At 41.0% G+C, this 144,179-nt stretch overlaps 4 protein-coding genes and 1 pseudogene across 8 annotated transcripts; 4 read left to right on the top strand and 1 right to left on the bottom strand.

The window, feature by feature from the left end:
* The first annotated feature begins 20,793 nt into the window (after positions 1-20,793).
* LOC115417006 (putative C-type lectin domain family 20 member A) lies at positions 20,794-27,123 on the top strand. Its single transcript, XM_030130923.1, has 5 exons — positions 20,794-20,940; positions 21,366-21,581; positions 22,922-23,154; positions 24,479-24,807; positions 26,345-27,123. Exons 1-5 carry the CDS (start codon positions 20,807-20,809, stop codon positions 26,531-26,533), a joined length of 1,101 nt encoding a protein of 366 aa, XP_029986783.1. The 5' UTR covers positions 20,794-20,806; the 3' UTR covers positions 26,534-27,123.
* An 11,033-nt stretch (positions 27,124-38,156) lies between these two features.
* LOC115413058 (putative C-type lectin domain family 20 member A) lies at positions 38,157-42,127 on the top strand. The gene is made up of 4 exons (XM_030125815.1): positions 38,157-38,173; positions 38,316-38,539; positions 39,879-40,204; positions 41,939-42,127. The coding sequence occupies exons 1-4, from the start codon at positions 38,157-38,159 to the stop codon at positions 42,125-42,127; spliced, it is 756 nt and encodes a 251-aa protein (XP_029981675.1).
* A 9,091-nt stretch (positions 42,128-51,218) lies between these two features.
* On the top strand, positions 51,219-85,134 carry LOC115417010 (lymphocyte-specific protein 1-like). 4 transcript variants are annotated; one of them, XM_030130928.1, is made up of 13 exons: positions 51,219-51,403; positions 53,427-53,549; positions 56,745-56,970; positions 57,563-57,633; positions 57,777-57,909; positions 60,006-60,083; positions 62,386-62,409; positions 62,493-62,534; positions 62,677-62,708; positions 64,084-64,156; positions 64,718-64,801; positions 65,841-65,928; positions 84,790-85,134. In XM_030130928.1, exons 1-13 carry the CDS (start codon positions 51,345-51,347, stop codon positions 84,813-84,815), a joined length of 1,059 nt encoding a protein of 352 aa, XP_029986788.1. In that variant the 5' UTR covers positions 51,219-51,344; the 3' UTR covers positions 84,816-85,134. The 4 variants fall into 4 exon arrangements, with proteins under 4 accessions (XP_029986788.1, XP_029986789.1, XP_029986787.1 ...); XM_030130929.1 differs by having other exon boundaries at positions 57,777-57,915; positions 65,841-65,900; XM_030130927.1 differs by having other exon boundaries at positions 57,777-57,915.
* LOC115416990 (mucin-17-like) lies at positions 78,935-95,752 on the bottom strand. 2 transcript variants are annotated; one of them, XM_030130897.1, is made up of 3 exons: positions 95,688-95,745; positions 94,238-94,270; positions 78,935-84,201 (listed from the first exon to the last, which is right to left on the bottom strand). In XM_030130897.1, exon 3 carries the CDS (start codon positions 84,190-84,192, stop codon positions 79,006-79,008), a length of 5,187 nt encoding a protein of 1,728 aa, XP_029986757.1. In that variant the 5' UTR covers positions 84,193-84,201; positions 94,238-94,270; positions 95,688-95,745; the 3' UTR covers positions 78,935-79,005. The 2 variants fall into 2 exon arrangements, with proteins under 2 accessions (XP_029986757.1, XP_029986758.1); XM_030130898.1 differs by lacking the exon at positions 94,238-94,270 and having other exon boundaries at positions 95,688-95,752.
* A 12,627-nt stretch (positions 95,753-108,379) lies between these two features.
* LOC115413051 (troponin T, fast skeletal muscle isoforms-like) lies at positions 108,380-142,813 on the top strand (annotated as a pseudogene).
* The last annotated feature ends 1,366 nt before the right edge of the window (positions 142,814-144,179 follow it).

The following is a 144,179-nucleotide window of genomic DNA, read 5'->3' as shown; positions in this document are numbered from 1 at the left end:
CAGGGCCTCTTGGGAACAGGCAACGGACGCAACTCCCCCATCGGAGCCTTATTAGAGACCTTGCTGACCGCACACACAGGGCAGGCAGCCACATATTCAGCGACGTCCCTTTCCATCGCTGTCCACCAGAAGCGTTGTTTCACCATAAATAGAGTCCTCTTCACTCCAGGATGGCACGCCATCTTAGAAGCATGGCCCCACTGGATCACCTGAGGACGAAGGTGAGGAGGAACAAAAAGGCGGTCTGGCGGGACGCCATCCGGAATGTCACAATCATTGAGAGCCTCCAAAACCAACCTCTCCACACTCCACTGAAAAGCCCCCACCATACAGGAACTGGGCAGAATAGTCTCAGGTTCAGAAAAACATGTGTCAGGGGAAAACACTCTGGAGAGAGCATCAGGCTTACCATTTTTAGAGCCTGGACGGTAGGAAAGAGTGAAATTAAAGCGCGTGAAAAACAAAGCCCACCTGGCCTGACGAGAGTTGAGGCGCTTCGCTGAGCGCAGGTACTCCAGGTTTTTATGGTCCGTCCAGATGAGAAATGGCACGTCCGTCCCCTCCAACCAATGGCGCCACTCCTCCAATGCCACTTTGATGGCCAGCAACTCACGGTTTCCAATATCATAGTTCCGTTCAGCAGACGACAGTCTTTTGGACAGAAAAGCACAAGGGTGTAACCTGTTGTCCGTAGGAGAGCGTTGCGATATCACCGCCCCCACACCCAAGTCGGAGGCGTCGACTTCCACCACAAACTGTAGAGTCGGGTCGGGGACGGACAGGATAGGAGCCGAGGAGAACGCCCCCTTAAGGCGGTTGAAGGCCGTATCCGCTTCAGTATTCCACCTGAACACAGACTTAGAAGAAGTGAGAGCATGCAGGGGGGCAGCCACGCTGCTAAACCCCCGGATAAACTTCCTGTAGAAGTTAGCAAATCCTAGGAATCTTTGAACGTCCTTCCGGGAAGTTGGAGTAGGCCACTTCCTGACAGCACTAACCTTCTCAGGGTCCATCTGAACACTTCCTTCAGCAATGATGAAGCCCAAAAACGACACCGAAGGCTGATGGAATTCGCACTTCTCTGCCTTGACGAACAGTTGGTTTGTGAGGAGTCTTTGGAGCACCTGTCGCACATGCAGAATGTGTGTTTCCTCGTCTGGGGAAAAAATTAAAATGTCGTCCAAATAGACAAACACAAAAACATTCAACATGTCTCTGAGTACGTCATTGACAAGGGCCTGGAAGACAGCAGGGGCGTTGGTCAGACCAAAAGGCATCACAAGGTATTCGTAGTGGCCACTAGGGGTGTTAAACGCTGTCTTCCATTCATCACCTTCCCTTATTCTGACTAAGTGGTAGGCGTTACGAAGGTCTAACTTGGAAAAGATCTTAGCACCATGCAATAGTTCGAAGGCCGAGGACATTAGTGGTAAAGGGTATCTGTTGCGGACTGTAATATCATTGAGCCCCCGGTAATCAATGCAAGGCCTAAGTGACTTGTCCTTCTTATCCACAAAGAAAAAACCCGCTCCTGCAGGCGACGAAGAGGGCCTAATTAACCCAGCAGCCAGGGACTCGTCAATGTACTTTTTCATGGCTACGTTTTCCGGTCCAGATAGAGAATATAACCTCCCTTTAGGAGGAGACGTACCAGGTCGTAAATCAATGCAACAGTCATAAGGACGATGAGGAGGCAGAGCCGTAGCTTTAGACTTGCTGAAAACCTCCTTTAAGTCGTGGTAACACGACGGAACCTTCTCTAGCGCTGGAAAATCCTTATTTTCCTCCAAGGGAACACTAACTGGGGCTACAGAAATCTGTGATGATTTGGGAGGACTAACAGGCAATTCAACAAACTTGCAACGAGTCTCACAATCTTTACTCCACGAAATAACCTCCCCTGTGCCCCAATCAATAAATGGTTCGTGAGTCTGTAACCAAGGGTAACCCAGAATTAATGGCTGAGAGTCAGAACAATAAACATGAAAGCTAATGTTTTCAGAGTGCCCATCCAGGAACTGCACAGCAACCGGTTCAGTGCAATGGGTAATGCGGCAGATCACGTGATCGTCCAGGGCTCGGGCTTCCAGCGGACGCTGAACCGGATTCGTGATGAGGCCCAGTTTACTAACCAGGTTCTGGTCCATAAGGTTAGCGTCGGACCCGGAATCGATCAGGACGGGGTGCTGGAGAGACAGAGAGTTAGAACACAGAAGCACCACAGGAAACGGGCGAGTGACAGTGGATAAACACACAGTTCTGCTCAACAGCGACCCCTCACCTGTCTTGGCATCAGGTCTAAGAGAACAGTTTATGACTCTGTGTCCACTTTGGCCGCAATACAGGCAAAGGCCCTCTGTCATGCGTCGGCGACGTTCTTCAGCCGATATGTGAGTCTGTCCCAACTGCATAGGTTCCTCCCGGTTACCCCCAGTCTCTGTCACCGGAAGGCGTGGCGTCTCACGACCAGGTCCCCTACTGGACGGAGAGTTGACCTCTGGTTCCATAGATTGCCAAACAGACTCCTGGTCAGCGACCCGGATGGCCTCGGTTATGACGTCGTCTAGGGAGTGAAGCTGTTGACGGAGCGCCATCTCACGGCCCACAGAGCGATTAAGGCCGGATAAAAATGCAGTGATCAGGGCCTGGTTATTCCACCCTGATTCTACAGCTAACGAACGAAAGGCGCTCACATACTGCCTGATAGACTTTTCTCCCTGTCTGAGCCTCAAAATCTGGTGACCAGCAAACTGGCTCCGAACCGGGTGATCGTATACCCTCTTGAGTTCGGATACCAGAGCCGAAAAAGACTGAACAGCAGGAGAACCTTGTTCAAACAGAGCGTTAAAGTAACTGAGAGGGGAACCCTCCAACAGGCTAGCCACGTAGGCAATTTTAACAGAATCTTTAGCAAAACAAACAGGTTGCGAATCAAAAATTAACTGAAGTTGTGTAAAAAAGTCTCGACAGGTGTCGGGATTACCAGAGTACTTGGATGGTGCCGGAATGTTCGGCTCAGCCGAGTCTCGAACTGGCGGGGTGGTAGCCCGACTCTCGCCTGACACAGCTGCAGCCGCAGCTTGGGTACTAGTGAGCAGAGCCACCTGAGTAGTAAGCTGGTTCATCTTGTCGAGGAGAGTATGGAGAGCTTGGTCATGTCCCCCTAGCCTGTGCCCCTGGGACTGAATAGCCTCCATGACCTGTGTGAGTTCTGCTGGATTCATATTTTGGCCAGTTTGTACTGTAATACTGTTAGTACAAACCCAGAATCCAAATGCAGAACTCCAACAACAAAAGTTAGTTCCAAAAGGTTTATTGTTCACACACAGGTGAAAAAATATAATGAGTGACAGAATCTTGAGGATAATGGTGGGGATCTTTCTCCTCAGATTAGTCCTCCGGATCGAGGGCAGCAGCCCGTCTCCCCGAGCGGTGTTAGGATTCTTTTCCCCGACTGGGGAAAAGCAGAGGGAGGTCAGGGACGGAAACAGGTCATACACAGGCAGGCTAACAACCGAGCAACAGGACATAAAGACTAGGCAAACTCACGTACCGGTAGTCAGGGCGAGAAGGTCAAAACCAGATCAGATGAGGCAGACAAAACCGACAGGGAACAGGCAGAAGACGAGAAACCGAGGGATCCAAAAACAGGTCAAAAAACAGGCAAGCAAACGAACAAACGAGGTCAAGAACGCTGGTCTGAACTACTGGAGTTACAAACTGGCGATTGACCAAAGGAAAAGACAGGGTTTAAATACACAAAAGGGAGGGAAGACAACTAGACACAGGTGAAGCAAATCAGGGCGGAGACAGGTAATCAGGACAGAGGTCAGGATGAGCGGGGAACAGGAAGTAAAGACGACAGACAAGACACATGAGGGAAAACTTAACAAAATAAAACAGGAAGTGACACACAAAACATAAAAGACAGACAAAACCAGACTATTGTCTGGCAACAGGTATGACAAAATTATATATATGTATATATATATATATATATTTATATATATATATATATATATATATATATATATATGTATATATAAATATATATATATATATTTACATACACACACTCACACACACACACACACACACACACACACACACACACACATACAGTGGTGTACAAAAATATTAGAACACTTGTCAAATCTTCAGAGACTGGTGGGTTTTTTTTCCCAGAGCCTGAATTTTACTTTTTTTCCACTGCAGAAGGTAAAGGCAAAAGTACTGAGAATATTTCACCTACAAATTTATCAGTCCACTCCTTTTTTTTTTTTTTTTTTTTCAAATTTTACTCTAATATTTAGTTTGCCCCCCCCCGGCAACAATCTAAGAAAACTCTATAGAAATCTAACTCATTATTATTCAAAAACATGATAATTTCATATATATATGAGACAGAATGAGACGGTGACCAGTCGTGCACCTGAATCCTCATTGGATCATTTTGTCATCATCTGTGTGTTTGCTCTGTTTTTCTGGCGTTAATCACAGCTCTTCGTTTCGTCACACAAACACATAAATTCTTCATTGTTTCTCGTAGAAGTTAATCTCATCGAGGGGAACGTCGTCTTTGATTCCGACTTACGCACATCCAGCCTCGTCGACGTTTATCATCACCATCATCATCGTCAACACCATGAAAGCTTCCCTTTTGTTGTGCACTCAGACTGTGATGTGACTGTGCTGCTATATTTAGTGAACGGTAGAAAAACACAGAGCTGATGAAGGAAGTAGGGCAGCCCACAGATAACAGATGGTGTCCTGCACAAAGGAGACACTACATCTCACAATAATGTCCTCAACAACACCATGGGACTCCATTCACTTCTACTGAAGGTCCTTCCATAGTGTCCTACAGAAGAGGACGACTGCATCCAATACTGTTGTACAGGAGAAAGGGATCAGAACGGGCTGATTATTGATCTACTTCAACTGTAAACTGATCATTTAGGGTTCAGGCTCAGATTAACTGGGGGTCCATTACCCTCAGAAATGTACAAAATGTAAAGTGTGCAATAGAAAACAGCCCAGAGTCCGTTTGGAAATGGACCGCTTGTTTGGTTCAAGGTTCTTACAGCTTTGGATTATTAATTATAGTTTAGTTTTATTTAGTTTTGACTTTTTTTTCTCTAATTCAGTTCATTTTAATTTGTTTTTAGAGCAGGTTTGCTAGTTTTTATTAGTATTCATTTTTTTCTAAATGCTTAGTTTTAGTTTAGTTTTAGTATTAATTTTAGTTTGTCGTATCTTTTCTCTTCTTCTCCGTCGTATTCAAATAAATCCCAGACAGGACTCTGCTGCTTTCTCCCAACTTTAGTCTCCATGTTTCCAGGTAGAGTGGGGACTAGAAGACGACTGGAAACCACAAGTGACCACAAATGACGGACCGTCAAGTGTCATATGGTGACAGCAGAGAAAATTGCTAGAGCGAAATAAATCGATTTCGCGTTAATCCGATATTGACAAAGACAAAAACGAAGGGAATTTTATCCATAATTTTTATCCGTTTTAGTTAGTTTTGTAAACACACAATACAGTTTCAGTTAGTTATCATTTTTTTCTTTTAATTCTAGTTTTTATTTATTTCAGTTAACGAAAATGTTTTTTCCATTCTAGTTTTGGTCATTTGGTAAGTTTTCGATAATAACCGTGCTCTGAACCTTTGTGCTGTTGCTTTCAGCTCCATCAGTTCCAGCTCCTCTGGATGTCATGTCACTTCTAGTCTGTGCGATGGAGCAGAAAGAGGTGAAAAGGTCAGCGTGGCTCAAACCAAAACCAGCCCCTGATCCCAGTCCAGAGGGTCCACGTGGATCTGGACCAACACGACACTTCAGACTGGGGAATGTGCAGGTTTTGGTCCAGAAACAGTTACGGGTCCCCTGTGGATTCAAACCCATTCACACCCTCAAACACCTCTTGAAGTGTGACGGAGGTGTGAGATGGAGCCCAAGGTGGAAAAGGAGAGGAGGAGGAGGAGGAGGCGCTAAAGTCATCAGGATGGAAATCACCTTCACATTTAAAGGTTTCTGATTCTGAGGGCAAATCCTTTCACATCAGCATCTGTTTCACCGTTCAGCAGAAAACAGCATCGTGTTCATGACGGTCGTTTTTCTACATTTCTTTGAAACAGTGGCGGCTGCTCATCTTTCAGACAGGGGAAGCTCATTGTCGACTTACATCAAAAAAATTTTCAAGTTATTTAAACATAAATTCAGCCCTCCATTCCTTTTTAAGAAAATGGTCAATGGCCTTATCGTATGAGAAGTGAACAACATCGAGTCTGATGATTTGTGATAACGCAGATTCTGAACAAACTCGTCTGTGAAATGAACATGTTATAACACATTTGTAGTCAATGAAATGTCAACACAACCGAACATATTTGACCATTTAATTTGAGTAATTTAGGGAAAGCTGAGCTTCCCTTGCTGTCTGTGAGAAATCACCTCTGCTCTGAAACTATCTGCTCTACCTCCCAGTATTTTAATTGAATGTGCAATAACTTGTTTTTACCGCTCTGTACTCTTATTATTATTATTATTATTATTATTATTATTATTACTACTTTTTTTCTGATCAGTACTTTATTTTACAAATGTGTATTTGTGTTTGTGCAATAACTGTTTTTATATGTTTTAGCTGTGTTTATGTTTTGTTTCTGTTTTTTTATTCATATCTTTTTCTAATTCCGTGACTCAGGGAAACACACGAGAATTCCAATGTACCTATACTGCTATGTATCTGTGCAAATGGAAATAAAGTCTATTCTATTCTCTTCCTCACACCGAACTGAACACTTTACAGCTCCTGCAAAAGCAAACAGTTCCTGGAAAAAAAAAAAAATCAGAACACACAAGGACACGCAGGATGAAGAAAAACCGGCTTTCTTCACACTTCTGCACAGTGTGGGCAACATTTAATTACAAATGTGTTGGACACACAGGTACGTTCATGTTTACAGGATGAACATGGATTCACAACAAATGAAATGAAACAACAAACAACACAAAATATATTACAACTACTGGTAATTACATTTTTTTTTTTCTCTAATTCAGTTAGTTTGAATTTGTTTTTAGAGCAGGTTTGATAGTTTTTATTAGTTTTCATTTTTTTCTAAATGCTTAGTTTTAGTTTAGTTTTAGTTTTGTCATATCTTTTCTCTTCTTCTCCGTCGTATTCAAATAAATCCCAGACAGGACTCTGCTGCTTTCTCCCAACTTTAGTCTCCATGTTTCCAGGTAGAGTGGGGACCAGAAGACGACTGGAAACCACAAGTGACCACAAGTGACGGAGCATCAAGTGTCGTATGGTGTCACAAGATAAAATTGCTAGAGTGAAATAAATCGATTTCGTATCAATCCGACGTTGACAAAGACGAAAACGAAGGGAATTTTATCCATAATTTTTATCCGTTTTAGTTAGTTTTGTAAACACACAATACAGTTTCAGTTAGTTATCTTTTTTTTTTAATTACAGTTTTTATTTATTTCAGTTAACAAAAATGTTTTGTTTTTTTTCAATTCCAGTTTTGGTCATTTCATTAGTTTTTGTTAACGATAGTTACCTTGGTCTGTACAAATAGAATACAGATTCTATACACACTAACTGTACGTAGGACCGCCATGTTTGTTTTCATCAACACCCAACGTCTCTGATTAACCCCGCCCCCAAATTTTCTGTCCAATGCTAGCGCAGTTTGTCACGTGCTTCTGTTTACAAATTTTGGTCCACTAGCAGAAAGTGCAATGAGAATGTGATCTGACCTAAACAAAAAAAAAAAAAAAAAAAAGTCCACATTCGATCATTCCCAGTTGACGGGACCACAGGCCTGTCCGTGTGAAGACAGTCTGAGGTGGGCATGCTCTGTTCAGCCTCATGATCCAAATGTCTTATTGTCATGTGATGGTATCCAAGTGTCAGGAAGACGATAAAAACACCTTCATGTCCTCCAACAGCGAAACACTGACCTTTCAGAGGATATCAGTGTGTGTTGGAGGGAAGACGATGGCTCGGTTTCTTAGCAACAGGAGAATAATGGAGATGGAGAATGTGTGTGTGTGAACGTGGAGGAGGTTTAACCCTTAAAGACCCAAATGTCCACCTTTAACCCTTACAGACCCAAACGTCCATCTTTGACCCTTAAATACCCAAGCATCCACCTTGAACCCGTAAAGATCCAAACGTCCACCTTTGACCCTTACAGACCCAAACATCCACCTTTGACCCTTAAAGACCCAAACGTCCACCTTTAACCCTTACAGACCCAAACGTCCGCCTTTGACCCTTACAGACCCAAATGTCCATCTTTGACCTTTAAATACTTAAGCATCCACCTTGCACCCGTAAAGATCCAAACGTCCACCTTTAACCCTTACAGACCCAAACATCCACCTTTAACCCTTAAATACCCAGGCATCCACCTTTAACCCTTAAAGACCCAGGCATCCACCTTTAACCCTTAAAGACCCAAACGTCCACCTTTAACCCTTAAAGACCCAAACGTCCACCTTTGACCCTTAAATGTGGACATGTTTCACATGTTTAATGTGACTTGTCTTGCTACATGTTTTACAAATTATTATGGTCAAAATCGACAGTTCATTTACAGATTAATTTGGTAATCGGACCCCCCAGTATCAGTCCTCAGCTCATAAATGGGGGCCCTTAAACGTGATGAGAGACACATTTACATATTAATCTATATAATATTTAATTTCCTTTTCCTGAGTCCAATTGTTGTCAGTTTATTCCAGCATTCTAAGATAATTTCATACTGTGCGTTTCCATGACAACTTTTATTCCTGGTTTAAACTGATTAAAGGTTAGATCCTATTTCAGATGCCCATGTAAACACCTCATTCCAGTTGAAAAGGAAAAGTTCGGATTAAATTTAAGCCCGATTAAAGTCACTGGTTAATGTACTTTTGAATCCGGTCTAAATTCTTCCTCGGACATGTAAACCCTTTATTCCGTTTGGACTTTATTCCTTCCATTCTGCACATGCTCGTTGTCTTGTCCTGTCGCCATGGCGCACACATTCTGCGCTGGCGTAAGAATATGCACTGCAGTCTAGTCAACCCAAACCGTTCCAGTGGGCGATTCTGATGGGATCTACCAGCCTGGAAAACCCTGAAGGAAGAGTTCACCACTTGTTTTTTTATTAATTCATTTGTCATGCACTAATGAGTTTGATAAGTGGGCAAATCAGTTTGCACTGCAGTGCACTGATTGCCTTGTTCTTGCAGCCCTTCCATTAGCTTAGCTTAGCCTAGCTTAGCATAATGGCTTCATTCCTATGGTCAGATGTAGTCAGGCTTTTATAGGTGATTTGTAGTATTTTATGAGTGACTTTGTGAAATTCAGTTCTCCCTAATCATTACTTTAGTCCGGTGGGGTCAATATGATCACAAATTGAGGCTCGATCATAGCGATGTGACTTACTGCAGAAATAAAATCTGGGGAAATAAAAACTAATGCAAAGCTAAAACGGTAAAGCAAAGCTAATTTAGCGCATGCATCCCTTCCAACAAAAAGATTTTCCAACTTCTGTCAACACAACAGTCCCAAGATTGTATGAGTGCAGTAAGTCGCGGATCTAAAGAAATAATTAGGGAGAATCGGATTTCACAAAATCACTGACAAAAGACAACAAATCACCTTAAAAAACTGGCTTGGTGTGACCATGGAAATGCAGTGACTATGCTAAGCTAAGCTAACAGAAGGGCTGCCAGAACCGAATAAACATTTCTCATGTAAACCTTTATTCAGGTTTAACGTTTCCATGGAAACAGAAGAGAAAGTACTTTAGTTCTGAATTAATTTCTTCTGGAAAAATAAATTGGATTTAAAAACATCATGTAACCGTACCCAATGTCACATAAATACAGAGTTTACATATGTTTGTATATCAGTCATGGGGGGTTTAGGGTCAGGTGTATTTTTGAAGTAGCTCTGTTTGTTTATGTTTCCATTTTATATATATATATTTTTTTACATAATTTCTGTCACATCATTTTCATCATTCTCATCTTTTAGTTCAGGGCTCTCCGGCTCATTTTCTTTCAGGTTTCCACATTCAGACCCATTTTATCTCCAGTGGGCCGGACCAGTAAAATAATAACAGAATAACCTATAAATAATGACTACTCCAAATTTTTGTCTGTGTTTTAATGTAAAAAACCATTAAACTGTGACACGTAGCACCATAATCTCAAAAAACCATTACAACATTAGTTAAGTGAAATTATAGTCCCAGATTTCTTTATCTTTATACACCGGGTAACTGACTTTGCTGTATTCTGGGCTAAGTCTACGTGCTTACAAAGTACATGACCACCGGTGTCTCTTTATCTGCTCAGATACCCCGACAAAGATTTGGGGCCCCGCCAAGGCAGGACTGCCGAAGCGATGGGGGTTAACTTAAAAGGAAATTGACTTACCAATTAAAGTTGTCGATGGAAAAACACAATAGGAGAATGAGGAAAAAATCCACCAGGAGGCAAGGTTAAAATTTAAAAAAGGTCAGTCCAGAATCTGGTTTATTGAAAACAGCAATGGTTTACAAAAAATCAAAAACTTGTGAGTAGTCAGAGGAGGCAGTTTAACACTAGTATCTCCAAACAAACACACTATCTGTCTAACACATAAGAAGCTTCTTCAGTACATTTTATAGTCTTTAGTGACTTGTAGAAGACTTCCCATTGTTTAGTTATTCCCATATTTGGTTACATATATCCCATATAAACATATGATTGGTTAAAGCACTTGCTGCAGAGCAAAACACGTCAAAAAACAGGTCACTGATGTGCAACATCTAATTCTAGGAAAAGCACATTTGACGAGTTCATCTTGGGTTAGCATCCGCTACAGACATCTGAAAATCTGTCAAAACAGCGTTTTGTACATTTAATAAAGGTCAGACATGGGTTCAGTGTTTGCACAAGGAGTTCTAATTTAGATAACATAACCACAACGTGCGTCAAAATTACAACTTGGTCTATGTCTTGTGCAGTTAAGGTGAGCACCCCGCAACCACAGTCAGATTATGTTCGGCTCACCCTAACCACCAAACCCATCCCGCCTTGCAGAACAAACAATTTTTACAAGATAGTTCGAGTTCAAGTTCAAGTTATCAATTCTTTTATCACTTGTTCAGCAGAAATTAAAGGCATATGGAAAGTACCTAGCACAAACTCAGGTCAGACACCATTTAAGCAAACAACACCTATTAAGCAAACATCTTAAAGCATTTCATTTCTTCTTATATATATATATATTTTTTTTTTCATATCTTTTCACCTTGTTTTTTATATTGAGGTCAGCAGCGTTAAGATATAACTTATAAGGAGTACACATTTGCTAATGCACACTGCATGGCCCAGGGTAATCACACGTTCACCTTTCATCTAACATAAGCTACGTACCACAAAACCAAAAACCATTAAATTATGAAAATACTTATTTTTATAAACTAACCAAACAACAAAGATGTTCTGGAGCCATGACCACAGTGGAACTCAACCTACTGGAGTAGATGTTCCACCAAAATGACCTGGAAATAGAGTTGGAAGGATGAAAAATTCCAGTGTTGCTTTAACAGGTTTACAATATCTGTTCTTTTGTTTAATAATAATTTACCTTTACATCCACTATTTTTAACTGTGAAGCTTACAGTTGGGGTTACAGCTTTACCTTAATGTCCTTTATAGTGTCACCCCACTTTTTACAGTGAAGCTCTGCCGACCACAGCTGACAGTATTTTACTGTATATTTTTTACAGTGTACTCTATAATGCCATCCAGTGTTTGCTTTTGCGCTGGGTTATTCAAAGTGTTTCAAGGAACTAAATGCTGGTGAATGAAATACTGCAACGGATAGCATTGTAAAGTGATTATAAATAATTCACACACTGAAGTTTTTTCTGTTTTTTTTTTTTTTTTCTTTTCTTTTTTTGGCTTGAGAAATGAAAATGCGAATAAAACCCTTGTTCTACACACTGTTGTGGTCTCGAAGTGGAACTTTGGTGTCATTGGATTAGTGTCATGAGGAGTTCAACTTCTGAGAAGGTAAATGCTGCACCCTACTGGACACAAGGATGTACTGCAGATACATACATTCATCATCATTCAGACCTTTACCTGGTCTGGAGGAAACATTTTACAAGCAATGTGTTTTAGGAGTATCAATAATGAGATAATTGAAGAAAATGACAGTTATTGTTTTAAAACAGTTTGGTACCTGCTACTGTTGTCTTTATCGTAACTCTTACTGTTTCAAATAAATAATGAAAGTAAACAAAACTAGAAAAGCACTAGGAGAGCACAGACCTCCACCCAGGCAGATCAGTGCCCCCCCAACCATCACCAAAATTTAATCATTTGTTTCTTGTGCCAGTATCAACATTTCCTGAAAATTTCATCCAAATCCGTCCATAACTTTTGGAGTTATCTTGCTAACAAACAGACAAACAAACAGACAAACCCAGATGAAAACAGAACCTCCTCTGAGGTCATAAATGCTTGTGCCCTAAATCTTTGTGTGTAAACTGTCATATGAGCTTTGTTTGTTCATGGACCCTGGGGTTGAATCCTGTAAATCCTGCTCTGACTGTTCAATATTCAGCTCATTTCACTGACAAATGTCCTGTACCGACGTTCAAACCCCATCAGAGGTGTTTTCTGTGACACACCCTGGATTTATCTGAGCTCCTTAAACCAGACCAACAGATGGATTCGCTGGTGACGAGGTTCTGATTGGATCTGAACAGACAGGGTCACTATCTGGGTTTCCATGACCCTCAGAAATGAGCAAAATGTTAATTATACAGTAGAAAACTGGGAATGGAAACACCGAAATATGGCATCAGTTTTCATTTTAAAATCAGTCCTTTCATTACTTGTTTTTGTTCATTTGAAGTCTATCGGGTCCATTTACAATGGAGACTCGTTGACTGACAGTTTGTTCGTCCCATTGGTAGATTTGTAAGGAAAGTAAAAAGTCAAAATAATCAATCTTTTTCATCAAATTATCAGACTTTTTTTCTCATAATTTTGACTTTTTTCACATAATTTTTCGGATTCGGATTTTGGATGCCTCCTGGATGCCTCCCTGGGGAGGTGTTCTGGGCATGTCCCGCCGGGAGGAGGCCTCGGGGAAGACCTGGGACACGTTGGACTGACTATGTCTCTCGGTTGGCCTGGGAACGCCTCAAGGTCCTCCTGGAAGAGCTGGAGGAGGAGTCTGGGGAGAGGGAAGTCTGGGCATCCTTGCTCAGACTGTTACCCCCACAACCTAGCCCATAGATAAGTGGAAGATAATGGATGGATGGATCTCATAATTTTGACTTTTTTTTCCTCATATGTTAAATTTTACCTCATAATTTGAGTTTTTATTCTTATAATTTTTACTTTTTTTTCATAATTCTGCCTTTTTTCTCATAATTTTGACCTTTATCTCATTATTTTTACTTATCTCATAATTCTGAGTTGTATCTCATAATTTTGACTGTTTTCTCATAATTTTGACTGTTATCCCATAATTTTGACTCTTTTCTCATAATTTTGACTTTTTTCTCATAATTCTGCCCTTTTTCTCATAATTTTGACTTATCTCATAATTTTGACTTTTTTCCCTCATAATTTTGACTTTTAGCTCATACTTTTGACTTTTTTCCCATAGTTTTGACTTTTTTCCTCCTAATTTTGACATATCTCATAATTTTGACTTTTTTCTCATAATTTTGACTTTTTCCCTCATAGTTTTGACTTTTTTCCTCGTAATTTTTTACTTTTATCATATAATTTAGACTTTTATCTCATTATCTATTATCTATCTATATTTTATCTCATATCTAATTATGACTTTTTCCTCATAATTTCGACTTTTTTTTCTAATAATTTTGACTTTTTATCTCATAATTTCGACTTTTTTCCTCAAAAATTTGACTTTTTTTCTCATAATTTTGACTTTTATCTCAGCACCCCCCAAAGACCCAAGGCACACCAACCCCCCCCCCAGCAGAAGAAGAAAAAGCCTCCAGAACGCCACCGGCACCCCCCCACCCATCCCCCAGAGGCCGAACACCGCAAACCAAACATGGCCACCTGCAGCTCCGCCACCCCCTAAGGCAGTGAGCAACACAGAACAACACGGAGCAACAAGGAAAGAGAAAAAAAAAGGAAACAGACTACCCTTGGGCCAGCAGCCCCCCCCGAGCAAAGCGGCCGGTCAAGACCCTGAGCCAATGGACCAACCCTCCTCCCCCAGCATCCAGGAAACAGGGGTGTGTAAAGACCCCCCCACTCTCACCTCCCTGGTTCATCTACCGTCTGTGGTTCCCATGTCTGTGTCTGTGGTGTGTACATGTGTATCTGATTTGTCAACAGGTAAATATGTTGTGGAGGTGCAGCTCATAGTTGTCTTTAGACTGTCTGCTAGTCAAATGACTTCAACCAGACTCAGAGCAGACGCTGCATTCATCACACAACCATCAGCGACAACAGGTAAGGACTTCAACCAAGGTTATTATCATAAACAAAAACTAATGAAATGACAAAAACTACAATTGAAAAAACATTTTCATTAACTGAAATAAATAAAAACTATAATTAAAAGAAAAAAATGATAACTAACTGAAACTGTATTGCGTGTTTACAAAACTAATTAAAACGGATAAAAATGATGGATAAAATTCCCTTCGTTTTCATCTTTGTCAATGTCGGATTGATACGAAATCAATTTATTTCACTCTAGCAATTTTCTTTGCTGTCACCATACGACACTTGACGGTCCGTCACTTGTGGTCACTTGTGGTTTCCAGTCGTCTTCTGGTCCCCACTCTACCTGGAAACATGGAGACTAAAGTTGGGAGAAAGCAGCAGAGTCCTGTCTGGGATTTATTTGAATACGACGGAGAAGAAGAGAAAAGATATGACAAAACTAAAACTAAACTAAAACTAAGCATTTAGAAAAAAATGAAAACTAATAAAAACTATCAAACCTGCTCTAAAAATGAATTAAAATGAATTGAATTAGAGGACAAAAAAGTCAAAACTAAATAAAACTAAACTATAATGAAAAATTAAAAACTAGTAGAACCTTGACTTCAACCACTACATGGAAAGGACTTCAATGTCCGTGATTAGACTATGTTTAGTCATTTAGCATTTTAGATTGGATTCAATAGAATATTGAATATTGTCATTCTGAATCAGATTCAAATAACAACCTTTTGTCTATGAGATGATATCCATGTACAACTAAAGTGCATACACACTTTTTTATTCATCTGTTTATTTATTTATTCCAATTGGTTTCTCAGTTTTGCTACATATGTCGGATCCAGTTGGTCTCAGTCTTTCCTCAGTCGTCAGGGGGAAGGTGAGGTCCATGGTGGATTTACTAGATCCAGGGCTTTCTCAGTCCTGTGCTTAGGGTTAATAAAGGGCTTTGGTTCAAATGAGAAAAACTCTTTGGCCTTGGTCTAAATCCTGGATCTTCATCTAAACCAGTGTTTCTCAACGGGGGCATTTGGAATGAGAAAGCTGGGAGAGGGGGGGCACTGAGACCAAAATGAGGGGTGTTATGCCACGTTTCCACTATGTGAAACCAGCTTGATTCGACTCTGGTACCAGGTCCGCTTCCATTACATGACACTGCCGACTTTACAGTACCTGGTCGTCATAACGATGAAGCACGTTACTTCCATGTCGTCTGCTCAGAGTTGCTGATAAACTCGCTTGTTGCGTGTTGTCTCATCAAACTCATGTTGAATTTTTACGTCAGCCATCAAGGACTGAATCTTGACCAACTGTGGTGTAGTTTTTTTGGCTGTCATCATGTGGATTAACCTACCGACATATTTACTGTCAGCTTCCGCATCTGTTTTTTGTAAAAGGGCGGGTCACAGAGACAACTGTCTGACCAATCAGTGGTCTGCAGTGTTTACACGTCACCTTTTAGTATCTGGTCCTGAGTCCTGGAACCTCGGTGGAGGTGATACCAAAAAACCTAGTACCGGGTACCAGATTCTAGGTCCTTCTTCGTAATGGAAATGCAAAAAAGGCCGAGTCGAGTCGAGTCAAGTCGAGTTGAACAGGTACCACGTAGTGGAAATGTGGCATTAGTTTGTGTACATATCAATATCATGTTACGTCCTTGCCCCACCCCCACCTGCTTCTCCGCAATAATGTACATTGTTGCACTTGTTGCAATTCAGCTATGCCACCCCCTCATCGCAATATTTTTCAGGGGGGCAGGAGGCTCATGTTGACATAAAGGGGGATTTGTTCAAAAAAGGTTGAGAGCCACTGATCTAAACTAAAATCCCCTAAAAATAAAACCATTGCAAAACAATTCTGTTGATGATTTACTGTCACGATCAGTATCATAAAAATACATGTAGACGTTCTGTTCAGTGGCGGATCTAGAACATTTTCCATGGGGTGGCAGGAGGTCTTGTCAGGGTGGCATGGGAACGTCCACAGTGCAGTACATGGAATGTCCATATCTGGTCCAGATCCAGCGGTGCCACATGGAACCACGTCCGGTTCAACAGTGTCTGTGTTTAAACTCAATAACTGATCTGTCTAATACACGTATGAACAGGTCTGAGTCAGTACTGTCACATGACACATGGGACAAACTGAAATCCACGACTCTTACTTATTGTTGCTCATCCTCTGAAACTCCTGTGAAAGTTGATAGTCATGGCATGGGCAGATGTATCTGCAAGTGTCAGTGATGCTTTTAGGAGTAATAGCTCCAAGATTTCAAGATGGAGGGAGAAGGGACTGAAATCTGCAGTGGAGCGTGACATCCACAACATCAACTACAGCAGGGCTCTCAAACTCATGTTCTTTCAGGTTCCTCATTCAGACCCATTTGATTTGCAGTGGGCTGAACCAGTAAAATAATAACAGAATAACCTATAAATAATGACAACTCCAAATTTATGTCATTGTTTTAGTGCAAAAAAACCCCATTAAATTATGAAAATACTTACTTTTATAAACTAACCAAACAAAAACGGTGGCGGCCATGGCTCAGGTGGTAGAGCAAGTTATCCAATAACCGAAGGGTTGGTGGTTTGAATCCCGCTCTATCCTAGTCAGTCCATTGTGTCCTTGGGCAAGACACTTCACCCTCCTTGCCTCCAGTGCCACTCACACTGGTGTATGAATGCGTATGAATGTTTAGTGGTGGTCGGAGGGGCCGTTGGCGCGAATTGGCAGCCACGCTTCTGTCAGTCTGCCCCAGGGCAACTGTGGCCACAAATGTAGTTTACCACCACCAGAGGGAGAATGTGAGCACGAATGAATAATGGATCAATAATGTAAAGCGATTTGGGTGACTAGAAAAGCGCTATATAAAATCCAATCCATTATTATTATTATTATTTTTAAAAAGATGTGAATAACCTGAAAAAGCTGAAATTCCTTAAGAAAAATCAGTGCAATTTTAACAGTATTCTGCCTTCACTTATCATTTCTACATGTGTATTATGGATCTGATCTACACAGACGCTAAACACTGAGGAACAGGCAGAAAATAGTTAAAACTGTGCTGAATTTTCTTTAGACATTTCAGGTTGTTCATATTTGTTCAGGCTATTCACATTTTATTGTTACAGGATAGTTTGTAAATGTAAATATATTCATAATTTAATGTTACTTTTTGCACTAAAATTTGAAGTTGTCATTATTTACAGGCATAATGTTAGGTGTTTGTGGGGTGATTTTTGGGTGGTTTTTAGGTGTTTTTTGGGGTGATTTTTGGGTGATTTTTTTTTTTTTTTTTTTGGGTGATTAGCTGTTTTTTGAGTAATTTTTAGGTGGTTTTGGGGTCATTTTTGGGTGATTTTAGGTGTTTTTTTGGGTGATTTTTGGGTGATTTTTAAGTGTTTCTGGGGTCATTTATCCACACACTTAACACAGCAGATGTTTTTTGATGGATTTTAATTTTCCTTTATTCATCTTTTTACGTAAATGTACAGCTGTAACAGACCAGAACAAAAAAACAGCACTTAGATAGTGATGGGAGGTACGATTCTTTTTACTAACTCGATTCTTTCTTCTTTCTTTCATCTGTTGTAAATCGATTCAGAGTCAGAAAAAAAAGAGATGGAATGGGAAGTGGCGATCAATTCAGCAGCACTGCATTGCCTAGCATACACGTAATCCACTACAACACAGGTATAAGTTATAAGAGGTCTGACCCTTAATGTCTATGTTTTATGGTAATCTACAAATAATGTAATTAGAAAATTACAAAATTTAATAAAGATTTTACAGTATATAAACGTAGTACTACTGTCAATAGTTAACTGTATTTGGTATGAGTTAGACTTTTAATCTATGTTTTCTATCTACTCCCCCTTGAACTGCCACCTTACCGTGGTGGGGGTGTTTGAGTACCCCAATGATCCCAGGAGCTATGTTGTTGGGGGCTTTATGCCCCTGGTAGGGTCTCCCATGGCAAACAGGTCCTGGGTGACGGGCCAGACTAACAGCAGTTCAAAAGCCACTATGGAAAGATTAAAGCAAGGACCGTGATGTTGCCCGGTATGGCGCAGCTGGGGCCCCACCCTGAAGCCCCACCATGGAGCCAGGCCTGGAGTTGGGGCTGGTATGCAAGCGCCTGGTGGCTGGACCTTTGCCCATGGGGCCGGCCAGGCTCAGCCCAAAGGGGCAACATGGGCCCGACCTCCAGTGGATTCACCACCTACCAAGATGTAGGGGCTGGGTGCAATGTAGATTGGGTGGCAGTTGACGGCAGGGGGCTTGACGACCTGATCCCTGGATAAAGAGTCTGGCTCTTGGGACATGGAATATCACTTCACTGGGGGGAAAGGAGCCGGAGCTTGTGAGGGAGGTTGAGAGATATCGTCTTGGTATAGTCGGGCTCACCTCCACACACAGCTCGGGCTCTGGAACCCAACCCTCGAGAGGGCCTAGACTCTCCACTTCTCTGGAGTTGCCCACGGTGAGAGGTGGCGGGCTGGTGTGGGCTTGCTCATAGCCTCTCAGCTCAGCTGCCATGTGTTGGAGTTCACCCCAGTCAATGAGAAGGTCTCCTCCCTGCACCTTCGGGTCAGGGACAGGTGCCTCACTGTAGTTTTGGCCTATGGGCCAAACAACAGTGCAGAGTATCCAGCCTTCTTGGAGTCCCCGGGAGGGGTGCGGGACAGTGCTCCGACTGGGGACTCCATTGTTTTCCTCGGTGACTTCAATGCTCACATGGACAATGACAGTGAGACCTGGAGGGGGTGATGGGGAAGAACGGCCTCCCCAGTCTGATCCTGTGCGATGTTCTGTTATTGGACTTATGTTCTAGTCACAGTTTGTCCATAACAAACACCCTGTTTGAGCACAGGGATGTCCATAAGTGCACATGGCACCAGGACACCCAAGGCCGGAGGTGGTGGTGAGTTGGATCTGCTGGTGGAGGAGGAAGCCGGACAGACTTGGCAGGCCCAAACATGTTGTGAGGGTCTGTTGGGAACGTCTGGAGGAGCCCGATGTCAGCACAGTCTTCAACTACCACCTCCAGGAGAGCTTCTCCCAGATCCCAGGGGAGGCTGGGGACATTGAGTCCGAGTGGACCATGTTCTCCACCTCCATTGTTGAAGCAGCTCCGCTAGCATATGGCACTAACACATGCTAGTGTTTGCATAGCTAGTATTTAACAAATTATTGACAACATTTACATGTCTAAACATATGAATTTACTGAGAAACATTTTATATCTTACAAAACATTGCATATTTTTTAGCACAAATAGTGACTTACAGCCTTATGGGCCAAGACCTCCCCACACATGTCATTGTTCTGCCATGACACTTAACACTGAACTGAACTCAAGGTAAGCTGCTGTACGACACAAGTCTTGCCACAAGGGGGCGCTTGAGGCTCAATATAAAGCCAAATACAAATCAAACATTACGTTACAATCTGAACCATTACAGCTGGGTACAGTTTTCTGTAAATCATGATTATGTTTGTCGTAGTTAAAAAACCGTAGCATCTTCATTAGACAACCTGATACCATGACTCGCATAAACATACTTGCCGCTTTTAATTGACGTGTTATATGTACGCATTGTAAGCTTTCCGCGTGTATGTTCACGCCACGTCAAACACCACGCACTAAGGGTTAGAGTTAGGGGTTAGGGTTATGTGAACTGGAGATCTTGGCGTAAATTGACAGGCAATCAAATGGCGTTGAATAACACACAAAAGGATGAAAATGCATATGTATAGCACACCAAATACCATAAGAACGGCTGTGACATACAACGCCATTTCATGAGATCTGTCTCCTAAATGGTAGGTATTACGAACAATGCTAGCTGTGAGTAATATGGTTCCTCGATGTTGATAATGGGGTCTGCCACATGTTGAATCTACAGCCGACATTTGTGCAGTTGAGTTTTAGGCTTTGGGAACGGGTGGAAGAGAACACCTCCTTCCAAACAGGATGTCAGGATATCTGCTGTCGGAATTAAAGGTTCCATAGGCACAACCCTTCAACATCTTGCTCAATGCTAATTGTTTGTCACAGGTTCTGTTTCCTAGTAATGGTTGCTAACATAGGATTGGACAAGGACTGTTTTAGGGTGGAGTCCAACGATTGGTCAATGGTCAATCAAATGCGTTAAATGTGTAAATCATTTCATTGTCTTTGAGTTCAGATTTCTCTCCATTGTCCTGTGATGTTTGTTCTGATCCAGAGTTGATGCCGTTGGATTGGATTGAATGACATCCAACGCTCTGTGTTGATGCAGTTCAGGACTCTGATGATGACAAACACCATCGTCCTCCTCCTTTTCCTTGTTGGTCTGGACTCTGTTCTGGGATCAGTGGTGAACAGATATTACCACATAATAGAAAGTCACATGACCTGGGTGGACGCTCAAACATACTGCAGGAGGTGGGACTAACATTCACACCATTATTCAAACCCATGTTCAGAGGGTGATACAATACGACACAATACAATAAAATAGAATAGAATAGGATCAAATATGACAAGATATAATAGAATATATGATTCAAACTGAATCCAGATCAGTTATAGTAGCAGATGGATTTCTGCTGTATGTCTTCTGTGGGACTGAGAGGGACCGGGGGGACTGGGAGGGAATGGGAGGGACTGGAAGAACTGGGAGGGACTGGGAGGGAATAGGAGGGACTAGAAGGGATTAGGGGGGACTGGGGGACTGGAGAACCTGCAGATCCCTTAGGCCGGTGTGTGGATGATCAGAGACCTTAGGTAGTCCTACTGTGGACATAGACACTGTTTTCTTTTTAATGGTTCTGATTCTGACTAAATAACTTGTCTTTCTGTCTAAACAGTTCCGGCTTCATTGACCTGGCCACTGTCTACAGCCAAACTGATGCCTTCGATATGGACCTGATGCATTTTTATGCCTGGTTGGGCCCGTATCGGACTGACCCAAATTCCACCTGGCTCTTTTATCCTGAAGATTCAGCTTCTAATTTCCAAACCTGGGCACCTGGAGAACCACAGGAACACGATCTGTGTACTGTGGCACATTACCCCGACAGGCTGTAATGTTTCATCTACATTTAAACACTTTCACTCCAACAACAAAGGGTCACTTTAAAACATGACAGCTGTTACAAGACTCTAAAACATTTACCTTCACTCACCGTCTTCAGACATGTTCCTCTGATACAAATGTTACAGTGTGAAGCTCATATGATGTTGTCCTCTAAATGTGTGGGAGACTTTCGTCAATTTTTCATCTAATCTGTCCATCCTCAGTCATATCCTCAGTATCATGTATCTGTAAGTCTGTCTGTCATTACTCACCTGAATCTCTTCCCTCATGGTGAACAGTTTGTTAGTGCCATTCACCAGAAACAAACCATGTGTTTACAAACAGAGCCGGGAGGGAACTCGGGCATCTTTGGAATTTTGTTGCAACGTGCATTGTTGGAAGCACAGTTTTGCACAACCACCTGGCAGCAGCAGAAGCAGCGTGACCATATGATATATGGATGAAACAAACACGACGCAGAAACGGCTGAAACACAGAAGTGGAGTAAGCGGAGCTCTGCCTGGCAGCGGCAGCTGCAACAAACATGGCATGGAAACAGCTGGAGCTCTGCAGCGGCGTGACCTTCCGGTTCCCACAATGCATGTTGTGACAAAATTCTGAAGATGCCCGGGTTACCTACTGATTCTGTTTGTAAACGCATGGTTTGTTTCTGGTGGATGGCACTAAGAAACTGTTCACGGTGAGGGAAGAGATTCAGGTGAGTAATGACAGAAAGACTTACGGATTCATGATACTTAGCCTGACTGGGGTTTGACAGATTTGATGACAAATTGGTGATGAATGTCTCCCGCACCTTTAAGATAATCTCATACTGTTTTGTTGTTCAAACCCATTTACCATGAACTAACTTCCAACAAGCTAACACTGCAGGATGATACTGTTACAAAAGAATAATGTCTTACTGCTGAGTTCAAATCCTATAAATGCACAAATCAATAAATGTTCCCCTCACTGATCCACATCTGAAAAGACAACAGAGTCAAAATCTAGACTTTGGTCTTGGTCGTGGCTTAGTCTCAGTTTATGTGGTCTGGACTACAACACTAAGAAATAAGTCTGGCTACGCCAGACTAATGACAGTAACATGTTCAGCTTAAAAAAAAACAAAAACCTTCACTTAAAAAAAGCCTCCTTATGTTCCATCCCAGATGTTGGTGTGGGGGCAGTATGTTTGATATTCAACAGTAAGACGTGCTAATTATCGCACAAATGTGTCCTTTAAACCTGATCATTAATGCAGGTGTTTGTTTTCACTGGGACATTTCCAACACATGGATCTGTGGGAGCTCCTGCTCTTTGTGACACTGCTGTATGTTTTTTTGACAGCGCTTATGGAACCAGCTGTGACAGTCCTCACTTTGCCTACTGTGAGTACACCACATACAGTGAAAGACATGAAAAGCACTACACCGCACTCGCATTTGTCCCACAGACCATGACGTGGTCTGAAGCTACAGAGCACTGCACACCTCATCGTGAGGACTTGTGGACTGACCATGTGGGATCCACCTCTGTCCGGGTGGCAAACTTTCCGGTGTGGATTGGACTGTACCGAGAAGGTGAGAAGTCCATCTGCTCCCCCTGGGACCTCCTCCTTTGGTTTTTACTGTTGAATGAATCAAAAGTTCAGATGTAATTCTGTTGTAAATGACTGCAGGCCATTTGGATTTCAGTACTACTTTTATTTCTTATGTTGCGTAACTATAGTAACCGTGAAAGCAGGTTATCTGTTAGTTGTGTCATATAGCTGGTGTACAGTCAACAGACTGTTCCATCCTGTTGTTGCTGAATGTTAGGGTGTATTCACACCAGGAAAGTCCGATAGTCCACTTGCTTTGGGCCGGACCAATTTTTTTTTTGTTTGTTTGTTTTGGTGCAGTTCGCTTTCACATTGTACCTATTTGTAAGTGGACCAAAATCTGTAAGCAAAACCACGTGTGCTGAGGTCGTTCAGCCATTGGACAGAAATGAGCGGTGTTGATTAAAGCGCTCAGTCCAAAGTGAAAGGAGAGAATCATGGGAATTTTGCGTGCTGTTTTTGTTATCGTCATAGTGATATGGTTTTTGAAGATGCAGACGTTTGCACAAATGTTTGAGCAGCAAGAGCATTTGATGCAACGTCAGGTTTACAATATTGTAGAATTCATTTCTCAACGAAGAAGACACAGACAGACGTCTACGGAGGACAGCACTCGTGCACATCATGTTGTGACTGTTGTTCTAATTCACAGACGTAACGGGTCTGAAGTGTGAATTCTGCTAGTATATCTACAGACTGTTCTCCAAAAGCATTAGCGCTCCGTACTGCTGACCTATGTGTATCTACCCTATATCACCGTTCAGTTTAGCCAGGGACAGAATTCCTTAACGCAGGTAAAGTTTACTGGGGCTGATGAAGTCATTTATAATTTTTCTTTTCAAGCACAACTGACAAATCTAACTGGAGTTCTAAAAATGAAATGTCCGCATGTTACTGTTTTGCTTAAGTGCTGAATCCAACCCATACCCACACTGAAGCGCAATTACCGGGAACAGAAACCAAAATGATACTGGCTTCTACAGTGACAATATGAACTAATAATGCACCATTTACACGAGAGTAAAAAAAAACAACTGTGTCGGATCGGGTCCGGGCTGCTTTCACACTTCAAATGAACCGCACCAGGGTTCTTATGGAACTGCGCCCAGACCACCTGTTCAGCTGGGTCTGGGTTTGCTTGTTTGGTCCCAAACAGAGTTTGGTGGTTTTTATTCACACCAGCCCAAAAGGTTCGAGCCAAGGGAGCGAGCGAACTCTGGTCCATTTTAAATGAACCAAACAAGGCAGGTGTGAATACACCCTTAGTGTTCCACTGATGCAGAATGTTAACCTTCTGTGTGCAGGGGAAACATGGAGCTGGAGCACCGCGGAAACAGAGTATAGACACTGGGATGATGAGGAGCCCAGTGCCGGCAACTGCGTCACCATCGCCTCACTGACGAAAAAAATGAGCACCAAAAACTGCTCATCCCTGTATCCTTTCACCTGCTTCAGTGACAACCTGATCCTGGTGAAGGAGAACAAGACCTGGGAGGAGGCGCTGGAGCACTGTCGCTCATTCTGGATGTACCCATACAACCACTACTACATCCACTCCGGGTTGGTCAGTGTCCAGCCTGGAGAAGACCACGCCTACATGAGGCTCAGGGTCAGAGAGGCAACAACAGAGAAGGTGAGGAATGGAACCATCTGTGTTACTGTTCTATGTGCAGTAGAACCTGGCAGAACCAGTCCACTGTTGGACCAGTCCTTTACTTATTTAGTATTTTTGTTTTGAAATACGAGTGGAAATCCACAGAACAAGTGAGAGTTATACTAACTGCTGCTAGTCAGCAGTGAGTTGGCACATGCTCAGTGGAGCAGCCTCCGCTCGCTCAGTTCATGGGGTTGTTTAGTTGAGGCAACATTGCAAGAGAAAATCGTGATCGTGATCTCAGCCAAGAAAAAATGCCAGAAATTTAGAGTCAGAGTTTTACCTAAAGTTTTGATGGAAGAAGATCCTCCAAATTTTGGAGTAGTTTTCCCCTCGGCCCAGGGTATTGTCATCAGTTGGTCGTCTGTTTGTCTGTCTGTTCATCTGTCTGTGCAAAAACTTTGGTGTGCACCAGTGGTTCTCAACCTGGGTTGGGTGGGCAGCAGATTGTTAACAATGATAAGGTGAGGGGAGGTCACTTTCGCTTTCTCACAGCTTTATCGATACGTCTTCTACATACAAGTCTGACGCGAATTATGTATTGAGGTCCAGAGTAAGGACGGATTGAGGTCTGTGTGTGTGTGTGTGTGTGTGTGTGTGTGTGTGGCGGGGGGGGGTTGTTGGGTCATTTGTGGGGTGAAGTTGGGTGGTTTTTGGGAGGTTTTTGTGTTGGTTTGTCTGTTGGTTTTTGGGGGCTGGAATGGACTAATTATATTTCACCTTATTTCAATAGGGAAAGTTGATTTGTAAAATGCAAAACAAGCTTGGTCATGGACTTAAAGGTGCGGGAGACTTTTGTGACAAATTTTTCATCAAATCTGTTAAAACCCCAGTCATAGCCTAAGTATCACAAATCTGTTAGTCTTTCTGTGATTACTGTTTACAAACAGTAAAGAGCCAGGAGGGAACTCGGGCATCTTTGGAATTATGTTACGACGTGCATTGTGGGAAACATCGGTTTGTGCCGCTGTCTGGCAGCGGCAGCTGCTATAGACACGACATGGAAATGGTAGGAGCTCCCTTCCCTCTATGAATATTCCTCCAGCCGTTTCCACGTGTCAGCCGTTTCCGCATCGTGTTTGTTTCATTCATATACTATCATATGGTTGCGCTGCTGCTGCCAGGCATCGGCGCGAGCCTTCGCTTCCAACAATGCACGTCACGACAAAATTCCGAAGATGCCGAGTTCCCTCCCGGCTCTTTTTGTAAACGCATGGTTTGTTTATGGTGGATGACACTACAAAATTGTTCACTGTAATGCAAGAGATTCAGGTGAGTAATGACAGAAAGACTAATGGATTCATGGTACTAAGGATATGACTGAGGATGGACAGATTTGACGAAAAATTGGGGACACAAGTCTCCTACACCTTTAATGAAACTACTACGAGGTTCTACTGTATCACTTTGTGTTTTGTAGGTGTGTGTACAGAGTGTGTGTCAGTGTGTCTCTGTGTGGACATCCTTCTGTCCACTCTGTGTGTCTCTGGTGTCATGGGCGTGTCTCTGTGTGCAGGTGTGGGTTGGTCTGCGTTTCCTGGTGGATCAGTGGCGGTGGGTGAACGGAGTGGACATGTTGTTCTCAGACCTTCCTGAATGTCCCGTTGAGCAGCAGAGATGTGGAGCTTTGTCCGCAAACTCCAACAGCAGCACTCTGGAGCCCATGGACTGTCTGGAAACAAACAACTTCCTGTGTTACATTTAGATCTGCAGCTGTTTCAAAGAGTCTGTGCACTGTTTGCATTTCTGAGGCGTAGAACTTCACTGTAGAAAAGTCATGACTTTAACAGGAGACACTGTCACAGTTCAAATACGGAGCCTTTAGACGACAGCAAAACAAACCCTGAACTCACTGAAGTAGAAAAGGACCTGGAGACAGAGCTCATCCTGTTGAGACTGAGCCCAAACCCACCATGAAAACACATCGACCTGACGCTGGGAACAGAACTGGCACAGGTTTAAGGGGGTTTTGGACAGAACACATGGGAGTTTGGGCTGGTTTTGGGTGGAGAATAAGGACAATTATTATTTTTGCATCATAAATATTGAGATAAATTGTCCCCATATTTTCAGAAATGTGAAATTTCAACATTATATTTTTCTTTTTCTCCTTTCTTTTAATCACCGTGGATGAACTGTGTAAAGTAGTGAGATGAATGGTTGATAAATATGCAGCTTTAATATTTCAGTTACTGTAAGGTGGCAGTTTAAATTCTAGATTGTGTGATTATTTCTGTGTCTATGAACAGTCAAAATGTCAACAATATCACTGTCCATACATGAATAAAGTGTCCTGTAAATGAATATGTTCTCCTCATTAATCTGATCAGGGTTCTGTTCAGGTCGAGTGTTCCATTAAATGTCATTTGTTTCTATGAGGTTGAGCTCAGAACACAGTTGACTAAAAGAACTTTACACAGTGTGGATGTTCCAGGATCTATGGTCTGTTTGAGTCACAACCATTCCATGGTGTTGATATTGGTCCATTGGAACTGAGCCCCTGTTCAAGGAAGAGCCGTTTGGCCTCTGATGAGTTTCATTCTAAAATAAAGAGTGTTTGGATCAGAACGTGTTTATGTTACAGGGGTTTCATTCAGAACTTACCCAACAGTTCTGGTCCACAATCTTTTCATTCCCAAGGGTTTGGTCTAACCTGAAAGCCTGAAGTGTTCCAGGATGTTTCACATCTTTACTCCAATGATCATCAGCGCCCTCCGGTGGCCAAAGAGGAAGCCCACGCTGGACAGGTCTTCACAAGGACAGTATGAGCACTTTTAAAATGAAATATAAGAGGAAAATACAAAATTTGGTATGAATATAAATATTGATATAAATAAAGAAATAATATTCAACATTTTTTTTACATATTAAAGGTCCCCCAGCCAGCTTGTCCTTGTGGGCCCCAGAAGGGTTACATTTGGGCTGCATTTAAGGGTCCCATTTGGGTTTGTCCGCAGTTGCCATGGTGGCCCCACATGTGCTTGCCCATATCAGAATCAGAGATCTGAATCTCTTTATTGTCATTGTACCGAGTACAACAAAATTGAGGAATCGATTTGCGGATGCAACTGAATCAATTCAGCAGCACTTTGCTAATATTATTTAAGCCTCTGTCACAAATGTCATTATGAACAGCTACGAACACTGTGCGGATGATTTATGGACCATTTCCTACGACCTTCTCAAGGCGGACTTAAAAGAATGGAGTGTTCATGGACTGTTCCTAAGTTCATAGCCAGGTGAGTGATCATGTGCAAGATTTTCCACAAACACAGTACGAAACCCCCTTTCACAGGGCGCACTAACGAATGCCTTATGAACAATGTAAGAACAAAGCACAGCATTTGTGGATCGGGAGGCTATTCCAGAACCCACTTGTTCCTCCACCGGATGCAAGTGGATCAGAAGAACACATTACGTTGTTATTAGGGGTCCCTTACGGCATTCACACAAACAGACGCACAGACAGAGATGGTGTTCTTAAGGTGGACATAAGGTGCGTCAATCATGAGGCATTCATGGTCTTCTTACAGGGGGTCAAATACAAATTTTCAAGACGGAGTGAATGACTGGACTCAAACGCACAGTTCAGAAGGGAAAGTGTTTTATCCATCCATCCATCCATCCATCCATCCATCCATCTTCTACTGCTTATCCGGGGCCGGTTCACGGAGGCAACACAGTCTAAGCAGGGATCCCTAGACTTCCCTCTACCCAAACAACTCCTCTAGCTCTTCTGGGGGGACCCCGAGGCGTTCCCAGGCCGGTTGAGAGACATAGTCTTTCCAGCGTGTCCTAGCTCTTCCCTGAGGTGTCCTCCCGGTGGGACATGCCCGGAACACCTCCCCAGGGAGGCGTCCATGAGGCTTCTGAAAAAGATGTCTGATCCACCTCAGCTGGTTCCTCTGGATGTGGAGGAGCAGTGGCTCTACTCCGAGCTCCTCCCTGGTGACTGAACTCCTCCCCCTATCTCTAAGGGTGCGCACAGCCACCCTATGGAGGAAACTCATTTAGACCACTTGTATCCGGGATCTTGTCCTTTCAGTCATGATCCAAAACTCATGACCATAGGTGAGGGGAGGAACGTAGACTGACCGGTGTATCGAGAGCTTCACCTTTTGGCTCAGCTCCTTCTTCACCACAACAGACCGATACAGTGACTGCATCACTGCGGACGCTGCACTAATCCATCTGTCAATCTCACGTTCCATCCTTCCCTCACTCGAGAACAAGACCCCAAGATTCTTGAATTCCTCCACTTGGGGAAAGGTCCTACCACCGACCCAGAGAGGGCAGACCACCTTTTTCTGGTCGAGAACCATGGCCTCGGATTTGGAGGTGCTGATCCTCGTCCCACTCGCTTCACACTCAGCTGCAAACCGCCCCAGTGCACGCTGAAGGTCCAGGTTCGATGAGGCCAACAGGACAACGTCATCTGCAAAAAGTAGAGATGAAATCCTGTGGTCCCCGGCTGCGCCAAGAAATTCTGTCCATAAAAATTATGAACAGAACCAGTGACAAAGGGCAGCCCAGCCAGAGTCCATGCTGCACCTGGAAAAGGTCTGACTTGCTGCCGGCAATGCAAATCAGGGTCCTGCTTTTGTCATACAGGGACTGGACTGCCCTTAGCAGAGGGCCCCGGACCCCATACTCCCGAAGCACCCCCCACAAGATACCACGAGGGACGCGGTCGAACGCCTTCTCCAAATCCACAAAACACATCTGGACTGGTTGGGTGAACTCCCATGAACCCTCGAGCACCTGATAGAGGGTGTAGAGCTGGTCCAGTGTTCTGCGACCAGGACGAAAACCGCATTGTTCCTCCTGGATCCGAGGTTTGACTATTGGTTGAATCCTCCTCTCCAGGACCCTGGAATAGACTTTCCCCAGTAGGCTGAGGAGTGTGATCCCCCTGTGGTTAGAGCGCATCCTCCGGTCCCCCTTCTCAAAAAGGGGGACCACAACCCTGATCTCCCAGTCCAGAGGCCCTGACCACCACGCAATGTTACAGAGACATGTCAACCAAGACAGTCCCTGCACATCCAGAGACTTAAGGTACTCAGGGTGAATCTCATCCACCCCCAGTGACCTGCCACCGAAGAACTTGCCAATCACCTCGGTGACTTCAGCTTGGGTGATGGACAAGTCCACCTCTGAGACCTCAGCCTTTACTTGGGATTGAAGAGATCCTCAAAGTATTCCTTCCACCATCTGACAACATCCTCAGTCGAGGTCAGCAGCGCCCCACTGTAAACAGTGTTGGTGGTGCACTGCTTTCCCCTCCTGAGGTGCCGAACAATTTGTCAGAATTGAAGATCAACAAATTTGGCACCAAATGAAAGATCATATCTGACTTCCTATAAGTTCATAATACAAAGTTAGTCAATATCCATCTGAGTTTTCAAGATAGAAGCTGTTGTTGTGAATATGCTTATTAAGTGTTTGAGCCCTGGTCACTTCAGATAACAAGAACTCAAATCTATAAATACACACATGACAAATCAGGTAGGAAATGGACAGAGAACTGAATTTACAATAATTTGGCGTTAGTTTGAAATCACTACGATGAACAGAACGGAAATTATTAATGATAAACAAATTTTACATACATCACCATAGCAACTGGAAGTCACGCAACCTAAAGTTATGAAATGTGTCACATGAGAAGAGACTGGAACACAGATGTTACTGTTAAATGCTGGTTTGATCAGATGAATATTGGTGATACTAGAGCCATTTGAAATGTCAGAAAACTGAGTTTACTGCCCACCCACCGCCTCCGATATTTACCCCGGGGCACTAACGAGGGCGTGGCCTGTATGACGTTATGATGCAAACCATCTACCGTCTGTGGTGTGTAAATGTGTCGCTGATTTGGCAACAGGTAAATGTGCGGTGGAGGTGCAGCTCATAGTTGTCTTTGGAGTGTCTGCTAGTCAAATGACTTCAACCAGACTCAGAGCAGATGCTGCATTCATCACACAACCATCAGCACAAACAGGTAAGGACTGCAACCACTGCATGGAAAGGACTTCAATGTCCACTATTAGACTATATTTAGTCATTTATCATTTTAGATTGGACTCAACAGAATATTGTCATTCTGAATCAGATTCAAATAACAACCTTTTGTCTCAGAGATGATGATCCATGTACAACTAAAGTGCATATGTGGCCGAGTGGCGTATTAAAAGAAACTGATTAAAATTGTTAAAAAAAAACAACAAAAAAAACGCCAACAACGCCACCTAGTAGGGGGACTAGGACCGAACTGAAAACCACAGGTTCAGTACCAAGGAGTGAGCAGTGAATTAAAACCAAGAGAATAAATGTTTACAATCCACTTAATGACAAAAAAGATAAAAATGCAATAAAACAGTGTAAAAAATTAAAGGAGGAGGAGCTACTAAAATAATTCAAATGTTCAAAAAAAAAAAAAAACATAGCAAGCTACACGGAGGTTAAAGCTGGAGATCAGTCTTCTCTTAGACAGAGGATTAGGCTCTCAGTCGCTCGATCCAGAAAGCTTACACTGATAGCCTCCTGCTCATCGCCGCTGCTGGCTCCTGTATGGCAGACTAATGTCGTGTTTCCACTACGTGGTATCAGCTCAACTTGACTCGACTCGGCCTTTTTGCGTTTCCATTACAAAAAAGGACCTGGAATCTGGTACCGGGTACTAGTTTTTTGGTATCACCTCCGCCAAGGTTCCAGGACCGGGGACCAGATACTAAAAGGTGACGTGTAAACACTGCAGACCACTGATTGGTCAGAGTTGTCTCTGTGACTCGCTGTTTTACAAAAAAACAGATGCAGAAGTTGACAGTAAATATGTCGGTAGGTTAATCCACATGATGACAGTCTGTAAAACTACACCATGGTTTGTCAAGGAGATTTCAGATGTGAAAATTCAGCATGAGTTTGACTAGAGAACACGCAACAAGTGAGTTTATCAGCAACTCTGAGCAGACGACACGGAAGTAAGGCACCACATCGCTATGACGATCAGGTACTGTAAAGTATCCTGTCATGGAAACGGTCTCCAGGAATAGGACCTGGTACCCGAGCCGAGTCGAGCTGAGCCAGTTCCACGTAATGGAAACGCGGCATAACTCTATCACTAATTGCCACTCCCACAAACACATCTGGTATTAAAATGCCATAAAAAACGGCGTCCAAACTAACAAAATGCTTTAAAATACTGTGTCCAAACCAAAAAAATGCCGTAAAATGCAGCATATGAATATAAAACACTGGAAAATGTGATGTAAATTCCCACAAAAATTTCCTATTTTTATGCGATCATGTACTGTTTTAAGAGCGGCGTAAAAAGCGCCATCTTATGGCTCTTCAAAACGCCATATTTTACGGTGCTCTGTGTCACTTTTGACGGCGTAAAAAGCGGTGTTTTCTTGTATTATAATCATCTCTACTCCCTGGCTTTCACAGCCACTAAAGTTGAACTCTCATCAGCCAATAGGAAAAGAGAACAGACAGACAGACCACACCCATTCACCACTGATCTCCTCTGCTGCTGATTCCATCCATGTCTGACCTGCACTAAGGATGCTGTTGTCATTCATATGTTCACACAGACTCACCATGTGAAAGGGTGACTGATTCCACTGGGACAGACTCAGACATTTAATGGACCAAAGATTAACGTAGTTTAATGCCCGAAAACTGCGATTAGTCATCACCAAATTTGGTGTGGACATCTGTAGTCACATCCACTTTCACCTCTCCTAAAAACAAAACTAAACCCTACTTTTATGGATGCTATATGCATTAAAAGTTTTCCTCCCCACATGCGCACATTATAGAAAAAAGGCTTCACGTAACGTCATGTCCGAAAACAGCTGTCAATCTACGAGACAGACAGACAGACAGATGGATGTACAGATCTGTTTGTCCTCTGGTAAACAGGCCTCTGGATCTTCCATTCCTCTGTTTCTGTTCTGACACCAATTAGGCCCCGCCCACACCTGCTTCATCTACTGTTGACACCAGTTAAGCCCCACCCACACCTGCTTCATCTACTGTTGACACCAGTTAGGCCCCGCCCATACCTGCTTCATCTATTGTTGACACCAGTTAGGCCCCGCCCTCACCTGCTTCATCTACTGTTGACACCAGTTAAGCCCCACCCACACCTGCTTCATCTACTGTTGACACCAGTTAGGCCCCACCCACACCTGCTCCATCTACCGTCTGACACCAGTTAGGTGTGGGCGGGCCACACCTGCTTCATCTACTGTTGACACCAGTTAGGCCCCTCCCACACCTGCGCCATCTACCGTCTGATGCCAGTTAGGCCCCGCCCACACCTGCTCCATCTACTGTCTGATGCCAGTTAGGCCCCGCCCACACCTGCTCCATCTACTGTTGACACCAGTTAGGCCCCACCCACACCTGCTCCATCTACTGTTGACACCAGTTAGGCCCCACCCACACCTGCTCCATCTACTGTCTGACACCAGTTAGGCCCCGCCCACACCTGCTCCATCTACCGTCTCACACCAGTTAGGCCCCACCCACACCTGCTTCATCTACTGTTGACACCAGTTAGGCCCTGCCCACACCTGCTTCATCTACTGTTGACACCAGTTAGGCCCTGCCCACACCTGCTTCATCTACTGTTGACACCAGTTAGGCTCCACCCACACCTGCTTCATCTACTCTCTGACACCTGTTAGGCCCCACCCACAAACACATCATCACTGTTTACCACCATCTAAATGGTCTCTGGTCAGGCAAATGCAGTAAATGTGCAGATCATTTCATTGTGTTTGAGTTCAGATTTCACTTGTTGTCCTGTGATGTTTGTTCTTTTTATTCATTCATGTATTTATTTATTTATTGTGATGTTTGTTCTGATACAGAGTTGATGCTGTTGGATTGGATTGGATTGAATGACATCCAACGCTCTGTGTTGATGCAGTTCAGGACTCTGATGATGACAAACATCATCATCCTCCTCCTTTTCCTTGTTGGTCTGGACTCTGTTCTGGGATCAGTGGTGAACAGAGAGTACAAGATAATAAAAAATCACATGACCTGGGCAGATGCTCAAACACACTGCAGGAGGTGGGACTTCCATTCACACCATTATTCAAATCCATGTTCAGAGGGTGATACGATACGATACAATCAAATATGACAGAATAGGATCAAATATGACAGGACATATGATCCAGACTGAATCCAGATCAGTTACAGTAGCAGATGGATTTCTGCTGTTTTCACCTTCAGATTCTTATGAACCTCAATAATGATGAATCCAATGCCTTCTAAATGTTATTTCAGTGTCCAGTCAGTGGATGGATCAATCATTCATCCATCTATGGATCAATGGAAAAATGTTTTTTATGACCATGCTTTTACAAAAGGATACTTAAGGAATGAACACATGTTTTTAAATGAAGGAGAATCCACTGACTGGGACAGTTCCCACACATGTATGAAGTCATGTTCCCACCCTGCAGGGACTGGAGGGACTGGAGGAACTGAGAGGGACTGGGACGGACTGGAGGGACTGAGACAGACTGGGAGAGACTGGGGGGACTGGGACAGACTGGGAGAGATTGGAGGGACTGGGAGGAACAAGGAGGGACTGGGACAGACTGGAGGAACTGGAGGGACTGGGAGGAACTGGAGGGACTGAGAAGGAGTGGGAGGGACTGGAAGGAGTGGGAGGGACTGCAGAACCTGTAGATCCCTGAGGCCAGTGTGTGGATGATTAGAGGCCTTACACTTTACACTCTGACATATAGACACTTTGTTTTCTTTTTAATGGTTCTGATTCTGACTAAATAACTTGTCTTTCTGTCTAAACAGTTCCGGCTTCGTTGACCTGGCCACTGTCTTCAGCCAAACTGATGTAGACGATATGGACCTGATGGATTTTTTTGCCTGGATTGGCCTGTATCGGACAACCCCAAATTCCACCTGGCTCTTTCTTTCTGAAGTCTCAGCTTCTGGATTCCAAACCTGGGCCCCTGGAGAACCACAAGAACGCGATCTGTGTACTGTGGCATGTTACCCCAAACAGCTGTAATGTTTCATCTACCTTTAAACCCTTTCACTCCAACAACAAAGGGTCGCTTTAAAACATGACACCTGATACAAGACTCTACAACATTTACAGTTGAGGACATAAGTATTAGCCCCCCTACAAAAATGTCATTGTTTTAAAAGTATTTCCAAGTGCTTTTACACATTTTTAACACAGCTTTTTTAGACATCCTGGTTTTATTTTGGATGCGTACATTATTTTAGTTTGCACAAAGAGATGAAAATATTCCACAAAAAACAAAAAGTACCAGGGTCCAAATTATTAGTCCCCCCCTCAGATCCTAATGGTCAGTTGTGTCAAATCCTTTTTGCTGGATAACAGCAGTCGTTTGTTGTAGTTTTCAACAAGTCTCTGACACTTCTGTTGAGGAGCCCCAGCCCATTCTTCTGTGGTAAATCTCTCCAGCTCCTCCAGATTTGATGGTCCTCTGGCATGGACGTTCTTCTTTAGGTCACCCCACATATTTTCAGTGGGACTGAAGTCAGGGCTTCGTGCAGGCCACTCAGTTACATTCACTTTGGTATTGTCACCAAGAGTGTTAACTTGTTCTTTTGTTGGAAGCTCCAAGAAAAAGTCCAGATTCTTTTAGGTCTCATTTTTATAAATTTATTATTGACTTGATCTGACCACAAACAAAATATAACTCAGCTGAGGATCCGCACCCCAACCAGGGAAATGGACCCAGACATTCCAATGCACATCGCTTGTATAATCCTTGTAAACTGATCTTCAAACTATGGGCTGAGCCCCTTGTACTAGGTGGGTTGGATCACAGAAAATGGACTGGTGTCATCTGACTCTAAAGTCCAGCAGATGTGATACCTCAACTCTATGTAAAACCCCATATTGACAGTCTGTTTACCTCTTATCTCCCATGATTTATGATCCTATGTGGGCATGTGTATTTAAAAGTGTGCCTAAGGTAAAACCTAAGTCATAAATCTGTCAGTTTAGTTTGTTGACCAAGATATGACCTTTCCTATCCTAAGAACTTTGCCACTGACCAGTGAAACAAAGAAATCTAGTGAAACAAAGGAATCCTGACTACTACTGACTAATATGTGATTAAACTTAAGAATTCAACTATCTAAATTAAAATATTTCAAGAGAGATGTATGTTTGGGATCATTGTCGTGCTGGTCGATGAAACAATGACCCAGACCCAGTTTCCTGCCGACTGCTGAAGCTTTTCTTTCAAAATCTCCACAGATCTTTCTTTGTTCATGACTCCTTCCACCTTGACCAGATTTCCAGTTCCAGAGGCACTGAAGCGTCCCCACAACATAATACTCCCACCACCGGGTTCCACTGTGGAGACGGTGTTCTTTGGGTTCTAGGCCTCTGTTCTGCCTTTGTTCTCCAAACAGAAGCAGTGTCTCTATGTCCAAAGAGCTCTAGTTTAGTCTCATCAGACCAAAGGACACTCTTCCAGTATTCATGATCTGTCTCCAGGTTGTCCCGAACACACTTCAGTCCATCCTAAAGCTGTCTCTTCTTCTAAAGTGGACTTTTTCTTTGTCTTCATCCTCTCAGTCCATTCCTGTGCACAGCTTCTAGTGACTGTCTTCTTACAGACTACGGTTCCTGATGTGTCCAAGTCCTTCACCAGTGTCCCTTACAGTTGTTCTGGGGTCTTTAGACACATGTCTCACAGCTTTTCTTTCCAGGGTCTTTAAACCTTTGTCTTCCTACCTCTGCAGGGCTTCTTCTGTACTGTGTGTCTGTCTTTGAATTTCTGGATTCTACTTCTCACTCCAGTTCTTGACACTTGGAAATGCTTGGACAACTTTTTCCGCATTTCCACTACATGGAACCGGCTCGGCTCGGCTCGGCTCGGCTCGACTCGACTCGGGTACCAGGTGCTATTCCTGGAGACCATTTCCATTACAGGATACTACAGACTTTACAGTACCTGGACGTCACAGCGATGCGGCACGTTACTTCCTTGTCGTCTGCTCAGAGTTGCTGATAAACTTGCTTGTTGTGTGTTGTCTTGTCAAGCTCATGCTGAATTTTTATGTCTGAACCTCCTGGACCGACCATAGTGTAGTTTTACGGGCTGTCATCATGTGGATTAACCTACCAACATATTTACTGTCAACTTCCGCATCTGTTTTTCGTAAAACGGTGGGTCACAGAGACGACTCTCACCAATCAGTGGTCTGCAGTGTTTACACGTCACCTTTTAGTATCTGTTCCCCTGTCCTGGAACCTTGGTGGAGGTGATATCAAAAAACTAGTACTGGTTACCAGATTCCAGGTCCCTTTTCATAATGGAAACGCAAAAAGGCCGAGTCGAGTCGAGTCGGTACCACGTAGTGGAAACGTGGCATTTGTAGATCCTTCTCCTGCTTTGTGTGCATCAATAATTATTTTCCTGCAGTCCAAACTAACTGATTTACTTAGTTTTGGGCATAGTCCTTTCTCAGCTGACAGCTCAATGACCCATACTGAGGCTTTTATACCATGTTTGAACTTTCTACACCTTAATGGTGCCCAAAGTGCTTTATAATTCCTCATGTGGACACTCTGAGCCAAGATTCAAACCGTTGAGCTTTCGGTCAAAGGACAGCCCACTCTACCAACTAAGCCACAGTCGCCCATAAATGCTATGTTGAAAATTCCTTGTTCTGTTAAAAACATGGTTGGGAAAATCTTGAAGAACCTTCAAATTTTATAGGGGGGGCTAATAATTTTGTCTTCAAGTGTACCTTCACTCACCACCTTCACACATGTTCCTCTGATACAAATGTCACAGTGTGAAGCTCATGTGATGTTGTCATTAAGATAACCACATGTTGTTTTGTTAGTAATATAAATATAGAAAATCTAATAGATCACTTCTTATGATGCCGAACATCTGGCAGGATACTGGACCGTATGTGGACCATATGTTCAAACCCATTTACCATGAACTAACTTCCAACAAGCTAACACTGCAGGATGATGCTGTTACAAAAGAATAATGTCTTACTGCTGAGTTCAAATCCTATAAATGCACGAATCAATAAATGTTCTCCTCATTGATCCATATCTGAAAAGACAACAGAGTCAAAGTCTACCAAGACTTTGATCTTGGTCGTGGCTTAGTATCAGTTTATGTGGTCTGGACTACAACACTAAGAAATGCGTCTGGCTACGCAAGACTAATGACAGTAACATGTTCTGCTTCCAAAAAAGAAAAAAAAAAAGATTCATAGAAAAAAAAAAAAGCCTCTTTATGTTCCATCCCAGATGTTGGTGTGGGGGCAGTATGTTTGATACTCAACAGTAAGATGTGCTAACTATCGCACAAATGTGTCCTTTAAACCTGATCATTAATGCAGGTGTTTGTTTTCATTGGGACATTTCCAGCACATGGATCTGTGGGACCTTCAGCTCTTTGTGATGTTGCTGTTTGTTTTTTTGACAGTGCTTATGGAACCAGCTGTAACAGTCTTCGCTTTGCCTACTGTGAGTACTACCACCACAACCACTACCACCACAATCACCACAGACTGGTATTTGTGCCACAGACCATGACGTGGTTTGAAGCTAAGGAGTACTGCACAACCTCTTATTGGAACTTGGCCACTATGCACTCCACCTCTGCCGGGAAGGAAAACTTTCTGGTGTGGATCGGACTGTACCGAGAAGGTGAGAGTCACACAAACGAGGGTCAGTTCAGGCAGACAACTGCAGTCCTGCTGCTACAAACACACACCAGAACCTGTTCCACTTGTGTTCTGGAATATTCCCCCTTCTGTTCTTCTGTTCCGTCGTCTGTGTAAATGTAAAGGTGGATCATGTGGTTCCACCTCTGGAACTCCTCTGGAGGGTTAGGGTTAGGAACAGAGCCCTGAAAAAGGTGGAACCAGGATTCAGGAATGCTATGGAAAAGGAACACCTCTGGTTCCAACCAAGGGGGGATATTTGGATGACGGACTGATGACGTGTGCGACCCCCTTTCCGGGGGGATTTAAAAATGTGCGTGGGCCGTGTACAGTAAACAAACATATCAATATCATCATGTCATGCTGTAAAGGATGCTCAGAAGCTTGGTTTGAGTTTGAATGAACATCTGCTCTGCTAAAATAAACATGGCTGCGCTCTGTTCATCCTCCATTGTTGTTTTTAGAGCCAACACCACTATGCCCTCCTCCTCCCCCTTACCCCTCCTCCTTTAAGCCCAGTTCTAAGGGGTAGGGGTGTACTCATTCCTCTCTGAAATGGTCCAACCCTTCCAGACCTGCTCTGTTATCAGCAGTCATCGATGTCACTATAAATAGACGTTCTAACTTTGGTACTTTGGTAACTTTGGTGACCCTGATAGACGGCTTTTATTCCTTGTCCGAGGGATATTGTTGTCATTTTGTTGTCTGTCCATCTGTCTGTCCATTCAACGATATAATCGCATTATCTGTAGAATGCATTGACATATCTTCACCACATTTACTCTGTGGATTCATCTTGTCATGGAGCAGAAGAATACTGAACATAGGCGACCTTTGACCTACTGTTTCCAAGTCCAGTGTCCTTGTGCAGTTATAATATCTGAGTACTTCCAAATATAAATTTGAATGTAATAAGTTTTACACAAAGACAGTGTAATCTAAATTATAGGGCTGGAACTTTCAACAAAATCTGACACTATTTCCAAGGTTCCAAAGACTGGGAACCAGATACTAAAAGGTGACGTGTAAACACTGCAGACCACTGATTGGTCAGACAGTTGTCTCTGTGACTCGCAGTTTTACAAAAAACAGATGACAGAAGTTGACAGTAAATGTAGTGGTAGGTTAATCCAAATGATGACAGCCCAAAAAACTACACCATTCAGTCAGGAGATTCAGTCTTTGGTGGCCGACGTAAAAATTCAGTATGAGTTTGATGAGACAACACGCAACGAGCGAGTTACAGTAAACCAACTGTTCCATCCTGTTGTTGCTGAATGTTAGTGTTCTACTGATGCAGGATGTTAACCCTCTGTGTGCAGGGGAAACATGGAGCTGGAGCGCCGGGGAAACAGAGTATGAAGACTGGGATAATGATGAGCCTGGCACCGGCGACTGCATCACCATCGCCTCTGACACAAAAAAAATGAGCACCCAAGACTGCTCATCCCGGTATCCTTTCACCTGCTTCAAGGACAACCTGATCCTGGTGAAGGAGAACAAGACCTGGGAGGAGGCGCTGGAGCACTGTCGCTCCATCTGGACGCACCCACACAACTCTGACATCCACTACAGGTTGGTCAGTGTCCAGCCTGGAGAAGACCACGCCTACATGAGGTTCAGGGTCAGAGAGGCAACAACAGAGAAGGTGAGGAACGGAACCATCTGTATTTCTGTTCTATGTGCAGTAGAACCTGGCAGAACCAGTCCACCGTTGGACCAGTTCTTTATGTATATAGTGCCGAATCTACTAAGATCCCAATTTGTGTGTACTAATTAGCTTGCACAATCCAGAATTTTGCATGTGGGGTGTGACCACAGTTTGCGGGGGCTTTCTTCAGAGCAAATTACAACAGGTGCAAAGTCTTGCAGACCAGCCTATTTAAATGAGGGTTTTGCGTGCACTACTGGAGACAATACACTGTAGAAACTGCTGTGGGATACACCAGCACTAATGGAACAGTGGCTGAATGATCCAGACCAAGGAAATGTGATGTTGGAGGAGTTTTGTCATAGAAGGTATGGCATGACTCATTCATTCATTACCTCCGCTAAGAGGTTATGTTTTTGCCGGCATGGTTTGTCTGTCTGTCTGTCTGTCTGTCTGTCTGTCTGTCTGTGTGCAAGATAACTCAAAAAGTTATGGACGGATTTGGATGAAAATGTCAGGAAATGTTTATTCTGGCACAAGGAACAAATGATTACATTTTGGTGGTGATCAGGAGGGTGGGGCTGATCTGCCTTGGCGGAGGTCCTTGCTCTCAGAGTGCTTTTCTAGTTCGTTTATTTTTCATTTTAAAGAGGTGTGTGTGTGTGTGTCTCAATTATGTTTTCTTCCGTCACTCCAAAAATGTTCACACAAGGGTAAAAAATGCGTTCTCTGCATCTCATTTCATCATTTCTTTGTCTCCTATCCACTTCTATGTGTGCGCAATTACGCATCCAAACCATTTGCTCCTCCTTTTGAGATGTGTTAGACTCAGTTTCTATAAGCAAAATTTCTTTCAGGTTTGATAAATCACTCTGCGTGTGCTAAATTAATATATTTACATCTTCTCTTCCCAGCACATGCACAACTATGTGTAAACGCCCCATATTTCATATTCATTGTGTCAAATGTACTAACTGGATGCGGACGTGCCATTTTGCACCTTTGAAAGATGCAACCCTTATTGCGCACTGTTAGTGAATCAGTTTGTACATTTTTTTGCGTGTGCAATGAGTTTGCACATGTTTTGATACACGCAAACCTTTGATAGATCCGGCCCATAGTATTTTTGTTTTGAAATACGAGTGGAAATCTACAGAACGAGTGAGAGTTATACTAACCGCCACTAGTCAGCAGTGAGTTTGCACATGCTCAGTGGAACAGCCTCTGCTCACTCAGTTCACGGGGTCGTTTAGTTGAGGCAACATTGCAAGAGAAAAACGTGATTGTGATGTCACCCAAGAAAAAATGCCAGAAAAGGGTTATACCTGAAGATTTAAGCGAAGGAGATTCTTCCAATTTTTAGGGTAGTTTTTGATTGTGGGGTTGGATTTGGGGTGGGTTTAGGGAAGTTTTGGGGATGTTTTTTGGGTTGGTTTGTGGGGTGGTTTTTGGGGGCTGGAATGGATTAATTATATTTCACTTAGTTTCAAAGGGCAAATTGAGTTGTAAAATGCAAAACAAGCTTGGTCATGGACTTAATGAAACTACTGCAAGGTTCTACTGTATCACTTTGTGTTTTGTAGGTGTGTGTACAGAGTGTGTGTCAGTGTGTCTCTGTGTGGACATCCTTCTGTCCACTCTGTGGGTCTGTTGTGTCAGTGTGTCTCTGTGTGGACATCCTTCTGTCCACTCTGTGTGTCTCTGGTGTCATGGGTGTGTCTCTGTGTGCAGGTGTGGGTGGGTCTGCGTTTCCTGGTGGATCAGTGGCGGTGGGTGAACGGAGTGGACATGTTGTTCTCAGACCTTCCTGAATGTCCCATTGAGCAGCAGAGGTGTGGAGCTTTGTCCACAAACTCCAACAGCAGCACTCTGGAGCCCATGGACTGTCTGGAGACAAACAACTTCCTGTGTTACATTTAGAGCTGCAGCTGTTTCACAGAGTCTGTGCACTGTTTGTTTGCATTTCTGAGGAGTAGAACTTCACTGTAGAAAAGTCATGACTTTAAAAGAAGACACTGTCAGTTAGAGATGGGAATCGAGAACCGGTTCTTTTTGAGAACTGGTTCCCAGTAGCTCGATTCCTTGGAATCGTTTGCCTGCCTGCTTAACAATTCTGTGTATAGATTCTGCCTTTGTTGTGCATGTGCAATGACGTCACTCGCACACTGCATTGTTTTGGTCAGAACGTATTCAACACGGCGTTGAGGAGGAAACGCTCCAAAAAGACGACACTAGGTCCAAACAGACGACACCAGGTTCACTGGAACACTGTCAAAGCTTCCATTTGTTCTAAAAGGTGGAATCCCTCTGTAGCAAGAATAGGATACCAAATTATTTATTAATTGAGTGTTGATTTATTGATTAATTTAATTATAGATTTATAACCAAACTTAAACTTAAATCAACTCAAAACAATAATTTGGAAATCTTGCATAGGTGATAGTTCGTTGACTGCACAGTGAACCCATGTGTGAATAATAGTACACAAAGCACAACTGAGGCAATGGATTTATATACATATAAATACTTTATTAACTAAACTAAGACACACAAATAACATAAAGACAAGAGACAAATACAACAAAAGGAGCAGGAGATTATGGACAGGAGAATATGTAAATTAAGTTGGCAGACAGCTATATTCAAGAGATTATAATGTTAGTGAGGTTACGTTGAGGTAAACCTACTTAACTTGGAATAACACCAACTCAGATAAATCAGGAGCAAGTTTTCTTACAAGTTGTTGCGGTGCGGATGCAGCAACTGGCACGGCCTTGACGGCGGATGGATGAAGTCTTCTGACGTAGTTCGAAGCAGGAACAGGCTGTGAAGCGACGTGCTTGCGCTGGAGGCCTGAAGGTCTGGAGTTCTGAAGTTCTGCTGGCTGGAGGAGGTTCACAGCTGGCTCTGGCGGCTGGTTCTGGAAAGCTCACCAGGAGAAGTGGAGAACAGCGAAGATGATAAAGCTCTTTGGAGAGCTTAGAGGATAGAACAGCTCTGAGAGCCAAGGAGATGGTCAAGACTCCTTGGAGAAAGCTCTCTGCTCTTAGATGAGAGCCCAGAAGATGGACAGGACTCTCTGTGTAGGTGAGAGCTCAGAAAAGGTGGAGAAAGCTCTTTGCGTAGGTGAGAGCAGCGAGGGTGGAAAAAGCTCTACTGAAAAGTTGGTTTCATTTACTTTTATAGTTTGTCCAAAAACCAGCTTGCCACGCCTTCCTCGTGCATATAGATGAGTTATCGATGCCTTGGGGCGTTGCCTTCTTTGTCTGTTTTCGGCGGGAAAACGCCTCCTTTTGCCGGTCATTTACATATTTCAGAGTATCATCTCTCTCTCCCCCCCTTAGGAGAGGGAGAGAGGACCTCATGCAGACTTGTAAGAAAACTTCTCCCAACCTTAAATAAGATCCTGAAATAAGATCCTTAAACTTTGTACATCACCTGTAACCTCACTTAAGCATCAGTAAAATAATAGCATGATTATTCAGACATGCTATAAGCAGTGATACTCTTACTTTCACATCATTCACCGTGAACATGATCAGGACACACATATGTGAAACCACAGGTCAGGCAAATGGCTTAAGTATTACGTGCATAAAAGAGTTAACGTGCTGAGTTAATCAACATTAACACATAATGTAATACATTATTAACATGGCACATATAGTGATTTTTGTCATTCAGTCCTTTGTTCGTTTCTGGGTTCATCTTCACCTCGGGATAAGCAACAAGATAAAAACAGATGTTGAGAGGACAAAGTCGACTAGTTGTAAACACCAGTTTATGAGTCCTCAATTTACTATGGCCGAGGAAATGGCTCTTGATGAAGAACAGATGACAATAGCTGAGGAAGTATTTTTTTAAGTCCATTAGGCTCATTCCTTACGATCATCTGTCTTCGTAAATGTCATTTGCAAAGGATGTCCGGGCATTGACCTGCTAAACAACCAATCAGCATGGTTGTTCAGGAATTTGGTTTGACACGGAGAGGAATATAATATAATTTATAATTCTGTTTTTGAGTCTGTTCACTCACTCCACCGTCATCCGGCTACACCTCCAATCTGCTCAAACATTAGTCCACTGCATGGGATTCATTTACAGGAATGTCACGTGTTTGATTCACTACTTAGCAGCACTTGTGAATCTAGCGGCAGAATGAACACTAGGCCAGTTCTGGTGCGGGCAACAAACATCCTGCCCCCTCAAATAAAAGTTCCTGAAGGTAGGGGAAAGGAAATGAGGTGCACAACAACAGGAGACGGAGGAATTGGTAAAGCATCTTTAGTTTCACTTTCACTGTACAGTGCCCCCACCCACCCCCCCGAGCTAGGCCCAGCATCCTCTGTTCTTATTATGTGTGTATACCGTATATGTTATATTTTCTGCACAGATGGGAATAAAAAAGACAGTTAATGCAAACAAACCCATTTGTACTCATTTATTCCCTCACCCAATGAGAATTGATAAGAGAATCGATAAGGATTCGGAATAGTTAAATTCTTATCGATACCCATCCCTAGTCACAGTTCAAATACGGAGCCTTTAGACGACAGCAAAACAACCCCTGAACTCACTGACGTAGAAAAGGACCTGGAGACAGAGCTCATCCTGTTGAGACTGAGCCCAAAACCAACATGAAAACACCTCGACCTGACGCTGGGAACAGAACTGGCACAGGTTTCAGGGGGTTTTGGACAGAACACATGGGAGTTTGGGCTGGTTTTGGCTGGAGAATAGTAACAGTTATTAGTTTTGCATCATAAATATTGAGATAAATTGTACCCATGTTTTCAGAAATTTGAAATTTCAACATTGCATTTTTCTTTTGCTCCTTTCTTTTAACCACTGTAGATGAACTGCGTAAAGTAGTGAGATGAACAGTTGATAAATATGCAGCTTTAATATTTCAATTACTGTGAGGTGGCAGTTTAAATTCTAGATTGTGTGATTATTTCTGTGTCTATGAACAGTCAAACTGTCAACAATTTCACTGTCCATACATGAATAAAGTGTCCTGTAAATGAATGTGTCCTCCTCATTAATCTGATCAGGGTTCTGTTCAGGTCAAGTGTTCTGTTAAATGTCAATTGTTTCTATGAGGTTGAGCGCAGAACACAGTTGACCAAAGGAACTTTATACATTGTGGATGTTCCAGGATCTATGGTCTGTTTGAGTCACAACCATTCCATGGTGTTGATGTTGGTGTAGCAAGTGCTATATAATGAAGATGATTGGCTAGCGCCAGGGAATAATTAAACTGATGCACAGAATGCAATGAAACCAGGAGACATGAGTTGCAAGTAAAAGTGGTACCATGTATTGACAAAAAAATATTTACAATATATACAAAACAAAGGTTTCAAATCAAATTCAAATTTTATTTATATAACACCAAATCATAACAAAAGTTATCTCATGACACTTTACATATAGAGTTGGTCAAAACCAGACTCTAAGCCAATTTACAGAAACCAACAGAATCTTCCAGGAGCAAACACTTGTGGCTGGTGACAGTGGTGAAGAAAAACGTCCCTTTAACAGCAGAAACCTGGAGCAGACCCAGACTCCAGGAGGATGGCCGTCTGCCTTGACCAGTTGGGGTTAAAGAGAGAGAGTAAAGGAGGAGAAAAAGAGAGTGATAGAGATAGAGAGAGATTGGGGGAGGGGGAGAAGGGGGGAAGTAGGGGGAGACACATGGATGCAGTTGATGCACAGGTAACTGAAGTAGAACATCTATGGAACTATATAATAAACACTATCATAACCATATGGATAAGTGAGTAATGACGATGAAGGCAGGAGAGAGGCAGGACCACAGCAGCAGGTCCAGAGATGATCCAGGGAACACCTGTGATGATCCTGGGAAAACCTGTGAGGCAATAAAGCACAGAGACTCCAGGGAAGGAGTCAAGTCAGTAACATGTATTCACTGGGGCGTAAATAGAAGAGAAAATTAGGAGAGAAAAAGTCAGGGAGAAAGAGGAGCAGAGAGGAGGTCAGTGTATCCAGATGAGTCTCCATCAGTCTAAGCCTATAGCAGCATAACTAAGAGCAGCCTGAGCCACCCTAACTATAGGATTCATCAAAAAGGAACATTTTTAACCTACTCTTAAACATAGAGAGGGTGTCTGCCTCCCGGCAGATCAATGCATTGTCAGAACCACTGTTAAACAAGTTTGTAAATGACATTTTAAAACAACAAATGGTAGACAGTAATGTCATGGTAAGCCAGTTGGTGACTGTCATCCCAAAGACTAATGCCACAGAAAGATTTTGTGGCAAAGGCAGTTCTCTATCAACAAATAAGAGGAGAGAAATGTACCAAAATAGAACTTTTCCTGTTGTGCAGCCAGTGGAGTTCATCATTGACAGCATCTTCAGCATATACAGCATCAGTGCTGTATATGTTCCTCTAAATGCAATGCTACAGGCAATGTTGAAGAAGACTGATATTATTAACAAGGCTTTAGAAGTACCACAGTCACTGCCTCATGAGTACTTGACATACAGAGATAGCTTACACTACACTAAAAATTAGATGTTTCAAGGAGATGGTTTCAAAATTTCACTTGGATTGTATATTGATGATTTTGAAGTTTCAAATCCTTTGGGCACATCCGAGAAAAAAACACAAAATGACTGCAGTTTACTGGGTTATTGCCAATCTCCCTTCCAAGGACCAATCCACATTGCACTCGATCCAGCTAGCACTTTTGTGCAAAGCCACACATGTGAAAGAACATGGTTATGGAAAAGTTCTTGAATCACTATTAAAAGATCTAAAATCTTTGGAGCAACAAGGTGCCTGTGTTGACAAGTTGGGGTCATTTGTCAAAGGTACTCTTCTGTATGTGGCTGCAGATAACTTGGCTTCTCATTCACTGGCAGGATTTTTTGAGAGCTTTTTGGTTGAGCGCTTCTGCCAATTTTGCATGGCATCTAGACACGAGATCCAGGAAAAAGAGGTATGTCCAGGCTCACTTACACCACGAAATGCACAAACGTACAACCAGCAAGTACAGGAAGTCCAGCAAGACACCACTTTAGCAAAAGATTATGGAGTTAAAAAAATGTGTGTGCTGACTGAGTCCCTGTCTCATTTTCATGCTGTTACAGGCCACCCCCCTGATATACTGCATGATCTTCTTGAAGGTGTTGTGCCTGTAGAATTGCTTGTCACACTTGATTTCCAAGAGATTTTTCACATTGGAGGCCCTTAATAATGCAACTAAGATCTTTCCATATACTTTTTATGATAAGACTGACCAGCCTCAACCCATTACACCGGGCTTTCAGGCAAAAGGGACCATAGGTGGAAATGCCCATGAAAACTGGGCCCTCATAAGGGTGCTACCCTTACTGATAGGTCACAAGGTGCCAGAGGGTGAAGATGCCTGGGAAATACTCCTACTCCTCAAAGACATAGTTGAATTTGCTTTAGCCACAAATCACACAGTAGAATCAGCTGACATTCTACGATACAAATTGTCAGAACACCGGCAACTTTTACAAAACACATTCCCACAATACAGGTTGCGTCCAAAGCATCACTTCATTGAACATTACCCTGACCTCATTATGGCTTTTGGTCCTCTTTCCCATGTCTGGACAATGCGTTTTGAAGGGAAACACAAATTCTTCAAGAAAGTTATCCGTACTGCCCAAAACTACAAAAATGTAGCTCTGACTATGTCACTCAAGCATCAAAAAGTAATGGCATACTATTTAAATGGAAGTTCATTTTTCAAACCGGCATTTGAGATTTGCAAGGTTACCACATCAGTAATAATGTCTTACCCAGAAAATGTGCAGACCATTTTTGGTCAAAAGGTCCCAGGACAAACCACAGTCCTTGCTGTGTCCACTGCTTTTGCAGATGGAATTCAACATAGTGCCGGCATGATTGCATCTGCAGGTTCATGTTCAGTGCTGCCTGAATTTAAAGAGATAAAAGATTTTTGTCCTAAATTCAGAGCTAATGTTTCTTTGCAACAACATGACTTCATGGCATCATGAGCGCCTACGATGTTTTGAGCTTTGTGAAGAAAACTGTTTTACTGTAGTGGAACAAAAAAACTTGAATGACGCATTTCCTCTTTCGGCATACAGATATGGAGACAGTCAAATCGTAACACTGAGGCGTCACATTGTCTTGAAACATACAACTTAAAGAGTTTTCCTCACATACCTAATATGACTTGTTTCCTATAGATGACGGCACCTGAGAAAATGTCGATGAGGGTCATCTTTACTGAAGCAGATATACGAAAAGTGACACTGGAAACCAGACCCACAACTATGGAACATTTAAAGAGCATGTTGCAAGTCTCACTTGGATTGCAGTACTCATTTGATCTTCAGTTTCAAGATCCCAAGTTCAATTTTAAATTGTGCAATGTAACTGATGTCAGTGACCTTCCAGACAAACCCACTTTAAAAATAATTCCCCAGTTAGAATTGTCCCCAATAGAGAGTGTTGCTGTGAGTGAGGACCTAAACAGTTCGGCAGATACAGAGATTCTTTCGGTATCTTCCGTGGAACGGCAAGAACCATGGCCTTTGATTTTTGACATCCCAAATTTTTCAGTAGATGTAGAGTATCACCCTAGACAAGCTGATTTGAAACATCTTGAGGATGGTTCTGTCTTTAAAAAAGTCCCAAAAGACATGAAGCATGAAATGTTGGAAAAGATAGCTGAACACATGTGCACAGCTTACCCGACCAGTCAACAATATGAAAGCGTAGCCAAATCCCTAATCAGCAAACATCCTTCTCTTAGGGAGAGTGGTTCAGTAAGTGGTTGCAGTGGATGGAAGAACAGCATAACTTACAAAATGGCCAATTATAGAAGGAAGAGAAGCAGATCCGGATGTCGAGATGTTTCTGTAAATGCTGGCAAACGGGGGTGCCACACCCAAGATGACACTGTCCATAAGCCAATAAAGAAACCAAAAAAGGAGAACTCAACTTTTTGCCAAATTTTCCGGAAGGGTTCAATGAGACGAGGCTTGAACAAGCACGCACCGAAATCGAGGACGAAATGGAAAAAACAAAAAACAAACACCAAATGAAAGACTAATAAAACAATATATGGACCAAACATTTGCCTTAAGGAGGAATAAAATTGTGGCGACGGCACCACCAATAAGTCTTCTGATGAAACGCTGGCCTGCACTCTTTACTAATGGTCAGGTATGCATAAATACACTGTTTTGTGTAGTCAGTTGCTCTCCAGTTGTACAGCACACTAATTTCTTCCTTGTTTTATTTATTCTTTATTTTTATTAGATTTGTCTGGAATTTAAAAGGATTGTGGGAAAAGACCTGCAGCAGGAATATTATTCTGCCCTCCTACGCGTCTTATGGAAATTTTTAAAGCCAAGAGGGGCAACGTGGATGAACTTTTGGGACAGCTTTTGCAGCAAATGCAGGTCATACTTTATTACCAGAACAAAACAACAAAGGAAACAAATTGTCTGTCTGTATGTATCTCAGTGTTTGTGTCTGTGTGTTTGCATCTGCATGTATGAGACTGTTTTTCATTTAATGAATCAGTTATCCATTTTCTGTCTTACAGTCACTGGATCCCACTGAAAAAAGAAGAGTCGCACTAAGAGGCCTTCCTCACTTACTCGGAGACAATCCGACAGAGTTCTTCAAATCTAGCTTTGTAAGTGTTCATTTAGTTCATAATGTGCAACTTTTATAATTTTACATTTATTATGTAATTTTAAAAAGCCGAAATTTACAACTAGCATACATTAAGAGCTCAAGCCAGTCCATAGATAATCTTAATTTAACTAAAAAATGCTAGATTACATTCTTGATGTAACCAAAATGAATTATAATGGCAAACAAGTTTGAAACCTGCTTGTTATATCAAACGCCACCTTCAGACAATTCACAGATAATCTTCCATTATAAAATTAGAATTATAGCCTGTAGCTCAATATTCTGCATAGACTTCTACAACACCTTTTCTGTATCCACCAAGCTATCTGAAACAAGATCTAATCCTAATATTAATTATAGATTTTTACCAAAGTGCAGAATCTGTAGGTCAAAGACAGAAAGTAGCTTCTGTAGACAGCTGTAAGGATGATGTAATAAAACAACATAAAGACCCCAACATCCATCACCAACCTAAACCATCTACTGATTTAAACTGTTTAATTCCTGTTGATCCATTAATCCTATCAATCCCTGTCAATAATTGGTGTAAAATACAGTTCTTCATCTTTTCATGGTCATCAGGTATGACCCATTTGGACGTTCAGAGGCTCTGTAGTTACCATGGAAACACCGTCATCTTCTACAACATTGATTCACCAGTAAAACCCATGGAGTTGGATTAATGACAGTGGATGGACACACTGGGTTTATGTTCAATTCATGACAGACTGGACTGAAAAAAGACACTGTTTATTCAGTTTGATCTGTTTCTGATAGAAGAACCATCAACTGTAATCTGAGCTTTAATGAACATCTAAAGTAAATATTGTAAAATATAGTATTTACAGTGAAAAATGCAAAATACTGAGGATAATATTAATATTATAATAAATGGTGATAAATAATTGAAGAAAAGTTAAATAGAGAGAAAAAAGTAATGGTTCAGTGAAAACAAATGAAAACCAGATATTCCCAACATTTAAAAACAGACTTTATTCTCATGGTTCTCATTTCCAAGGATTTAGAAGGACAGGGGAAGGGTTAACAGAACAGACACGGGGGTTGAGTTTTTTGTGGAAACTGGTTCTATGTGGAACCTGACAGACCTCTGAACAGTCACACAGAACACATGTAAAGTAAACGAACTGCTGCTGCTGGTACCGACGTACACGTCTGAGAGTCACATGACCTGTTAGGGGTGGGGGTGTGAGGGGCTGGACTGAGTCACATGACCTGTTAGGGGTGGGGGTGTGAGGTGCCGAACTGAAGAAGTGCAGCTCATAACACAGTCATGACAACTGGGACCAACAGTAGAAGAAGGACCAGGAAGGACCAAGACCAGGAAGGACTAGGACCAGGACCAGGAAGGACTAGGACCAGGAAGGACTAGGACCAGGACCAGGAAGGACCAGGACCAGGAAGGACTAGGACCAGAACCAGAACCACCAGAGTCAGTCCAGAATGTGTGAGTCTGTGAGGAGGAGAAGCTCCAGCCAGCAGCTGCTCCAGAACCTGCTCAGGTGGGTCCACCTCTGCACCTCTGGTACCGATGCAGAGGGAGGGGTTTGGTATTCAGATGGAGGGGGTTTGTTTGTTTGTTTGTTTGTTTGTTTGTCCTTATTTCAGATGTTTTTGTCCTTATTTCAGATGGTTTTTCTTTATTTTGGATGCTTTTGTCCTTTTTTCAGATGTTTTTTTCTTTATTTCGTATGCTTTTGTCCTTATTTCAGATCCTTTTGTCCTTATTTGGGATGCTTTTGTCATTTCAGATGTTTTTTTCTTTATTTTGGATGCTTTTGTCCTCATTTCAGATGTTTTTTTCTTTATTTCGGATGCTTTTGTCCTTTTTTCAGATGTTTTTGTCCTTATTTCAGATGTTTTTTCTTTATTTTGGATGCTTTTGTCCTTATTTCAGATGTTTTTGTCCTTATTTCAGATGCTTTTTTTTTTTATTTTGGATGCCTTTGTACTTATTTCAGATGCTTTTGTCTTTATTTCAGATGTTTTTTCTTTATTTTGGATGCTTTTGTCCTCATTTCAGATGCTTTTGTCCTTATTTGGGATGCTTTTGTCCTTATTTCAGATGCTTTTGTCCTTATTTGGGATGCTTTTGTCCTTATTTCAGATGCTTTTGTCCTTATTTCAGATGCTTTTTTCTTTATTTTGGATGCTTTTGTCCTTATTTCAGATGCTTTTGTCCTGCTCTGTTGGGTCTTTTTTTTTGTGTTTCTTTCTTTCTCTAGGCTGCTTGTTTCACTCCGGCCGTGTTTTTCTGTTTGGATTCGGTCCAGTTTCTCCTCAGTTTCTCCTCAGTTTTTCCTCAGTTTGACCTCCATTTCAACACTGACATCATTCAGTGCTTTGGACTTTTACGTTGCGCAGTTTCTTTTATGGCTCGAACTTCCTGAACAACCATGACCTCATCTGGACCAGCGTCAGCCTCCTCCTCCTCCTCCATACCTCATTTTCTGAGCTGTTTTTGAGGATCTACACAGAATTTTTATGACAGTAACATCAGTCACATCCTCATCATCAGGTATTTTAAGGAGCAGGAGTTAAACAGCTGTGAAGGAAAACAAACTCAGTGATTCTTTTGTGTCCAGAGTTATAACTCTGTTGGACGGTCCGTCCAACAGCTGCTTTGAAGACCATGTACTGTGTGATGAGTTGTAGTTCTGCAGCCCCCCCCCCCCCCCCCACACACACACACACACACACAGGTTTCAGTGAAAGCCCTCAGCAGCTGCAGGTCCTCCAGATGTTCTTGGACAACAAAAAGTCTCATTGTTATGGCGTCCCATTAACTGGAAGCGCTGTGGCCCAGGACCAGAACCAACGCTCAGATTTTCCTTTTGATTTGAATCGACTCACAGGAACAAACCTCACATCATGTTTTCCATGAACAGTTTTCACCTAAAAGAGTCAAATACATGAGATGGAAGTGCAGGACTTGTTCTGCCCCATCACCAAAGTCAGCTCACAGAACCAACCGTAACGTCCACATCTGGACACTATGTCCACATACATATGTTATGTCCACTGTGTGTTTAACCCTTAAAGACCCAGTTCTACTTTTGTGTCAGTTTCTAAATGAATTTTTCTCTCTATTAAACCTTTCTTAACTGATTTATCACCATCTATTATAATATTGTTCTCTGTATTTATCAGTCCATTTAGAAAAATGTGATTTTGCAATCACATAATTCAAGGGTTAAAGGTGGAGGTTTGGGTCTGTAAGGGTTAGAGTTGAAGTGGCCCAGATGCCTCCTTGGTATTTTCTGGTGGTCTTGGGACAGTTTCAGTTTTTTTTGTCTCTTTTCTTCATGTCTTTCAGTGCTTTGTGGGTGTTTTTCAGTGTTTCCAGTGCAGATCTGCAGGACAGTGGAGTCACCTGAAGGAAGGTTCTCCTCAGTAACAGGGCTGTTGTTCTGGAGTCTCTGTTCCTGGTGTTTGTGTTCTTTTCAGGGTTCTGCTCTCATGTTCAGGTCCATTTGTCTGTTCTAGGTCCATTCACTAACAGGTCGTGGATGTTCTTCTGTGCAGAGTCACCACTCAGCGGAGTCAGGAGGACGCCGAGGAGGTGGAACGAGAGAGGAGGAGGAGAGAGAGAGAGAAACGGAGAGAAGAGGGGAGTCCATGGAGACCAGAACCCCCACAGCAGGACGGGTCAGTACCAGAACCAGGTCTGAGGGGTCAGTACCAGGTCTGACAGGTCAGTACCAGAGCCAGGTCTGAGGGGTCAGTACCAGGTCTGACAGGTCAGTACCAGAATCAGGTCTGTCAGATCAGTACCAGGTCTGAGGGTCACTACCAAGTCTGAGGGGTCAGTACCAGGTCTGATGGATCAGTGCCAGGTCTGAGGGTCGGTACCTTGTCTGTTGAATCAGTACCAGGTCTGACAGTTAAGTACCAGGTCTGAGGGGCAGTACCAGTTCTGACAGGTCAGTACCAGTACCAGGTCTGACAGGTTAGTCCCAGGTCTGAGGGTCAGTACCAGGTCTGAGGGGTCAATACCAGGTCTGAGGGTCAGTACCAGGTCTGAGGGTCAGTACCAGGTCTGAGGGGTCAGTACCAGGTCTGAGGGTCAGTACCAGGTCTGAGGGGTCAGTACCAGGTCTGAGGGGTCAGTACCAGGTCTGAGGATCAGTGCCAGGTCTGTCGGATCAGTACCAAGTCTGAGGGTCACCACGAAGTCTGAGGGGTCAGTACCAGGTCTGACAGATCAGTACCAGGTCTGAGGGTCAGTACCAGGTCTGTTGGATCAGTACCAGGTCTGAGTGTCAGTACTAGGTCTGAGGGGTCAGTACCAGGTCTGATGGGTCAGTAGCAGGTCTGACGGGTCAGTACCAGACCTGTCGGATCAGTACCAGGTTTGAGGGTCAGTACCAGGTCTGACGGTCAGTACCAGGTCTGAGGGTCAGCACCAGGCCTGAGGGTCAGTACCAGGACTGACGGATCAGTACCAGGTCTGAGGGTCAGCACCAGGTCTGATGGATCAGTACCAGTACCAGGTCTGATGGGTCAGCACCAGGTCTGATGGATCAGTACCAGTACCAGGTCTGATGGGTCAGTACTAAGTCTTAGGGTCAGTACCAGGTCTGATGAGTCAGTACCAGGTCTGATGGGTCAGTACCGGGTCTGGGGGTCAGTACCAGGTCTGAGGGGTCAGTACCAGGTCTGAGGATCAGTGCCAGGTCTGTCGGATCAGTACCAAGTCTGAGGGTCACCACGAAGTCTGAGGGGTCAGTACCAGGTCTGATGGATCAGTACCAGGTCTGAGGGCCAGTACCAGGTCTGTTGAATCAGTACCAGGTCTGACAGTTAAGTACCAGGTCTGAGGGTCAGTACCAGGTCTGTCGGATCAGTACCAGGTCTGAGTGTCAGTACTAGGTCTGAGGGGTCAGTACCAGGTCTGATGGGTCAGTAGCAGGTCTGACGGGTCAGTACCAGACCTGTCGGATCAGTACCAGGTTTGAGGGTCAGTACCAGGTCTGACGGTCAGTACCAGGTCTGAGGGTCAGCACCAGGACTGATGGATCAGTACCAGGTCTGAGGGTCAGCACCAGGTCTGATGGATCAGTACCAGTACCAGGTCTGATGGGTCAGCACCAGGTCTGATGGATCAGTACCAGTACCAGGTCTGATGGGTCAGTACTAAGTCTTAGGGTCAGTACCAGGTCTGACGAGTCAGTACCAGTACCAGGTCTGATGGGTCAGTACCGGGTCTGGGGGTCAGTACCAGGTCTGAGGGTCAGTACCAGGTCTGAGGGGTCAGTACCAGGTCTGAGGATCAGTGCCAGGTCTGTCGGATCAGTACCAAGTCTGAGGGTCACCACGAAGTCTGAGGGGTCAGTACCAGTACCAGGTCTGATGGGTCAGTACCGGGTCTGGGGGTCAGTACCAGGTCTGAGGGTCAGTACCAGGTCTGATGGGTCAGTACCAGGTCTGAGGGTCAGTACCAGGTCTGAAGGTCAGCACCAGGTCTGATGGATCAGTACCAGTACCAGGTCTGATGGGTCAGTACCGGGTCTGGGGGTCAGTACCAGGTCTGAGGGTCAGTACCAGGTCTGATGGGTCAGTACCAGGTCAGAGGGTCAGTACCAAGTCTTAGGGTCAGTACCAGGTCTGACGAGTCAGTAGCAGGTCTTAGGGTCAGTACCAGGTCTGACGAGTCAGTACCAGGTCTGAGGGTCAGTATCAGGTCTGATGGGTCAGTACCAGTACCAGGTCTGACGGGTCAGTACCAGGTGTGACAGGTCAGTTCCAGGTCTGATGAGTCAGTACCAGTACCAGGTCTGATGGGTCAGTACCTGTAGTGAATGAGAGAAAAATGGTCAGTTGTTGCACTTGGAGGCCCATAGATCAAAAACTAAACAGTTTAAGATTAAAATGTGAACAGTCTTTGAAAGAAAAGAGTTTTTCCTATATTTTGATGTATAATTTGTTACTGAAACCCCATAAATGTGAGCGTTATGAAGAGTTGTTTCTAGATTTTCTAACAAAACAAAAGCCTGTCCACTCTGTGAGACTGAGAGGATTTCAGCCAATCAGCTGTCAGCATGTGTGTGCATGTGCATGTCCATCTCACATGGCTCCTACAGATGAGACATGTGAGTCAATTAAATTCAGGTAATTATTCAATTCAGTCAGACACCACTTCTCAAATAAATTGCTGTCAATCCAAAACCGTACATCCTTTCTCAAAAATTTTTGCACAGGAAACTTGTGTTGAGTCTTGTGAATGTATCGATATATAATATGTGGGGAAAAAGTCAGAATTGAATTTTCAGTTTCAGACTTCAAAGGCCCTCTCCCCATGGGCTTGGTCCCAAAATATGACCAGAATGTCATTTTTTGGAGCACATACTATAGCCTTATGTTTGACCACCGGGAGAGCTGATGACCCCCCCCAAAAAATGGGTTGAAAATGAAAAATATGACCAGAATTTCATTTTTTTGGAGCAGATATTAATAATCATAATAATCTATATCATTTTTCTTAAATGTCAGGTTTACATGGTTTCAGAGGTTATTCAAATTTTCATCATGGAATTGGACTTTTTTCACATTAAAACAAAGTGAAAAAAGGTGGATTATTAGGTGTGTCAGAGTTATTCCAGCCCACTTTAGGTCCCATTGTGCTGAATGTGGAACCTGGACTAACAGGACTTTGACAGTCCTGGTCCAGACACCTTCAATTCATCCATAAATAATTAATATTTTCTGGATGAATTTAATAGAGTCCAAATAGAATCAGCCAAACTCATGCCGTGGATCCACAGATGTTGGGTTCGTCACGTTCACATCTCACATCAGTTTAGTTTTTATTCCAACTCTAAATCCGAATCTGTGTGTTTGCAGGCATGAGGAGGAGGAGGATGAGTACCAGGACCAGATGAAGGTTCTGGTTCTGGACGAGGATGAGGGCTACAGTGACTCAACTCCACAACTGCAGACCGAGAGGGAGGACTACGGATCTGGACCTCCAAGACCAGAGTGGAGACTCGATCCCAAGGACAGGAACCTGCATCTGAGACCTGCGCTGGAACCAAGACCAGTGTCCCTGGTCCAGAAGAGTCCAGAGAAGGTGTGAACCCAACAGTAAGATGGGGATTTTATCTCAAATGTATCCAAATGAGTCCATCCAGGCCTGGCCCTGTTCATGTGGGGGCCCTGAGCAAGAAAAATTGCCCCCCCCACCCCCTCCTCATGTAATTCATGTCAAAAACTCACCGGCTGTCCATACCAATGTGTTCTATTTGTACACAGAGAGACTAAAACAATAAAAACTGTCATAAATTTGGACTGACTTTGGTGCAGGAGGCGGGGTTTGTGTCCTGGTCCGGGTGGTCCCAGGTTCTGATGAACTCAGCACCTGTTAGAAAGGCCATGAGGGGTAGGAGGTGGGCACATCTAAGTGCTGGTCTGACAAGGGTTTGAATCCCACTAGTTGTCATACTCAGGGGTGTTTGGGTGGGGGGAGGGCAAACATGACAAATTCATGGGGCCCAGCATTCCCAGGGGCCCATACAGCACTGGAGTGGACCTGTGGAGTTAGAGGAATAGGAAAGCCTCTTCAGTTTCACTTTGCACTGCTCCGACAATCACAGACCACTACCCCCATCCCCCCATCTCTGACAATCATGTACCACTACAGCTGATCAGTTTCCGTCCTGCAGGACAGGAGGACTCCGCCCAGCCGCTCAGCTGACAGAACATCCTGGCTGACGGAGGAGACCATGAACCTGCTGTAGGTCCTGTATTTATTCTGTTTTGGAATATTTGACTGAATCAACAAACACATTGATTATTATCAGTGTCAGAGGTTCAGGTCATCTGCAGACACGGGGGACTTTGAACACATTTCACTGGGTTTTGGTTTTGTTGCCACAGAGGACAAGTGGGCCAACGGGAGGAGAAAAGGTCAGAGGTCACCCAACAAAAAAACACAGAAGAAGAAGAGCAGGAGGAGAAAAGAGAGCTGAACTTCATCCAGGCTGAGGACGTTGGGGAGCAGCTCCAGGAGGTCCAGGTCTAAATGAACCTCAGATGGTTCCACATGAGCGGACTGCAGATTGGAGCGGTTTATCCAGTTCAAAACTGATCTGATTTAACTTCCTAAATTTAATTCATTAAATTCACTTTTTCTTAGTTTAATTTAAATTGTGTTGAAACTAGGGATGTCCGATATTGGCATAAAAATGTAATATCGGTGAATATCGGTATCGGTTTTTTTGCCTATCATTAAAACCGATAAAATAATGCCTTGATCTCACCGGCATTTACCGACGCATAAATGAAGCGTTGTTTGTAGCTGAAAGAAATGTGCAGTTTTCAAAATTGTACAGTAGAGTTGCCAAACTGTAATAGACTCATGGAGGGACGGAGAGAAAATAAATAAATATGGCATTTTTTCCACAACTTAACTCTTTCTTCGCCAATGACGAGATTTTCCGTCACTCCGTGTTTTCACTGTTATACTGTAGATGAAGCTGTTGCGGATCGTGTGAATTACTTTCCTTAGTCCAGAAACAAACAATTAAGCAGCTTTTTCGGAAAAATGACGGACCGGGTTTAATGTTATTGCACTGGAGTCTCCGTATCCCATGGCAACGCATCCAGCGGCAGTCACTGAATGAGGAAGTGCAGACTGTGCAGGAACCGCACACAGTTTCAAAAGCCTTAAAGATGATCATGGAGACAGAGTCTGACAATTCAATACGTGATGGAGCTACAGAAGAACCATTTAGAGACAGGAACGGAGAAACAGAAGGTGAGGGAGACGGACACGGAACACGGGAAACATGGAGCGGCTCAGGTCCGACACAGAGGTGCGGGGGGGGGGGCGCACAGAGCGACACGGAGAAAATGACAGACAGGAGGAAGAGAAAAGAGACATTTATAGAGGACATTCAAGGAGAAGACAGACACAGACATGGGACAAGACAAAGGACAGTGTTCATCTGTTAGAGTGAGTTCAGATTCAGACTGAGGACACAGAACAGATTCAGCTGTAGAATGTCAGCAGGAACACAGGTAAGACACTGTTGGATTTGGCTTTAGTATGAAATAAATACATAAATACATAAATTCATACATAGATAAATAACTACATGTCCATATAATTATTTACAGATCAAACACCTAACACAACATTTTCAGTCAGCCTCCAAAGATTAGTGAAAATGACCAAAAAGGCTGGCGCTGGCTACCAACTCAGTGGAAAATGCTCTGGCAGGGAAAGAGTTAAGTTGAAGTATGTATTCTTTGCACAGACAGTGTTTACATTTTGAAAGCCTTGTTGCATTTGAGAATGCATCCAATGGGGCATCACAGTAAAATTAGGCATGATGTGTTAATTCCATGACAGGAGATATGTGATGTTTCCTAAAATTAGTTTAATATCCCACATATATCGGCAGCGATATCGGTAGATATCGGAATCGGAAATTAAGCGTTGGACAATATCGGCATATCAGTTTTTGGCAAAAAAGCCAATATCGGACATCCCTAGTTGAAACGGAATTGAAAAAACCTTCTAAAAATGATGACTATCTCTGGAATGTTCTTCTGGCAGCAGGGAAATTAAAACAATAACAAAAAAATGGATGGTACAAAATGAGCCAACTGTTCAGCACTGGGTTCAAATAACAAAATGGAAAAAAAAATCACCTTCACCGTTAATCTGAAATTAGAAATATTCGTCAAACACTGGGGAAAAATTATGTGAAACAATACATGTCAAATGTTACCATGGTGACATAAAAGGAGACTATTTGATTTAATATATACTTTTTTTTATTTTTTATTTTCAGTTTGTATTAATATTGCTCTTTATTTTCTATCAAATGTTAAACAAAGTTAGATACTGTATGTCCATGCTGTTCTCTCTGTGGATGTTTAAGGAAAAAAAAAAAATCATTTCTAATTCCTAAGAAAGTGGGACAGAGACAAATGTATCTGAAATGTATGAGCCTCACTGAGCCTTGTGTTGTGAATATGTACACTGTGAGGAATGTGTGGCAGACTGATGTGACTGGAAAATGTTATATCTCTTATGCTTCAATTAGAAAAAAAAATACATGTTTTTATTTATTTATTTATTTTTTCATTTTTTTACAGTGGTCTGGAGATGATTTGAAGCCTGATCAAACAGTGAAGACCATGAGCACTTACGGCCCCATGAGTCCAACTTTTAAGGTAAAAGCCCCGAAGTCTGAGCTCCATACGTTACACACCAACATCAGACATGTTCTGACGCTGCACAAGCACAAGAATAAAAGTGAGAGCTCAAACTACAAATGGAAAAAAAAACATAGGATTCAGGAGTTGAAGCGTTTTGTTGTCATATGACTAATAGAAACAGGTTTAAAGTCTGACTCCGCCCACAATGAACGAACAGGAGAATTTAAGCCTTTACAGTTCACTCGTTGAAATACTCTGAAATTTTTTTGGTTTTTATTTATTTATTTATTTTATTTTTTAAATTAATTTTTAATTTTAAAAAATCATAATTTATTTATTTATTATTTATTTATGTATTTTTATTTATTTATTTTGTGGAAATAAAATTAAACAAAAACAAAAAAAAGAAAAAAAAGAAGTACTCTGAAATTCAACACTCCAACCTCAGTGTGTGTTGGATGTTGTCATCTACCTCCTCGTCGGTTGCCGTGACAACAGTCTCCCTCCTCTTGCCATAAAACATCCCAGCAGACACTTGGTAAAAAATAAACACATGCAATAAAATCTAGTTGGATCTGGAGTGAGTGGGTTTTTTTTCTGTGAGCACACTTCTATTTCCACAAACAGGAACAACTGCTTACATGCACACACACACACACAACTGAACGCACACACACACAACTGAACACACATGGCAGACATTTGGGTCTTTAAGGGTTAAAGGTGAATATTTGGGTCGTTAAGGTTTAAAGGTGGATGTTTGGGTCTGTCAGGGTTAAAGGTAGACGTTTGGGTCTTTAAGGTTTAAATGTGGACGTTTGGGTCTGTAAGGGTTAAAGGTGGACGTTTGGGTCTTTAAGGGTTAAAGGTAGATGTGTGGGTCTTTAAGGTTTAAATGTGGACGTTTGGGTCTTTAAGGGTTAGAGGTGGACATTTGGGTCTTTAAGGGTTAGAGGTGGACATTTGGGTCTGTAAGGGTTAAAGGTGGACGTTTGGGTCTTTAAGGGTTAGAGGTGGATGTTTGGGTCTTTAAGGGTTAGAGGTGGACATTTGGGTCTTTAAGGGTTAAAGGTGGACGTTTGGGTCTTTAAGGGTTAGAGGTGGACGTTTGGGTCTTTAAGGGTTAAAGGTGGATGTTTGGGTCTTTAAGGGTTAAAGGTGGACGTTTGGGTCTTTAAGGGTTAAAGTCGGACATTTGGGTCTTTAAGGATTAAGGGTGGACATTTGGGTCTGTAAGGGTTAAAGGTGGACATTTGGGTCTTTAAGGGTTGAAGGGGGACGTTTGGGTCTTTAAGGGTTACAGGTGGACGTTTGGGTCTTTAAGGGTTGAAGGGGGACGTTTGGGTCTTTAAAGGTTAAACATGGACATTTGGGTCTTTAAGGATTAAAGGTGGACATTTGGGTCTGTAAGGGTTAAAGGTGGACATTTGGGTCTTTAAGGGTTGAAGGGGGACGTTTTGGTCTTTAAGGGTTAAAGGTGGACGTTTGGATCTTTAAGGGTTAAAGGTGGATGTTTGGGTCTTTAAGGGTTAAAGGGGGACGTTTGGGTCTTTAAGGGTTAGAGGTGGACGTTTGGGTCTTTAAGGGTTAGAGGTGGACGTTTGGGTCTTTAAGGGTTAGAGGTGGACGTTTGGGTCTTTAAGGGTTAAAGGTGGATGTTTGGGTCCTTAAGGGTTAAAGGTGGACGTTTGGGTCTTTAAGGGTTGAAGGTGGATGTTTGGGTCTTTAAGGGTTGAAGGTGGACGTTTGGGTCTTTAAGGGTTAAAGGTGGATGTTTGGGTCCTTAAGGGTTAAAGGTGGACGTTTGGGTCTTTAAGGGTTGAAGGTGGATGTTTGGGTCCTTAAGGGTTAAAGGTGGATGTTTGGGTCCTTAAGGGTTAAAGGTGGACGTTTGGGTCTTTAAGGGTTGAAGGTGGACGTTTGGGTCTGTAAGGGTCAAAGGCGGACGTTTGGGTCTATAAGGGTTAAAGGGGGACGTTTGGGTCTTTAAGGGTTAAAGGTGGACGTTTCGGTCTTTATGGGTTAAAGGTGGACATTTGGGTCTTTATGGGTTAAAGGTGGACATTTGGGTCTTTAAGGGTTAAAGGTGGACGTTTGGGTCTTTAAGGGTTAAAGGTGGACGTTTGGGTCTGTAAGGGTTAAAGGTGGACGTTTGGGTCTATAAGGGTTAAAGGTGGACATTTAGGTCTGTAAGGGTTAAAGGTGGACATTGGGGTGTTTATAGGTTAAAGGTGGACTTTAAGGGTTACTTTGACCTTTTCAGGCCAAACTCATGTGACCTATTTTTCCCGTTTCTTTTGTCTCTTCTGCTCTTTAGAAACTTCTGATCCAGTTTTGTCCGGTAGGTTCTGCTCGTGTGTTTCAGTAATCCACACAAACACACTGGACGCCAACAGCTGCACTCAAATGTTGTGTTTGTTCCAGGACGACGTGAACGCTCCAGACTTCGCAGACACTAAATGTACGGTGAGTCATCGGCTGTAGATCCTCAGGAGGGTTTTCCAGTGCTGTATATACCAGAGCTGCAGCTCGGTTTAATCATGTGTGTATGAGCTCATTTCCCCAGTGAGTGCGTTTTAACGGCCAGATGCTCTCATTGTTCCGTCAGGTTTCACAGAGGCACGAGTCTATGAGGAGTAGGTGAGTTTATGAGAACACATTTAAGTCATTACCAAAAAAACAACACCAGACAGACCAAGGTTATTATTGAAAACTAACGAAATGACCAAAACTAGAATTGTAAAAATATTTTCGTTAACTGAAATAAATAAAAACTATAATTAAAAGGAAAAAAACATAACTAACTGAAACTGTATTGTGTGTTTACAAAATTAACTAAAACGGATAAACATTATGGATAAAATTCCCTTCGTTTTCGTCTTTGTCAATGCCAGAATGATACGAAATCGATTTATTTCGCTCTAGCAGTTTTATCTGCTGTCACCATACGACACTTGACGGTCCGTCACTTGTGGTTTCCAGTCGTCGTCTGGTCCCCACTCTACCTGGAAACATGGAGACTAAAGTTGGGAGAAAGCAGCAGAGTCCTGTCTGGGATTTATTTGAATATGAGGGAGAAGAAGAGAAAAGATACGACAAAACTAAAATTAATACTAAAACTAAGCATTTAGAAAAAAATGAAAACTAATAAAAACTAGCAAATCTGCTCTAAAAATGAATTAAAACGAACTGAATTAGAGAAAAAAAGTCAAAACTAAATAAAACTGAACTATAATGGAAAATCCAAAACTATTAGAACCTTGACCTGGTTCTGGACCTAGAGAAAAAAAGAAAAAAAAGGAAAAAAAACAAAAGGGGGAAAAATAGATGAAAATAATGAAAACTAATAAAAAACTATCAAACTTGCTCTAAAAATGAAGTAAAACTAACTGAATTAGAGAAAAAAAAAGTCTAAACTAAATAAAACTAAACTAGAATGAAAAATCCAAAACTATTAGAACGTTGACCTGGACCTAGAAAAAAAAGAAAAAGAAGGGAAAAAAAGAAGAAAATAACAAAAACTAATAAAAAAAAACTACCAAACCTCCTTTAAAAACTAATTAAAACTAACTGAATTAGAGAAAAAAAGTCCAAACTAAATAAAACTAAACTAGAATGAAAAATCCCAAAATATTCAAACGTTGGGACAGACCACGCCCCCCACGGCGGCATGTAAAAGCTGCAACAAGATGAAAATGAGGTAATGTGACAAAAAATGGAAAAGAAAAAAAATTGAGACACAAAATTAAATTTTACTAAATGTAACAAAAAAAACAGAAAATCAATGAAACACAGAAAATGTCATAAAAATCCAACGAAAGAAAAAGAGAACAGGGATCTAAATATTTCAGGTTCTGTTGAAAATGAACGTGAAGTTAATATTCGTTATTGTCTCTTGGTTGTTTTTTATTAGATGTGCTTTTAACAGAAGCTTTATCAACAAAACATCGGAATGTTTTTCATGTTACACCGTTAATATTAACAAAGAAAAGTCGAATAATGTTTTTAATTACAGCGCCCTGGAGAAGAACCTGCCTCCTGTTTCCAAAACTGACAACGGACGGCAACAACACACAAACAGAAACCAGGTAACACACACACACACACACACACACACAAGTAACAAAGTAAGTCCGAGTTTAGATCAGGGGTGGGCAACCCTGGTCCTCGAGGGCCGGTATCCTGCATGTTTTAAGTGTTTCCCTCTTCTGAGACACCTGGTTCACATGATAAGCCTATCGTCCAGCTCTGCAGAAGCCTGATAATGACCTTCAGGTGTACTGGAAGAGGGAAACATCTAAAACATGCAGGATACCAGCCCTTGAGGACCAGGGTTGGACAGTAGATCTGGAGGACCAGGGTTGGACAGTAGATCTGGAGGACCAGGGTTGGACAGTAGATCTGGAGGACCAGGGTTGGACAGTAGATCTGGAGGACCAGGATTGGACAGTAGATCTGGAGGACCAGGGTTGGACAGTAGATCTGGAGGACCAGGGTTGGACAGTAGATCTGGAGGACCAGGGTTGGACAGTAGATCTGGAGGACCAGGATTGGACACTTCTGGAGTATGTTCTCAGTTCAGTTGTGTGTTAATGGTGTAAATGCGCCCCCTTGTGGTCACAGTTTAAAGGTGTTCTTCTGTTCTTCAGGAAATCAAACCTGGTGATGTTCTACACAAGAAAAACTTCTGGGAGAGTCGAGCAGACGCTGAGTCTGCTGGAAAACAGAAGAAGGTTTGTATTCACATCAGACAACAGCGCCATCAGATTGAAGTTCTGTTTATATGTATGAGTCCTTCTTCCACTAAAGGACACATTATGGCTTTATCTGTGGACAGTATATGTGTATGAGACCAGTGTTGGACTGAAGGACATGTTAACCCTTTCACACATGATAGTATCATATAAACACAGTTGGACTGACGTTCCAAAGGGTTCTAAAGGTACTATAGTCCAGACCACATGGGTTCAGTCTGTACAGACCCTCAGACAGACAATGAACTGAAGGATCATCTGATCTGGGATCGGCTCCAGTGGACCTCCTCAGACCCACACATGGGTTTACTGTCCACCACTGGACAACAGAGTCACAGAGTTAGACCAAAACACTAAACAGAAAAAACGGTCCACTGTAAAAGGACATTCCATTAAAAAAAAAAAAAAAAAAATGCATCTGAAAAAGCTGTTGCATCATGATATTTCCAATGTCTGCAATTATTAAATATAAAAACAGTCCAAACTTGTTCTTTCCTGGGTCTGAGGAGATCTGGATCAAATCTTCTTCAAATCATCACATTCCTCTAGTTTTCCCTCATGTGGAAGAAACATCACCGCTGTTTCTGTGTGTGATGGAGTTCAGCAGGAAGAACATTTGAAAGAGAATCCAAAATGAACTGAGCCCAACTATGTCTGAGGAAAAACCATGTGTTCTGATCATCATAGAACGACATCAGTTACATGACTTTGCTTTTATGTGATCACATGTTTTCAGATGGAACTTAGAGGATTCTCTAATTGAATTTTTGTGATTTTACAATATTATCTTTATTACTGAATTGTATTAATAAAATTGAAAGACATATATTTTACATTTTTCATCTAATTCAAATGCATAAAGCTTTGTGAGACCAGCTGGTGCCATTTAAATGGGGGGGGGGGGTTCTGGGCTTTAAGCTTAGGGCCTCCCCGGGTCTAAATTCGACCCTGTATGAACATCAAACCCTACAGTTTCCTGTGTACTCAGTTGGTGTAAATTGCTGTTGTGTGATTTCAGGAAGGCTGTGCTGGTCGGACGTTTCAGTTTGTGGTGACGGGTCATGGAAAGTACGAAAAGGTCTGTGAGTCCAGCAGCTGCAGCCCAGGTCAGACACGAAGCTTTAACGGGTTTAACAGGTGTTTTTTTAAGTGTCCATCCCATCAGCAGCTGTTTTATTTAAATTCATTTAAAATATTTAAACTGTGTGTCATAAAGGAAAGGCAACACCATCAAAACTTTAATTATAATTACAGATTATTAGTCTATAAAACCATCTAGCATCAGTAGTCATCCTGTTCTCCTCACAACTGTCTAACTCATCTATTAAATGGACCACAGTCTGTGGACCCGTTGAATCCAGGTGTTTCTGTTCTAACAAGGGTCTGGGATCCAAAACAATAGGACTAATGCCACCCAGAAATCACCCAAAACCCCCTAAAAATCACCAAAAAATTATCCAAAAATCACCATCAAAACTATCCAAAACCCCCTGTAAATCCCCCATGAATCCCAAAGCTGAGTTAATAAAACCCGTTTGATGAGCTGATCTGTGCATGAGGAAACTATCTGGACCACAGTCTGTGGACCCGTTGAATCCAGGTGTTTCTGTTCTAACAGGGTTCTGGGATCCAAAACAATAACAACTAATGTCAGAATAGAGTTTGATATTATGGGATAGATATCCTATTAATTATTAATATTGATGTTTGTGTGTCTGATCCTCCTGAACAGGACATCTGACAGCTGGAGACATGATGTGTCCACATATTTATGTCCATATACGAGGCTGTGGTAAATAGGGGTGTGCAGGGGGCTGCAGCCCCCCCGCCCCCCAATCACATTCCAAATGTATAAATTAAATAATTAAATACTGTCGTTGTGTCATTGACTGACACATCTCACACTCATGTACGTCCACACAGACACTGTGGAACTGTTGGACAGACAGGAGAAGATGAAAACTTTGATCAGTGTTAGTTCAGATCATAAAAACCCATTTGGAACATCAGCTGAAGGTCTGTGCACCTGCTCCAACAGTAACCCCAGAGTGAGATTTATGAAAAACAGAAAGGTGGAAATGACTCTGAAAAGTTTAGGAAAATAAATGACAGTAAGTCAGTTTGGACCAAATGAAAAAAACAGAAATAGAGATAGTAAGTTATGTGAAAACACTGTTGTTTAGAAGGTAATAAAATGTGACCAACATTAACCCTTTCAGCACCAAGGACAGCAGCGCTCACACTCCTGTAAACCTTTCAGCACCACAGACAGCACCACTCTCACTCCCATCACCTTTCAGAACCACGGACAGCACCACTCTCACTCCTGTTCACCTGTCAGTGTCTGATCTGATCACTGTTTTCATCACAAAAAACAAAAAATATCCTAGTGTTTTTATTGTCAATCGGTGAAGGACTTTTAATTTCCTTTCCTCCATCAGATCCACTCAGACTCAGACATAAACAGGTCCAGTTCTACTCATCATCACCTCAGTTTAAACCAATGGTTTCCAACCTTTTTTACTCCTGACCCCATTTTAACATCACAAATTTCAGGCGACTCCAGACATTCAAAACGGAGACTTTTTTTTTTTGCCTAAAATTAATTTGGTTTTGATCATTTAATAGTTTGCTATACTATGTTGCAGATAAATGTTAATTTTAGACTACATTTAGACTATAAATGTAAATTTTTATCAGTAAGTTTTAAATTTTTTTTTAAATTAAATTGTTAGAAATTTCAGGCGACCCCAGACATTCAAAACGGAGACATTTTATTTGCTAAAATTAATTTGTTGTTGGTCGTGTAATAGTTTGCTATAATATGTTGCAAATAAATGTTAATTTTAGGCAACATTTAGGCTATATAATGTAAATTTTTATCAGTAAGTTTTATCAATTACTTGAAATTTCAGGCATCCCCATTTGAATTCCAGGCAACCCCACATGAGGCCCCGACCCCAAGGTTGAAAAACACTGGTTTAAATGTATGTCTGTTCTGTTCCTTGAATATTCTTTCTCACTAGTCCATGCTCTTTTGTCTGTTTTGTATATGTTTCTTTGTGCAGACAGTAGAACCTCCACAGGTGTGTGTTTCAGGTCTGTGTTTCACATTATTGTCTACTGTGTGTGACCAGTTGTTGGTTCTCGCTGCAGTTTTGTGTAAATCTGACTTTTCTCTGAGTCGGTCACTCATTTGTCTTTATATTTTGTGTAGCTTGTGCTTTTTTTAATCATTTATTTATCTTACGCAAGTAATGTCACATTAATAGTCAATCAATGTATTTTCATCACTTGAAAAGCGCTAATTGATTTTGCATCACCATTGACATGATCCTCACAGCCCCCCCCCCGCATTTGAAATGGGTTCCTATGGCTATGTCCATATAGTTGATAAACATCAGTATTTGACTGTAGTTTAATGGCAGATGTTTGTTCCTCAGTCAGATGTGATGACAGTAGATGGAAATTATTATTTACAGTCAGAGCAGGAAAAATATTAGAGACAGAGTCATGGAGAAAAAAAAATGTCGATATAAATTCAGTCCAAACCATCTGTGAGTCATTTAGGAAACAAAGAAAACTATTTAAACCAATGCACTGATATCTATCCCATAATATAAAACTCTATTCTGACATTAGTCCTTCTCGTTTTGGATCCCAGACCCCTGTTAGATTCAACAGGTCCACAGACTTTAGTCCATTTGTGTTTAAGTTAATAATGAATATGAGGAGAATGGTTTAGATTTTTGCAAATTCATAAGAAACATGTGAAGACAGCAGGACAGTGTGTTAAATCCTCTCAACTATTAACCAGAGAAATTCCAATTCCATGCTTCCAATAATTCAAACTAGTGCGCTGCGCTGTTTGGATCCACTGGTTCTACATGTGGCCGTTTTTGTTCTGTTGTGGATTTGTACATGTTGTACCAGGTTTGTCCAGCAGGCACCGCCAAAGTGTTCTGGGTAGAGCAACAGGATTATAAGACTGATTCAAAATGCACATGTCTAATAATAATAATAATAAGAAGAAGAACAAGAAGAAGAAGAAGGAGAATTATTATTATTATTATTATTATTATTATTATTATTATTATTATACTTGATTAAATTATTATTATACTTGATTAAATTATTTTTTGCTTGATTCAAGATTTTTTTTTCTCAATTCAAGATTGTTTTGCTAAACTCAAGATTTGTTTTGCCTAATTCAACATTTTTTGGTTAATTCAAGATTTTTTTTTTTTTTTTTTCCTTAATTCAAGCAAAAAAAAAAAAAAATCTGCCAATGAAACAAGTGAAAATGATCTTGTTTAGATTTGTTGAAATCAGATTTTCCAGATTTACTGTCTATAAATCAGTTCTTATACTGTGGGGCAAAAAAGTATTTAGTCAGCCACTGATTTAGCAAGTTCTCCTATTCAGAAAGATGAGAGGTCTGTAATTTTCATCAGAGGTACACTTCAACTATGAGAGACAAAATGAGAAAAAAAAATCCAGGAAATAACATTGTAGGATTTTTAAAGAATTTATTTGTAAATTATGGTGGAAATTAAGCATTTGGTCACCCACAAACAAGCCAGATTTCTGGCTCTCACAGACCTGTAACAACTTCTTTAAGAAGCTCTTCTGTCCTCCACTTGTTACCTGTATTAATGGAACCTATCTGAACTGGTTATCTGTATAAAAGACACCTGTCCACAGCCTCAAACAGTCAGACTCCAAACTCAACCGTGGCCAAAACCAAAGAGCTGCCGAAGGACACCAGGAAGAAAATTGTAGACCTGCACCAGGCTGGGAAGAGTGAATGTACAATAGGCAAGCAGGTTGGTGTGAAGAAATCAACTGTGGGAGCAATTGTATGAAAATGGAAGACATACAAGACCATTGATAATCTCCCTCCATCTGGGGCCCCATGCAAGATCTCATCCCATGGGGTCAAAATGATGATGAGAACAGTGCAAAAATCCCAGAACTACACGGAGGGACCTGATGAATGACCTGCAGAGAGCTGGGACCAAAGTAACAAAGGCTACCATCAGTAACACACGACGCCGAGAGGGACTCAAATCCTGCAGCACCAGGCGTGTCCCCCTGCTTAAGCCAGTACATGTCCAGGCCCGTCTGAAGTTTGACACAGAGCATATGAATGATCCAGAAGAGGATTGGGAGAATATCATGTGGTCAGATGAAACCAAAATAGAACTTTTTGGTAAAAACTCAACTCGTCGTGTTTGGAGGAAGAAGAATGCTGAGTTGCATCCCAAGAACACCACAGCTACTGTGAAGCATGGGGGTGGAAACCTCATGCTTTGGGGCTGTTTTTCTGCAAAGGGGACAGGACGACTGATCCGTGCAAGGGAAGAATGAACGGGGCCATGTATCGTGGGATTTTAAGCCACAACCTCCTTCCATCAGTGAAAGCATTGAAGATGGAACGTGGCTGGGTCTTCCAGGATGACAATGATCCCAAACACACCGCTCGGGCAACGAAGGAGTGGCTCCGTAAAAAGTATTTCAAGGTCCTGGAGTGGCCTAGCCAGTCTCCAGACCTCAACCCCTTTGAAAATGTGTGGAGGGAGTTGAAAGTCCATGTTGCCCAGCGATAGTCCCAAAACATCACTGCTCTAGAGGAGATCTGCAGGAGGAATGGGCCAAAATACCAGCTACAGTGTGTGCAAACCTGCTGAAGACTTACAGGAAACGTTTGACCTCTGTCATTGGTCAAAGGTTATGTTACAAAGTATTGAGTTGAACTTTTGTTATTGACCAAATACTAATTTTCCACCATAATTTACAATTTAAATTCTTTAAAAATCCTACAATGTGATTTACTGGATTTTTTTTTTCTCATTTTGTCTCTCATAGTTGAAGTGTACCTCTGATGAAAATTACAGACCGCTCTCATCTTTTTAAGTAGGAGAACTTGCAAAATCAGTGGCTGACTAAATACTTTTTTGCCCCACTGTATCTCACTGAAAAGTTCCTCTGTAGGTGATTCTGTCTGATTTTAAGTGTGATCAGATATTTGGACTAGAAAAGAGAAAAATACACTTGGACAGATTTAGATTTTGTCCAGTGTAACGATCATTCTAGATTCAAAACAACACAGATTTCTGTTCCTGTTTATGGAAGGACTACTATTAAGGACATCTACCACAAGAAAGAAACTCATCAGCACATTTGGGATTGAATGGACAAACCAACATTACACACTTGTGTTTGGAACACATTTATATAAATATGGGATAGTTTAGGACAGATGAACCAAAGGGACTAGTGATTTTACCACAAACAATGAATTTCTTGATTTATCGTTTGATTTGGTTCATTTGTTTATTTGACAGGGACAGTGCGTATGAATGACCCAACAGTACAGGACTGTTTTAAATACACTGGAGTTCATATTATTGCTGAATTCCATCTGTCGTCCCCAGACGTAAAAGCACACATGAAACCAACATCGGAGACATAAAAAACAATAAAAGCATTACATGCATAAAAACACCACAAATATAAAAACAGTACGTTACATTCCAGACCGATCCAAAAAGATCCAAAACAGTGATAAGACAACCACAGTCCGGTGAACCAGGACTAAAGAAAAACAAGAACAACACGGTACTTCTGCCCACAGCAGACACAGCTTTGAAATGGGCACGTCTTCCTTCAGCCTCACCATCCTCATCCTCATCTTCATCATTAGCACCACTGTCTGAGCCTTCATCCTCTGGAACATCATGTTCTCATCCTCAGCACCAGGACCACCAGGCAGGAAAGGACAGCACTGTGGTCATTAGTTTAACAGTTAATCTCATTAACCCTTTCATGCATGAATTATGAGAACCTTAATCAAGATTTTTTTTCCTGAGTATTTTTATTCCTCTTTAGGCATGAAAAAAAAAACAAACAATGTGATTGAATTTTTTTAAAAAATCAACCTGTTTTTCATGGAGTTACAAAAATGTCCACTCAGCTACACCATGAATTTTATTCTTGAAGCAAAGAAACATGTATTTAAAACCCAATATCATGAAGTGATATGAAAACAGTGAAATTAAACCATGTTTAATGCAGCTAATCTGATGTTTTCTCACATTTTAACATATTCTAATACTAGTTATTACTCACTTCATGGAGATAATATGCAAAAAATAAATATTAACAATTGATTTCCACTCAAGAACCAATCGAGAACAGCAAAGTTACAATAATGGTATGAATTGCAGTTTATGAGATGATGCATAAGTGTCCACTGTGTTGGTTGATATGGAACTAAAACAACAAAACCATGAATATACAAGAATAAAGCTGTAGAGTAACTGTCCACTGTAGTGACCACTATGCATGAAAGGGTTAAAATATGGAACATTTAGCAGATTTAGGCCCAATCCCAATTCACTCCTTGGCCCCTCCCCCTTACTTCTCCCCCTCCGTTTTGTGCACTCACGTGACAGGGTAGGGGTGTTCTGATTCTTGATGAGTTGGAGGGGAGGGGGTAAGGGGGAGGGGTAAGGGCCAAGGGGTAGGGGTAAAGGGGTAGGGTAAAAGGGGAGGGCCAAGGGGAAGGGTAAAGGGGTAGGGTAAAGGGGTAGGGTAAGGGCGAGGGCCAAGGGGTAGGGGTAAGGGGAGGACTAAGGGGAAGGGTAAAGGGGTAGGGGTAAGGGGTAGGGGTAAGGGGAGGACCAAGGGGAAGGGTAAAGGGGAGGGCCAAGGGGTGGATTGGGATTGGGTCTTAATCTCGGCATCAGATAATTTCTATAAAATTGTCGACCAGTGTTATTTTTGTCTCATAAACAGATCGAATCCACAAGTGTTGAACTAGTGTTTAGTTTTAATATATACATTTCTATATGTATGAATAAATCCATCCAAAATTAGACTTTTATTTAATAAGGAATATCTTCTACCTCGTAAAACCAAAGAACACATTGTTTTTTCTATTCCTTTGTTTGGACGTCATCATCAGGTCCATTTCCTGCCTTCGGTCCAACGTCTACACCCGTCTTTTCTTTTCCGCTCATCCCTCACTTTCAGGATCGGTCTAATCTCTGTTTTCACAAACCGTCTGCACAGTTGTTCAGGAATGTTACAAGCCCAATTTATTCCAGAGATCACAAACGGACTCTGAGCTTCGCTTCATTTAGAAAAATAAAAAAAGGTACAGAGCAAAAGAAACATCCAACATCCAAATCTGCTCCACACATGCGAATCCACTCCACTTTCAGTCCCAGCCCGGCCCGTCAAACCCATAGGAGCTCAGGTTCCACGTTCAGAACAATATGACGTCAAGAGGTTCAGACCGGTAGAAAAGAAGAATAACCTGGAAATAATGACGTCTTCTGTTCTGGTGGAATAAAAAACTAAGAGTTACGAAAATAATTACATTTACGGACAGCGTATTAAGGCCACAAAAGAAAATAAACCCACTGTCACTATGAGAATAAAGTCGTAAAATATTGAGAAAAACCAGTAATTTTATAAGAATCAAGTCGAATACAAAAATAGTCTGAATTTTACAAGAATAAAGTTGTAATATTTCGAGAATAAAGTTGTAATTTAAAAAAAATTCATAATTTAACAAAAATAATGTCGTACTTTTATGAGATTAAAATCATAACATTTCAAGAATAAAGCCATAACATTATGGGAATAATGTCGTAATTTAAAAAACATCCTAATTTACCAGAATACAGTGGTACCCACTGGTCTGATAATGCAGAACTGGAACATTCTGTGAGGTTCTACTTTAACTTGGGGTTTACGCACAAAGGACAAATACTGAGACTATTAGCCCCGCCCACCAAATACTGAGCCTATTAGCCCCGCCCACCATCAACACATTATCATTAGCGGTCTGATGCTTCACTTGTTGTGTTCGCTGTAACTGGAAACTGTCATCAACAAGGATTAGGGTTGATGATTTATAAATGAGGACTGTTTATCGCACTATTGGGAATTTATTTTCTAAATATTATGACTTTAATCTCAAAAATATGACATTGTTTTCACTAAATTATGAGCTTTTTTTTTTTTTTAACTGTGACTTTGTTCTCATATTACAAATTTATTCCCGTAAAATTATGACTCTTTTCGTATTTGACTTTATTCTTAGAAAATTATAGGTTTTATCTCAGTATTTTACGATTTTAATCTCAAAAATATGACATTATTTTCGTGAAATTATGACTTTTTTTTTTTTTTTAAACTATGACTTTGTTCTCATAATATTACAACTTTATTCTCGTAAAACTATGACTCTTTGTATCCACTTTATTGTCATAAAATTACAGGTTTATTCTCAATATTTTATTACTTTAATCTCAAAAATACATTATTTTCATTAAATTAAGAGCTTTTTTTTTTTTCAACTATGACTTTGTTCTCATAACATTACAGGTTTTATCTCAATATTTTTCAATTTTTTTCTCGCAGTGACAGTGTTTTTATATTCTTTTGTGGCTGTAATACACCATCGTAACATTTACAAACTATCCTTTCAGAAAAAAGATGTGAATAACCTGAAAGAAAAAAAAATTAATTTCAAAAGTAAAATAAGTGCACATTTGTTTTGTCTTCCTCATTTATTGGTTATTCTGTTCTTCATGTACTTGATCCCATTGGTCTGTTTGTGGAACCTGAACTCAAAGCACTTGGAGGACCTTGACTGTTAGTGTCTTCAGTGTCATTTCTACACTTTCATCCCCTGGGCTGGATCAGAACCTTAGGTGGGCTGGATTTGGGCCCCAGGCCACATGTTTGCCCCCCCGGGTCTAAGCCTTTATCAACCTGCTGTTCAGCCAATCAGAGGCCGGTTCCACTCTGTCTGTCCATCTGTTTGTCTGTGTCACAGTTTTATCTTCTCAAATTTGTTCAGTCTTTGCTCTTTTTTTTAGAATCAGTCTGTTTTAGTTTGATCTATTTTATTTTGAATCAGTCTGTTTTCTTTTTATCTACTTTATTTCCTGCCACTGAATTCAGTTCATAGTGTGAATCTGTAACTGGTTTCTCTGATTGGTCTGAGTTGAAAACTGTTACAAACACGTCTCTGAGTTTTGTCTAAAGGTAAAACTGCTTTAGGAAACTAGAACAGGATTTAAGGGAATATGGGAAAAGGACAAAACAGTCTGTTTAACCCTCAGGTATCTGAGTGAGTCTGGGATGGACACTGAGCAGCAGTTCAGGTTACAAAGGTTCAATGGTGGGGAGACTTCAACTACATGGAGTTCAACTCTGGAGTTCAACTACATTGAGTTCAACTCTGTAGTTCAACTCCGTACTTCAACTCCATAGTTCAACTACATGGAGTTCAACTCTGGAGTTCAACTCTGTAGTTCAGCTCCATGGAGTTCAACTCTGTAGTTCAGCTCCGTAATTCAACTCTGTAGTTCAATTCCATAGTTCAACTACACGGAGTTCAACTCTGTAGTTCAACTCTGTAGTTCAGCTCCATGGAGTTCAACTCTGTAGTTCAGCTCCGTAATTCAACTCTGTAGTTCAATTCCATAGTTCAACTACACGGAGTTCAACTCTGTAGTTCAACTCTGTAGTTCAGCTCCGTAGCTCAACTCTGTAGTTCAACTCCGTAGTTCAACTCCGTAGCTCAACTCTGTAGTTCAACTCCGTAGTTCAACTACATGGAGCTCAACTCCGTAGTTCAACTCCGTAGTTCAACTCCATTTGCTGTAACTTGCTGGTCATTCAACTCCATTCATATTTCGTGCAGTGTCAAATAGTTCAAATACTTTTTGGGTCATTTTTTCTTCTTTACTCAGTTTATAAACTACAGTTTTGGGAAACAACATAAAATGAAGGGTTTTGTTGATTTTTCTTTTTAATATCAATAGTATTTGTCCACTGAACACTGTCCCTTTGTCTTTGAACCCATGATCATGTGATGACATCACAGCCAACACTGCCTCTGATTGGCTGGTCCTGGCACTGCTCAAATACTTCGCAGATGTGTGATCATTACCACTGTGGACACCCCTCTTACGAGCCCCACCCCCTATAGCCACGGACCGCCCCAACCATGTCCATGTTTGGTTTCATATTCACCACATGGACACTGTGGAAATAAACAGTAGTTCCTAAAACGACTTTTTCCAGCTGTAGTTTTATAAACTCTGTTTCTTCAGGGGTACAAATGGAGTGAGTTTTATAAACTCTGCCTGTAAAGGGGCTTCACCAACACTGCAACACTTCAGATTATTTTACACAACTTGTCTTAGGTTAGAAATCAAAAGCTGTTCAATTTTGTGTGATTTTTAAAATTCTGCCCCCAAACTAATATTAGTGCATTGGAAACTAAAGTACAACACTAACACACACTATTATAACCCAGTTATAACCACTGTTTCACTGATGTCTGGGCTTTGTTTCAGAGGTGGAGCTCAAAACCTTTTTTTTTTTTTTTAGAATTAAAAGACTAAAAGAGTTTGAAATGAACAAATAAATAGATAAATGTGACATTAGTGTGTGACTTTTACACCCACTCAGGTCTGGGGGGGGTCTGCTGTGGACAGGACACCCAAGGGTTAAAGTTCACCGTTTGGTGTCCAAACACAGACTGTACAAACATCGATTCGAACACAAGGTGGAAACGGTGAAAATATCTGTATTTTTCTTTTTGATTTTTTTTTACACTTAGTATTTATTATCAAAACGCAGACCTACTGAAATCATCCTTTCAAAACAAAACACCTACTTTTCACTCTCAACCCTGAAATCAGTTCACATTCGTCTCAAACAGGACAAACTAAACCACTTGAATTATCCTTCAGTTCATTGGAGCTTGTCTCGTTGCTGTGGGTTCAGTCCATTTTTTACACATTCAAGTCCATTAAACTACCCATTTATTTCATTTTTAATTAAAAATGTTCACCTTTTCACTGCCCTACAGATGCATTTCAACCCTTACATCACAGGTGTCAAACATGCAGTCCGGGGGCCAAAACCGGCCCACCAAAGGGTCCAATCCAGCCCATGGGATCAAGTTACAACATCGAACTCAAAAATAATATCATAATAACCTATAAATAATGACAACACCATTTTTTCCTCTTTGATTTAGTGCAAAAAACATTAAATTATGAAAATGTTTACATTAACAAACTATCCTTTTACAACAACAACAAAAAAAAACTTAGCTTGAATTCAGGAAAAAATCTTGAATTAACAACGTCACATTTTTGTCTTTAAGTGTAAAAATAACATTAAATTATGAAAATGTTTACATTTACAAACTGTCATTTAACAATAAAACAATTTTGCTTGAATTAAGGAAAAAATGTTGAAGCAAAAAACGTTCAATTAAGTAAAAAAAAATCTTGAATTAAGGAAAAAATCGTGAATTAACGTCACATTTTTGTCTTTGTTTTAGTGCAAAAAATAACAATAAATTATGAAAATATTTACATTTACAAATTATCCTGTAACAATAAAATGTGAATAACCTGGACAAATATGAACAACCTGAAATGTCCAAAGAAAATTAAGCACATTTTTAACTATTTTTTGTCTGTTCCTCAGTGTTTAGTGTCTTTGTAGATCTGATCCATAATGCACATGTAGAAATGGTAAGTTTAGGCAGAATACTGATAAAATTGTACTTATATTTCTTAACAAATTACAATTTTTTTCAGGTTATTCACATCATTTTTGTTTGGATAGTATATAAATGTAAATATTGGCATAATTGAATGTTATTTTGTTGCATTAAACAGTTTGCAGTTGTCATTATTTATTGGCTGTCATGCTATTATTTTACTGGTCCAGTCCACTTCAGATTAAATTGGGCTGAATGTGACCAAACCCCCCCCCCGAAGAAAATGAGTTTGACACCCCTGCCTTACATACTGTTTGGGTCAGATTTGAATTAGATTTCACATGAATTAAATTAAGTCGTTTGTTCAATCAATCAGTGCTCAGTGAACAGACGAGTGAAAACAGTAAAGTGACAGGACCAATATTTTGACAGATATTAGTAATCTGCGTGCAGGGCTCCACCCACCCCCCACCCACCCCCATAGCCATATTAATTAAAATTAATTCATATAAACTCAAAACAGATAGTAACTGATACAAATACATTATTACAAATATTCAATTATTTCACTCAGTGTTGTATGTTGTCTACCACTGCCACAATAATGCTAGCAAATTAGACTACTGCTATTATATATTTTTATACTATTACAACTATTATTTTCCCCCTCACTCCCCCCTCTCTCTTTCTCTTGTTCATTCACACCCCCCTCTTCCCCTTTTCCCTATCGCCCCCTAACCAAACTATATTGTTTAGTTGCTATTTACATTTACGATCTTTTTCATTGTAATATGATGTTGTCGTTGTTGTTTTTGGTTTGTTTGTTTGTTTATTTGTTTGATTTTCCCTTTGTTTATGTGTTGGTATTTTTGTTGTTGTTCTTCTATCCACATTGTCTTGTTAACTATCACTAATAAAAAAAAAACAGTAATTTTTGGATACAGTTCCCTTATAATCACATTGAATGACACATTTACTAACTTCAGTCACTAGATATTGATATTAATATATTAATATATTAATTGCCATTTAAATTTTAAAGAATGATTAACCGAACAATTTTTATATCAGCACTTATAAAATATAGACTCACATCTTTTACCATAAGTCAGCATCAAAACCACCACAACTACAACATGCACTAGTTATTATTATTATTATTATTATTATTATTGTTGTTGTTGTTGTTTGTTGTTGTAAGACAAGTGCAGAATTAAATATAAAAAGCTGTAGACCCTTATGTGTGTAAATGCTTACTGGTGGTTGTAAATGTTAAACAGTCCAGAATAATGTTACTATTTTCTGTTTTGTTTGTATTTTTTCATGTTTCAGTTCAAATATATATATTATATATTTTGTCATCTGAAAACAAAAAACACATTATCTGCTTTCTTAAATATTAATTACAGATTAATCATCTATTCATTCACGTCACATCAGATATTTATAGATTCTGGACAGATCTGTGATTTTTTTTTAACTTGGAACCAGACAGTATGTAAGGGTTCATGACCTCCATTTGAGCCCCCCGCCCCCGCCCCCGCCCCCACCCCCCATCTCCAACATTTGCACCTGTGATCAAACCCACATAACTGATATCAATCAGACCATAATCAAAGCCAAGCGTCAGTTCAGGTCACACATCTGCTCTTTTTTTGGAGCTGAATCCTCGGGCCGTTCGGTTGAAGTCCTTGTGTTCGTCCTCCTGGGTTTTGCGTTTGATCAGGCCCCGTTCGAACACGGCGGCTATCTTTGTGAGCGGCTTCTCCGCCGCCTCTTTGAGCTTCCTGGCGTCAAATCGGGGACTGTACAGTAAAATGGGCAGGCGGTTGACAAAAGACGGGACCTCAGTCGGGTGGTCTTTGGCGGCCTCCTTCTTGTCGGAGGTGCCTTTCTTATTGTTGATTTGCTGCAGAATTTTATCTTTGGTGGAGAACATCTGGAACAGGAGGGCGTCCCACATCTTCAACGCCTTTGGACCTTTGTCATTGTCCTTCACCACCTCCTGATTGGAACTTTGGTCTGGCGACGGGTTCTGGCTCTCAGCGCCACCTGCTCTGCTGGATTCGGCCTGAGGTTCAGCGTCGAGCTCAGGAAACTTGGGTTCCTCTGGTTCGACGACCATGTGCTTCTTGAGCCGGGTCCATCCGCTGAGCTTACCCTTCAGGCCTTTGGGCTTCATGGGCTCAGCGGTGGATGAAGGGAGGTTCTTATCCGCGACCGACTTCTTCTCGTCAGCAGCTGAAGATGCAGTTGATGTCGCTGACTTCGTGGAGGGCTCGGCTACTGGGGCCTCCGTCTGGGCAGCTGTCATTTTGGTCTTCAGAGCTTCCTTCTTGTCTTTGTGTCCAGTTTTTTGCTGAGATGGCGGTGACGTTCCTCTGTTTGTGGGTTTGACTGAGACTGAGGCCTGAGGCAGAGAGGCAGGAGTGGCAGAATCAGTCACAGCGGCTTTAACTACGCACGCTTTCATCACAGTATCGTTTGGATCTGCACAGGAAATGTTCTCTACCGGTAGACCTGTTGACGGCTCGACATTAGTGGCGTGCACTTTAACCTGGACAGAATCAGTTTTTGCTCCTGAGGGCTTTGAGTCAGCGACAGAGGAAAGCGTTAAATCTACCTGCTGAGCGGACACTTGTGTCGAGTTTTCAGCATTTGTTTGAACTAGTTTTGTTTGGGAATGTACATTAACGATCGGGATTTTGGGCTCTGGAAGCGGTTTTACATGTGGACCAGTACCTGTGCTCATAGGCGTCTTAGTTTGAGTGAGGTTGTCATGGCTTGTTGTAGTACTTGGGGGGTCTTTGTGTTCTACACTTTGGCTCAAAGGTACAGGGGTCTGAGCAGACTGGGCTAAACCTGGAAGGTACCTCTGGACAGGGGTCAGGTCTGGGACTGGAGAAGCTCTGGTTGTGTTCCAGGGTTTAACTACAGGTTTGGTTTCTGTGCCAGTGGGGGTTTGACTGTTTCTGTCAGATGTTTGACTGTGGTGAAGCTTCAACAGCTTCACGTCAGTCTGAGACACTTGAACAGAGTCTGCATACAAACAGCTTTCATTCATAATAGTTTGCTTCCCTTTATCGGGTATGTTGACTGCAGCATAATTGGGAGAGGGGGGTATTCTCGTCTCATTACAAGATCTAACCATGTGTTTAAGTTTTGTTGTGGGACTCGCTAGCAATTTAGTGCCAAAGCCCGACTGAATACAAGAGGACTGCTCATTGATAGCGGTTTTATTTACAGGAAGAGGCTCCAGGGTCTGAGCTTTTATGAACTGTTCTGCTGTGGATTTGGAATCCAAATGTGTTGAAATACATCTGATATCGTGGGCAGGTTTTGCTTCAGATTGACTGTCGGGTCTGTCTGATCTCAGTAGGGGACTTTTCGGTGGTCTCATGACAGGACTAGATGGCACAGGAGGTTTTCTGATCTGCAAACCAGCATCGACCACCTGTTTGCAGTTTACGGCAGGATCTAAGATGGCGGCTGCCGAAGCATCTGTGTGAAGCCTGACCGAGACTTTTTTGGTTTCGGCTGTAGGAACATTAAGTGGCTCTACAGATGATTTAGTTGTGTTCAGGGTTGGTTCTGAAAGCTTTGACTCGTTTATACAATGAGTTTGATTTGTTTCTTGTACATTCAGTTTATCGTGAAGATGTACTGCCTGTACGTTTTTCGTAAATACACCAACTGGTCTAGTGGAGGTTTGTGGATGGAGTTTTGTTGCTGAGTCGTTGACTACGTCAGCCGTACTATCAGGGATATTGACTCCCATATTTTCTGGGCTTAACTGTTCGGGGTCTTTAGTGTGTATTTTATGAGTGGTGTCAATCGAGGGCTTGTTAATTTGTGTTGTTGTGGCTCTGCCTGAGTTTGTGTGAAGACCTGCTCCTGGATGATTATCCTGAATATTAGAAAGTGCACAACTCTTTATGTGAAGTAGTTTGTAGTCATTAGTTTGGACTACCTTTGGGGCTTCTTTTGAATAAGCGCTAAAGTTTGTCAAGTCTGAAATGTTGGGGGACTTCAGTTTGTTGGTGTCTGTGCTCAGTTTGCTCTTTAAAGCGGCCGTTACTTCAGGTGTGTTCGGTGTATCTGAAAGTTTGATTGAGGGATACTTGGGTAAGTGAATTGTGTTTTCCTCTTTAGTGTTCGTGTATGTTTGAGCATTTGTGCTGCTTTGCCTTTGCTGTGTCAGCTGTGCAGATTGTGTGCAAATGCTGAACTGTGCCAAACACAGAGATGCCGTGACCGGTTCATGTGGAGGCACAGATCCAGCACATGTGGGAAGGCCTTCTTTGGACAGTTCTTTTGAGAACAGGGGTTTGGATGTTTTGTCTTGGATGCGTTCTTCCTCAGCAGCCATTAAAGACACTTTGGCCTCATTGGGTAGCTCGGCATCTGTGCTTATGTTTAAATTCTGCTTGAACTTGTCTGTTGTTTTCTGGAAAGTGGTTGATGTTTCTACAACCACTTTGGTTTGTGCTCCAAAGAGCATGACACCATTTATAATGGAGTTCCCTGAGAGTTTTGGTTCCAGCTGTGGGTTTGTAAGGTCTCTGAGCACTTCAGGAGGCTTAGCACTGAGTGGAGCATTAAACCCATTTACTATCGGCTGACTAACACCACCAGTGGTTTGGGAAGACCGCACAGGTTTATGAAATATCACTCTTTCCTCTGACAGTTGTTTTGGATTAGTAATTTTAGATTTTGCACAAAGATTATCAGTTTGGAAACTAAAGCCTTTATTCTGAGGACTGTCATCTGTGATGTTTGCACTGAGCTGTGTATTGTCTACTTTTAGCCTCAACAGACTAGCATCAGTGAGGCTTGGAGTTGTATCTACTGCTGTGTGTGCCTCACCTGCTTGAGGTATCGGTATTGGTGCCTCAGAGTATGAGGCTTTTGGTGCGGATACTTCGCTTGTAGACTGTTGAATAGATTTCTGTGCCGAGCCAAGTGGCAGCTCAGCGTTTACTGTGTCCACAGCAGTTGTTTTAATTGATTTTATTGCCATACTCTGCACTTCAGTCACAGCTTTGCTAGTTGTGAGTTCTGAATCGGTTACAGACGACAGCAGCTGTGAGCTCTGAGCAGAAGGCGGACGATGTTCATTAAGACACTGTGAGGTAGGTGATCCATTCACTGTTTCGTCTGACTCTGCTTTATTTGCAGAGACATCGTTAAGTGGAGTTTGTTGCTGCGGCGCAGTAGTCCTAATTCCACCGTAGGCGGCGTATTGAACTGGTGTAAGACCATAATAAGTTGACCGAGATTTGGGCTTGGAGGCAGCTAAAGACATTTGAGTTTCTAATAACGACGTCAAAGACTTGCGTGCCTCTGCCACAGGGGGGATAAAGGTGGACGGCAAAGGACTTGGACTGTGCACTGAAAAAACTCCTGTTGGGATGAGATTTGGAGTCTGTGGTGCAGTTGAGAAAAATAAAGGGACCTCTGGCAAAGATGAAGCTTGACTTTGGTTGGTTTTCAGTTTTGTCGAGACAGATTCTGTGAGTACTGTTCTGACGATACGTGAATCAATGCTTGATGCTGGATTCTCTCTTGAGGGTTGCTCAGTTGTAGCCAAACTTAAATTTAAAGTACTCCTCTGTGTAACTGGAATTTCTATCTCTTTGTAGATGTTGGCCTGGTTGTTGTTGTTGAACATCCTCTTCAGCTTCTGTTCCGTGGTGTTGTTTTGAGGGGCTGGTTTGTCTTTTAGTACCTCTTTGCCGATGACAGGAGCCTGTAGATCATGGCATAGGTTCAAAGCAGGACTTGAAGCAAATAAAAGTGGGTTGGGTTTTGATATTTCAAAGCTGCTTCTGGATGCGCTTGTAGGTGTGCAGGATGGGGTTTTAGGTCTTCCACTTGGGGTTCTGGAAACATTCAGATTTGGATCATTATTCATGTCCCTGTACCTGGCAACTGCAGAAGCATCCTGGTAGGATGGATTTAAGACTGTGAGGTCCTGCATGGAGGGAGGTTTAGAGATCTCATAAAATGTTGCCTTTGATGTATAGATCCTGGTTTGTGGGGTATCAGGCCTTGTCTTGTTCACTGCTTCGATGAGAGATATCTTTGAGGCACTAATTTCTGAGGTCATGTGATTTGGAACAGAGTTAGGTCTAGCGGTCCAGGACCAGGACTGGCTGGAAAGTTTGTCCTTTGCAAAGGGGTTTGTCTCCCTCTGCCCGTTGGAGCCTGATAGCAGAACCGGAGGGGGAGGTGGGTCTGAAACCTGAGCAGGTCCTGGGCCACCAGTGGAGGGGGCTGGGGTCAAAGTCATACTGTGGGTGGATATTTTGGGGCTGGACTGAGACACAACAGCTGATGGGGCTGCTGTGAGTGGCCCGTGGGAATTTGGCGTCACGACGGAGTTAAAAGAAGCAGGAAGAGGCAGAACCTGCTCAGGTGGAGCCCGGGGTGGCGAGGATGGAGGTGGCATCGTGAAAGGAGACGCCTCATCAAATAAAAAGGACGAGCACTCGTACAGCGGCGCCACCTGCTCCTCGGAAGTCCCGGGTCCGGGCGGGTAGTTGCTCTGTTCATACAGCGACCTGGGGAGGCTGAAGGCCAAGTCGGGGGTCCTGGGTGGGCTGGCCTGGTCGCTGTGCTCCAGGTCAGTGCTGGCTTCATTAACGGGGGACAAACAGGAGCGAAAGGGGACGGGCGTTTGGGACAGGCTACCCTTCTTCTTGGCTCTTTTCTTCTTGAGTTTCTGCAGCCGGGCATTGTCTTTTCCTGGTTTGGGTAGAAGAGGCGGAGGGTACTGCTGGTCCGACTCCAAGCCATTAGTGTAACTGACCTCCATCAGCATGTCTGAGTCCTGCCACACAAAGCAGACACACCAGTGTAAGTCCACAGCAGACACAGAAATCAATCAATCAATCAATTAAATAATAAAACAAAAAATAAATTAAATAAATTAATTAATTAAAAAAAAATTTAAAAAAAGAAAGAAACTGAATTTAAAAACAAAAAATTAAAATTAAAAAAATTAAAATTAAAAAATAAATAAATTTAGAAATTAAAAAAATAACAAATTAAAATAAATAAATAAAATGAAAGAAAGAAAGAAAGAAAGAAGAAACTGAATTCAGATAAACTCATCTTAATAACTGAAGATGAAAATGAGTTCATAACTGAGGCCATGGCAAAACAATGAAGCAGCTTTAGCCAAAGTTTTAGTGAAAACACTGATATAAATTAGTTTTTCAAATGATCCTGATGCTACAAAGTGTAATCTGTAACTGGCGCCCAAAGGAAAAGGCGTCCATCCTTTTTCAGATACCACACTCCAGAAACTGTGTGAATTTTCATGTTTGACACCATCATTTATCACAAAGCTTTACTCTGAGGTAATTAAACATTCTTGCTTATATATATTAATCCGACTCATTTTTTTCCCTTCCAGCTGGACAAATAAATGAAGATTTGTGAAACATCCTGGAGTTCACAGCCTTGATGCTGAACACGTTTCAAACATGAATACACCTTCACCTCCTGTAGATGTGTTTCTTTAATGCCATTGTACTCATTAAAACTCGTACCACTATTGTGCTTTACTTTTCTTTGTCATCCTGTGAAAAACTTCCCTTCACATTTCAGTCATTACTGTAGCAGGTTCCGATCAAATAAAATCAATTAAAAGTGTTTCTGATATTTAATGACTCATTTCTGTAACTGTAAATATTTGCCTTCATATGTTCTCATACCTCTTTTCCACTAAAAAGAACCTGGTGCTAGTTCAGTGCCGGTGCTCGAGCCAGTGCTTAACTCAGTGTTTTTCAATCTTGGGGTCGGGATCCCACGTGGGGTCGCCTGGAATTCAAATGGGGTCGCCTGAAATTTCTTGTAATTGATAAAAAATTAAAACGTCCTAATAAAAGTTTACATTATACAGCCTGTCTAAAATTAATGTTTATTTGCAACATATTCCAGCAAACTATTACATGATCAAAAACAAATTAATTTTAGTCAAAAAAAAAAAGTCTCTGTTTTGAATGTCTGGGGTCACCTGAAATTTGTGACGTTAAAATGGGGTCAGGAGTAAAAAAAAGTTGAAAACCACTGGCTTAACTGGTTCCAACCTGGTGCCTCCAAAGAACCGGTTTGTTTTTCCATCGGCCTAAAGCCAAGCAGAGCCACATCATTGCATCAGCGTGACATAATGTGTTCTTTAACTTCCTCAGTTTTGTTCAGAAGCTGGTCCAGGGTCTGCTTGAAGCCTTCTCTCTTTGTATTTTTTCAAACACCGGCTTTGTGCCAGAGACTCCCTCCAACTGGTCTTGGACTTCGGATGAAGACCACTGTGTCAGAAACACTGGGTCTCCTCCTCAGTCCACTGCTGCTGGTTTTTGGCGCACCCCGAGTTGCGTGGGAGTGCGAGGGCCTGTCATAACTGCTCATAAAAACTAGGGTTTTTTTTTCCCTTTTTCAATATGGCCACTAATGTCGAATCATCCACACACTTTTTGCAGGAAAGTCATTGGTAATTTTCAAAAAGTTACTCTAAGAGGAACATTTATAATGTTATTCTTTTTTTTTTTTTTAATAAGTACTTCATGTACTGAAACAATGCATTTTTTGCTGATCTATATAATTATTGTACAAGACAAACCAGTGAAACATGGTGTGCTCTGAATTTAGGCAGAGCAGATCATTTACAGCGAACTGTTTTTTATTGAAACATGGATGCATGGAATGGACGCCAGGGTTTGTGTTGTTGGAAAATAACAAAATGTTTTCGAAAGAAATTAAAACTTTTCTTGTTTACACAGCAGGCAAGAAATGGAAAGAGTATTGATAATATTGAAAGATGTCTTATGAGTTGTATCAGACAGCTGTTGGTTGGTGAAGGAGTACAAATGTATAGTACTTATTTTGTTTATTTTTTTTATTGCATTGGGCTGTTGGATATGTCCCATTTGTGTGTGTGTGTGGGCGTGAATGGTTTAAGATTAATGTAAAATAATTAAAATTGTAATGTAATGTAGAGGAGATCCCAGGAAGAATAGCAACTGATGATTCAGTTGCTAATGGGGATTAATAAATGAAATGAAATGAAATGCATAGTTACTTGATAATTGAGTCATTATAGTACAATTAAATTGTGTTAAAAATATGTGTATCATATTTGATACTGCGCGTATATAAGGTATTTATACAAACACCTAATCTATCAAATGTGATACAAAAAATATCATAAACTAAATGAAATGGCTAAATGTTTAGTTTGGATTTTGTTCAAAGACTTAAAAAACCTCATCTCTTGTGTCTAGTTTTGGATGTTTTCCAGGGGTTAAATACAGCCTGATGTCACTGCACTGATTTAACTGGAGCTTTAATCCAGGTTGTCTGACTTAACGCTACAAATCTAGGCTCTCTCGTCACTTCAGGCTCATCTTCAGATTCAGACTCTTAATTGGATCCTGAAGGTGTCTCATGGCTCCAGAAGAATCACCGGTGTAAATAGAAAGGCATGCGAAGCCGCCGCTCATAGTGCGACTGCTTTGAAACCGTGACAAACAGCCTTTAAAATAGTCTCTCAAGGAGACTGGGATTTAAAAGTGACCTCTACAGGAAATACAGCTGAAGCCAAATGTAGCTGATGTTCACAGGCAGAACAAGCTCCAACTGCCTGGACATGAACAAAGTCCAAGGAAAAGAGTTCACATGCAACATTTACAGTACAGAAAAAAAAAAAAAAAATTAAAGGTTTGGGAGACTTTCGTGACCAATTTTTCCTCAGATCTGTCAAACCTCAGTCATATCCTCAGTATCATGAATCTGTAAGTCTGTCTGTCATTACTCACCTGAATCTCTTCCCTCACAGTGAACAGTTTCTTAGTTCCATCCACCAGAAACAAACCATGTATTTATATTCAGAGCCGGGAGGGAACTGGGCATCTTCGGAATTTTGTTGCGATGCGCATTGTGGGAAATGGAGGTTCGTTCAGCCGCCTGACAGCGGCAGCGTGACCATATGATATTATATGGATGAAACAAACGGCCGAAACAAGGAAACGGCTGGAGGAATATACACAGAGGGAAGGGAGCTCCTGCTGTTTCCACCTCATGTCTGTTCCACCTGCTGCCACTGCTGCTGTCAGGTGGCTGCACGAACCTTCACTTCCCACAATGCACATCGCGACAAAATTCCAAAGATGCCCAGTTCCCCCCCAGCTCTGTTTATAAACACATGATTTGTTTCTGGTGGATGGAACTAAGAAACTGCTCACCGTAATGCAAGAGATTCAGGTGGGTAATGACAGACAGACTAACAGATTCATGATACTGAGGATATGACTGAAGATGGACAGATTAGATGAAAAATTGGTCACGAAAGTCTCCCGCACCTTTAATGTCAACAAATCTAGAAGATATGTGCTTCAGTACTTCCTTTTTACACCAGTCTCCTAAAGGGGTCAGAGGTCAGATCAGACATGTACCCACATAGACCATATGCTGCGTTTCCACTGTGTGGTATCAGCTTGGCTCGACTCGGCCTTTTTGCTTTTCCATTATGAAAAAGGACCTGTAATCTGATACCCGGAACTAGTGTTTTGGTATCACCTCCGCTGAGGTTCCAAGACTGGGGACCAGATACTAAAAGGTGAAGTGTAAACAATGCAGACCACTGATTGGTCAGTTGTCTCTGTGACCCGCCCTTCTCCAAAAAACAGATGTGGAAGTTTACAGCAAATATGTCAGTAGGTTAATCCACATGATGACAGTCTGTAAAACTACACCATGGTCGATCTAGGAGGTTCAGACGTAAAAATTCAACATGAGTTTGACAAGACAACACGCAACGAGCGAGTTTATCAGCAACTCTTAGCAGACGACACGGAAGTAATGCGCCGCATCGCTATGATGACCAGGTACTGTAAATTGGGTAGTATCCTGTAATAGAAACGGTTTCCAGGAATAGGACCTGGTACCCGAGTTGAGTCGAGCCGTTTCTACATTGTGGAAACGTGGCCGTGGCATTAGTCAGTGTCTAAGCAACTGGTGTCTGTTGCAAAAATTTTTAAAATTTTATATTTCTTTGGAATGGCAGTTTCATTCAGAGTGTTCTGTATGAGCCCCATTCAGAAGTTACTTGGGTAAAAAAACTTTCCCTCGACCCCAAACTTTCCCCGAAGAAGTTCCTGGTAGCGAGGTATTACTTTTCAGATTACCCGGAATTCTTGAGGGGCTGTGTGCTGGAGAACACTGATTGGTGGACTACACTCACAGCATTCTGAACTCCGTTCACCCACCACTAAAGCTAACTGTTTTGTTTGTTCATTTCATTTCCACAAGCTTCGTATCATATTTTGATAATTCAGAAAATGGACCAAAAGAGAACCTACGACAAGTGGACCAACGACGAGGTCCAGGGTGTTTATGAGTATATTTGCAGAGGAGGAAATTCAGACAGACTTTGAATCGCTGACATGAAATGATCGAGTTCATGTACAAGAAATACGAAAAAAGATGAAGAAACTCATGCAGGATTATACAAAACTAAAGGATCACAAAGGTTGCAGTGGATCCAAACAAACCGATGGTCTGAATATGACAGAAATATTCACTGTTTAGTTGGTTCCATGCTGTAACAGTATCAGCAGAACATCAGCTGTTTAGTCAAAAGTCAGGTTAACCTAATGCTAATGCTAATGCTAACTGGTCAACAGTCTGACACTAAACCTAAATCACAGAACTGGATGTGTTCGTGTTGTCGCCGTGAGCGGAACACTGATTTATTCGGTATCTTTGTGATTTCTACCTGAAATGGACCGGACGGACCCGCCTCTTTTTCCGAACCTGTGGCTCGTTTGTGTCCTCGTCCATCATCTCCTGTCCTTTACAATGTCAGACATGTCACATGTCACATCATAGTAGAAGGAATCTGTCGTCATGTGTTCTGTTATTACCTCCGCCAAGGACGTTATGTTTTTGCCGGCATTAGTCTGTCTGTCTGTCTGTCCGTGTGCAAGATAACTCAAAAAGTTATGGACGGATTTGGATGAAAATTGCAGGAAATGTTGATACTGGCACGAGGAAGAAATTATTACATTTTGGTGGTGATCCGGGGGGGCACTGATCTGCCTTGGCGGAGGTCTGCGGTCTCTGAGTGCTTTTCTAGTTCATTTATGCATTTGTAGTACTGTTCATGTAGGAAAGAGAAACAGGGACCAGGGCCATGGAGTTCCAGACTGGCTGTCCTGGACCAGCTGGTCCACACACTGGTCCAGGACCAGCTGGTCCAGACCCTGGTCCAGTAGCCTGAACCTTTCACACATGTTTATTTCCTTTTCATCTCAAGGCACCTGCTTAACAAAAGTTGAGGGGGTGAAATGAAATACAGAATGTGCAATAGTGACCCCTCCATCATGCAATATTTCTTTTTTATCTTTACTAACTATTTATTTATTTATTTTAGTGCAGTTTTTTAATATTTTATCGTATATAGGGGTTGTTTTTAGTTGGTGGTTGGTTTTTTCTGAGTTCTTATTTCGTGCTGTGCATTTTGCTATTTCGTTCTTTAACAGCATCTGGGATGTTTTTATTGAATGACAATTAATAAATCTGAATCTTTTTTTGCTCCTTTTGTTTTGTTTCAATTTTTAATTAAAAAAAAATTCTAACCTAATATTGTCTGTTCATTTACAAGGCATCAAAATATAAGTAGACTATAAGTACTTTTATACAACTTAATATACAGTTGAATTAAATGCAGTCATTTGAGTAAATGTGTCTGACTTTAGGTTGAATCTGGACTATATCTGTGAAACAACAGAAATGAAAAAGAACCATCCATCGCATTTAAAGTTAGACCTGATTGAGTTTAAGGAATGAAGAGTTGAAAATACATGTGCTACCATTTTTAAATAGAAACTAAGGATATGTAACGATGGTTAACTTCATTTCAAATGGACTGCAGGTTCTGTTTCCCCTCTCCCACACATCATCAACCTGATTGGAATAAATTAATCTGAACTTTAGGTGGAAACACAAAACACACAGTGGACAGACGTGGACCAATGAGGACACTGAATGAGGACACTGAATGTCTCATTGACATTTGGTCAAATACTCATGTAGGTCCTCCATGTTTGTTTTCATCAACACCCACCGTCTGTGATTAACCCCGCCCACAACTTTTCTGTCCAATGCCAGCACAGTTTGTCACATGCTTCTGTTTACGTCCCCCTCCAGGAACTTCGATATTTTCATGGGTATTTCACTCTATTATTTCTATATTCACATGGGTATTTTACTGTTTTCTCATAGTCCTGGTGGAAATAATCTTTTTTTTTTTTAAAAGAAACAAAACAAACAAAAATGTCACCCTGTTTACAGTATCCTGATATATTGCGATATATGGTAATGGTGGTCCCAGTACTGTGGTCTGTATGGTGTTGTCAGATCACAGTCCTACTGAGGACAGGTTTCCTCCCTCAGTGCCTGGGACATAAACAGTACCCTGTGTGTATGTATGCTTCATTTCTCCTTTTCCTGCTGCTTTTCCTTATACTGACTGGATTCTGCTTCTCGAGGGGCAGCGTGAGGTGAATTGTTCCCTCTCTGAATATCCGAGTATCTTTGGGTGAGGTTCTAATTTTAGTCCCAGGGAAATAAGAGCGAGCGTCCTGACAGCGAACACCTGCTGCCCACCGTCTGCTTCACAAACAAAAACAGCTTCAGTCTGCTGGAAACCAATCTGACGTCGAATCCTCTGGGAGGTGATCCCACTGTCAGACCACCGGCCAGCGCTACCCCCAAAGTTGGACATGACAAAATGGGTTTGTCAGGATTCATCGGATAATTTTTCAGTAATATATGCATATATACTATGGTGGCTGACAAGGGCCAAAGACACTGCATCGGCCCAGTGCGTCTGTTAGAGAAAACGGCTGCAAGGACAGAAACAATGCAAATTCACAAAGTCAAACACAGTGTGAACCAGGAACAAAAAGAGGAACGAGGTACAAATAAACAAAATGTACAAAAAGAAACAAAAACACATGAACAATCATCAAATGATCTGCAAATAAAGAACTGATTCAAACCATGAAAATATGTGCAGATGCAAACGGCTGCAGACCCAGTCAGTCCAACAGCAGTGCTCCAAACCTGTAGGGGGCACTGTCAGCAGAACAGACACAGGACGGACAGACAGATGGAGAACAGCTGACTGACAGGGTTTAAAACTACAGCAGGAACAAACTGAAGGTACGGCGTAATGCGGTCATGTGACTTATTGGATTCTATTGTACACTAGTCTGTTGTCTGTAAATGCTGCCCCCTACAGGTTTGGAATACTTCTGTTGGACTGACTGGTTCTGCAGCGGTTTTCATCTGTACAGGTTTTCTTGGTTTGAATGGTTTATTTGCAGATCATTTGATGATTACCTCCACCAAGGGGGTTATGTTTTTGCTGGCATTGGTTTGTCTGTCTGTCTGTCTGTCTGTCTGTCCATGTGCAAGATAACTCAAAAAGTTATGGACAGATTTGGATGAAAATTTCAGGAAATGTTGATTCTGGCACAAGGAGCAAATGATTAAATTTTGGTGGTGATCGGCGGGGGGGGGGGGGGGGGCACTGATCTACCTTGGCAGAAGTCTGCACTCTCTGAGTGCTTTTCAAGTTATTCATGTGTTTTGCTTCTTTTTGTGCATTTTGTTCATTTGCACCTCGTTCCTCTTTTTGTACCTGGTTCAGACTGTGTTTGAGTTTGTGAATTTGCATTGTTTCTGTACCTGCAGCTGTTTTCTCGATCTCCGACGCTTTAGGCCGTTGGAATGTGTTTGGCTGTTTTTGACACTGAACTTCTTGACAGTAATTATTTTAGTAAATTTGTGTCTGTAAAAATAAAACACATTCGGAAAACGATAATCGCACATATGACCTCCATATTTGTTTTCATCAACACCTGCCGTCTCTGATTGACCCCTCCCCCTACTTTTCTGTCCAGTGCCAGGGCAGTTCATCCCATGCTTCTTCTGTTTGCAAACTTCGGTCCAATAGCAAAAAGTGCAACGAGAATGTATCCATCCATCCATTCTCTTCCTCTTATCTGGGGCTGGGTCGCGGGGGTAACAGTCTAAGCAGGGATGCCCAGACTTCCCTCTCCTCAGACTCCAGCTCTTCCGGGGGGACCCTGAGGCGTTTCCAGGCCAGCCCACAGACATAGTCTCTCCAGCATGTCCTAGGTCTTCCCCAAGGCCTCATTCCAGCAGGACATGCCCGGAACACCTCCCCAGGGAGGCGTCCAGGAGGCATCAGACACAGATGTCTGATTCACCTCAGCTGGCCCCTCTGGATGTGGAGGAGCACCGGCTCTACTCCGAGCTCCTCCCTGGTGACTGAGCTCCTCCTCCTATCCCTAAGGGTGCGCCCAGTCCCCCTACGGAGGAAACTCATTTCGATCGCTTGCATCCGGGATCTTGTCCTTTCGGTCATGACCCAAAGCTCATGACCATAGATGAGAGTAGGAACGTAGACTGACCGGTAAATCGAGAGCTTCACCCTTTGGCTCAGCTCCTTCTTCACCATGACAGACCAAAACAGCGACTGCATCACTGTAGATGCTGCACCGATCCACCTGTCAACCTGACGCTCCATCCTTCCCTCACTCATGAACAAGACCCTGAGATACCTGAACTCCTCCTGAAGGAGGAGTGCAATGAGGACGCGATCCGACCCAAACGTAAAAAAATAAAGTCTGCATTCGAACTAATTAAACAAACCACAGGACTGTCCAGGTGTGAACACGTCCGGTAACACTATGTTTTCACTGTCCAAGTGCGACCTAGTGAAACCTGTGAACCTTGTTGCATTCACATACCAGACGTGACTGACGAGAAGAAAGTCTGTGATGAATAGCTGACATGAGTGAGAGGAAAAGTTGTCAGAGTAACAGTCAAGTACAAGTCTATACGTCCATGAAAGCTCTAATGCAGGGGTGTCAAACTCATTTTAGTTCAGTTCTATGGAAGTAAATCTGTCTCATCAGATTCTGAATTATAAAAGATATTGAATTTGTAGCACTGAATTTTTCTTTGCACTGAAATAAAGAATCTGGATTTTTTTGCACTGAAATAAGGTATCTGAATTTTTGGTTTTTGCACTGAAATTAAGTATCTGAATTTTATTTATTTATTTTTTTTGCACTGAAATTAAGTATCTGAATTTTTTTTTTTTTGCACTGAAATTAAGTATCTGGATTTTTTTGTTGCACTGAAATTAAGTATCTGGATTTTTTTTTTTTTGCACTGAAATTAAGTGTCAGATTTTTTTTTTTTTTGCACTGAAATTAAGTATCTGATTTTTTTTTGCAATGAAATTAAGTATCTGAATTGTTTGTCTCTGAATTCAACTATGTTCATAAATTTAGAATTTAAAAAATTCAGATGCAAAAAATTCAGATACTGTCAGTGCAAAAAAAAAAAAAAAAAATCAGTGCTAGAAATTCAGTGGCTTTTATAATTCAAAATCTGATAACAGATTTACTGCCATACCTGTGCTGTATACAGTGTGGTGCTGAAGTTGGTTCAAACCACTGAAAAACAGAAGCTGCAGAGGAAAGTGATCTGGAAATGTGTGACATGTTTTTTCCAGTCATTTAATAAGTTGAATGTGTTGTGAGTTTGTGCAGTGACAGTGAAGAGGAGCAGCTGAAACATGAGCCCTCCCCTTTTAAGGCAGTGGGACTAGACCGTCACAGCGGCTTCCATTGGAGGAAAGTTTAAGATTAGCTGTAAGATAAAACTGAGCCGTGACCTCAACCAGCCTGAAACAGGACATGCATGAACCCAAACCAAGACTGAGCGCTTTATTCCACATCAGTTTGAGCGTCGGAGGCACTTACCTGAAGGGAAAAATAGATGTTTGACTGGAAAGGCTGCAAAGACAACAACAACATGTCCACATAAGTTACAGCCCATTATTCATACAGTTACAGGTACGGTTACAGTTACAGGTACAGTTACAGCAGGGGTGTCAAGCTCATTTTAGTTCAGTTCCACATTCAGCTAAATTTGATCTGCAGTGGGCCGAACCAGTGAAATAATAACATAATAATATATAAATAATGTCAACTCCAAACTTTTCTCTGTGTTTTAGAGTGAAAAAAAGTACATTTACATTATGAAAAAGTTTACATCTACAAACTATCCTTCCAAAAGATGTGAATAACATGAACAAACTGAAAAAATAAGTGTAATTTTAACAATATTATGCCTCAGTTTATCATTTGCACATGTACTTTATAATATAAAAAATACATAAAACATGTAATAACAGGCAGAATATTGTTAAAATTGTACTTACTCCTCTTAAGACATTTCCGGTTGTTCATATTTGTTCAGATTATTTACATTTTTATGTGAAATCATACTTTGTTTTATTGTAAATACATGAAAATATTTACATTTACAAAGAGAAAAATTTGAAGTTGTCATTATTTATATGTTATTATGATAGTATTTGACTGGTTCTGACCCACTGGAGATTAAATTGGTCTGAATGTGGAACCTGAACTAAAATGTAAAAAAACATAATAATATATAACTAAGGTCAACTCCAAACTTTTCTCTATATTTTAGACTGAAAAAAGTTAAATTAAACAATGAAAATGTTTACATCTACAAACTGTCCTTCCAAACAATGTGAATAACTTGAACAAACTGAAAAAATCAGTGTAATTTTAACACTATTCTGCCTCAGTTTATCATTTACACATGTTCATTATAACTTACAGATCACAGTGGATCTACAAACACACAAAACATTTAATAACAGACAGAATATTGGTAAAATCGTACTTACTTCTCTTAAGAAATTTCAGGTTATTCACATTTTTGTGAAATTATACTTTGTTTTATTTTAAATACATGAAAACATTTATGTTTTCAAAGAGAAAAATTTGCAGTTGTCATTATTTATATATTATTATGATCGTATTTTACTGGTTCTGACCCACTGAAGATTGAATTGGTCTGAATGTGGAACCTGAACTAAAAGGATTGATAATATTTTCAGTTTAATTTTTGCATTTCACAGATTCATCCCCAGGGCCGGACTGGACCCTTTGGTGGGCCGGATTTGGCCCCCGGGCCGCATGTTTGACATCTGTGAGTTTCAGTTACAGTTACAGTTACAGTTACAGGTTGATTCCACTGGTTTGTTCCCACACTCGTCCGTCATTTCACATGGACTGACACTGAAAGCATGTCTGATTAAAGTCTGCTCATGCGTGTTAGATGTCAGAGTTAGCGTCTGCTGCAGCCCAGCCGTCAGATGCAACTCCATGGGTTTACCTTCAGAGAGTGTGTGATCTGTGGGCTGTTAATCCCGGCTCAGAGCGCCTCGGGGCCGTCCCATCCTGATTCCAGACTCAACTGATCTCAGTCTGCCTCAGCCTCAGCCTGCACTCCATCCAAAAATAAAACCTCCCTCTGCTGCCGCCGCTGCTGCCGCTGCCACTGCAGGGGCTGATGGGGGTTTCCAGCCACTTGAGACGGACCAGCTGCAGCCCCTACAGGCAGCCAAAGACAGGTCCACCTGAGGCCGGAGTGGGGGGGGTGACCTCCGACACATCCAGACCAGCAGCCCAAAACCAGGTCCAGGAGGTCAGAAATAACCTGATCAGACTGGATCAAATGTTGGAAAACAAGCTGTTGAAAAGGTTCTGATCAGGGTGAAGCACATCATCCACTGGGGGGTGGGGGGTGGGGCAAGGTTATTATCATTAACGAAAACTAATGAAATGATGAAAACTAGAATTGAAAAAATAATTTTCATTATCTGAAATAAAAAACTATAATATATATAAACTATAATATATATAAAAACTGTAATTAAAAGGAAAAAAAAGATAACTAACTAAAACTGTATTGTGTGTTTACAAAACTAACCAAAACAGATAAAAATTATGGGCAAAATTCCCTTCATTTTCGTCTTTGTCAACGTCAGATTGACACAAAATCGATTTATTTTGCTTGGGCAATTTTCTCTGCTGTCATCATACGACACTTGACGGTCCGTCACTTCTGGTTTCCAGTCGTCTTCTGGTCCCCACTCTACCTGGAAACATAGAGACTAAAGTTGGGAGAAAGCAGCAGAGTCCTGTCTGGGATTTATTTGAATATGATGGAGAAGAAGAGAAAAGATATGACAAAACTAAAATTAATACTAAAGCTAAACTAATAATAAGCATTTAGAAAAAAATGAAAACTAATAAAAACTAGCAAACCTGCTCTAAAAACGAATTAAAACGAATTGAATTAGAGAGAAAAAGTCAAAACTAAATAAAACTAAACTATAATGAAAAATCCAAAACTATTATAATGGTGTGTGTGTGTGGGGGGGGGGCGGTCAGACGGTGAAGTGAAGAACTTTGTGGTTGGATCAGCAAATGTTTAGGCTGTATTCACTCCTGCCTTGTTTGGTCCCTTGGTTCGGACCTTTTGGGCTGGTGTGAATAAAAAACACTTTAAATATACAAAACTTTATTAATATCTCAAATGCATGGTCATTTTTGTCCATAATGAACATTGAACAGGTTTTATCGATTACGGATAGCCCTTCCGGCTTAGCATGCTAATGCTAGCAGCTACGAAGCTACCATGAAGGCTAAGCGCTAACACCTAGCGCTAATGCAAAGCGCTAACTAGCGTCAGCTAATCAGTGAGCGTGGCGCAGTTAAATACACCAAGTCCATGCATTTTACAGACATATACACACGTTAGGCATCATACAGCAGCAGCAATCAGAGTAGTGCACTGAAATACAAAGGACAATAGCAACAGGCTAACGGCAACAGCAATACAACTCACCAATTCAGGAGTTCAGTTCACTTCTCCTTTCTTTTCCCTCTCTCTCATCCTCAATAGTCCTCTATAACTGTAGCGGAAAACACATCTATACATTGAACTGTCCAGGGATATAAATGTGGTGCAGATAGGTGGTTAAACAGGTGAGTATTTACCAGCTCTCTGACTCCATGTTTGCCGTCCACACCACAGCTCACTCTACCATCCTCTCTCTCTTACTTCCTCTACCTGTTGCCAATGTGGTGCCGAATTCTACTCCCTGCCGAAAACTGCTCCCCCTTCCTAAGTCAGCCATGAAGAGGATAATAATGCAGTTCTGTTTTTTGTCTGTTTAATATTAAAGAATGTGCAACTGTAAGGTATGTAAAACTTTCTGAAGTTAAATCTTAGCTACACAACACACAAAATATATAACAATATAAACAGATAGTGCCGAAAAGTGCTTCACCTACGGCTGGGGATGCAGTTAGCAGAATTCGGCACCGGGTACTGCCAAAAACTGCATCCCCCATCAGAATTAGCTTGTGAAGCTAAAGGAGTGAAATGACTTTAGCGGCTCACATTTGGAGTTCTTCTGGTGTGACAGGGTGAATTTGGTGCACTTTGTGCTCTTTATGGCTGATTTAGGAAGGGGGAGCTGTTTTCGGCAGCTGCTGGCGATGCAGTTTTTGGAACAACAGCCACTACTATCGTTTGATGCCTCAGCTCTGCTCTGATTGGCGCTCTAATCTCACGATACCATGACTGTTTCTGGGTGCACAGGTAATGCAGGCACACACAAAAAATAAAATAGATAAATAAACACAATCACAATACTTCCAGTTCCTTCAAGTTGCATTTTTCATTCATTTTGGAAATTCTATAAGAATAAATAATGTCAAAATTGCTTAGGAGACCTGGGTTACAAATATCTTTATTGAACTTTATATTACACAATAATTAACAATATTCTCAACATAAAGCAAACAATTAGCAACATATTCCCCCCAAATAAATAAATGAAAGAGAAATTAAGTAAATAAAATTAAAATAAGCATAAATAAACAGCATACAGCTCCATAAATCAGCACCATTGTCAAAATTAATTGGTCTCATAACATCTGAGAAACTCAGTTAACCCTTTGATGCATGAACTGTGAGAGCCGTAATCAAGATTTTTTTTCTTGTGTGTTTTTATTCCTCGAGGCATTAAAAAAAACAATGCAATAGAAGTTGTTTTTATGAACTCATTTTTCACGGAGTTGCAAAAATGTCCACTCAGCTGGATGCCATGCTTTACATTTTTCAAGCAAAGAAATGTATTTACTGATAAACTGTGTGAAAACTATGAAATGAAAACATTTTTAATGCAGATAATCTGATGTTTTCTCACATTTTAACATACACAAACACTAGTCATTACTCACTTCATGGAGATAATATGCAAAAAAAAAAAAAAAAGTTAAAAAAAAAAAAACCCTGTTAATTACAGTTTAATGACAATAACTAGCAATTGATTTACACTTAAACATGTCAGTGCAGATCAGGTTTATCAAGAACAGTAAAGTTACAGTAACAGTAGGAATTCCAGTATATGGGACGATGCATGTACTGCAAAAATCTAAATCTTACCAAGTGTATTTTTCTCATTTCTAGTCAAAATATCTCATCACAACTAAAATAAGACATAATCACCTAAAGAGTAATTTTTTTTTTTTTTTTTTTTTTTTTTAAACTTGAAATCAGATTTTGCCGATCTGTTGTCTATAAATCAGTTCCTCTATCTCACTGAAAAGTTCCTCTTTAGGTGATTCTGTCTGATTTTAAGTGTGATGAGATATTTGGACTAGAAATGAGAAAAATACACTTGGTAAGATTTAGATTTTTGCAGTGAGAGCATCCACTGTGTTGGCTGATATGGAACTAAAACAACAAAATCCATGAATATACTAGAAGCACTCGGAGAGCGCAGACCTCCGCCAAGGCTGATCAGTGGCCCCCCCCATGGGGCCCCCCCACCCCCGATCATCACCAAAATTTAATCATTTCTTCCTTATCCCACTTCCAACAAACCCTGAAAATTTCATCCAAATCTGTCCATAACTTTTTGAGTTATGTTGCACACTAACGATCAGTGCCCCCCCCCCCCCCCGTGGGCCCCCCCCACCCCCGATCACCACCAAAATTTAATCATTTCTTCCTTATCCCATTTCCAACAAACCCTGAAAATTTCATCCAAATCTGTCCATAACTTTTTGAGTTATGTTGCACACTAACGGACAGACAGACAAACAAACAAACAAACAGACAGACAAACAAACAAACCCTGGCAAAAACATAACCTCCTTGGCGGAGGGAATAATAAGAGAACAGCTGTCCACTGTAGTGACCACTATGCATGAAAGGGTTAAAGGTGACCATATTCTCACTAAATCCCCTCTCCTTCCTCTAACAAGGTCAGACAAATGTTAATGAATGTCTTTAAATCTGCTGTTGGACTCCAGGAGCCCTGGTTCTGTTTCTGTATTAATTCATGAGGGTCTCAGTCTGTTCAGCTCCTGTGTTTCCATGGACCTGCTCTCTGTGGTGTCTGAAGGACGGACCCCCAACTTCATGACTGTTCTGTGCTTTGCCTTGTCTTGCAGTGACATCATACACTGACCAGCAGAGGTCCTCGGTGACAGCGTTCACACCCAGGAGCCTCAGACGCCCCTCACATCCACACCGCTGGTGGACGAGGGAGGGAGGGGGGGCAGTGGACTGGGTTCAGCTACAATAGAAGGCTGTGTCCAAGGTTCTAATAGTTTTGGATTTTTCATTGTAGTTTAGTTTTGTTTTGACTTTTTTTTTTCTCTAATTCAGTTCGTTTTAATGCGTTTTTAGAGCAGGTTTGCTAGTTTTTATTAGTTTTCATTTTTTTCCAAATGCTTAGTTTTAGTTTAGTTTTAGTATTAATTTTAGTTTTGTCGTATCTTTTCTCTTCTTCTCCGTCGTATTCCAATAAATCCCAGACAGGACTCTGCTGCTTTCTCCCAACTTTAGTCTGCATGCTTCCAGATAGAGTGGGGACCAGAAGACGACTGGAAACCACAAATGACGGACCGTCAAGTGTGGTATGGTGACAGCAGAGAAAATTGCTAGAGCGAAATAAATCGATTTCATATCAATCTGACATTGACAAAGACGAAAACGAAGGGAATTGTATCCATAATTTTTATCCGTTTTAGTTAGTTTTGTAAACACGCAATACAGTTTCAGTTAGTTATCATTTTTTTTCTTTTAATTATAGTTTTTATTTATTTCAGGTAACGAAATTTAGTTCGAATTCTAGTTTTCCTCATTTCATTAGTTTTCGTTAACAATAATAACCTTGGTTGTGTCATGACTCTTTTCCACCAGAGGGTTCTGCATGTGGTGGGCAGATGGAAAAAAAGGAAAAATCAGGTAATAAATGAATACAGTTAAAAAAATGAAATTATTATTTTCTTTTATTCATCATTGAACTTCAACCTGTTTGTAAGTAAAGGTTTTGGCCTCCTACAGTTGATAATAAGGATGTTATGTCAATCTACTGTTATTATATTGTTTGTATGTTTTTTTTTACCTTATTTGTAACATAAACAGGTGGTTCCAGTCCCACCTCCCATATGTATTGTATCTTATTTGGTCGTGGATCCAGCTGATGTCATCATGTCTATGTGTGTGATGATGTCATATCAACTGCCTCTATATATGTGACAAGTTTGACATGCATTGCACTAAATCTGCACACCAGCGTCCAAACATTGTTGTTTTTAAAGCCCATTTCTCCAGTTATTTAGACAATTTAAAGAACATCATAAATTCTAAAGCAAATAAAATAAAATAAAAACTATGTCAAATGTATAATCTAATTTAATTTGTATAATTTCTATTTTATGCCTCGAGCACTTAATTTTATATACCGGTATACATATATATATGTGTGTGTGTGTGTGTGTGTGTGTGTGTGTGTGTGTGTGTGTGTGTATAACTTACATGTGTTTCTATATATTTGAAATGTAAAATATATTATGAAATGTGAATTTTTCTATCCTTTTTTAATGTATACTTTTATTTATATATACTGTTCAATTGTTCATTGTTCATTAAAAAAAAGGAAAGAGTGAAGGGAAGATATATTATCAACCTTTTAGTTATTTTTGTCAAATTTCACATTCATTGCACTAAATCTGCACACCAGCATCCAAACATTATTATTTTTAAAGCCCTTATCTCCAATTATTTAGACAATTTAAAGAACATTATAAATTCTAAAGCAAAAAAAAAAAAAAGTCAAGTGTATAGTCTTATTTAATTTGTATAATCTCTATTTATACATCGAGCATTTAAAAAAAAAAAAAAAATTATTTACATGTGTTTCTATATATTTGAAATGTAAAATATATTGTGAATTTTTCTATCCTTTTTTGATGTCTACTACTATGTATATATAGCGTTCAAATAATAATTAAAAAAGACAAGTTTGAAATAAAGTGAAACAAAATGGATGTTTTCATAGACATTTGAAATTTCATCCATTATAAGTAAGTGGAGATTTTTTTTTTTTTTAATTCATAACAAAATTTTGAATTTTGAACTACTTTTACCAAAATGTAATCACATCTATTCTGGGTCAGTGGTAATCTATAAACCCAATTAGGTCTGAATTCAACCAATAGTTTAGCTGCTAAAGTGTAAACAAACAAACAAACAAACAAACAAAAACAACAGCCCTTTCCTCTCCTTCAGGGGCCGGAGTCATAATGAGGGTGTTTGTCAGAAGGTTGAAGGTCAGTTTAAATACTGATGAGAAACCGGTTGGACTGTATTAAAGTGTCAGGAGCTCATTTGTACCTATTTTTTCTAAAATAAAATCATAAAATCATCAACTTTAATCTGAGCTTTAATGAACATCTACATGATCAGTGAATTAAATTTGGGAAAATACCTGATTTTTATTAAAGAAACTCAAAATACAGAGGATAATATTAGAATAAATGGGGATAAACTGCTTAAGAAAGGTTCAATACAGAAAACAGTACCTTAGTGAACAGCTGTAAAAGGAACACTAGCCTCTTTTCCATTGAGCCTCAAATTGTGCGAATATAACCTGCGCATAAAAATTTACCAAATGGAAAAACAACTGTAGAAGCCAATAATGTAATAACGACCGATAATGTAATAACAGCCGATAACGTAATAACGACCAATAAAGTAATAACGACCAATAATGTAATAACGACCGATAACATAATAATGACCAAAAATGTAATAACGACCAATAACGTAATAATGACCGATAACGTAATAATGACTGATAACGTAATAACAGCCGATAACGTAATAACAACCAATAACGTCATAAATTTGCCATTTTCAAAATGTAATAGGCTGGTAATGTAATAAAAGTCCTGAACCGACAACATAATAACTTTTGGTCAATAACGTAATTACATTATTGACCAAAAGTTATTCCGTTGTTGGCTTGGAAAGAGAGAGAGAGAGAGAGAGGGAGATTTTATCACAGTTCTATATAATAAATGAAACTGAAATACAGTGATATTCATATATTATTACGTTATTGGCTCAGTTATTACATTTGTAAAGAATTTTTTTTTTACCAGGACAACAACATAATAACTAGCCAATAATGTAATAAGTTATAATGTTATTGGCCAAAAGTTATTACATTATCAGTTCAGGACTTTTAGTATGTTATTGGCCAGTTATTATGTTATTGGCCTATTACATTTTAAAAATGGCAAATTTATTATATTATTGGCCGTTATTGTGTTATAGGCTTCTACAACGACAATTTCAGCAAAACTGTAATTTTTCAATTAAAAGTTTTTGCACTGAGAAGAGGTGGTTTTTCGGGCGTAGCGCAAATGGTATATCACACAAAACTGCAATGGAAAGACCTTTTTTTGCAACTAGAGTCAGGTGAATAAAAAAAACGAATGTTGATGTATGTTACAACAAGAGAAGGAGAAGAAGAAATGTGTGTGCATGTGTGGACACACCAGGAAACCCAAACATTTTAGAATTTAGTGGGAGATAGAGGGGGAATATATAATAATAATAAAGAATATATCTGTAAATAAACACCATATTCATGTTTATGTTCATGGAATGACTTCTCATGTCATCTCGCGATAATAAATAAACAAATCATTGCATTTGTGATTTAATGGAAAAACCAACATTACGCACTTCTGTTTTATCGACATTTTGTAAATATGGGTGAAGTTTTGTGCAGATGTCCGATGGAAAAGAGACTACTGTGTCTTTGTGGGTTAATCCTGACCTAAACTCCAGTCTAACCCTGAACACAGCCCTGTCTATTCAACAGTATTTGTGTGAAAAACCAGTGTTCAGCCACAGAAGGTCTGAATGTGTGATTGAACAGATGGAACCATGGACGTGAAAGGACTGAATATGAAATCTGTTTGAACACACACACTGACTGAGGGAATCACACACAGGGATCAAACATAGACCTAAACCTGGACTGGATCCTGTTGGGTCGAATGTTCAAGGATTTGAATCAGAGGCGATTTCTCATAGACTGCAAGGGAAGCTCAGCTTCCCCTGAAATTACCAAAATTAAATGGTCAAATCTGTACGGTTGTGTTGACATTTTATTGACTACAAATGTGTTAGAACACGTTCATCTCACAGACAAGTTTGTTCAGAATCAGCTTTATCACAAATCATCGAACTTGATGTTGTTCACTTCTCATCCATTCCAGTGTCGCTGTTTTCTCATTTAGTCTCTGCTCAGTGCATTTGCCTGTAGACGCTCAGCGTCCATGCACTTCAATGGGACTGAGTGGAACAGTTTTTTTCGTTGCCTCAAAGCTTGATGGTAACAGGGTTTGTTAAAGAACGCCAAACACACAATAACATACGTAGGGCTATTCATACTATTGACTATATAACAAAGACAAATTCCAGTGCAGTCCTTCTCAGCTTAGATGCTGAGAAGGCCTTTGACTCTGTAAGTTGGCACTTCCTGTATCAGGCAATGGGTCGTTTTGGCTTCTCAGATCAATTTATAAAATGCATAATGGCACTATATTCAAATCCAACTGCAATGATAAAAATAAATGGAGGCTTATCTAACCCTATAAATCTACAAAGAGGCTGTAGGCAGGGCTGCCCTCTTAGCCCCACCCTGTTCAATTTGTTCATTGAACCCTTAGCCCAGATGATCAGAGAGGAGAAGAAGCTACACGGTATTATTATAGGAGGTGTTGAATATAAAATTTGTTTGTATGCAGATGATGTGTTGGTAACATTACAAAATCCAGGTTTTGGTGTACCCCTGCTTATGAATGTCCTCAAAATGTATGGATCTCTATCAGGATACTCACTTAATGTGCATAAAACGCAGGCCCTTTTATTTAATTTTATCCCCACTCCAGACTTAATTGAAAAATATAAATTTAACTGGAACTCATCCCTTATTCAATATTTAGGTGTGTCCTTGCCAAGGGACTTGACCTCTCTCTTTGCTACAAATTATGAAAAAATTAGTAAAAAAAATATACAAGGATTTGGAAAGATGGGCTTTGCTTCCCCTAGACATCGGTGATAGAATAAGGTCAATTAAAATGGTAATCCTTCCTAAATTATTATATTTATTCATGGCTCTACCAGAAGAGGTTCCACTGAAACAATTCAGAGAATGGGACAAGCATATTTCTAGATTTGTTTGGGGAACAAAAAGACCACGGATAAAGCTCTCTGTTTTACAGTTGCCGAGGGACAGGGGAGGCATGGCTTTACCTTGCCTTAAACATTATTAGATCGCAGCCCAAGTAAGATCACTAGTACTTTGGTGTAGTGAGTCCTATACGGCTAAATGAAAAGGCACGGAGTTTTCCTCCACTGAAGTTCCATTACCTTCAATTCTTGGCTGTCTGGACTGCGCTAGAGCAGCCCTACAGCTGGACAATTTATGTGTATGTAACTCAATTAAAATTTGGTTACAAGTGGTCAAGACATTTGGTCTTCATAAACAAATTAGGATCCTAAACTGGCCTGTGAGTGACCCGCACTTCCAACCTGCACTACATGACTACAGATTTAGACAGTGGTCTAAACATGGTCTAACTGCTTTCTGCAGGATACTTTCAAAAGGACAAATGGACAGCTTTCAAAATCTTTCTCTCAAATTTGGACTTGGTAAACATGATTTTTTCAGATATCTCCAACTCCATGATTACTTTGTAAAGGAAATACAATGTTCTATGACACAGGCTCCCTCTCACCTAATTCAAATACTGGTAGAAGCCTATAAAGGTTCCAGTAACAAAAACATCACTGGTAAAATTTAGACAGCTTTGAATTCAAAAGACAATGAGATATATTTTCACGCAAAAAAACAATGGGAGAGGGACCTGCAAGAGGAAATACCAAATGAGATATGGTCAGAGGTGTGGAAGTCTCAAAACTGTACTACAAACTCACTATCATGGAGGGATTTTTGTTGGAAATGTCTGGTCCATTTCTTTATTACACCTGCACGAAAATCACATTCTTCTGGAGTTCATTTTTCCTGCTGGAGGGAGTGCGGTTCACTCGAGGCAGATCAAGTACATGTATTCTGGTCCTGTCCTGGTATTGTTGGCTTTTGGGGAGAGATGATTGAGTTGATGTATTCAGTTTTTGGTGTTCATTTTGATATGTCATTGGCTACTTTGTTTTTTAGCATTCCCCCAGAGGAATTACAGGAAAGAGACATATATTTATTTAGAATACTGCTTGCCGCAGGCAAAAAAGCCATCACCAAATACTGGCTTAAAAAGGACCCTCCCTCAATTTCCTTGATGATAAAAATTGTCAACCAAATCCATTTAATGGAAATGATGACACACAATCTCCACCTACAACAACATAAGGGTGTAAAGCACTGGAAAAAATGGGACTTTTTCATTCAATCTGTGGACAGTAAACAGTCTGTAAATGTGTGAATGTACCTGTGACCTGTGACCGTGTTTCTCTTTTGTTTTGTATTTTATATTAAAACAATAAAAAATAAAGTACCAAAAAAAAAAAAAAGCTGGATGGTAATTGGATAAATGCCTCCATGTTGTCCTGCCCCCGGATGCTCAGCGTCTCTGGGGGTGAATGGAGCTGTGGGCGGAGCTCGGCCGGGCCGGACGCTGAGCTTCCACGTGCTGATTGGAGGTTCGGTCGAAAGGCTGAATCCCGTTTGACTGACAGCTATTTTGAGATCTACTCCTTCACTTGACAGAGTTCAGTTTAATACCATCACGCATTCTGCTGTGAAATGGAGAGAGAAACCACTACGAAATGACTTGTTCATTTTTTGCACTGTAAATAAAACACACTCATTGTACTTCCCAATTACAGGATCCCCAGGAGCACTACAGAAGTCTGTACATGGCCATCCTTAATAGTCTCATAGAGCAGATTCCTTTGCGTTTTTCAAATTTGGAAAGTTTGCAGTTGTTAGAGTTAGTCAATCCAGGGAAGTTTGCTGATATGAGAGATGTGTTTCCAGAAGAGGCATTCCAGAGTCTTCTGAAAAGTTATGGTGTACATTTTGATTCAGGGAGACTGCGGTCTGAGCTTCAAGTCCTGTATTGGAATGAGGACTTACAGGGGAACAGGGAAAACTGTGTGATTTCTTGATTTTTCTAAAAGATCTGGAATTGGCAGTCCAATGCCTCAGTTATACAAACTGTTGTCACTAGTGGCAACAATTGCAGCTCCATGGGCAGGTGTAGAAAGGAACTTCTCTAGTTTAAAAAGGCTCCAGTCCTACACCTTCAACACAATGGGCCAAGACCATCTAAGCTGCCGAGCTCTGCTGGCCACTGAGAGGACACTGGTCCAGTCCCTGGAAAAGATGCCTACTTGGTACAATAAGGTCACTGACTATTTTCTTAAAAAGGAACGGAGGACTGAATTTATGTTGAATTAACTTGACAATTTTTTTGATGTAAGCCGACAATGAGCTTCCCCTCTCTGAAAGACGAGTAAACACCAATGATTTGAGTGGAATGATTCATTAACAATGTACAGTTCAGAGCAGAATAAAATACTAAGACACAAGCATCAACAGTCCTTCTCAGACATTGAACCAAAATAAAACGTAGACTAACACCTGGAATTTTCTTTTACATTTAACTAAACAACATAAAGTGGGAAAAAGGTTCAGACTGCAGCAGAAAAGACACACAGCATCTTAGAGAAAAGAGTGCATTGTCTTCATGAAATAAATGAACAGAATAATCCAAACACACTGTCTGTCCACAGTATTCTTCAGTATCGGTGGTGCTTCCATGGTTGACAGAACATTACTGAGACCAGAGTTTTTCTAGTTCAGTCAGTTTAGTTCCTACCCTGTCGTCTTCTTCCTTCAGTCTTGGCCTTGCAATGGTGATGTGTGGGTCGTGGTTTTTTTCTTTTTCTTTTTTAAGCCACTTTGTAAAATTTTTTGACCCGCCCCGCAAATAAAATGACATTTTTTGGACCTGCGTCAACCCGACCCGGGTCTGCTGATCCGCACATCACTACCACTCACTGTGTTCCATGTTTTCATGTAAAGAGATGAGAGTATCGACATGTGCTGAATGACGGCTCACATGCTGTTGGGCGATGGAAGGGGGAGAGAGAATAACACACGAGTAGTCGACTCCTCCAAAGTAACGTCGACTTGTGCCACAGATGTCGACACATCGACAAACCGACTTTTCAGTTAATGTCCTAGATTCAACTGATCTTCATTTTCTTTCAGTTTGATGTGATTTGATGCATTTATAATGTTAATTTTGCTTGGCTCCACCCCCTGGAACCCCCCCATCACTTATAATGTGTGAGGGTTTTTTTTTTGTCTAATTCCTCTTCAGGTTTTGCACTTTTTCAGCCTTGACTGTTGAAACTGATGCTTTGGACCTTCATCCTGTGGGACAGTGACATGATGGTGATAAGAGCTGGGAGTGGGAGCAGCTCAGTTATTATAGCTGGACTCAAACACACACACACACTCAGTGTCTGCCTCCATTGTCCACATGCCAGTGCGATGGCTAATGCCCTCATGGGTAAATTTAGAAACACAGGCTTCTCAGCTGCTCCTTTTCCAAAACCAGAGCCTCCTCTTCAATCCACACCATTTCATCCATCTCCTTCTGCAGGGTCACACACACACACACACACACATGCCTCACTGTCATCTGTCAGCCAATCAGGAGCTGACAGGATCAGGTTTCTCTATAACAGCAGGACCAGGTCTGGGAGTGACGGACAGACGGACACACGTCGTCTTCACCGTGTTAGGAGCTGCTCTACCTCCCACAGGTACGTACCTCTGCACACAACACCACTGTACTAGTACTACTGCATCACTACAACTGCATCAGTACAACTGCATCAGTACTGCTGCTGCATCAGTACTACTGCATCAGTACCACTGAACTGGTACCGGTCCTACTGTACTGGTACTTCTTTACTGGTACCAGTCCTACTGCACCGGTCCTACTGTACTGATATCGGTCCTATTCTACTGGTACAGGTCCTACTACACTAGTCCTACAGCACCAGTACCAGTCTTACTGCACCGGTACCGATCCTACTGTACCAGTACCAGTCCTACTGCACTGGTCCTACTGTACTGCTATTGGTCCTACTGTACTGGTATCAGTCCTATAGCACCGGTACCAGTCCTACTGCACCAGTCCTACTGCACCAGTCCTACTGTACTGGTATCCATTCTGCAGCACCAGTCCTACTGTACTGGTATCTGTCCTACAGCACCAGCACCAATCCTACTGTACTGGTCCTACTGTACTGGTATCGGTCCGACTGTACTGGTATCAGTCCTACAGCACCAGCACCAGTCCTACTGTACTGGTATCCATCCTACAGCACCAGCACCAGTCCTACTGTACAGGTCCTACTGTATCGGTCCTACTGCACCAGTACTGGTCCTACTGCACCAGTACCAGTCCTACTGTCAGAGTTCCTACAAGTTACATGTCAAACTTTTTCAGACCTTTTTAAGTCTACTTTGTCACACTGGGAAAAAATTTGTGACTCCAACATTTTAAGAAAATGTATTTATTTACTCCAGTGTCTTTATTTCCACTGTTCAGAGTCATTTTTCATCAGGGCCTGAAAAGTTATCGATAGTTGGTTCCTATTTTCAATATAAATTGTCAGGTTGGAACAGGTGGAGTTTATTTAAGGTGTGTTTATTTATAGTGTGTTTATTTATAGTGTGTTTATTTTAAGGTGTGTTTATTTAAGGTGAGTTTATTTAAGGTGAGTTTGTTTAAGGTGAGTTTATTTAAGGTGTGTTTATTTATAGTGTGTTTATTTTAAGGTGTGTTTATTTAAGGTGAGTTTATTTAAGGTGAGTTTGTTTAAGGTGAGTTTATTTAAGGTGTGTTTATTTATAGTGTGTTTATTTTAAGGTGTGTTTATTTAAGGTGAGTTTATTTAAGGTGAGTTTGTTTAAGGTGAGTTTATTTAAGGTGTGTTTATTTATAGTGTGTTTATTTTAAGGTGTGTTTATTTTAAGGTGAGTTTATTTAAGGTGTGTTTATTTTAAGGTGAGTTTATTTAAGATGAGTTTGTTTAAGGTGAGTTTGTTTAAGGTGAGTTTATTTAAGGTGTGTTTGTTTAAGGTGTGTTTATTTAAGGTGTGTTTATTTAAGGTGTGTTTATTTAAGGTGAGTTTATTTAAGGTCTGTGTATTTAAGGTGTTTTTGTTTAAGGTCTGTGTATTTAAGGGGTGTTTATTTCAGGTGTTTTTGTTTAAGGTGTTTTTATTTGACTCCATCATAGCTGTGTTTTTGCTGCGTTGTGTTCTGTTGGATCTGAAAACACCAGACTGGTTCGGTTCATGTTGGACCTATTTAACACATGTGTTTTGTGTGCTGTGTGTTTTGTTGAACATACCTGGTTGATATTGGGCTCTGTTTCCAGACTCTCTGTGGTAAATGATGAACTTATGGTGTCGGTTCTGGGATGGACTGTTTAATGAACGTCTGTTTAAAGCGGGTTTCCAAAGTTTCCAGATGAACAGGTCCATTCAGATCCTGTGTCGGATAAATATATGGGTTTGGTTCTGTTCGAAGTGGTGGATTTTCATCTTCTTCGAACTCTTAAGGTGGACTGGGACCTCCAGCTTCTTTGAACTCTTAAAGTGGACTGGGGCTTCCAGCTTCTTTGAATTCTAAAGGTGGACTGGGAACTCCAGCCGTGCACAGACTCTGACACTGGTTCCATCCACACTGACTGTCACATGTTTGATCTGCTTTTGAAGTGTTTTTGGTTTTTATTATCCATATTTGCTGATGTGAGAAGAACATTTGCAGCTGCATGTTTCACGGTTCAGGTTTTCCACATGTTGATGATGCTGCAGACTGTTTTTTTTTGTGTGTGTGTTTGTGTGTTTTTGTGTACTTGAATCCATGAGATGTGAAGCCGTTTGTTCTCCTCCTTAACCCTTAAAGACCCAGGGTACGTTTATGGCCCCTCTTAAGTCATTTATTATTACATAATCGTCTGTATTTGGCATTTTTTCAGTGCAGATCAGGGATTTTTAACCTGTATTTAATTCACTGATCATGTAGATGTTCATGAAAACTCAGAGTAAAATCAAAGGTTATTATTTTACAACAAAGAAAACTGAAGAAAAAGTGACTTTTTCAGCAAAGATGTCATTAACTGAACATAAAAACAAGCACCTCCACCTTCTGTCGTTGATTCAACTCCATGGGTTTTACTGCTGAATCACTGTTGGAGAACATATTTGAGTCCTATTTATGGATTTGATTATATTTGATTATAAATTCATTAATTATGGGATGGCTCATTTCTCTGAGGTCATCATTAGGTCCATCCTGGGGTAAATATATCTACATTTACCTTTTATTATTGGTTCTAAACAGATGGAACAGTGACAGATACTAAAATAAACCCAGTTTCATGGACAGACCCACATATAGAGAAACTATATTAGATACTGACTTTAAACTTGTTAAACAGATACATTCTGCAGTTTAGTCCAGTTTTTAATCCTTTTTGGCTCCTATCTATAATTAAACCGGTCCTGTGGTTTAAACCGTTGGAGTCTGTGATGGATGCTTTTATTACTGATGGTCTAGACCAATGGAATGCACTGGAAGCTGGGGTCAACCACAGGTCCCGGACACGCCCACAGTTGGTCCACAATGCAGCTGTGTGTTTGCATTAACTGTCTTATATATTTCCATCTGCACAGAAAATATAACATATACAGTATGCACAAATAATAATAACAGGTGATGCTGGGCCCGGCTTGGGCGGGGGGGGCGGGTTGTACAGTGAAAGTGAAACTACAGACTCTTAACTAATTCCTCTATTGCTGCATTTCCACTATGTGGAACCAGTTCGACTCGGCCCATCTCCCGTTGTTGTGCACCTCATTTCCTTTCCCCTACCTTCAGTGACTTGTATTTGAGAGGATACGACGTTTGTTGCCCACACTGGAACCGGAACAGGGCCAGGATGACGGCCTGGTGTTCACTCTGCCGCTAGATTCACAAGCACCACAAAGTAGCGAATCAAATGAATCCCACGTGGACAAATGTTTGAGTAGATTGGAGGGATTCCACCCTTTAGAAGAAATGGAAGCTCTGACAGTGTTCAAGTGGACCTGGTGTGGTCTGTTTGGACCTGGTGTGGTCTGTTTGGACCGTTTCTACCTCAACTCCATGTTGGTTATGTTCTGACCAAAACAATGCAGCGTACACGTGATGTCATTGCGCATGTGCAACGAAGGCGGAATCGATAAGCAGAATGGTTAAAATGGCAGGCAAACGATTCCAAGGAATCGAGCTACTGGGATCCGGTTCTCACAAAGAACCGGTTCTCGATTCCCATCCCTATTGACAGCCCTGTTGTAAAAGATGACGGTGTTTCCACGGTAACTACGGAGCCTCTGAACGTCCAAATATGGTCATATCTGATGACCATGAAAAGATGAAGAACTTTATTTTACACCAATTATTGACATGGATTGATCGGATTAGTGGATCAACAGGAGTTAAACGGTTCCTTCTGTGGATGGGTTTGGTCGTCATTGGCTGTTTGGGTCTTTAAGGTTCAACCTCCTGGTGCACATGTGTCAAACATGCAGCCTGGGGGCCGAAATCGGCCTGCCAAAGGGTCAGTCTGGCCCCTCGGATGAATTTGTGAAATGCAAAAGTTATAATGAAGATATTAACAATCAAGGATGTGAAAATCATTGTAGGTCAATTCAATCTGAAGTGGGTCAGAACCAGTAAAATACAATCATAACAACCTAAAAATACTGAAAAAACGCAATTTTTTTTTTTTAGTGTAAAAAAGTAAAATTGCACAAAAATGTTTATATTTACAGACTATCATTGTACAAAAAAATGTGAATAACCTGAACAAGTATAAGCAATATGAAATTTCTTAAGAGATGTATGTAGAATTGTACCAATATTCTGCCTGTTCGTAAATATTTTGTGTATTTGTAGATCCACTGTGATCTGTAAGTTGTGATGCACATGTATAAATGATAAACTGAGGCGTAATATTGTTAAAATTGCACTTATTTTTCTTAAGAATTTTCAGGTTGTTCATATTTGTTCATGTTATGTTCAAGTACAGTTCATAGATGTAAACATTTTCATTACAGAATTTAACTTTTTTCACTCAAAAACATAGAGTAAACTTTGGTGTTGATATTATTTATAAGTTCATATCTTATTATTTATATTATTTTACTGGTCTGGCCCACTTTAGATCAGATTAGGCTGAATGTGGAACTGAACTAAAATGAGTTTGACACCCCTGTCCTGGTGGATTGTTGAACTTTAAACTGCTACACCTCTACGGACCGTCTGAAAACAAGGCCAACATTTTAAAGATGCGGTTTTCAGATAGTGACCGTTCACTGTCTGTGTCCACACATATATTTTCAGACTCCTCAGCGCCCAACACAACAAACGAAGCCACCGTCACTAAATATACAGAGCGCTGAAGCGTCGGCATGTGCTGACTGAATGTGAACACAGAGAGGTGAGGTCGCCGTCAGCTCTAAGACCATCACACAGGCTGTTTGTTGGTGCTGATGCTGGTTGGCCGTCACATGCCAAGGGACCTCCCACCGGACCCGGCCGGGGGATTAAAGCAGCTATTTGGACACTGTTCCTGAGCTGATGGGTCGAAATCCGATCCAGGACTAATCCTCGGAGTCCTTTGCAGCTGTGCCCACGGCAAAGTGTGAAGGAGTCATTCAAAGACACGGCCTAAATAAATATAAATATACAGGAATTCAAAGTGAGACAGAACACACACAGACATCTGTAGAACCATCTGTGGAACACACTGGGGGTCCAAGGCATCCCATCATCCATCAAGGGTTTGAAGGTTCCCCTATAGATGTACGATCTGAAATCAGAAGAGATGGGATGGAAGGCCTGAAGGTCCTTTGACTAGGATTTCATTGTGGACAGTTTGAGGACAACATGTCAGACGGTAAATGTTCATCCTGTCATTGAGGCGGTGCAGGGGTTAGCGCCAAGGTTCCACTCCAACCGGGGACCTTTCTGTGGGCAGTGCAGGGATTAGCGCCAAGGTTCCACTCCAACCGGGGACCTTTCTGTGGGCAGTGTGGGGGTTAGCGTCAAGGTTCCACTCCATCCGGGGACCTTTCTGTGGGCGGTGCAGGGGTTAGCGCCACGGTTCCACTCCATCCGGGGACCTTTCTGTGGGCGGTGCAGGGGTTAGTGCAGGTCCACAGGTTGAGCTAAAACAGCTCAGAGGTGGGAATGGGACAGTGATTGGTTGTTCGTGTCCGAGGCTAAATATCGTACAAAATTTAGTCAACTAAATCTACAGTAGACTTTAAAAATTATTTTGTAACGATATATAAAAGGTATCTGAGGTCATAACTTGGACTTCTAAGTATTATAGAATGGCGTTAAGGTTAGAATGTGCAGAACACACACACACGTCCCTGATGTTCAAACACAAATGGATCTTTATTTACCACAGGTTTCATTCAAGGACACCTCAATTACAATAGAAAAACAGAACGTGCACACACTTGAAAACCCTCAGCCTTCAGTCCACAGCAAACTTTTTGCACATACAGACGGACAGACAAACAATGTGCCAGACACCCCCCCCCCCCCAAACTCACAGACCTCAATTCAGACCTGAGCATCCTTCAACATCCTTTGACATCCTTCGACATCTTTCAACAGCTGAGTACTGAGTAGTACTGTTGTGTATTTGTACATGTTGTACCACATTTGTCCAACAGTCACCGCCAAAGCATTCTGGACATAGCAACATGATTATAAGGATATTGTATTAAAAATTACTAATATCTGACAGAATATTGGTCCAATGATCTTACTGTTTTCAGTAGTCTGTTCACTGAGCAAAAATACAAAAGTATGACAAACTGCAGCGGTCAGCTGTGTACACACACACACACACCTGGATATCTGTATAAATCTAACACGTCTCCATCTTTATGGTTGGTACTAATCACTGTGTGTGTGTGTGTGTGTGTGTGTGTGTGTGTGTGTCTGTGTGTGTGTCAAGGTTATAATAGTTTTGGATTTTTAATTATAGTTTAGTTTTAATTAGTTTTGACTTTTTTTTCTCTTATTCAGTTAGTTTTAATTAGTTTTTAGAGCAGGTTTGTTAGTTTTTATTAGTTATCGTTTTTTTCTGAATGCTTAGTTTTAGTTTAGTTTAGTTTAGTTTTAGTATTAGTTTTAGTTATTTCCTATATTTTATCTTCCTCATCATCCTATTCAAAGAAATTAGTGAGGCGCGGATATGGGTTACCCTGGACACTTTATTTGGGGGTCGGGTTAGGGCGGCTCATGGACTGAGCAGAGACACAATGTACCGTACAATGTATAAATTCCCTATAGCAGGTTGAGGGGGGGTGCAATCCATACACAACGTCACTTACGTGAAACAATGCGAAGATGTGCAAAGCATGAGAGGAGATGCACAAAGCAGCCAGCAGTTAAACCAGATAGAAACATATATAAACCAGCTAACCAGCAGTTAAAGCAGATAGGAACATATATAAACCAGCTAACCAGCAGTTAAAGCAGATAGGAACCTATTATAAACCAGCTAACCAGCAGTTAAAGCAGATAGGAACCTATTATAAACCAGCTAACCAGCAGTTAAAGCAGATAGGAACATATTATAAACCAGCTAACCAGCAGTTAAAGCAGATAGGAACATATTATAAACCAGCTAACCAGCAGTTAAAGCAGATAGAAACATATATAAACCAGCTAACCAGCAGTTAAAGCAGACAGAAACATATATAAACCAGCTAACCAGCAGTTGAAGCAGACAGAAACATATATAAACCACTTATAAACATATATAACCCAGTTCCTCATCAGTAAACCACACCTTAGCAGATCTCTCATCTCTTAATCATCTGCAGTTCCATTATTAGCCAACTTTGCTTCAGTTCAGTTTAGCTAGCTGTAGCTAGTAACATCAAACGTTTTTTACCATTCTAACAGGTTCCATACCTCTGTAATTGGATTAGTTTTCATCCTCCTCTTTTCTCCTCTTCTAAACTGTGCAGTTCAGGGCTTGGAAGGCCTTTTCATGGTGATAAACTCTCCAGTTTTAACCTGGATGCTAGTCTTGTCTGAAGCTGTCATTTAGCTCTGCTCTGTCTCTGTCACTCACGCACACACACAGTACGCCAAAAAAAAACAAAAAAAACCCGACCCATGTGTCACTACAGTAAACCCCAGACAGGACTGTGCTGCTGTGTCCCAGCTTTAGTCTGTATGTTCCAGGTAGAGTGGGGACCAGAAGACGACTGGAAACCACCAGTGACCAGACATGACAGACTGTGAAGTGCCGTATGGTGTCACCAGCTAAAACTGCTGGAGCGAAATAAATTAATTTCATATCAATCCGACATTGACAAAGACAAAAACGAAGGGAATTGTATCCATAATTTGTATACGTTTTAGTTAGTTTTGTAAGCTCACGATACAGTTTCAGTTAGTTATCGTTTTTTTCTTTTAATTAGAGTTTTTATTAATTTCAGTTAACGAAAATGTTTTTTTCAATTTTAGTTTTCGTCATTTCGTTCGTTTTCGTTAACGATAATAACCTTGGTGTGTGTGCGTGCGTGTGTGTGTTGAACCCAGAGGCTGAACCCTGTAAACTGTAGGTGTTTTACTAAGAAAGTAAATCGGCTCAAAGGGAACGGAGACCCCAACATAAAGAAAGGACACCATAGAAATTAAATGACTTTAAGGGTTTTATTAATCAAATTAAACAACAGTCACCCAATTCTTAGCAATGAATTCATTCACAAAAATAATGAACTCAAAAGGCAATACATACCGAAAATAAACTCAATGAACCAAAAAGACCTGGAGGTGCCGGCAAAAATAAATAAAATGGAGGGGGAAGGCAGGCCACACCCTATAGGGACATAGAAGCTGCCCCCCCTCCCTAACAGAAAAGAACTTGTTCAACGCAATCTAAAATAAAAAGTTTGACCACCGGCCACCCCAGGCCAAACTAAAAGAAATTACTTAAATGTCAACCAAAAAGAAAGAAGCTTCCTAGCCTAAGGCTCAGCTGGGTCTGGAGTGGTTTGCTGCGTCTGGGTCTGGGGGGGTTTGCATCTGACGGGCTTTTGTGGCTGGCTGACAATCAGGGTGGCTGGTTCATCTGATCATCAGCAGGTGTGTCGAATGGTTGAAGGAGTCACAAACAGGGTTACACAGCACATGATGTCATGGCCCCACGCAACATCTATATTTAACTTTTCTGATGTGATTTGTCACCATTGGTTGTAATTTGTCCTCCTTATTTGGCATTTTTTCAGTGTAAATCTTGTATTTTCCTGTATTTCATTCACTGATCCTGTAGATGCTCATTAAAGCTGTGTTTGACTTTCATCACCAGTTTTTCATCAGATCTGTCAAACCTCAGTGTGATGAATCTGTTCGTCTGTCTGTGATTATGCACTGGAATCACTTCTGTCTCACAGTGAACACCTTCGAAGTGTACTCCACCAGAAACAGTCCATTTGTTTACAAACAGTCCATTTGTTTACTAACACTCCATTTGTTTACAAACAATTCATCTGTTTACTAACACTCCATTTGTTTACACAAAGTCATTTGTTTACAAACACTCCATTTGTTTACACAAAGTCATTTGTTTACAAATGGTCCATTTGTTTACAAAGTTATTTATTTACAAACAGTCCATTTGTTGACAAACAGTTCATTTGTTTACAAAAGTCCATTTGTTTACAAGCAGTCCATTTGTTTAGAAACACTCCATTTGTTAACAAACAGTCCATTTGTTTACAAACAGCCTGATTTGACCACTGATTTATCAGTATTCTCTGTTAATAGACAACAGCATATGTACATAACAATAAAATACCTACTTTTGTCACATTAAACAGTCCATTTGTTTACAAACACTCCATTTGTTTACAAGCAGTCCATTTATTTACGAACAGTCCATTTATTTACAAACAGTTCACTTTTTTACAAACAGTTCCATTTATTTACAAACACTCCATTTGTTTACAAACAGTTCATTCGTTTACAATTCATTTGTTTACAAACAGTATATTTGTTTACAAACAGCTTGTTTGTTTTACAGTCAATTTGTTTACAGTTCATTTGTTTACAAAATAGTCCATTTATTTACAGACAGTCCATTTGTTTATGAACAGCTTGTTTGTTTACAAACAGCTCGTTTGTTTACAAACAGTTCACTTTTTTTTTACAAAATAGTCCATTTATTTACAAAACAGTCCATTTGTTTACAAACAGTTCATTTGCTGACAAAAAAAGTCCATTTGTTTACAAACACTTAATTTATTTACAAAACACTTCATCTGTTTACAAACAGTTCATTTGTTGACAAAACAGTCGATTTGTTTACAAACAGTCCATATGTTTACAAAACAGTCTATTTGTTTACAAACAGTCCATTTATTTACAAACCAAACCCAAACCTAAACCAAACCGTCTCTCAGGTTTTTTTTAAATTCCGGCCACAGCAGCAACAAACACTGAAATGGCTTCAATTGCGTGTAATTCCAAAAAAGTTCACAAAGTTGCTGTCACCTTTTCGCGTTAGCATTAGCTTAGCAATAAACCTTCACACAGTGCACACAAGGCCCCTTTACCACTGAAAACTACCCTCCCCCCATACCCTTACCCTACTCTTAACCATTTAACACCCAGTACAAACCCTAACTTTAAACAGACACAGAAACCTTATTTAATCATCTAATCGCTTTGAAAACTATATTAATGTAAATATTTTTAAAATAACTTTATTTTTAGCGCACCGACCTCCACTTCCTTTGGGTTACTTCCTTAGCATTAGCCACATTAGCTGAAGGCCTTAAACATTTTCAGCCTATGCTTTTATTTCTTGTGGTGGCCTTAATTTTAAAGGTAGAGACCTTTGGGGTAAACAGCGCCCCCTTAACTGAAAAGGTGGATGATGTTTTTTTTCTTTCTTTCTTTCTTTTTTTTTTTGATAAACCTTATTTAAAAAGTGAAGGGGCTTTCTTTTTTTTTGGCATATGAAGTTTTATATTTTCAAACACTCTTTTTTTGATAAATGTATACATTTTTATGTTACTCAATTTTATTTTGACACTTTTTTTTGTATAAGTATTTTATTTGAGGAGATTATTTTATTTTAAACAAAAATCTCACAAGTTTATTTCTTTGTATAAATTAATTTTTTATTAATTTTTTTTTTAGGAGATTTATTTTTATTTTATTTAGGAGTTTATTTTATGCAAGTGTATTTTTATTTAAGGGGCACATACTTCTTTTTAAATAAATCACAGTCTCCATTTTTTTTCTTGTAGTGGATAATTTTTTGGCCTATTGTCCCCTCTGGGCCTCCCTACAGTACAGTACTTATTGTACATGGTTAATTCTTCCATGTGGTTGAGTCCTGCAGAGTTCAGTGTGATGACTGCTGAATTAACCAGTTGAACTTTGGTGACCAAAGCTTGTGTTTGTTATAAACTCATACAAACCCATTTTTGACAACAGTTAAAAGAAAAGCAGGAATGGACTGGGATGATGGACATGGTTCTGGTTCCTTTATCGGTCTATTTATCTCAGACGCAGAGACTCGACTGAATGAGTCCGAATACAAGTGCCACAGGTGAAACGCTGGGTCTTTATGGGTTACATGAGTCCCATATTTCTCCTTTTCCAAACCTCTTTCCTCCACATGCAGCTGCGTCCTTATCTGTCTGCACTTTGACACCTGACTGTTGTTTTTTTTTTTTTTTCACTTTTGTTCTGCGAGCGCCTCTAAACACTCCAACACCAGCTGCCGTCAAAGATTCCATCGACATGATTCAGAGCTGCACAAAATTTAGAAGCCTTTACTGTCATAAGAACATACCAGAGCACAGCTGCTGCTGCAGTTCAGAGGATGAACCAACCGAAGACAAAGGCAGCTTTATGAGTTCAGCACCGTCCAAACACAAGGAAAGTAAAAGTGTAGGGATGTAACGATTACCGGTATAACCATAAACCGCAGTAAAATTGCAGACAGTTAGTATTACCGTTTAAATTATAATTATCATGATAACTGTGTTTGATTACCGCACTTTTCTGAAGAAAACGCCTATGTAAAGATCTGCTTTTATGTCAAATATTTGAGTATAGTTTAAATTTATTACAATTTTGATTTTATATACCTAATATTTGGAACCAAGATTCACTTTTAAAGTCTTTGAAAAGGTTCGTTAAGCATCCGTGTGTTATTTATGCAATAAATATGGAAATAAATCTGTGTCATTAGATTTTGATTTATAAAAGCCATTGAATTTCTAGCGCTGATTTTTTTTTTTTTTTTTTTTTTGCGCTGAAATTAAGTATCTGAATTTTTTTTTGCAATGAAATTAATTATCTGGATTTTTTTTGCACTAAATTTAAGTATCTGCATTGTTTGTCTCTGAATGCAACTTTGTTCATAAATTAGAATTTAAAAACTTCAGGTGCAAAAATTCGGCTGTGGCTCAGTTTGTAGAGCGGGTCGTCCAATGACATAAGGGTCGGCGGTTTGAATCCTGGCTCTGACTCTCCATGTGTCGAAGTGTCCTTGGGCAAGACACTGAACCCTAAATTGCTCCCAGTGGGGCCAGACAGCGCCTTGCATGGCAGCAGCCGCCCACTGGTGTATGAATGTGTGTGTGAATGGGCAAATGTGAGGAATTGTAAAGCGCTTTGGGCACCATGAAATGCACCATATAAGTTCAGTCCATTTACCACTTACCAAAAATTCAGCACTAGAAATTCAATGGCTTTTATAATTCAAAATCTAATGATACAGATTTACTTCCATAAATAAAGTATATACATTTTTCAAATCGGATTTTATATATTTTTTGTGTGTTTTCTGTCCTTTTATGTTTTTATAGTAGGTTGAAGTGAAAAAAATAATAGGCAGATGATATAGATGAAGTTGCGCTGAAAAAAGATCCCAAACATGGGTATAGTAAACATTTGTTTATATAGTATATAAAGGCAAAATCAAAAGGACTGAAAAATGGACAAAACAGACTCAGACCACTAAGGGTTAATATTTAATATTTAATAATATTCAATATAAGTTTCTGCATCAGAGGGTACATTGTGCCGATTATTTTATTTTTATTTTTTTATCTATTTTTTTTTTCTTGGTTAAATTATTTCAGTGTGTGTATTGGTACTTTTTGAACATTTTGAGCACAATTGCAACAATATCGCGATAATAATGGTAACTGTGATAATTTTGGTCACAGTAACCGTGATATGAAGTGTTTCATAAAGACACAGAAACGCAAACAGTTACATTCAAATCATACATATCAGCAAATCATCCATAAAAAAACGGTAATATTCCGGCAGCAGGGGTGCCAAAAAAATACTGTAAAATAACAGAAAATAATCATCTCATAAAAATATGGTAATTTTCCATAAGCAAAATACAGTTTTTTGCCCTAACTTTACATGAGATTTTGCATATTTTTTTGACTTTTTAATGTTAATAAAGAATATTTACATATATTGAAACAATCAAAGTACCTATAAATATATATATAAATAATTTTCAATGAGACTAAGTTGTACAATCCACTGATAAAAACTGTATTTGGACAGTTTATCAGTGCTTATACATGTTATACATTCACAAAAACACATTTATTCAACATTTTTGTTGTGAAACCTCCCGTAATTACACAAGATATTTGTCAATTAACAAACAAGTCTTGTTAAACTTACAGAACAAATACTTATTTCACGGTTAATTGTCAGTAATTTTATCTCGTTTTATTTATTTATTTTTTTACAGTATTAAACTTGTACAGTTTAATCTCATGACTAGAAAGAAATATTTGTGAAATTACGATACATTAGTAATTGTGTTTTAACTGTATTTTTCATGTTATTTTACATTGACATGTAAATCACAGTCTATTTTGTCATTTCATTGATATTTTCTTGTATCTTAAAAATACAGGAAAAATCTGTTAAATAAACAGTGAAAATTCTGTTCAATTACAGATTTTTTTACAGTGTGGGGTTACCCGCTTAATTCTATACTTGTGCCCCTGGAGACTCGAAGAATCCCAGAAGCTCAGACGGTCATTAACAGCGTCCCTGCCCACAGTGGGTTAACTCTGCCCACAGTGGGTAAACTCTGCCCACAGTGGGTTAACCCCGCCCACAGTGGGTTAACTCTGCCCAGAGTTTTCCCTGTCAGGAAACTCCTCCCCGCTGCTGTTAGCTCCTGCTGTGCTTTTGTCTTTTGACTGCCCTTACATCCAGTTTCTTCATTTTGTGTGCTACACAGCTTCATTCTAAGAAAGAAAACATTGGAATTTGTTGGATTTTGTTAAAAATGTTATGTAACTCATTCCACGAAATATGGTCATTTAAATGTAAATGGATGTTGCAGTTAATTGCAAAAATAACTTACTAATAAATCCAAAGTAATTGTGTCAATAAACCTAAAGGAAAGTGTGGCTTTAATGATACAACTGAAGAATTACATTTTCTAATCAACAGCATTAGTTTGGATTTACACACATTTGGTTGTAAATTTAGTGATGGAAGTTCGATTCTTTTAACCAACTAGATTCTTTCAGTTCATTCGTCTGTTGTGAATCAAGTTTGAATTGATGCAGGATGTTTTTTAATTAATGAATTGATTCTGAATCGATTCGCAAAGCCGACTTTAATTACATTCACTCTTTGATAAGGTTAATCAAACCAAACATATTCAGATAAATCACAAATAAATCACAAATCTACAGCTGTATCCAGTCCTGACATCAAATTCATTCTCCAAAGGAATCAAAAGTGCAGAATTTCCCTTTAAATATACAGAACTTAATTAATATTCCCAATGCATGGTCACTTCTGTCCGTAGTAAACATTAAACAGGTTTTATTGTGAAGAGTACCTCTGGTTTAGTGGATAGCACTTCCGGTTTAGCATGCTAACGCTACCAGCTATGAAGCTAGCACAAACACCAAGCGTTAACTAGGGTCCGCTAACGCTAAGCGCTAACTAACGTCCGCTAACACCTAGCACTAACTCGCATCCACTAACGCTAAACGCTAACTAGCGTCCACTAATGCCAAGTGCTAACTAGTGTCCACTAACGCTAAGTGCTAACTGGCATCTGCTATTGCTAAGCGCTAACTAGCGTCCACTATCGCTAAGCGCTAACTAGCGTCTACTCACACTAAGCGCTAACTAGTGACTGTGGCACAGTTAAATACACCAAGTCCATGCATTTTACAGACATATAGACACATTAGTCATCATATAGCAGCAGCAATCAGAGCAGTGCACTGTGAAATACAACGGACAATAGCAATAGGCTAACGGCAACAGCAATACAACTCACCAATTCAGGAGTTCAGTTCGCTTCTCCTTTCTTTTCCCTCTCTCTCGTCCTCAACAGACCTCTATAACTGTAGTGGAAAACACATCTATACATTGAACTGTCCAGGAATATAATGTGGTGCAGATAGGTGGTAAAGCAGGTGGGTAAACAAGTGGTTTAGTTTGTTGTAGCAACATGGAAAATGTCTGAAACACATTTTATGGTGACCTGATACCAGAGTAGAACTGTTTTGGATGAGTTCATTCATCGGATACAACACTTTGTATTTTGTTTGTTTGTTTGTTTGTTTTTGTAAATTGTGTAAATGATACATGTGTAAAATCATCAGGTAACAGCCGCAGAACATGAATAAAACCATTATTTACGTACAATGAACCTCTTATTGCTCTGTTACTGGAAAGGTCAAAGGTCATTTTCCCAGTTCTCCAGTGGAAAATACGATGTGATGAGGCGTTCATGTACAGTTTTTAAGTTTGTAACTGGTATTTACCATAATTCCCAGAACACATGAAGGCAGGACTAAAGATGAAAAGACCCAAGTGAAGAGGACAGAGTTAGTGTGTGACTGACGTGTGTGTGTGTGTGTGTGTGTGTGTGTGTGTGTGTGTGTGTGTGTGTGTGTGTGTGTGGTCTTTCCACAGGTTTTTCAGTCTCCTGCCGTCATGTCGGACACTGAGGACGTGTAAGTGAACGCCCCGTTGAGCTGCATTCAAAGCCACTGTAAGTCTGATTATTGATTTTTTTATGTCTGTGTGTTCTGCAGGGAACAGATTGAAGGTAAGTCCCAAACATCCAACCTTTGTTCTTAGACATAAAAACACATAAATCTGTCTAGTGTTTTCCCACATCCTGTATTTTCATTGCACTTTCCTAAAACTTCACTATATTTATCTGTAATCGACTGAGATGATTGATTTAAGATGAAATATTTGCATCTCTTTAAAGGTACAGTGTGTAAGATTTTTATAGAGTTCTTTCCGATAATGAATCTAATTATTGATTATAATTGAATAAAATAGCGCTCAATCAGTCAAAAAAAACTATTCCATTACATTAAACTAGAAAAACCTGTTTAAATATTAGGCCTGTAACAGTCCACATACTGAACTGAACCTTTTCGGTACACACCTGTTCAGTTTGGTACACAGCTGTACCCAAACGGCACAGAATGATGAGAAAAAGAAAAAGGAACGAAAGACATCGTTCGATGCAGAACTTTAAATTCGCACAAGTTCCACACGGACATATTAAAGGAGTGCACATTGACCCAGAAATATGAAATGGACTCTATGCACAGTCCCACTACTTCCTGAACTTCAGGTGGGTCCTTTATTTCCTGTCTTTCATTACTGGACACACTGATTAATCCAGGTGTGTCGAATTAATCAGTAGTCACAACAAGAACTAGCACACACACCTGGATTAATCATTGTGTCCAATAATGAAAGACAGGAAATAAAGGAACCACCTGAAGTTCAGGAAGTAGTGAGGCTGTGCATAGAGTCCATAGCAGCTGATATAAGATTAAAAAGAAAAAAAAAAAAGAAATATGATGTGAACCTGGAAGGAAGAGACTGCAGACCCTCCGCCATCATTACAGTCCAGTTTGGGATCACATCAGGTCCCAGTGAAAGACACTGATAAGACGAACGTTGTTTGGTTTCTATGAACTACGGTAGTTCTAAAACACTTACACTAGCTCTCGCTCTCTCTCTCTCTCTCTCTCTCTCTCTCTCTCTCTCTCTCTCTCTCTCCTCTCTCACTCTCTCTCACACACACACACTCGCTCGCTGAATAACAGAGAAATAGAACCTGGGAGTTGGACATTGAAAGTATGTAAAGTTTCACTTTCGTTTTACACCAGCATTAGTTACATTAGTTATGGACCGCATCCCCAGGTATATAACTGTGCTGCACTCGACCCCTACCTCTACTCCTACCTTGACCCCTACCTTGACCGCTACCCCTGGTTCTCCCTCGACCCTGACCCCTACCCTGACCCCTTCCCCTGCTTCTACCTCCACCCCCACCCCCACCCTGACCCCTACCTCGACCTCAACCCTGACCCCTACCCTGACCCCTACCCCTGCTTCTACCTCCACCCCTACCCTGACCCCTACCCTGACCCCTTCCCCTGGTTCTACCTCGACCCTGACCTCTACCCCTGCTTCTACCTCACCCTCTGGAATCATTCTTAAAAAAACACTTGACAAAAGAATAGACACCGAATCCCTAAAAGGACATTAACATTAGAGATTTTATTTCGACCGTTTTAATGAGAGCAAAATGAACGACCACAATCATCTCATCACCAAAAACAGTTGAACTACAAAAAACAAAACCATGTTCTTTTATGACATCCACGTGACAAATAATGTCTGAAATCTGTTCACGTTCAGTTCATGAATGTTTTTATTTTTTACACTTACATCGTCACTTGATGGAAGTGATGACAGAGTAGTTGAGGTGCTCCATTTGGGCCAGTTATGGGAACAAATGCTGCGTTTGCACTACATGGAACCGACTCGACTCGACTCGACTCTGGTACCAGGTGCTATTTCAGACCGTTTCCATTACAGGATACTGCCAGCTTTACAGTACCTGATCATCATAGTGATGTGGTGGGTTACTTCTGTGTCATCTGCTCAGAGAGATGCTGATAAACTCACTCATTGTGTGTTGTCTCATCAAACTCATGCTGAATTTTTACATCATCCACCAAAGACTGAATCTCCTGACTGAATGGTGTAGTTTTTTGGACTGTCATCATGTGGATTACCCTACCAACATATTTACTGTAAGCTTCCACATCTGTTTTTTGTAAAAGGGCGGGTCACAAAGACAACTCTGACCAATCAGTGGTCTGCAGTATTTACACGTCACATTTTATGCTGTGTTCCAGTCCACCCGTAACTGGTGTTTTTCCAACCTTCTACCAGTGAAAATGCTCTGGAATGTCAGTCAAACCTGTGACTTCCCACCCATGAACTCGTACTAGATCCATGTTCTCCCAGTTCTGAGCTCTGACGTCACGTAGCAATGGTGCCCCCCCCCTGTGGCTGTGGTGTTTATGCAGATTGTTTATTGAAACAAGGTATTACTCTGATATTATTTATCTGCAAATGTTCTGCATAATCAGCAGCTGCTCTAGTGTTTCAGTCCAATGAGTGCAAGGATAAATTAATACCAAATATGAATCCAAATATACAAATAACATCAAAGGTAGAACAGCTTCTCTTGCCTTATGTACCATTTTTCCACCTCTGTTTCCCTCAAATAAGCAAAGAACAAACACCTTTAGCGATAGAAATGACTATAAATGAACATAACATACGGTCCACTATGTTGGTTTGTTTACATCTAGCTACTACAATTCCTTGCACTCAGGCAGTTTGGACGTGACTTGCCTGGAACCCTACAAAGTCGTGAGTCGTGGTTTGAAGTCATGACCTACGGGCTCAAAAATGAGCCTGGAACGCAGCATTAGTATCTGGTCCCCAGTCCTGGAACCTTGGCGGAGGTGATACCAAAAAACTAGTACCGGGTACCAGATTCCAGGTCCTTTTTCGTAATGGAAACACAAAAAGGCTGAGTCGAGTCGAGCCGGTGCCACATAGTGGAAACGCGGCAAAAGTATTCCAAAATCACTACAGATACAGCCAAGGTTTTTTGTCCCAAAGCGCGTGCTGTTAGGTAAACGAAACACCAGAACAGAGAACTCATACTGTCTTTATATTACTTCCTGTATTTGTTGCCACTGTGGGTATGGCAGTTACACACTGTACCTTTAAACGGACTCTAGAGTATTCCGTTTTTCATTTGTGACCTACTGTTTGTGAAAGTTGGTGATATCTGTACCAGTGTTTACTGAGCTGACGGCTCCAGAAGTTACAGTTCCACATGTTCACAGCCTGGTTTTTACTGTTGTATTTGATGTGTGTGTTTGTTTTTTTGGTCCAATCACATGAAGCAGAGGAAGGTAACGCCCACCTCAGTGACTGGCTGCAGACGTTCGTCTCTGTACTAATGTAGAGTTGTGGCTGTGACTGAGCTAATGTCTACACATGATTAGTTTGACCCTGGAGTCGGAGTCACGGTCCAGTGTGTTCGGATGAGTCGGTTCTGAACGTACAGATGCATTACAATGGCTTTAGGACCGGTTCTTAGCAGCCCAACCTCCAACCATTGTCAAATACTCCTCTTTTAAGGGTGACTTTTTTTGGCTGAGTGATGTTTCAAAAATCACATGGTTAAGAAAAAAATGTCCCAGAGCATCGAAGCTCTGCATTTGTTTTCTTGGCATGTGACATATTTACGCTGTCACGGACCTCATTTATATCGAACCTGTACAGAGGAACCGTAAGGAACATCCACCATCTGTACAGGTGAGCAAACTACCTGAGCTGAAGACCAGCATCCATAAAAACTACAAAAGACCAGCATCCACAAAAAACTACAAAACACAATGAACTACGGAAGCAAACGCAGAGTTTGCAGAGAGGCATTGTTCATTAATTACAGTGTTCATTAATTACTCAGGGTTCCAAACTCTACAGAACATTTGCAGTGGTTCCTAATCTGCTGCACTGGGTTCAGTTCAAGGGCCTTTAGGGTTTAGTCTGGATGTTCTCCCTGGGGTCTGTCAGTGGGTACCCCTCCCCCAGGTTAATAGGTTCACTGGTAGGTTAAGAGTTTAAAGGTGCGGGAGACTTTCGTGACCAATTTTTCATCAAATCTGTCCATCCTCAGTCACATCCTCAGTATCATGAATCTGTTCATCTGTCTTTCTGTCATTACTCACCTGAATCTCTTGCATTACGGTGAACAGTTTCTTAGTGCCATCTACCAGAAACAAACCATGTGTTTACAAACAGAGTCGGGAAGGAACTTGGGCACCTGAGGAATTTCATCGCGACGTGCATTGTGGGAAGTGAAGTCTCACGCAGCCGCCTGACAGCGGCAGTGGCAGCGCAGCCATATGGTATTATATGGATGAAACAAACACAACGTATAAACGGCTGAAACGCAGAAACGACTGGAGGAATATGCAGAGAGGGAAGGAAGCTCCTACTGTTTCCATCTCGTGTCTGTTCCAGCTGCCGCTGTCAGACAGCGGACTGAACCAGTGTTTCCCACAATGCACGTTGCGACAAAATTCCTCAGATGCCCGAGTTCCTTTCCAGCTCTGTTTGTAAACACACGGTTTGTTTCTGGTGGATGGAACTAAGAAACTGCTCATCATGAGGAAGACATTCAGGTGAGTAATGACATAAAGACTTACAGATTTATGATACTGAGGATATGACTGAGGTTTGACAGATTTGATGGAAAACTGGTCACGAAAGTCTCCAGCACCTTTAACTAGTTCGTTAACAGTTTAAAGGTCAGGGTTAGGGTCAGGGTTAGGACCCATAATGGGTCAGGGTCAGGGTTAGGGTCAGGGTTAGGACCCATAATGGGTCAGGGTCAGGGTTAGGGTCAGGGTTAGGACCCATAATGGGTCAGGGTCAGGGTTAGGGTTAGGACCCATAATGGGTCAGGATCAGGGTTAGGACCCATAATGTGTCAGGGTCAGGGTTAGGGTCAAGGTCAGGGTTAGGACCCATAATGGGTCAAGGTCAGGGGTTATTAGAGTGTGTGACTTCATCTTCCACATTAAACTTGTATAACACAGTTCAAACAGTGACAGTCATGAATATAAACTCTGTCCATGAAACCCTCCAAATACTGTAGATAAATCTGAAAACTGAGACCTGCACTGGATGTGGTCTATACTAAACCAGGGTCCACACTGTTCTGTCACCTGGGACCCCCAGTGGATGTAATCTATACTGGTCCACACTGGTCTGGTCTTCAGGTAGTTTCCGTCCTGTTGATATGAATGAGGTCACATGACCCGTTTGTGTCCTCCTCACTGTTTCTCTCTCTTTCAGCTCATCCTCCATCAGTCCATCATTTTCTGTGTCACTAAAGTTCTCTTTAGTCCTTCTGGTCTGTACTGGTCTGTACTGGTCTCTAATGGCTCTGTCTGTCTGTGGTCTTCATTAACGGCCTCTGCGACACCCCCCCCCCCCTCCCCGGCCACGCGGGGCGGTCGGTTTGGTGCATGCTGGGTACCGTAGCCCAGGAGGAGCTAGTAGAAGTAGAAGTAGCCCCTGAGGCGGAGGCCCAGGGAGAGCCAGAACCAGAACCAGAACCACAACCAGAACCAGAACCTGAGCCTGTGCCGGTGCAGCGGGAGGAAGGTACGTGGCATCCTCCTGCAGGACATGAAGTACTCTGAACCCAGACCACATCAGACCTGAACCCAGTCAGGGGTTTAGAGGGACACATGTAGTCTCCTCCACACAGATGGAGCTGCAGCACACACAGGCTTTACTTCACCTGCACACACACAGGTTTGACCACTAGGGGGCAGAGCAGTACCTGAACTGCACTAAACTCAGACCAGATGAGCCCCACTGAGCCTGTTTACACTCACACCAGTATCTGATTTATGGAGTAATCAGATTATTGATCATCTAAACATGATAATCTGATCATCTTTATCCAATAACAGCAGTAATCTGATTAGGAGAAATCAGATTAACACCTAGATTTGTCCCCAATACTCTGATGTCTTCACACATGTAAACCGGTTCATCGGATTTATTTAGTTTTTTAAATCTGCATGTCTAAAAAAAAAAAAAATCTGTATAAATGGAAGTTATACCATGACACCGTGAGTCTAAAGAAAAATGTAAACAAACATGGCACGGAGTGGCGAAAAGTCGGCAAAGACTGACCTCTGGAGTGAAGAGGAAACAGATTTAACGGTACAATAAATGAAAAGTGTCCACATCCTCCATCTGTTTGACATCCTTTAGAATGTCCCAGATAAGACCGCAGGTTTGGAAAAGGACAGGAAGTGGACGTCTACATCATAACGCATACGTACGTACTCTGAAAGATATCCAATAATGGACTGAAACATGTAAACCAGGGTTTTTCCATGATCGTATTTATGAAGTGGCTGTAAATGCATCACATCTGACTATGGCAGTAATCGGATTACTCCCAGTTATCAGATTTTTACAGTCATGTAAACGGGTTCAGTGATTCACCAAACGTGTTCTGGGACTGGGAAGAGAGTCTGTATTCAAAAAGACTGGATTTAAAGAAATATCATTAAAATATTAATACAAATTATTATTATCATCATTACTTCTATTATTAGATTTAAAGGAAACACTTGCATTTCATAATTTTACTGACTGTATTTCTGTTTCTGTAGTTAAAGCACTTACTGTCATCTCAGTCACATTCATCTTATAAATGAAGTCAAACTTGGTTTAAAGGATCCTTTCAAAGTTCACATCCAATGCTTGGGCGGCTACATTCAGGTCTGTGTGGGACTCCATTTGCAGGAACTGGACTGGTCTGTAAAGGCTGGGCACAGTCTATGAACAGTAACCAACAGGAACACAGTGTATTCCATCCCATAATATTCAACTGTACTAACCACTGCTGCTTCAACTCACTTTAAGCATCAAAAAAACATATCAATTTATTCATCCACCAGTGCAATACATGCAATTAAATTGGCAAAATACGCAAATATTTGTTTAATTACCACATCCATATCACAAACCAATGTTGCCATCTATAGGTTCAGATTAATACTATTATTGTGCAGTTTACAGAATGACTTAATGTTCCATTAATAATATTTAATTGGGTTGTATTGGGTTGCTTTTCTTAAATTCCCTTCTCCTGAAGCACAGGTGTCAAACATGCAGCCTGGGGGCCAAATCCGGCCCACCAAAGGGTCCGATCTGGCCTCTGGGATGAATTTTTGAAATGCAAAAATTACACTGAAGATATTAGCAATTAAGGATGTGAAAATCATTTTAGGTCAATTCAATCTGAAGTGGGTCAGAACCAGTAAAATACAATCATAACGACCTATAAATAATGAAAAACACAAATTTTTGTCTTTTTTTTAGTGTAAAAAAAAAAGTAAAATTACACAAAAATGTTTATATTTACAGACTGTCCTTTTACAAAAAATGTGAATAACCTGAACAAATATGAACAATATGAAATTTCTTTAGAGACGTATGTAGAATTTTACCAATATTCTGCCTTTTATTAAATATTTTGTGTATTTGTAGATCTGTAAACTATGACGCATATGTATAAATGATAAACTGAGGCATAATACTGTTAACATTGCACTTATTTCTCTTAAGAATTTTCAGGTTGTTCCTATTTGTTCATGTTATGTTCAAGTACAGTTCGTAGATGTAAACATTTTCATTACGGAATTTTACTTTTTTCACTCAAAAACATCAGGAAAACTTTGGTGTTGACGTTATTTAGAAGTTCATATCTCATTATTTATATTATTTTAACTGGTCCGGCCCATTTTAGATCAGATTAGACTGAATGTGGAACTGAACTAACATGAGTTTGACAGACCTGGTATAAATTATTGTATTATATTGCACTGTATTTGATTCTACTCTATCATCCTGGACCGTACCAGACTATATCTTATCCCACCTGATCATATTCTATTCTACTGTACTGAATGACATCGTACACTTCTGTATGACATCGTACACTTCTGTATGACATCATATACTTCTGTATGACATCGTATCATTTCACACCATCTTCATATTTCTTCCTATTGGACCAGACCGTGTCCTATGCATGTGTCTCATTTTACAGAAGACACTTTCCCAAACACAAGGGTCACAGTGTCTCTGTTAAAGCATGTGGAATCTGCTGGCTCCGCCCCTTAAATCTGAATCTGACCAATGAAAATAGAAACACCCCCAGTGCCGTAGAGAGAAACAGAGAGTTGCTTTGATGTCGTTGCTACGGTGATCAGGTGGTTCATGTGAGCCTCAATAGTTCCAAACAAAAAGTGTCTGTCCTGTCTTCTGTTGGACAGACAGCAGTGAGTGGGTTAAAGCAGGAAAACCTTTAGGAAATGATAATAAATGACAAATAGGATCAGATAAGTGTCAAAGTGGACCCGTTTTGGATCCATATTAAATGATACTAATGATCACATGACCTCAGCTGACAAACTGAACCCAACACCACCAGGTTCAACGGAACAACTCCAATCCAACCCACAGAACCACATTTGGACTAACTGTACTGGGGGTGTTAGAAAATATCGGTTCTGCAATATATTACGATATTTCATTCACACTACTGTATTTATATTTAAAAGTACTGTATTGATCATTTTAGGTATTTATTGAAATGCAGATATTATGGAGGTTCATTTTTCTTTTTCTTTTAGGTTTATATTTTATTTATTCTCATTTAACACTCTTTTATTAAATAATGTTAGTTCCTTTGTTGGGATTGAACTAAAATACTGTTCTGATGTTAGTTCTGAACTAATAGAATATGAACATTTGAACAGGATCTTAAACTGTAATGTCTGTAAAACTGAATTTCAGTTTGAACACAGGAACATTTTGTGATAAAGCATTAGATCCTGTTGGGATCAAATAAAAATGTGTTTAGTATTTGTGCAGATTTCTGGTGTAATTCAATTCTTCCAGGAAATAATCATTTAAAAAAAAAGAAACAAACAAAACAAAAATTGCCTTTTCAACAGTATCATGATATATTGTGATATATCGTATTGTGATCCTAGTTTTGTGATTCGTATCGTATCGCCAGATTCTTGCTGATACACGGCCCTAATAATAACCTTGGTTCAGACTCAGTGTTTGGAACTATTAGTCCCTCCAGAACCATATTTGGTCTGTCATTTTTTGGACCGTTAGTGTATGTAGGTGCTGTAACTCAGTTTTCTCTACCGCTCTGGACCTCCTCTAATGGAACATGTGGTTTGATCAGCTGATGGAACAGGTTCCGTCACTAATGTTCTCTGTTCTGCTCTTGCTTCGGGACGCTTCGCTGCATGCAGAGGCCTATGAAGAGGAAGGTACGTGCACTTCGGTTCTTCCTTTAACCATCATCTATCTGCGTGCTTTGACCTTTGAACTCTGTTGCTTTAAGCCTCTGCCAGTCAGCTGATGCGGCTGAACGTCGGCCACGCCCACCGCTCATCTGTGCTTCTTCTTTGTGTTTTTTTTGCATGAATGTGTCCTTTCCAGTGGACGAGGGAGATCAAGATGGTAGTTTTGCATTTTCTTTCTTTTTTTTTTTTGCATCTGTGAGGGTAAAAAAAGTGTCCAAGCTAATCACAGTTGTACTCATTGGCTTCAGTTGAAACTACAGTACGTGACCCTGACAATCCTCCTAACAGTAATAAATCCACACTGGGTTGGTGTTAAACGTGTGCATTTCCACATGTGCAGGACATGAAACCGTCCTCTTCTGCTGTGGTTCTAATGGTCCTTCTATGTAAACGGCTCTGGTTCGGTTGGATTGATGCACACACTAATGCACAAACACATTAACGTTGTGAAAAAAACAAACGGATGTTAACCCATAAAGACCCAGAGATACTTCAGGGACAGGTCCCAAAGAGGTTTTTTTTTCTATATTGAACTTTTTTTAAGTGATTTACCATCATTCACTCTAATATTATCCTCTGTGTTTTGTGTTTTTTCCAGTTAAAATCATATATTTTTCTATGTTCAATTCTCTGATCCTGTAGATGTTCATTAGAGCTCAGATTACAGTTGATGGTTCTTCCTGTCAGAAACAGATCAAACTGAATAAACAGTGTCTTTTCAGTCCAATCTGTCATGAACTGGACATAAACCCAGTGTGCCCAAGAAGACAACAGTGTTTCCACGGTAACTTCGGAGCCTCTGAACGTCATATGGTCATATCTGATGACCATGAAAAGATGAAGAACTGTATTTGTATTTGAGGGGGTCCATAGAGCAGAGTGTGTGTGTGTGTGTGGGGGGGGGGGGCATAGAGTAGTGGAGGGGGGGGCATAGAGCAGTAGGGTCCATAGAGCAGTGGAGGGGGGGCATTGAGCAGTGTGTGTGTGTGTGTGTGTGGGGGGGGCATAGAGCAATGGAGGGGGTCCATAGAGCAGTTGGGGGGGCATAGAGCAGGTAAGGGGGTCGATAGAGCAGTGGGGGGGCATAGAGCAGGAAAGGGGTCCATAGAGCAGTGGGGGGGGGGGGGGCATAGAGTAGTGGAGTGGGGGCATAGAGCAGTAGGGTTCCATAGAGCAGTGGAGGGGGGGGCATTGAGCAGTGTGTGTGTGTGTGGGGGGGGGCATAGAGCAATGGAGGGGGTCATAGAGCAGTTGGGGGGGCATAGAGCAGGTAAGGGGGGTCGATAGAGCAGTGGGGGGGGCATAGAGCAGGAAAGGGGGGTCATAGAGCAGTGGGGGGGGGGGGGGGCATAGAGTAGTGGAGGGGGGCATAGAGCAGTAGGGGTCCATAGAGCAGTGGAGGGGGGTGCATTGAGCAGTGTGTGTGTGTGTGTGGGGGGGGGCATAGAGCAATGGAGGGGGGTCCATAGAGCAGTGGGGGGCATAGAGCAGGAAGGGGGTCCATAGAGCAGTGGGGGGGGGGGGCATAGAGCAGGGAAGGGGGTCCATAGAGCAGTGGGGGGGGGGCATAGAGCAGTGGAGGAGGTCCATAGAGCAGTGGGGGGGCATAGAGCAGTGGAGGGGGTCCATAGAGCAGTTCTTCTACTTGTGCTCAGGGTAAAGGATAGTGAAAAGCCAGGCTTTCATTGGCTAGCTGTTAACCAATCAGACTCCAGCAGATGAGCCTGTTGAATATTCCTGAACTGAGCCTGCAGCGTGACTTCATCACCACAGTAACGGATGAAAACTGGGAACCAAGGCATTTATTTACCCCCAGAGGATGTCTAGAGTCCACAGTAGAACCTCAGACACAGAACACATAGGGAACGGAGTATGAACAGAGTATGTGTGGAAGGACACCAGTGGGTGTTTGGGTCTTTATGGTTTAACACTGTAGTCTGATGCACCTGAAGGCCCAGTCCCACCTTTGACCTTTGACCCTAACCCTTTAAACTTCCCATAGTACTGTAGAAACACTCAGGTTAACATGTGGTTGTTCAAACTTGGATGGACTCACATCAGATGGTTCGACCGAGGTGTGAACGGACTTGGTGGACCCCCCCCCCCCCATATTAACCACCTGCTCTGTCACTGTCCTGTGTTTGCATCTTCATGTCTCTGACTGTGTTTCTTCTCTTTTCACCGCCTCGGTCTGTTTCCGTTTCTGATGCTGAAAAAACAACAGAGGAGAAGCCCAAGTTCAAGTGAGTACAAAAAAAAAAGTTCAAGTGAGTACAAAAAAAAAAGTTCAAGTGAGTGCAAAAAAAAAAAAATTTCAAGTGAGTGCAAAAAAATAAAAGTTCAAGTAAATACAAAAAAAGTTCATAAAAAACAAAAAAAAAAAAAAGTGAATTCAAGTCACGCTGAGGCTGAAGTCATGTGACCCAAAACCCATCTATAACCCATATGTGACCTGGATCTGATCTGATACAGACAGTTTGAACAGCACTAATCTGACCCAGACCACTTTCATATGTGGTCCTAAATCTGACCTGGACCACTTTCATATGTGGTTCTAAATCTGACCTGGACTACTTTCATATGTGGTCCTAAATCTGACCCAGACAACTTTCATATGTGGTCCTAAATCTGACCCAGACTACTTTCATATGTGGTCCTAAATCTGACCCAGACAACTTTCATATGTGGTCCTAAATCTGACCCAGACTACTTTCATATGTGGTCCTAAGTCCGACCCTGACCGCTTTCATATGTGGTCCTAAATCTGATCCAGATCTGATATTTTCCGATGTGAGTTAAGTCTGAACGTCGGATCGGCATTCATCCGATCTTTACATCATTGAAATGCGACAAATGACGAAGTTGCATTTAATGTAGAATATGAACCAACACAAAAAAAATCAGATTTCACCCAAAAATCCAAACTGTGCGTTCAGACCTGCTGTCGTAGCCTTTGTTTTAGTGCTGGTTTATGATGCAAAACATGTATCACTTGCATCATTTTTGTTTTTTACACATAATGGTCCAATCCCAATTCACTTCTTGGCCCTCCCCCCTCCTGTTGCCCTTCCCCTTGCCCTCCCCCTTACTCCTTCCCCTTGGCCCTCCCCCTTACCCTTCCACATTGGCCCTTCCCCTTGGCCCTCCCCCTTTCCCCCTTCACCTCTACCCCTTGGCCCTCCCCTTTACCCCTCACATGTTGGCCATCCCCTTTACTCCTACTCCTTGGCCCCTCCCCCTTTTCCCTTCCCTTCCCCCCTTACCACTTGACCCCTCCCCCTTCCCCCTTACCTCTGCCCCTTGGCCCTCCCCCTTTACCCCTCCCATGTTGGCCCTCCCCTTTACTCCTACTCCTTGGCCACTCCCCCTTGGCCCTACACCTTGGCCCTCCCCTCCGACTCATCGAGAATCGGGACACCCCTACCCCTTCACGTGAACATGCAAAATGGAGGGGTAAGGGTAATGGGGAGGGGCCAAGGGATGGATTGTGATTGGTCCATAATTTCAAACCCCTGTAATGGTCTGGTTTATGCATTTTACATATATAACTGCTTCTGATTTGTGTCTTTTCAACAGACCCACCGCTCCAAAGACTCCCAGATGGAGAGAAAGTGGACTTTGATGTAAGTGTGATCTCCTTCCTCCTCCTGTTGTATTATCTGTCCAAACACTTCACACAAATTCACAGTTCTGTTTTTCAACTTTGATTCATGTTTTGTGATCGCTTTTGTACTATCTATCTATGAAGAATATTTATATTGTTATTCGGCTGAAAATTGAAAAAATACTGAAATGATGTTGCCATTCAAGGGAAATAAAAAGGCTGTAAAAAGTCTGATGTAAAAAGTAAAACCTGCGAAATGTTCCATATTTTCTAAATATTCAAATGTAAATTTTGTATCTAAAGCTAACACTGTAAACACCCAACGGATTGAATGTGAAACAAAAACACATCGTAAACAAAATGATGTGGTAAAAAATTTTGTCTGGATTATGTTAAAAGGGCTAAAAAAAAACATTTCAATTCCAAAAAACTGAATTTATTTCTAGTTTTCAGTGGGTCGGGTTCTCCAGGGTTAAATTAAGTGTGAATCTGCTGTGGGACTTTTTGCAGGACATCCAAAAGAACGTCAGAACAAAGACCTGGTGGAGCTGCAGTCGCTGATCGACGCTCACTTTGAGTGTCGGACAAAAAAGAGGAGGAGGAGCTGATCGCCATCAAAGACCGAATCGTAAGATTTAAGGGATTAGTGACACGTTCTGAAGCAGGAGGTGGACCATGGAGGAGGAACCAGAGGAACCACAAGAGCCTTCCTCTGGTTCCTCTGGTTCCTGTGGTTCCTCCGGTTCCTATGGTTACTCTTAGTTCCTCTGGTTCCTTATTCTGGTCTTGGTTTGTGTTTTTCAGGAGAAGCGTCGTGCTGAACGTGCTGAGCAGCAGCGGATCCGAGCTGAGAAGGATAAGGAGCGGCAGAACCGGAGGGAGGTACTGACACCAGGGTTTGGAGAACCAGTAGAACCTGCAGAACCTGTATAACCTACAGAACCTGTATAGCCTGCAGAACCTGGAGAACCTGCAGAACCCGTAGAACCTGTGTTTGGGATTGTAGAACCTGTAGAACCTGCAGAAGCTGTAGAACCTGTGTCTGGGTTTGGAGAACCTGAAGAACCTGTAGAACCAGTAGAACCTGTTAAACCTGTAGAACCAGTAGAACCTGTAGAACCTGCAGAACCTGTAGAACCTTCAGAACCTGTAAAACCTGTAGAACCAGTAGAAACTGTAGAATCAATAGAACCTGTAGAACCTTCAGAACCTGTAGAATCTGTAGAACCTGTAGAACCTGCAGAACCCATAGAACCTGTAGAACCTGTAGACCCGGTTCCGTCTGAGGTCTGAGTGTCTTCACAGGCGGAGAGGATGAGGAAGGAGGAGTGCCGACGCCCAGAGGAAGGCCGACGACGAAGCCAAGAAGAAGATCGCACTGAGCAACATGGGCTCGGGTTACAGCAGCCACCTGCAGAGGGTAGGAGCCAATCAGAGGCCGGCCCGATCAGAAGCGGGCTCCTCCCACTGTTACGCGGTAACCACTCCCCCTTCTGCCGCAGGTGGAAGGAAAGAGAGGGAAGAAGCAGACGGAGAGAGAGAAGAAGAAGAAGGTTCTGGCAGAGAGATGCAAACCTCTGAACATCGAGAACTTCAGCGAAGACAAACTGAAGTAATGGAGTACACATCGAACATAGGATACACGCAGTACTTTTAGAATACAGTACTTTTATAGTGCAAACCTTTGAACATCGAGAACTTCAGTGAAGACAAAATGACGTAACGGAGTACACATCTGAATATAGGATACACGCAGTACTTTAATAACACAGAGTACTTTTTATAATGGAGTACTTTAGAACACACAGTACTTTTATATCACAGTACTTTTACAATGCAGTACTTTTATATGCAGTACTTTTAGAACACTACTTCTAGAACGCAAGTACTTTTATAGCACAGTACTTTTATAATGCAGTACTTTTATAACACAGAGTACTTTTATATCACAGTACTTTAATAATGCAGTACTTTTAGAATACAGTACTTTTATAACACAGTACTTGTATAACACAGAGCTTTATAATGCAGTACTTTTAAAATGCAGTACTTTTAAACACAGTACTTTCATGTGATACAGTACTTTAATATCACAGACCTTTATAACACATTACTTTATATCACGTACTTTATAATGCAGGTACTTTTATAACATACAGTCCTTTCATATCACAGTATTTTTATAATCCCAGTACTTTTATAATGCAGTACTTTTATATCAGACAGTACTTTTTTAACAAACAGTTCCTTAATCATACCAGTACTTTTATAACAAACAATACTTTTTATATCGTACAGTACTTTATATCACAGAGTACTTTTATATCATACAGTACTTTTTATATCACAGTCCCTTTATGACACAGTACTTTTATATCACAGTACTTTTATATCACAGTATTTTTATAATGCAGTACTGTTATAAGATACAGTACTTTTATATCAGATTGGGAGTCCCAGTCCGTGCTGTTGTTGTGGACACTGTTGGAAGAACAGAACCGTGGATCCACAACAAACTTTCTGAAGAACAAACGTCTGTAAAAGTGCAGAGTGTTGTCACCACGTTCCTTCGACGTTCTAACAGTATGAACTCAGACAAAGACACTAAGGGTTCCTCTGATGAATCACAAGGTGTCGACACGTTCATGACAGAGTTTTGCGAAAATCCACAAAAGGCTGTGAGCGTTCCAACAGTGTCTTCATATGTTCCAGTTCAGATTATTCCGTCCTTGTTAGTTGATGTGATCATAAACGGACACTGAACCTGTCGTGTTCAGACCTCCATTAAAGGACCGTTCTAACATCTGGGTTTGTCTCCTGGGGTTTTTCAGGGAAAAGGCCAAAGAGCTGTGGGAGTGGCTGCACACCTGGAGGCCATTAAATACGACCCACCTGGAGAAGTTCAAGAGGCAGAAGTATGAGGTGAGCACAGCCTTTGACCAACACAGTAAAACAGGCAGAAGTACGAGGTGAGTGTGACCCTTGACCTTTGACCCACAGTGAACAGGCAGAAGTACGAGGTGAGTGTAACCTTTGACCTTGACCCATGCAGTGAACAGGCAGATGTACGAGGTGAATGTGGACCTTTGACCCACACAGTGAACAGGCAGATGTACGAGGTGAATGTGACCTTTGACCCACACAGTCAACAGGCAGAAGTATGAGATGAGAGCAACCTTTGAACCTTTGGACCCACACACTAAACAGACAGAAGTACAAGGTGAGCACCACCTTTGACCTTTGACCCATACAGTCAACAGGCAGAAGTACAAGGTGAGTGTGACCTTTGACCTTGAACCCACAGTCAACAGGCAGAAGTAAGAGGTGAGAGAGACCTTTGACCAACACAGGTGAACAGGCAGCAGATAAGAGGTGAGTGTGACCTTTGACCTTGACCCACACAGTGAACAGGTGTAAGTAGGAGGTGAGGACACACCTTTGACCTTTGACCACCCAGTGAAGGTGAGTGTGACCTTTGACCCACACACTGAACAGGCAGAAGTACGAGGTGAGCACCAACTTTGACCTTTGACCCACACAGTGAACAGGCAGAGTACAAGGTGAAAGTGACCTTTGACCCACACAGTGAACAGGCAGAAGTATGAGGTGAGAGCGACCTTTGACCGTGACCCACACAGTGAACAGGCAGAAGTATGAGGTGAGTGTGACCTTTGACCACACAGTGAACAGGCAGGAAGTACAAGGTGAGTGTGACCTTTGACCTTTGACCAACACAGTGAACAGGCAGAAGTACGAGGTGAGTGGTGACCCTTTGACCCACACAGTGAACAGGCAGAAGTATGAGGTGAGGGAGCGACCTTTGACCCACACAGTGAACAGGCAGAGTACAGGTGAGTGTGACCTTGGACCTTTGACCCACACAGTGAACAAGCAGAAGTACGAGGTGAGTGTGCCCTTTGACCCATACAGTCAACAGGCAGAAGTATGAGGTGAGAGCGACCTTTGACCTTTGACCACACAGTGAAACAGCAGAAGTATGAGGTGAGGTGTGACCTTGACCCACACAGTGAACAGGTAGAAGTATGAGGTGAGTGTGACCTTTGACCTTGACCCACACAGCAAACAGGCCTTTCTCCTTTTCACTGAGAAAACAAACCCATTCATCAGGATTTTCTGGGAGTTCAGGACTTGTCCATCAGTCCTGCGCTGAATGACTGAATGAATATTAACACAATAAAAAAAACTACAAACCACAGTGTTTATATTCCCATAATTCCTCAGTGCTCGTCCTGTTTGTCCTCAGTATTGAAACCCTGGAACAAAAGCCCATGAACCTCAGCCTGTGTTGAAACAGAGCAGATCCTTATATTAAAGTACATTCAGCAGGTGTTGGACTCTGGTGGACCCGAGTATCTGTAGGTGAACGTCCACAGCTGCAGCTCACACCAACCTGTTTATTAGGCTGTTAGAAAATACCAGTTCTAGAATATATCGCAATATTTCATATCACAATACTGTACCGATATTAAAAAAGTACTGTATGGATATTTTTAGGTATTTATTCAAATGCAGATATGGCAGATTTTCATTTTTGTTTTTCTTATTGTTTCTATCTTATTTATTATTTAACACTGTTTTTTTATTAAATAATGGTTATTTGGATCATCCGAAAAGTACTTTTTAACCGTCTGAGAGGCAGATGGTAGTTCCTCTGGAAACGAGGAGAATTAGAAAATTTTGTGATATACCATTAGATCCCTGTTGTGATCAAATAAAAATGTGTTTAGTATTTCAAAACCATGTATTTGGGATACATTTCTCCAGAGGTCAAAAAATAAACAGATACTTATTCAGCATAGATTACTAGCTGCTGGAAAAAAGGCAATAACTAACGACGGATGGACACAAGAACTGACAATAAAAATTGGATAGACATAACCATGGGAATTTGTAGGATGGAAAGAATAAACTTTACTGTAATGTGAAGATGGATTTTTTTGTGCAACACTGGGAAGGATGGGTGAGATGAAAGTATGAATATGAACCCAAAATCCTCTGAAGGAAATATGTTTTTATGTTTTTATTATCTTTATTTATACATTGATTCCTTCCTTTGAGATCCCGTACGCCAGTACCATGATGATCTGCTGTAAATGTTTTTGTTTGTGTTTTTTACCCTCACTCTCTGGATGTGTATAGTTTGTGTATTTCGTGTTTTTTCAATGTGTGAAAAAAAAATCTGAATTCTTTCAATAAAAAGAGAATAAAAAAAAATAAATAAATAAAACTACAAATGTGTTTAGTATTTGTACATATTTCTGGTGTAATTCAATTCTTCCAGGAAATAATCTTAAAAAAAAAAAAAAAAAAAAAAAAAAGAAACAAAGCAAAAAAATTGCCTTTTTAACAGTATCATGGACATATCGTGATATATGGTATTGTGATTTGGATCGTATCTCCAGATTCTTGCTGATACACACCTCTACCTGTTTCTGTTCTTTAAGGTCATCTCTCTCCGGAACCGCATCGACGAGCTGCAGAAACAGTAAGTCCAGTTCCAGTCAGAACCACCTGTACATGCACATCTGAAACCACATGAGTCCACCTGGACCCGGACAGAACCTCACATGCAGGTTCAGAAAAGGCCTGTTGGTTTTACTGGTCCTGGTCCGGTTCGGTCCGTCTTCTGTTTGGGTTCAGATTCAATCCGCTACTGTTCCAGCCCACTCCTGTTTGAACATACTGGAGAAATTGCATAAATATATGTGTCTTTGTTGTTTTACATGTTTGAAATAACGCCGTCTTTATTTATTTATTTACATTCATTGCTCCAGTCTATTTATTTATTTCATTTTGTTTTTTATTTTTTTATTCATTTTTTATTTTTGAAAGTTTTATTTATTTATTATTTATTTATTTATTTATTTAATATTCATTGCTCCAGTCTTGATGCTTCCCTCAGACTTGACCTCTGACCTCTGTTTTCGCTCTTTCGCGTCCTGCAGTAGCAAAAAGGGAGCGGCCAGCCGTCGCAGAAAGTGAACAAAGGACGGAGGAACCCGAGAACCCAACATATGCCTCGGCGGACACCTGCGCCTAGTTCTGCTCAAATACGCAAATCCAACGTCTGTCACTATGTTTGTGGAAATACGACACAATAAAAGGCAGATTCAAGTCCCACTCCTCTGTGTGTGTGTTGGCTGTTTTTACCAAAGCTCTTGGTTATGGCTGGAAGAAAATACTGGTTCTGCAATATATCGCAATATTTCATTTCAACAATACTGTATCGATATTAAAAGTACTGTATGGATATTTTTAGATATTTATTCAAATGCAGATATTGTGGAGGTTCATTTTTTTTCTTCTTTTAGGTTTATACTATATTTATTCTTACTTAACACTCTTCTATTAAATAATCTTAGTTCCTTTGTTGGGACTGAACTAAATTAAAGTTCTGATGTTAGTTCTGAACTAATAGAATATGAACATCTGAACAGGATCTGAAACTGTAATGTCTGCAAAACAGAATTTCAGTTTGAACACAGGAACATTTTGTGATATATTAGATCCTGTTGGGATCAAATAAAAATGTGTTTAGTATTTGTGCAGATTTCTGGTGTAATTCTTCAAGGAAATAATCATTTAAAAAAAAGAAACAAAATATTTTGCCTTTTTAACAGTATTATGATATATTGTGATGTGCTGTATCGTGATCCTAGTATTGTGATTTGTGTGGTATCGCCAGATTCTTACCAATACACACTCTTACTAGGGATGTAATGACATGAAAATGTAATATCACGGTTATCATTATTATCGCAGTATTGTTGAAAATGTGCTCAAAATTTTCAAAAGTACTTATGCACACAATCAGAGAATTTAACCAAGTTGTATTTGGAAAAAAAACAAACAAATAAAATAATTGGCACAATGTACCTCTGTGCAGGAAACATTCAAATATTAACCCTTAGTGGTCTGAGCCTATTTTGTCCGTTTTTCAGTCTTTTGATTTGCCTTTATATACTATATAAATAAATGTTACTATACCCATGTTGGGATCTGTTTTTTCTCAGCACAACTTCATTTATATCATCTGTCTATAATTTTTTTACTTTAACCTACTCTAAAAACAAAAGGCCAGAAAACACAAAAAATATACATAATTTATGCATAAATAACACACAGATGCTTAATGAACCTTCTCAAAGACTTTAAAAGTGAATACTGGTTCCAAATATTAGGTATATAAAATTAAAATTGTAATAATTAAAACTATACTCAAATATTTGACATAAAAGTAGATCTTACATAGGTGTTTCTCCAGAAAAGTGCAATAATCACACGGTTATCATGATAATTAGAATTTAAACAGTAATACTAACCGTTTGCAATTTTACCACGGTTTATGGTTATACCGGTAATCGTTACATCTCAACCTCTACGTATCATG

This window comes from Sphaeramia orbicularis, chromosome 3 (genome assembly GCF_902148855.1).
Source record: "Sphaeramia orbicularis chromosome 3, fSphaOr1.1, whole genome shotgun sequence".
Classification (NCBI taxonomy): domain Eukaryota; kingdom Metazoa; phylum Chordata; class Actinopteri; order Kurtiformes; family Apogonidae; genus Sphaeramia; species Sphaeramia orbicularis.
The sequence above is the reverse complement of the archived record's forward strand: the minus strand, read 5'-3'. Positions and strand labels throughout refer to the sequence as shown.

Bases quoted from the DNA above. Each gene is read 5' to 3' on its own strand.
- LOC115417006 (XM_030130923.1), top strand. From the start codon at position 20,807: ATGATGACAAACACCATCGTCCTCCTCCTTTTCCTTGTTGGTCTGGAC. The intron at 23,155-24,478 runs GTGAGAAGTCCA...TTCTGTGTGCAG, and splicing joins GATTGGACTGTACCGAGAAG to GGGAAACATGGAGCTGGAGC. The intron at 24,808-26,344 runs GTGAGGAATGGA...CTCTGTGTGCAG, and splicing joins GAGAGGCAACAACAGAGAAG to GTGTGGGTTGGTCTGCGTTT.
- LOC115413058 (XM_030125815.1), top strand. The intron at 38,540-39,878 runs GTGAGAGTCACA...CTCTGTGTGCAG, and splicing joins GATCGGACTGTACCGAGAAG to GGGAAACATGGAGCTGGAGC. The intron at 40,205-41,938 runs GTGAGGAACGGA...CTCTGTGTGCAG, and splicing joins GAGAGGCAACAACAGAGAAG to GTGTGGGTGGGTCTGCGTTT.
- LOC115417010 (XM_030130927.1), top strand. From the start codon at position 51,345: ATGTGTGAGTCTGTGAGGAGGAGAAGCTCCAGCCAGCAGCTGCTCCAG. The intron at 62,535-62,676 runs GTGAGTCATCGG...TTGTTCCGTCAG, and splicing joins TCGCAGACACTAAATGTACG to GTTTCACAGAGGCACGAGTC. The intron at 65,929-84,789 runs GTCAGACACGAA...TTTCCCTTCCAG, and splicing joins GTCCAGCAGCTGCAGCCCAG to CTGGACAAATAAATGAAGAT.
- LOC115416990 (XM_030130898.1), bottom strand. From the start codon at position 84,192: ATGCTGATGGAGGTCAGTTACACTAATGGCTTGGAGTCGGACCAGCAG.